The sequence below is a fragment of the Pan paniscus genome, chromosome 9, assembly GCF_029289425.2.
Source record: "Pan paniscus chromosome 9, NHGRI_mPanPan1-v2.0_pri, whole genome shotgun sequence".
Taxonomy (NCBI): Eukaryota; Metazoa; Chordata; class Mammalia; order Primates; family Hominidae; genus Pan; species Pan paniscus.
This window is the reverse complement of record NC_073258.2, coordinates 111939087-112083265: the sequence shown is the minus strand read 5'-3', so window position 1 is coordinate 112083265 and position 144179 is coordinate 111939087. Positions and strand designations below refer to the sequence as shown.

General features: G+C 41.7%; 2 protein-coding genes across 2 annotated transcripts; both read right to left on the bottom strand.

Annotated features, from left to right (window-relative positions):
- Window positions 1-30743: 30743 nt before the first annotated feature.
- On the bottom strand, window positions 30744-37326 carry POU2AF3 (POU class 2 homeobox associating factor 3). Its single transcript, XM_024930985.4, has 3 exons — window positions 34906-37326; window positions 33265-33494; window positions 30744-31819 (listed from the first exon to the last, which is right to left on the bottom strand). Exons 2-3 carry the CDS (start codon window positions 33358-33360, stop codon window positions 31451-31453), a joined length of 465 nt encoding a protein of 154 aa, XP_024786753.1. The 5' UTR covers window positions 33361-33494; window positions 34906-37326; the 3' UTR covers window positions 30744-31450.
- Window positions 37327-53257: 15931 nt separating this feature from the next.
- POU2AF2 (POU class 2 homeobox associating factor 2) lies at window positions 53258-83565 on the bottom strand. The gene is made up of 4 exons (XM_055095157.3): window positions 83456-83565; window positions 58414-58456; window positions 55468-55769; window positions 53258-54195 (listed from the first exon to the last, which is right to left on the bottom strand). Exons 2-4 carry the CDS (start codon window positions 58418-58420, stop codon window positions 53794-53796), a joined length of 711 nt encoding a protein of 236 aa, XP_054951132.2. The 5' UTR covers window positions 58421-58456; window positions 83456-83565; the 3' UTR covers window positions 53258-53793.
- Between the last annotated feature and the right edge of the window lie 60614 nt (window positions 83566-144179).

Below are 144179 nucleotides of genomic sequence, written 5' to 3'. Positions count from 1 at the left end.
TAGGGTTTATTAATTTTCTTGATCTTTCTTGATTTTTCCAAAGAATCAGCTTCAGCTTTGTAAATGTTTTCTTTGCAGATGTTGTCTATTGTTTTTCCATGTTGTATTTCATTGATTTCTACTCTTATCTTTTATTATTTCTTCCTTCTACTTAATTTGGTTTTACTTCACTCTTCTTTAACTAGATCAGTGTTTCTCAACCTTGGCACTATTGACATTTTTGATTGGACAATTCTTTGTTGTGAGGAACTAGTCTACATATTGTAGGGTGTTCAGCAGCAACCCTGGCCTCTACTCGTTAGATGCCAATAACTCTTCCCCACCGAGTTGTGAAAACAAAAATGTCTTCAGTTATTGGGGAACAAAGTAATTTCTGGTTGAGAATTATTGATCTATATTTTAAAGATATAGCCTGAAGTCATTAATTTTTCTTTTAGTATCGTTTTTCTTTCCTAATATACATATTTAAATCTATAAATTTCCTTTAACACTACCTTAGCTGCATTTAAGTTTTAATATTTTTTATTTTCATTATTATTTAATTAGAAATATTTTCTAATTTTCTTTATGCTTTCTTGTGTGGCCCATGATTTATTTAGATATATTCTGTTTAATTTACAAGTATTTTGGCATTTTTCTAGATCCATTATTACTTCTTTGCAATTTAATTCCATTGTGAGAAAATATACTCTGTAAGATTTCAATCTTTTTAAATGTACTGAGACTTGTTTTATGAACAAACATTTAGTATTTATTGGGGAATATACCAAGTTCTCTTGAAAAAAAGTAAATTCTGTAATGGTTGGGTGTAATGTGCTTAATAACAATTAACTAACAAACATTAATTTAGTCAAGGTGATAGTGTTGTTCAGGTCTTCTATGTATTTATTGATTATTTTTTATAAAAGTGTAAAAATCTCTAATTATTATTCTAAATTTATTTCTCTAATTCTGTTGACTTTTGATTCGTGCATTTTGAATTTCTGTTATTTGAGATATACACATTTATTATTGTTATGCATTTCTCATGAGTAGGCTGTCTTATCATTGTAAAAGATCCCTTTTTATCTCTGCTGATACTGATTGTTTTGAAATCTACTTTACTTGATATAAATATAGACACTTTAGTCTCCTTATGCTTACTGTTTCCTCAGTGGCACTTCTGTTACTTTTGTAAGTAGAAATAATACTGTAATATTTTATGTTTATATGGTACAGTATTTATGAAGTGATTGGCTTCTATGCTCTCCTTTGATATTCTCAGCAGTCTTACAGATAAATAATATTGTTATCTCCATTTTACAGAGATAAAACTGAGTCCACAGGAATTAATTGACTGTCCCAAGATCACAGTGGTGAGTGAGCACCAGCCTGGTCTCTGTTTTACCCTGATGCCTAGACTCTTTACCATTATGCTATGCCATTCTCTATAGATTAAGTGGAAGGAGAATTGGAGAGATCCTGTGTAGCAAATCACAGGATAGGTGAGGGCAAAGGTAGGAAGTGTATGTGGAGAAGGTGTCTTCTAAAGACACAGTGTTCATAGTTCCACTCCAGTGCTCAAGATTGGCTGTAAAGGCCAGGCACAGTGGCTCATGCCTGTAATCACAGCACTTTGGGAGACAGAGGTGGGCAGATCGCTTGAGCCCAGGAGTTCAAGACCAACCTGGGCAACATGGCAAAACCTTGTCTCTACAAAAAATAAAAAAAATTAGCTGGGCATGTTGGCGGCATGCGCCTGTTGTCCCAGCTACTTGGTGAGCTGAGGTGGGAGGATCGCTTGAGCCTGGGAAGTCGAGGCTGCAATGAGCTGTGTTCATCCCATTGCACTTCAGCTTTATTGACAATGCAAGACCCTGTTTCAAAAGAAAAAAAAAGATTGGCTGTAAAGAAGAAACTTTTGGTTATAAAGTTGGTGAGGCATTGTCAGTAGTACTGGAGTGAATGGAATCAGCAAGTTCTGTCAGTGTCAAAGGAGGTGCTGGGCTGTAAATGCACTGTCACAACATACACACATAATGACCATCATCCAATTACCTTCATTATGTTGCATGTATTATAGTTTGGCCTAGAGGCAGAGGGCAGGATAAGATGATGTCTGCTGGGCTACCTACCCTAAGATTCCATGACTCCTTCTTAGGGGAGCCACAAGAGAAGTTGATGTCTTGAGGTGCCAGTCAGATGGAACTGACTTTCCTTGCAGGAGCCCTTCCTTGCTACTCATCTGGCAATCTATGTCCTAAGTGGCCAAGCTGTGGGTCCCCCCAGGCTTGGCTGTTCCAGCTGGACCCAGGAGCTCAGCTATGCAAATACCCATTATGAGTTTGTATTTGTGGCAACCTCACCTCTTGTTTTTAAATCTCCAATGCCCACTAGAAGATATTCTGTCTAGAAAATATGAACAGTAGTTTTTAATTAATTTGTTTGTTTTTTGTTCAAATGGTGAGTTTCATAACTCATAGGCATGGACTTGTGATTTTATTAGATATTCTTAGCTTCATTATGGTGATTTATCTAACAAAAATTGTATTTTGCTTTCATTTGCCACCTAGTCCAATGCTATAATCTACGCTTCTGCAATTTGCTATTCCTAAGATAAGCTGTGATCTTCTGCTCCTATGTTTTTGACATGCCCTTTTTCTCCTCATTGACTCACGTCTAATGCCCAGTTCAAATACCACTTTATCTGAGAGCTATCCGCCAACCCAATATGGCCAGAGTAAATGACTCTGAACTCCCAAAGCCTGTTGAAGAAATCCTTCCCCTTCCAGTGAACCTTGAGCATCCCCAGGAGGCAACTCACTCCCCTTTAGAAGGTGTGTATAGGGAGGGGCTGGGTTTTAGACCCTGTGGGGCAAGAACAAACCTGCTGGGAGAGGTGTGCACTGGTCACATCAGTCCTGAGTGGTCACTCTCTGCTCATCAAGTTGTCACGTCTGGGGAAGACTCTTTGCATTGACCAGTGGTGTCTATTTTTGCTCTATAGTTGGATAGAAAGGGTTAAGCAGTTAGGCAATCCCCCTGTGGCTCAGTAATTTCTGGAGAATTGGCACAAGTAACTTGCATAATGCAGACTTATCTCCTGGATGATGCAGTGCCCTGCAATTCCAATGCAAATGAGCTCCAGCTGTGTTAGCCTCTGAGACTAAGGGGTTTGGCTGGGCCACTCCTGGGAGCCCTTGCAGATCACTCTTGGGAGCTCTTGCAGATCCTCCAGCCCAGGGGACAGACAGCAAAAGTCCATACAGAACTTCCTATGTTGGGGTGAGAATTATGCTAGAGGTGACTATCACCACCTTCTCAACAGATAGGGTTAGGAGTAAGGTCAGGAGTAAGGCACAAAGGGCTGAGGGGCTCTTCAGTCTTGCCCCATTGTATTCATTTTCATAGGGTTTATCCCAGCCACACAGGTGTGCAAAGTCAACTTCTGTTGTCCTACAAAGCCTCTAATTATTTAATAAGCACTTATATAGGACTTACTATGTGTTAAGCACTGTTGAAAGTATTTAGCAGATATTAACTCATTCCCTCCTATAGCAACCTCAGCGTTCTGGCTCGGAGTCTGTGACTGGTTATGGTGAGCATGACCTATGAGGTCAGACAGATCTAGCTTCAAAGTCTGGTTCTATCACTTAGTAGATCTGTGACCAAGGACAAGTTGCTTGGTAGCCGTCTGCCCCAGTTTCCCCATTTATAAGATGGGTCCTTAAGAGATTGCGATGAAGATTAAATGGGAACGTGCATGCAAAGCACTCAGCCTAGGACCTGATGTTTTGCATGATGGGTGGCTGTGATGACAATGTGGAGGAAAACCTGCTTTCTTAGGGATTTCTCTATGAAGCCTGCGGGATTTGATGCCAATGTGCTCTCCCCTGAACAGAAAACTGTCTACTGTGTTCTAGGGAGATGTGGCCGCCACCTTTCTAAACTCTGGAATTCCACTGGGGGTGATCAGGGTTTCCACTTACATAGGGATCCCCATGCCCTCAGGAGATCTGCTGTCTGGCGAAATGATAAAGAAAGTACAGGAAGTCGTTAAACCAGAGATCTTGCCAGAGAGTCTTAGGACACTGTCCAGGCAGAAAACTCAGTTCCGTGCATTTGTGCTTCTGATCTGATTCACTTCTTTGCCAGGTGCAGCAGAAACCTTGGCTTATGCCTGCAGAGGGAGTTAAAAGGGCCAAAGCTCATCACCTTTCTGAACATTTGCCCCTCCTTAGCTGGAGTGCTCTCTACCATGAGAAGCCCTCTTTGTGAAGAAGATCTCGAAGCTCTCTGTTAATAAGGCAGCCTAGGATATAGGGACTCCTCGCCGCATCTCCAGGGAGAAACTCCTATTCCAATCCTGCCCCTTTAGAGGAAGGGAGGACAGGAGTCTTGACCATCCTAAACCCATTCACTGTGTTTTCCCTTGAATATTCAGGGATCTGGAATGCTCTCAGGGAAAGCACAGCGAAGAGGCCCAGGTCCTGGATGTCACTGAAAGGTCCAAAGGCACCAGCTGGAAGCTGAGGATAACCTTTGCCCCTTTGTAACTTCACTTCAAGCCTGCCTTTTGCTAGAGGCCTGGGACTCTTAGACTCCCTCTGACCTCTGGGCTGGCCCCACTGATCTCTGGGCTGATAGGCCTGGATTTTGTCGGCAGCCTCAGACACCGGGAAGCCTGATGATCCAGCCCTCTACCCACTCCCAGTCCCTACTTCCCCACTTACAAGTTAGCCCACTGGCAGAAAGTTAATGATTGATTTATTAAGTTCCACAGGAATATCACCTCCCAACCCAAACCCAGATGACTGAAGAAGACTTTTATTTTAGGGTCTAACTAGTCATAAAACGTATTTTGCTGAGGAGCACAGATGCGGATTTTGCGCCTCAGAGCAGTGTGTTTGCTGAGCTGGTTCAGGAGGACATCTGTGGCTCTGGTGTGGGAGGTAAATCCTGCCCTGCACAGCTCCCCGGGGACTGGGTTTCCACTGAACCAAGATAAGGCAGGTAGAGCTATTGTCAATATTTAATCAGGATGCACAGGATTCGGCTCTGTAAAGGCAGCACTCAGGCCTGTGTTTGCAGACTCTGGAGGAGTGCCAAGGAAAGTGTTAGGCCCCTGGCCCGTGCTGTAAGGGCAACATGACATAGTTATTTGTCCCACAGTCAATCCCAGGAATTTGGATGAATATGCCATGCTGGATAGCACCTCCCAGGCTCCTGCATCTTTCACAGCAATGCTGGTGCTTTGTGTCTGTGCTTGGCTGGAAGGGACAAAGGTGGGAGCTCTAGCCCTTACTCTCTGGGAAAAACCCCCGTTTTCTGAATTGGACGTTCCCAGGCCCTTTCTTATTGCCCCTGCTCCTCTGTCTACCTTCTCTGCTCAGCCAGCGCTCAGCAGGCTCAACCAAGCCGGGGTCTTGCCCCTTTCTATTTCCCAATGACTCATCCTAGGGATTTGGTTTCCCTAAGGCTGATCTGCCCTCAGATCTGAGGGGATTCCTGGGCTCTGCTGCACTGGGGACAGGATGGTGGACCCTGAGCAGCTGAGTCCTGGCTTCCGTGGCCTGCTCCATAGCATCCTCTGACCTCAACACACAAGCACATCGTCCTTGATTCCCACCCAGCTTTCCTCCTGGATGTCACTTGCCCTCCCATTTCTCCCCTTGGGTGTGTGTATAGGGTGCTGGGCAGGAATGAGCTCTTGATATCCCCTGATAGAAGTCCTGGAGGTGGATTGGACTATTTAGTACTTCCTGACAGATCTCCTCCAGCACAGTCACCCAAATCACAGTTCCTCACAGGACTTTGGGAGCAATGAAAGCTCCCAATAATGACTGATTGCTTATTATGCTCTAGGCATAGGGATAAGAGCTTTAGGCATTACCTCATTTAATTCCTCACTACATCTTCTGAGGTATTGTCATCAACTTCATTCTATAGAAGAGGCTAAAGAGGTACAGAAAGTTTAAGTAGCTTATGTACAGTCACACAGCTCTTGAGTAGCCAAGCTGGGATGGAAGCTAAGGCCTGTCTGAGTCCACACTGCATCCTTGATCACCAAATGCCACCATTTCTCTACTGTAAAGAATTAGGACAAACTTATTTTAGATTTATTATAAGCACACAAGTAACACATGAATACATTATTCTTGTGAAACAATTCAAACAGCTCAGATAAGGCTAGAATCCCCTTGATCAGCATTCTCTCTTTTCTACCACTTTCCCCTTCTCAATGGGTAATTCTGTTATCAGTTTGGCTTGTGTAATTTCAGACCTTTTCCTATACGTTTACATACATGTATATGTCTGCATACAAAACACCCACATCTCTTGTTGTTCTGTAACATGTGGAATCATACTTGTAAACTTCATTCTGAAACTTCCTTCACTTCACAATATGTCTCTTTTCATGTAAGCATGAGCAGATTCATTCATTCCTTTCTACCGCTGCCCAGAATTTCATGTGATGGTTATACAGCATAGTTCTCTGTTTTCTGTTTCTGGTCATTCCCCAGTCAGTGGAAATGTTCACCCAGTTGGTGAACATTTAAGCTGTAACTAAATGTCCATTATAACAATACTTCATTGAAGATCCTTAGACATAGCTCCCCGTGGACTTTGTGAGTATTTTTCTAGGGCGATGGCGGTGGAATTGCTGTGTGATAGAGTATGCAAATTTTAAATTTTAATAGACATTGACAAATGATCCTCTAAACTGGCTGCACTAATCAATAACCATGTAAGAATTGTTACATACGTGTTGGGGAAAAGCACTGTCTTTCTAGGGAGAGCAGCACAAGAGAAAGTGCGCTGAAATTGCAGGAGGATGTGCACGTAGGCAGCAAGTGGTGTGAGCTGTGGCTTCACAGCTGTCCAGTTGGGCAGGTGATGACCTCTATGGGCCTCAGTGTTTACACCTGCAAAATAGAGACCACAATCTCAATAACTCAGAGGGCCATTGTGAGGATTAGTTGAGATGATTTTTGAGCAGCTTATAGCATATGGCCATGTTCATACAAAGCACTTGACAACAATAATCATTAGCTAGGCGGGGAGAAAATGAAGACAGCGAAGGGTTGGGCTGTCTTCCCTGGAAAATCTTTAGGGACAGCAAGCCTACACCTGGGATAGACTCAGGTGTTATCCTCTGGAGGGAGGTTTGGATGACAGGGCTTTGATACCCAGCCAAATTCAGAGCAGAACTATAAGCCACAAGCCATGACATTGACCTTGAGTTATCTTCAGTCCAGCCTATGGGAGGCAGAATACATGGACAGCATGGATATTCATTACCTTTTTATGAAAATTATAAATTCACAATAAATTCTTTTTATGTTTTTGCCTTTGAACTACTCTAACTTTTAAACCCGAACCCCTTTAACATTCTGTGTGGCAAATGCGCAGGGTTTTAGGCCATTAAGGCAATGCCAGGAAAGGAATGATGCTTTCATCTGGTACATTTATTTTCCTGCTATCAGCATGGCATAGTCATCTTGGCTCTGACTTTGACTTGGTATGAGTAACCTTGAGAAAATTGTGGAAGCTCTCAAAGTCTCAGTCCTTTGTAAAAACTGGATGATAATTATATCTATAAGAAAAGCTAATGCTTATGGAGCACTGAAAGTGTTCCAGACAATGGGCTAATTACATTTCAGCTGCATTACTTTGTTACTATCTAATTTACTGCTCATAATTAATAGAAGTGGATTATGGTTCCTGGAGGTGAATCTGAGTTCAAATCTATTTGCAGCACGGCCTTGGGCAAGTGTCCATGTTTCTCTGTGGCTCAGGCAGTTTTGTTGGGAAGGTTAAGAGACTGATATATAAGACTCCAGAATTAACCCATGGTCTCTTAGCAGGAGAGGGCCCTTCCCTGACCATAATGGGAAGCAACAAGTACCAGACAGACCTGTGAAGGATGCCCCGCTCCAAGTGCCAACTCTGATTGTGGGACAGAGGTTGGCCGGGGGGTCAAAGGCCCTTGTGAAAATCCAAGCAAAGGTAATCCTGAGAGCATTTATAGTCCCCAAGTACCAGGACTGAGCCCATCTCTCCTGAGGAGTCGTGGTCTTCTCCTGGGCCTGGTAGATGAGGGCACTGTTGGCAATCCTTGGCTTAAGAGGAAGCAATGGGGCCCCTGCCTTCCAGGCCTGCTTCTTGGAAATCTTCATGGTGAGCCTTGTCCATGGCTTCTTAAAACCACAATCTCCCCACTTCCATCCCTCTCCATGCCCAACTCCACTGTGTCAAAGGATTGCCCAGGGCCTAATCCCTCTTCCTCCAGCTTGTAAACCCTGCTGAAACCCAGCGCAAAAGTTACCCAGGAGGGGAAGCAAAACAGCCTCTTCTTGGCTTCTTGGAGCTCATCAGGTCTGCTTTCCTGACAAGGGGTCTGTAAGATGGGAATTCTAAGAATGGCAGTAAGAGAACGGGACACCAAGAAACGTAAGTTTTGATGGCAGAGTGCTTTGGAGACTTGTCCCAGGAGGCAGGCCTAAGCATGGTGCCATAGAAAGAGGAGGGAAAGGAGAAGAAGAGGGAGAGGGAGAGGAAGAGAGCAGGAGGTGAGGGGGAGGGAGGGGCAGGAGGAGGGGTCAGGGAAGATCCGATGAGTGTGGAAACTGAGGCACATAGGGGTGAAGTTCCTTGCTCAAAGGCACACAGCAGTAAGAAGAGGTGCCAAAATTTGAACCCGAGTAATCTTTTCTTCAGAGCCTATGCCCTGAACCACTATAGTGAACGGCCTTTGTAAAATGGGGCTACTATGACAATACCTATATTTTACTGAGTCCTTGGGAAGGATAAAATATTCATGACTGGTGACTGGGAAAAAGTTGACAACACTGGTTCATTCCCTTCTGCCTGCTCTCTTCTGTTTTTAAAATGGAGGCACATGGCCATGGAGAGTCCTGGTTACTATTACTTAATAGACTCAGATCTCTCCCTACCACAGAGGGATGGATTTTTAGTAAAGGAGCCTGTGCTGTATGTGTTTGTGATGGGGAAGGCTGGTGGTGGTGGTAGGGAAGCTGGGCGGCCACCTGCATTCCTCTGTGTTGTCTCCAGACCAGGCAGGGGCCACGACCTAAACAGGCTTAGGAGCCTGGAGAGAGATAACAGGGCCCAGGGCTGACCTTTCAAGTTCAGGTTCCTGCAGCCTGCAGGGAGCCAGGGGACAGGTGGCTTCAGAGGCCTTTCTAAGTGTGCACTTTGTCCTGGACTGTGACCTTGGAATATGCCCAGCCCCTGTCTGGGCTGGCAGATACCAGGCATCATCATAAGGGCATGGAAGACGGTGATCCCTGAGGCCTTCAGACCTGGTCCTCCGCCCCAGTTATGGTCTCATCTGTCCTCAGACCCCGGATAAAGCAATTGAGCTGCCAGGCTGAGGTCTTTGAAGGCAATGCTTCTGCTCAGGCCTGAATGTGATGTACTGAGGGAAAGCAGCCAAGTGTCATGAAGTGAACTCTGGCCCAGTCAACCTGGGCTCAAACCCTGACTCCATTTACTAACCTGATGACCCTGGTCAAATCACTTTACCTCTCTACACCTCAGTTTCTTCATCTGTAAAATGAGGATAATAACACTGGTCTCAGAGCTTGTGGGTGGTTCAGTTAAAGGTGCCCACATTTGTCAAAAGGCTTGGCATAGAACAGGAGCTCCTCTTCTTTTTTTACCTCTCTTTGGAATTGCTCCTTGTCTGATTAAGACATTGGTTCTGAGGCCACCTTCTCTGATCGTCTACTTTGTCTTCCTTGAGTCTAAGAGCATCAGGAAGGACCCAAAGCACCCTGGAGCTGGCCCCATGCTTGGAGCTGGAGTGACTGACGAAGCCTAGCCAGGTTCCCCTTCCAAGTAGCCTTGAGAGGAGAGGCCAGACTGGGCTGAGACCCAGAAGGCAGCAACAGTCTCTGCTAGGAAAGTACCCAGAACCACTGGGGTAGATTCTTGTAAATTTCAGTTATATCTCCTGGGAACGAGTCCTGGCTTGCTTTGATAGATTTTTTTGGCTTTCAAGTTACGGCACATGATTTCTAAATCTCAAAGCCCTCTAGCAATATGCAAATGGTTTTAATTTGAGGTGTAACAGACAGGTGGAATTAGCACTCTGAAGCCAGCACTTTCTTGGTAGTTCCTGCCATGAAGCAGATAACTCAGAAGCAAGTTGATTTTTTTTCCTATAGAAATCATTTAGGTCTCTCTCATCTGGTGGTCTTTCTAGGCTGTGGTGTTGAAGAGGGTAACATTTAAGAACACTCTAAGAAGAAATTTTATTTTCCTGCTTTTGAATATGACATGTTTTCTGTGAGTGTGTTTAGCAGGAATAAACCGGGGGCTGTTGCTTGGGTGATAGTTGGGTCAGTCTTAGATCAAAGAGGAAGCTGCCAGCCAACTCTGGGCCTTCCCTGGGGCTCGTTTTGGTGTTTCCTTGTCTAACTTTCCTTTTTTTCCTCTAACTTTTTGTGTGCTTTTCTTTTTTTGTGGGATGCTCTGTTCCAATAGGGGAATGGCCCTGACTACATTACTGGGATTAAGATGATGGTTAAAAGCATGATCTTTAGAGTTGAACTAATGTGGATTTAAATTCGGACTTTTTCCATTTTCAGTCCTTGTGACTATGGACACTTTATTTCACCACCCTAAGACTTGGTTACTTCTAGGATGGATATAAAAACAGCACCTATTTCACTTTGCCAGGATTAAAAACATAATTATGTAAATCACACAGAACAGCAATATAACACTTAAAAACTCTTACAGAATGTTTAGTAGTACATGTTGAATATCCTTTATCCAAAATACCTGGGATAAGCCGTGTTCTAAATTTCAGATTTTTTCAGATTTTGGAGCATTTGCATTATACTTACCTTTTGAGCATCCCTAATCCAAAAATCTGAAATTTGAAATGTGATAATGAGCATTTTCTTTGATTATCATGTTGGTGCTTAAAAACGTTTCAGATTTTGGAGAACTTTGGATTTTGGATTTTTGGATTAAGGATATTCAATCTGTATTATCAATATACTTAGGAGCTCCAACCCACCAGCAGCAACTGATAAGTCATATGACGATTGCAAACTGTGCTTAGTGGTCCATGGCGAAATGAGAGAAAGAACAGCCTGGTTCTTGGTTCTAAGAAGATCAGAGAAAGACGAGACTTACACATGAATGGAAAATGTTGAGCTAAACAGATGTGAGTCAGTGTTTAATAAAATGCTAAGTTGAATTAGGCGGGTGATAAGAGAAACTGAAATGCAGGGAAGAGAGGTCACTATGAGAAGTGGGGGCTGCCTACCATTTACTGTGCATATACTATGTGCGAAGTTTCACTGGGCCTCTCAATCCTTACCATAGCCCTGGGGAGTGGACATTTTTACCCCCATTTTATTCACAAAAGGGCACTAAGAGATGTTAAATGAGTCATCCAAGGCCATACAGCTAGAATTGGCATTTGAACCTAACCTGTAATGTGGGGGGCAGGCTTGAGCTGACCTTGAAAGAAGGGTAGAGTTCAGAAAGGCAGAGGTAAAAGGGAGCTGCATTCCTTGGCTTGCAGCTTTATGGGGCTGTGGAACTGTGCCCAGCTGGGAAGACATTAGGACTGTTGCTTGGGGCAAGAGAAGGCCCCGTTAGGGAAGACTGCTGGGCTTGTCATGCCTGGCAGGCCGTGGGCATCAGGGCCAGCCAGTCCTGGCAGGCAAAGACCACATACGGCTTCTGCCTTGCCACAGCCCAGAAATGAAACCTGATATGCACCCTGGCCCCGCAAGACGCCAGGCATTTGCCTTCTTATCAAGCTGGGCACATTCCATGGCCAAGTGGCCACCTGGGTGACTTCTGTCAGGGCAGATCTACTTCAGGCTGTGTGTGCATTTGCATTCCTGCCTGTCTGGCAAGTTTTGCATTTTGAGAGTCTGCCCTGGCTAGAGGGCGGCTGGCAGGATGGTGTGCTACTCATGCTGCCCTCCAGCAGCAATGGGACTGACGGCACCCTGGGACAGGCACTGGGTCTGGTGTAAGAGGACCTAGATTTGAATCCTGTTCTACCTTTCTTAGTTGTATGACCCTGGGTGGGCCACCTCATCTCTCCAGGCCTCCATTTCCTTGACCATAAAATGGGAATGGTTAAAAAACCCCTACTTTTAGTTTCATGTTGAATATTAAATATCATAAAGAGGCTGACTTACCTTGGTAGGTGTTCCACAAAATTAATTACTATTTTTAATGGTATTAGCTGTTTCTGGAATATTGAGAGTCTTGAGCTTTAGAAAAGGGCACAGGCAGCAGGGTTGGGGATGGTGGGGAGTGGTCAAGAATGAATACAAAAATGTGGTGTGAAGCTGCCATGATACCTGGCTTGCTTACCCTTGGAAGAGCCCCAGCTTCCCATCCTGAGCTACGAGAGGAAATTTGAGTGAAGTTTGGGCTTTTTGGAACTCTATGCTTCACCTGATTGCTCAGAAGGGCTATGTGTTGTGATGAGACTTCGCCCCTAAAAATTCTCTGCTGGGCTGAAGCTGGGCTTGAGGAGAGTTTAGCTCAGATGTATTACCCAGCTGGGAACTACATCCCAGATGAGAGACAGTAGCAATCATATGTGCAAATGAAGCATACATTTGGACTTTATGCATAACAATATGCAAATAAGCATAATATTTTTTATCTTATGTCTAGAGCTTAGTAGAAACAGAACACAATATGTGTCAGACACACTTAGATTTAAACCACAGCTTGCCTCCTGTGTGAACTTGGGCAAGCTCCTTAATTTCTGTTAGTCTCCTTTCTCATGTGAGGAGGGCCACATTCCTTTACCTTTTCTTTCTCTGGGCACTCGCAACAGTCGTGTGAGGTTGGCAATATTACGATTATTATCATGATAAGCAAACAATCTCAGATCACTTAAGTGATTTGGCCAAGATCACTCATCTAAGAGACCCAGGGTAAGAACAAGGTGTTGCACTAGGATCAAGCCCTACTTGTTGAAAACCTCAGCCAGGTCCCCAGGGACCCTGACAAAGGAGTCCTGAGCTGGCTGTCCAGTTGGAGACCTCGAGCCCGTCCTCAGACTTCCCAATCCCTGTGCCTTTCCCAACTAAATTCCTGTTGTCTGGTGATACCAACTGGATATTTGCATAGCGTATCTCAGAGAACAATCTCAGGCCAAAACCCTGATGTGTTACGAGATGCTGGCTAGTGATATGAGGCACCATTTTTCTGTTGCCATGGAGCAGATGGGGTAGATTGACTATTTCAGGGGTGTGTAAAAGTTTTCTGGACAGCTATTGCTAAAAAAGCTCATAAATGGGCTGCAAGGTGTTTCTACGGAGACCTTTATTGGGCTTTATGAAGAGTCCCTAGGGAATTGTCCAAAGGGCCCAAGGTTTTGATTTTGACTATTTCAACCTGAAGTCAGCTTTATTCTCAAAAACCTGGCTGACCAGCCAACAGCTCTGAACACAACACAAAATTGGGTGACAGTGGGGATGGTAGTTCTGGTTAATTCTGGGTTTCAGAAAATGGAACGACTCCTTAGAGGTGGCAGACCTGTAGATCAAATAGGAATTTTATTTTCCTCAGTAAATGAGGGGAAAATTCAAAGTGGCTAGAGGAGATGCTGTCACTTTTGTGAATGCATTCTTAGTGTTTTCTTCATTTGGCCTTGCACTTGTTAGCAGGAGCACATGGATGCTGACTGCTGTGAGGTGCCAGGGGAAGAGGAAGAGAGGCTGCATGATGAACTGCACTAGGCCAGGAAGAGCAGGTTTCTACTAATCAGGTTGCATGCCAGTCTGAGATCTCAGTTTAATGTTTTGTCAAAGAAGCAAGATTGTCAGAGGTAAGGAATAAAACTAGGGTATAAAAAGAAAGGAGAAAGGTTGAGAAGAAAGATGAAGAGGAAAATCAAGGAGGCAGAGGAGGATAAAGGAAGGAAGGGAGAAAAAACAAAAGAAAAAGAGGGAAGGAAAGGGGGGAAAAAGAGTATGGAGAGTATTCCATGACTACTTCACAAGCAAGGATGGAGAGAAGAGGCTGGAGAAGAGGCAGGTGATGGTTTCCTGAGTCAGGCCCAGGGCTGGAGACACAGTGGTTTGATTGACAGTTTTGGAGGCTTCCGACTAGGGCTTAGGGTCTGCTGACCTGTTAGTTTCAGCTCCTCCTCTTACTGCCCTTATCCTCCCAGCTTCATGGGGTATAGGTGAAAGGAATAGAGGACAAAGAATATTTATCAAAGTTTTCCTTTAAGAAAAGGTAACTTATCTTAGTCCTTTTGTTCTGCTATAACAGAATTCCCGAGACTAGGCAATTTGTAAAGAACAGAAATTTCTCACAGTTCTGGAGGCTGGGAAGATCAAGGCACCAGCAGGTTTGGTGTCTGGTGATGGCTGCTCTGTGCTTCCAAGATGGTGCCCTCACGCTGCATCCTCCAGAGAGAAGGAACACTGTGTCCTCATGGCTGAACACGGAAGGGCAAGTGGGGGCCAACTCCTTGTGCCAAACCTCTGTATAAGGACACTTAATTCCAAGCCCGAGGAAGGAGCTCTCATGGCCTAATCACCTCTTAAAGGCCTCATCTCTTAATACTATCACATTGGCTGACTTTTGGAGGGGACCCATTGAAAACATAGCATAACCCAATTCTGCCCTTCCCAGTATGATAAGCTGCCAAATCCATCATGTCTGTCTTTGGGTGAGTGTCTCTTCTTTGTGGCTTTTAAAGTGAGTTGTTTCCTCACTCTAAACAACTCACTGTGTGTCAGGATGCAACACACAGTGCCTGCTTTCTCATTTTCACAGATTTCTCTTCTTTTCATCAATGCTTGTGATATAGTCACGAAACGGAGTCTGTACTTTTCCCGTTCTCTCCTTCCCTCTTTCTCTTTCTTTTCTTTTCTATCCCTTCCTTCCTTTAACCTCTGCCTCCTTGATTCTCCTCTTCTTTCCTCTCAATCTTTCTCCTTTCTCTGTATACACGAGTTTTGGTCCTTACTTCTGACAATCTTGCTTCTTCAATAAAATTGTGGGCTCCCTGAGGCCAGCGACCATGTCCTGGACATTTGTCCACATGGTTCTCAGCGACGATTTGACCTTCCTGGTCTGTGACTTTGCTGCAAATACCAAGGCAAGATCACTGTCTTTCCTCACCCAGCCCTCCTGGGATGCATTTTTTGATTCTTTGAGCTGTCTGCTGTTGAAGGAGCTTTTGTAGCTGATGGTTGCCTTGTCTCTTTCCTGGATGGCTGGTGCCTACTCTCAGCCCAGCGTTAGCAGCCACGGCTGCTTGTTTTGGCTGCACAGACCCTTTTTCAAAGGAAAGAAGTGGTTTTGGATAGCAAGCAGGCAAGTCTAGCACTCCACCTTCTCTGCATTTCTTTATTTCCCTGCAGGCAACAAGAATTCTTAGTGGCTGGAAAAACTAAAAATATCTCTGAGCCTTACCTTTCTGACTCACCGTGTCTGAAAAATGAACAAAAACAAACAAAACCCAAAACAAATTCTCTAGCTCTACTCCTAGGATATTATTGCAGACAAATACCATTATCCAGATTTCAAAGAGTGAAACCTTGGCTTTTCGTTGCTATGGGTTATGACCATGATGCAGAGATGCATGAGAGTAGGGAACGAGAAGTCTCCAGAGAGGGGTGGATTTGAAACCTTAAGGTTAAATAGCTAATGTTGCTGGTGCCATTGGTACGTACCAGGCACCGGCACCAGGATAACTGCTTCACGTACATTTTCTTTTTTCTTTTTTTTTTTTTTTTGAGATGGAGTCTCACTCTGTCACAAGGCTGGAGTGCAGTGGCATGATTTCGGCTCACTGCACCCTCTGCCTCCCTGGTTCAAGCGATTCTCCTGCCTCAGCCCTCCCGAGTAGCTGGGACTACAGGCATGTGCCACCATGCCCAGCTAATTTTTGTATTTTTAGTAGAGATGTGGTTTCACCATGTTAGCCAAGATGGTCTTGATCTCTTGATCTTGTGATCCGCCCACCTCAGCCTCCCAAAGTGCTGGAATTACAGGCATGAGCAACTGCAACCCGTCTTTTTTTTTTTTTTTTTGAGACGGAGTCTCGCTGTGTCACAAGGCTGGAGTGCAGTGGCACAATCTCAGCTCACTGCAACCAGCTTCACGTACATTTTCATTGAGTCCTCAAACAACTGTAGGAGGCAAGCCAATGTTCCGTATATGCCCATTTGTAATGAGAAAACTGAGGCTTAAGAAAGGCTAAGTAGTTTACCTTAGCTTACATACCTAGAGAGGCAAACCTGGGAGGGACTCCAGTTCTCATTCTCTTCTTAGCTCTTATATTGTGCTACCTCCAAAAGGAAAACGATAATTTCAAAGTCATAGAAAGCTTTTAGGAATCAGGCTCTGGAGGGAGACAATCTCACCTAAAATGAGCTCTCAGGGTAATAAATCATTGCAAGAAGATTGTGAGGTTTGCCTTTATTTTGTATGTTTGGGTTCATTCGACTAGCCCTATAAAAGTATGCTGTTTATTTCTGGATACCATTGCTACAATTTTTGTTGCTGTCACTAGGTAAACAAGAATCTTAATTCAGAACCAGTGGCACCAGCATCAACTGGGAGTTTGTTAGAAATGCAAGGACTCAGGCCCGACACCAGACCTCCTGAGTGAGAATCCCGGAGATTCTCCGCTTGAACGAGACCTACAAATGATTCATGCGCATGTGAAAATGTGGGAAGAACTCACAGTCTCGGGATGTGGTTCTAGACCCTAAGCACTTAGCGTTTTTCTCAGGAGTAGAAATAACTGAAAGCAGAGAAAATGGATTCACAATTCAGTCCCTCCTTTTTCCTATAGGAAAATAAATTTTAATTTAAAAAAATATTTAACTACGCATGATGTAACTCATAACAATGACCAACTGCTAAGAATTGATTATTTAAAAACATCTTTTCTCCCACGTATTAACTCATTGAATTTCACAAAAAGCCAATGAGGTAAGCACTTTTCTTACTCTCATTTTGCAGAAAAGGAAGCAAGGCATAGAGAGGTTAAGTAAATTATCCAAGGTCAACACACTTAATAGCAAGTAAAAACAATTTTTTTAAACAGTAAAATTTACCTGAAACTAAATACCTGGGAACACTTCAAGCATTGTGTGCACTGAACATCACCTGTTCCCAGTCTAACACCTAGAGACTTTCTGAGTCACTCCACAGAATGAGGTACTCATAGCTCAACAAAAGCATTTAGCCACCTGTATACACTTATTAGAGAGAAGAACAGAAACAACAACCACTTATTAAGTGCTTCTATTTACAGTCAATAGCACTTTACTACTTGCATTTATATTTTTTTTTTTGGTACCTCAACTTTTGAATCTTTTCTGATTTACTTTATAAAAGAGAACTTCACATGGGATTTTGAGGTTTTGTCAAAGGAACTGTGTCTGAATCACCTTTCCACTGCCCAGTGCTTGGTGTAGCATTTTGTAGCTGCACAATAAATGCCTACTGAAGGCAGAACAGCCTAGCAACTTCAAGCCCTTTCCTCTACGAAGAAGCCTTTCCATTTTTTGGGGGGCATTTAACATAAATAGTTCAAAGACATCATTTGAAACACAGATATGCTGGAGTAGTTTCCTCATAGAGGGCATGATACCGTCTGTGCAGAACATCTTAGTTCTTTCTCTGTTCTGCATCACGTTTTACTGCGGAGGTTTCCAGTTCAGCATTTTGTTGTCAGTCAACGGCGCTCTCATTTTGCTGAGTGGGGATGAAGTGGGTCAGTTGTGTGAACCACTCACCCCAGGAGAATTCTGTTCCAGAAGTATCCAGGAACTTTCCTAGGGGAAGAAGACACAGGCTATGGAATAGGCTGTGGAATTACACGGAGTTAGGTTTGAATTATGGTGCTCTAACTTACTGCCTTGGGCAGTTGACTCAATCTATCTGAATCTTGGTTTTCTCATGTATAAAATGGGGTAATAATACCTACTCCATTAGTTTGGTTATGGAGATGAAATGAGATAGTGCATCTAGGTAGTCTAGCAGAGAATCTAGTACAGAGCAGACACAAAATAACAGGGGTTGGGGGCATTTGCAGAGGTGACCAGATGAAGTCAGCAAAACCATTATTTTCTCCTAAAGTGTGGGGACAGCATAAAAACCAGACAGGCAGAGAAGTCTTTTCCAAAGGCATGAATAGGACACTTCTCAGACTTCCATGTCATTGACAATGCTCTTACCATCTCCATTCCCTCCAAGACCAGATGGCTTCTTGTCTCAGCATCTTAGAGGATCTGAAAAGGTCTCAGATGGTGTGGGCCCTGTGATGAGACCTGATTCCCCAGGATGACACCTAGTATAACTAACCTCTTTTTGCTCAGCGCAAGAAAAATAGCATTCTGCAAGTTGTTCCCAGGATGACATCAGTTTTGAAAAAGTTTTCTGAATGAGGTTTTACTCCACTGATTTCCGCCACTAAGTTGTAGCCCGGGAAGGTTAAGGCACTTGCCCAATGTCCCAGAACAGATAAGTGATGGAACCGGGACTCAAACCAGGTCTGTGTGGCTCCAGAACCCTTAGGTCTGGGCTCTACTGCTTTGTGTGGAAATGGAGTTGGTGTCTGGGAAGTTGGGTTTCTACTCTCCCTTCCTGCTGCAGGAAGGAGAACTGTGGAAATGAACCCACCCTTCTCTTGAAGTGGAGTGGGAAGGAAAATCCACGCTCAGGTCTGCATGGCTAACCAGATCAGAAGACTCTTTCTGTCCTCCAGAGATGGCCTCCTCTAGTTAATCATTGAACTCCTGCTCCCCAGCCCAGGAGAGGTGACCTGCCAGCACCGGGGTGGCATAAATGGCTGCTCACCAAGCAGAAGTTGTCCTCCAGCCATTCCTGGAGAAGGGCAGCCAAGCCCATTGTAGCTTTGATCCTTCCTTTTACTCCCCTGGGAAATGCTGGGGGTGGAGAGAAAACTTCAGCCTTTGTAACCTTCACTGCTGGTGAATACTTAACATTCTTCAAAGAGAAATTTAAAGGAGCTGCCCAGAGTTCCCAGCTGTCTATGCCTAGCTCTGCTTAATAAGCCAGTGGCACAGGGGACAGGCTGCTCATGAATAGTCTCGCTTCTCACACCCAATCGACTCTAACTGGCTGTTGCTGATGGACTGACAGTGGGAAGCTACCTTGTGAGCCGTGAGCAAGTCCCAGGAACAGAGGCAGAGGAGGAAAGCCAGCTGAGCTTAGGCGCTAATCTGCCACACCCACTCCAGAGACCCTCCATGTACTGCAGCTCCCCTGGGCCCAGACTCCAGACAAAGTTTAGATGGATGTCCTTGCTGTATTTTTCTGTCTCAAATAAACGTGGTATGTAGAAGTGTTAGCGGAAAGCGGTCCGGATCCAGACCCCAAGAGAGGGTTCTTAGAGCAAGTGCAAGAAAGAATTCAGGGTGAGTCTGTAGAGTAAAATGAAAGCAAGTTTATTAGGAGAGTAAAGTATTTGAATAAAAGAATGGCTACTCCATAGACAGAGCAGCCCTGAGGGCTATTGGTTGCCCATTTATATGGTTATTTCTTGATGATATGCTAAACAAGGGGTGGATTATTCATGCCTCCCCTTTTTAGACCATATAGGGTAACTTCCTGACGTTGTCATGGCATTTGTAAACTGTCATGGCACTGGTGGGAGTGTAGCAGTGAGGATGACCAGAGGTCATTCTCTTGGTTTTAGTGGATTTTGGCCGGTTTCTTTCCTTTTTTTTTTTCTTGGAGTTGGAGTCTTTGCTCTGTTGCCCAGGCTGGAGTGCAGTGGCGGGATCTCGGCTCACGGGTTCACGGCATTCTCCTGCCTCAGCCTCCCAAGTAGATGGGACCACAAGTGCCTGCCACCACGCCCGGCAAATTTTTTTTGTGTGTGTGTGTTTTTAGTAGAGATGGGGTTTCACTGTGTTAGTTGGCTGGCTTCTTTACTGCAAGCTGTTTTATCAGCAAGGTCTTTATGACCTGTATCTTGTGCTGACCTCCTATCTCATCCTGTGACTTAGAATGCCTGACCGGCTGGGAATGCAGCCCAGTAGGTCTCAGCCTTATTTTACCTAGCTCCTATTCAAGATGGAGTTGCTCTGGTTCAAACACCTCTGACAGAAGGATTTCCAGAGACAGGTGAAGTATTTAGGCTGAGAAGAGCTTGGGCTGGAGCCATTGAGTCCTTCGACATACTTCCCTGGATGTGCTGCTTTCAACAGAGGGCTGTTGTAGAAGGAAGAAACATTTCTGTGTCTTGTTCAGGCCAGGAAAGCATATCAGATGAAGACATTAAGTCCCACAGAGAGTAAGTCAGTTCTCACACTTGCCTGGCTGCATGCTGCCAGTGGAGAGGGAGGAATATTCCCAGGACCAGCATGGCAGGAGGTCATATTAACAAGCTTGACCGTGGCTCCTCATTCTGTGGAGTGACGATCAGGAGGCTGACCTCAGCTGCTAGAAGTCCCTTTGCAACGTGGAGCAAATAAAAGGAGCCACAGTGGGAGAAAGCCAAAGAATAAAATAATTTCGACAGGATGCCCAACCCGTGATCCCTCTAGGCCAGAATTCTCTAATAATACTAATGAATATTGTTGTGGGAGTTGGGAAGGAGGGTGCTTACTATTGACCAGGGACCTTTTTTTTTATGAGTTTATTTTAGAAATGTCATTCAATAACCTTATAACGTTAGAAGAACTACCAAAAGTTGTGTTTTTGTGTTTGTCTTTTAATTAAGGCAACCTAAAAAATTGGCACACTGCCCTTCTACCTCCTGACCCTGCCCCCAAGAAATCAGCTCTTCTTAAGTAGCACATTAGTGACCTGTAACCCATAAAGGAGCAGAGGTAACTTAATGCATAGCAAAGAACACTGGACTAAGAAAGTCCACTGCCTTCCCTCCAAAAGATGATTGTGTGCTTGGGCAGGTCACTTTGCCATTCTGGACTCAGTTTCCTCACCTGTGAACTGAGGATTGGCTGGACTAGATCCCTAGTTCTCAACCTTTACTGTGAATTAGGATCTTCTGGAGAGTTTGTGAAAAATACTAATTTTTATTGCATAGAGACACATACCCTTACAACACATAAATACATGCATGTAAAAAATGGTGAAAGATGAATAATCTGTAGTCTAGTTAATAGCATTGTACCAATGTCAACTTCCTGAATTTGATATCGTCTTATATATATTTAAGATGGTAATCACCACTGGGGGAAGTTAGGTGAAGGGTACATGAGACTGTATGTATGATTTTTGCAACTTCCTACAATTTTAAAATAAAAAGTTAAAAAAAATCCTAATGCCCAAGTTCCACCCCAAAGGTTGTGATTCATTAGTCTGGGACTTGGACGTCAATGTTTTTTAAAACCTCCTCAGGTGATTGCAATGTGCAGCCATGGTTGAGAACTACTGAAGTAGGTGATCTCCAGATCCCTTGCCAGCCCTAAAATATTATCAGTCAAATTTATCTAAACCCTTCTTGAAACTATTTACATGTTCAGTGTGCAGGGGTAAGATGTTAAGTTTATTACCTGCTGTATAAAAACTTTCCTGAATTTGTCCTAAAGTTACTCCTTCTTTGAGTGACCCAAGCTCTAGCCTCTTTCACTCCCAAGCATTGTTGTCCTCTACCTGTGTCCTGGAGCTGCATCTTCTCAACAGATGCCCTTTGCCATGACTCTGACCTTCTCCATGAGCCACCCACCCCTCACTGGCTGACAATCACTTCCTATGATCCCTTGATTGCAACTCCCTGCAATAAGATGCTACCAGCTCCACATGATTCTCAGCAGAGAGGGAGGAACTGGGCAGGCCATGCTGCCCTTTGCAGTTTCTTCACTTTATTCTCTATACTTTCACTGAAAGCCTTATGGTATACCAGAATCACAGGGAGCCCGTTTGAGGATGCACTCCAATTCCTCATTCAGTTCCATGTCCTCTGATGAGTCCTCCTTTCAGAGAACTCCTTTCTTTGTACAGCAATAGTGAAATTCTTTACCCCATCCCCCTTTAGGGAAAGTGATGTCTATCCCCAAATTGATCCCTTTCCAGGATTCACCCCTTTTCTTTCATCAGGATAATCCTAGAACTTCAGTAACCCACAGAGGAAATACTCTCAAAATCTGAGATAATCAACCAAGAATTACACAATGGAAGAGGGAAAGTGGTGGCTTCAGTAGGACTGTCCCAGGTGAGCTTTAGCATTCCAGGTCCGCTTTAGCATTCCAGGTCCAATTGTGACAGGTTAGGTGGCCGATGTCTCCTCTTTCTTCCTGATTATCCAGGTGGTAACTAGTGGAACACACACACACACACACACACACACACACACACACACACACTCTCTCTCTCTCTCTCTGTTTCATATTTCTCAAATAACAATTGTATGTTCTCTATCCATATTAAGCAAAATAAACTTTTATTTTCTTTTAAAAAATTTTTTTTTGTTTCCATAGGTTATTGGGGAACAGGTGGTGTTTGGTTACATGTATAAGTTCTTCTGGGGTGATTTGTGAGATTTTGGCGCACCTATCACCCGAGCAGTATACACTGCACCCAATTTGTAGTCTTTTATACCTCACCCCCTTCCCATCCTTTCCCCCTGAGTCCTCAAAGTCCATTGTGTTACTCTTATGACTTTGCATCCTCATAGCTTAGCTCCCACTTATGAGTGAGAACATACTCTGTTTGGTTTTCCATTCCTGAGTTACTTCACTTAGAATAGTAGCCTCCAATCTCATCCAGGTCGCTGAGAATGCCATTAATTCATTACTTTTTACGGCTGAGTATTATTTCATCATATATATATATATGATGTGGTGTATATATATATATATCACAGTTTCTTTATCCACTTGTTGATTGATAGGCATTTGGGTTGGTTCCACATTTTTGCAATTGCGATTTGTGCTGCTGTAAACATTTTGTATGCAAGTATCTTTTTTGTATAATGAGTTCTTTTTCTCTTGGTAGATACCCAGAGGTGGGATTGCTGGATAAAATGATAGTTCTACTTTTAGTTCTTTAAGGAATCTCCACACTGTTTTCCACAGTGGTTATACTAGTTTACATTCCCATCAGCAGCATGTAAGTGTTCCTTGTTCACCACATCCGTGCCAACATCTATTTTTTTTTGATTTTTTGATTATGACCATTCTTGCAGGAGTAAGGTGGTATCACATTGTGGTTTTGATTTGCATTTCCCTGATCATTAGTGATGTTGAGCATATTTTCTTATGTTTGTTGGCCATTTGTATATCTTCTTTTGATAATTGTCTATTCTCAAGCCAATGTCTAGAAGGGGCTTTCCAATGTTGTCTTCTGGAATTTTTATCATTTCAGGTCTTGGATTTAAGTCCTTGATTGATCCAGAGTTGACTTTTGTAAAAGGTGAGAGATGAGGAACCAGTTTCAGTCACCTACATGTGGCTTGCCAATTATCCCAGCACAATTTGTTGAACAGGATGTCCTTTCTCCACTTTATGTTTTTGTTTGCCTCGTCGAAGATCAGCTGGCAGTATTTGGGTTTATTTCTGGGTTCTCTATTCTGTTTCATTGGTCTATGTGCCTATTTTTATACCAGTACCATGCTGTTTTGGTGAGTATGGCCTCATAGTATAGTATGAAATCAGTTAATGTGATGATTCCAGATTTGTTCTTTTTGCTTAGTCTTACTTTGGCTATGTGGGCTCTTTTTTTGGTTCCATAGGAATTTTGGGGTTGTTTTTTCTAAGTCTGTGAAGAATGGTGATGTTATTTTCATGGGAATTGCATTGAATTTGTAGATTGCTTTTGCGGTATGATCATTTTCACAATATTGATTCTACCCATCCATGAGCATGGGATGTTTCCATTTGTTTGTGTCATCTATGATTTATTTCCATAGAGTTTTGTAGTTTTCCTTGCAGAGGTCTTTCACCTCCTTGGTTAGGTATATTCCTAAGTATTTTATTTTATTTTTGCAGCTATTGTAAAAGGTATTGAGTTCTTGATTTGTTTCTCAGCTTGGTCGCTGTTGGTGTATAGAAGAGCTACTGATTTGTATACATTAATTTTGTATTCAGAAACTTTGCTGAATTCTTTTATCAGTTCTAGGAGCTTTCTGGAGGAGTCTTTAGGGTTTTCTAAGTAAACAATCATATCACCAACAAACGGCAACAGTTTGACTTCCTCTTCACTGATTTGGATGCCGTTTATTTCTTTCTCTTGTCTGATTGCTCTGGCCAGGACTTCCAGTACTATGTTGAAAAGGAGTGATGAGAGTGGGCATCCTTGTCTTGTTCCAGTTCTCAGAGGGAATGCTTTCAAGTTTTCCCCATGCAGTATTATGTTGGCTGTGGGTTTGTCATAGATGGCTTTTATTACATTGAGGTATATCCCTTGTATGCTGATTTTGCTGAGAATTTTAGTCATAAAGCAATGGTGGATTTTGTCAAATGCTTCTTCTGCATCTATTGAGATAATCATGGGATTTTGTTTTTGATTCTGTTTATGTGGTGTATCACATTTTTTGACTTGCATATGTTAAAACCATCCCTGCATCCCTGGTATGAAACCTACTTGATCATGGTGGATTATCTTTTCAATACGTAGTTAGATTCGGTTAGCTAGTATTTAGTTAAAGATTTTAGCATCTGTGTTCATCAGGGATGTTGGTCTGTAGTTTTCTTTTATGGTTATGTCCTTTGCTGGTTTTGGTATTAGGGCAATACTGGTTTCACAGAATGATTTAGGGAAGGTTCCCTCTTTCTCTATCTTGTGGAATAGTGTCAATAGGATTGCTCCCAATTCTTCTTTGAATGTCTGGTAGAATTGTGCTGTGAATCCTTCTGGTCCTGGACATTTTTTTGTTGGTAATTTTAAAATTTCCGTTTCAGTCTCGCTGCTTGCTATTGGTCTGCTCAAGATATCTTATTCTTCCTGATTTAAGCTAGAAAGGTTGTATATTTCCAGGAATTTATCCAACTCCTCTAGGTTTTCTAGTTTATGTGCATGAAGGTGTTCATAGTAGCTTTGAATGATGTTTTGTATTTCTGTGGTGTCGGTTGTAATATTTCCTGCTTCGTTTCTAATTGAACTTATTTGGATTTTCTCTCTTCTTTTCTTGGTTAATCTTGCTAATGATCTATTAATTTTATTTGTCTTTTCAAAGAACCAGCTTTTTGTTTCATTTATCTTTTGTATTTTTTTGTTTCAATTTCGTTTAGTTCTGCTCTGATCTTGGTTATTTTCTTTCTTCTGCTGGGTTTGGGTTTGATTTGTTCTTGTTTCTCTAGTTCCTTGAGGTGTGACCTTAGATTTTTTGTGCTCTCTCAGACTTTTTGATTTAGGTGTTTAGGGTTATGAACTTTCCTCTTAGCACTGCCTTTGCTGTATCCCAGAGGTTTTGATAGGTTGTGTCACTATTGTTGTTTAGTTCAAAGAATTTTTAAATTTCCATCTTGATTTCATTTTTGACGTAATAATCATTCAGGATCAGGTTGTTTAATTTCCGTGCATTTGCATGGTTTTGAAGGTTCTTTTTGAAGTTGCTTTCCAGTTTTATTCCACTGTGGTCTGAGAGAATCCTTGATATAATTTAAATTTTCTTAAATTTATTGCGGCACTACTCACAATAGCAAGGACTTGGAACCAACCCAAATGTCCAACAATGATAGACTGGATTAAGAAAATGTGGCACATATACGCCATGGAATACTATGCAGCCATAAAAAAGGATGAGTTCATGTCCTTTGTAGGGACGTGGATGAAGCTGGAAACCATTATTCTCAGCAAACTATCGCAAGGACAAAAAATCAAACACCGCATGTTCTCACTTATAGGTGGGAATTGAACAATGAGAACACTTGGACACAGGAAGGGGAACATCACACACCAGGGCCTGTTGTGGGGTGGGGGGAGGGGGGAGGGATAGCATTAGGAGATATACCTAATGTAAATGACGAGTTAATGGGTGCAGCACACCAACATGGCACATGTATACACATGTAACAAACCTGCACATTGTGCACATGTACCCTAGAACTTAAAGTATAATAAAAAAATTAAAAAAGAAAAAAAATTTATTGAGGCTTGTTTTGTGGCCTATCATATGGTCTATCTTGGAGAAAGTTCTACTCACTGTTGAATAGAATGTATATTATGCAGTTGTTGGGTGGAATGTTCTGTAAATGTCTGTTAAGTCCATTTTTTCAGGGTATAGTTTAAATCCATTTTTTCCTTGTTGACTTTCTGTCTTGATGACCTGTCTAGTGCTGCTGTAAGTGGAGTATTGAAGTGCCACTATTATTGTGTTGCTGTCTATCTCATTTCTTAGGTCTATTAGTAATTGTTTTATACATTTGGGAGCTCCAGTATTAGGTGTATATATATTTAGGATTGTGATATTTTCCTGTTTGACAAGATCTGTTTTCGTTATACAATGTCCCTCTTGGTCTTTGTTTTAACTACTGTTGCTTTAAAATTTGTTTTGTCTGTTTTAAGAATAGCTACTGCTGCTCACTTTTGGTGTCCATTTGCATGGAATGTTTTTTCTGCCCCTTTTCCTTAAGTTTATTTATGTGAGTTCTTATGTGTTAGGTGAGTCTCTTGAAGGCAGCAGATAGTTGGTTGGTGAATTCTTATCCATTCTGTGATTCTGTATCTTTTAAGTGGAACATTTAAGCCATTTACATTCAATGTTAGTATTGAGATGTGAAGTATCATACCATTTATTATGATTTTGTTGCCTGTATACCTTGATTTTTTTAATTGTATTTTTGTTTTATAGGTCCTGTGAGATTTATGCTTTAAAGATGTTCTGTTTTGGTGTGTTTCCAGGATTTGTTTCAAGATTTAGGACTCCTTTTAGCAGTTCTTGTAGTGCTGGCTTGGTAGTGGCGAATTCTCTCAGCATTTGTTTGTCTGAAAAAGAATGAAAAAGATCACACACGCACACATACACACACACATGCTTCCATATTTCTCAAATAACAACTGTATGTTCTCTATCCGTATTAAGCAAAAGAAACTTTTCTGAAGTATGACCTAATGGACACAGGTTCCTGTCTTCACTGAGTTTGGTGCTTTATTACCTGCAAAGCTGTGTTGTCTCAGGTTTGTTCATCCTCCAGCCTCTACATCTTTCCCAGAGGCCTATAGAAGCAAAAAAAATGAGGTCAATTACCCTGCCTTAAAGCACAGAGCCACCTGGCCCTGGATGGCCACCCTCTGGCCACCCTGAAATCTAGCCCCCAGGGCTCTGAGATACCCCATTGACCAAATAACGCCATTAGCAGGGCATCTCCCTACTGTCACCTGTAGGAGGAAGAGGGAGCCATGAGGGGGCTTCTCAGAAAAGCCTCACCAGTGAGTTGCTATGGGGTTAGTTATGTAGGTTGTGAGGATTTGGAAAGAATGGTAAGTTCATGTTTACTTTCATCTAATTATTCACAATTTCACTGGCTTTGATCCTAACCCTTTTCAGCCTTCATCTTTCTAGAGTAAAGAGAGATTTTTAAAAGCATTTTTTATCCATAGGTAGCCTCCCCTCCCTGACTCCATCATTTCAGTTATCCTTATCTGTCTATACCTTGCTCCCAAGTGTTCACCTGCTGGTGTAGGCCGGCTGCCAAGATGTCATGCTCTGGCAATTTCTTGAGATACTAGTTTCCAAATGTTTACTACCTTCAGCTTTGTCTCCTCTCTCTCGAGCTTCAAGAGTTGACTCCTAACTAAAGTTTTCTAAGAATTTTAAAATCTGTCCATGCCCATCCTGCCTGAAATCCTCATAATTTTAAATTTTTAAAATCACATCCCCTTTTAACCTTTGGCTTTGCATTTTGAAGGCATGTAACATGTAATCAGTCTTGCATATGGCAAGCACTAAATTCACATTTTGGATTATTGATTTCCATAATGGTTCTGAATAACAAAATACATTCCTTCATGTAAACTTCCATTTATAATGTTATCAAATGCATTTGTGGTATGAGGAACTGGCTGTAGATATACCTGTGACATTTAAGGCAAAAGATAAAATTCCAGAGAAGATTATTCTTCCGTGTATAATGCATGGAAAGTATACTGAGGCTATTGGAAATTCAGGCAGTAACATCGGATCACCTGTGTTAGAGAACTCTTTTCCTGGTATATCAGTGCTGTGATATTGAGCAAGTTATCATATCTCTCCAAACTTCAGCTTCATCATCTATAAAAATGAGGACAATAATAACATATATTTTGTGTGATTTTTTTTTTGAGGATTAAGTGAGGTAATCTGCACAGCACCAGACCATAGAAAAAGCTTAATCCATGTAAAGCTATTATTATTGTGCTGCTGGTTCTTCAATAAACAATTTGCACATTGACTATGTCAGTGTTTTTCAAGTGTAAACAGAAGATCATCTCTATCAGAATCAACTTAGGTATATTTATGCCAGGCACGGTGGCTCATGCCTGTAATCCCAGCACTTTGGGAGGCCGAGGCAGGTGGATCATCTGAGGTCGGGAGTTCGAGACCAGCCTGGCCAACATGGTGAAACCCCGCCTCTACTAAAAATACAAACATTAGCCAGGCATGGTGTCATGCACCTGTAATCCCAGTTACTGGGGAGGCTGAGGCAGGAGAATTACTTCAACCCAGGAGGTGGAGGTTGCAATGAGCTGAGATTGGGCCACTGCACTCCAGTCTGGGTGACCGAGTGAGACTCCATCATACACACACACACACACACACACACACACACACACACACACATACATTTACACACGACAAACAAAAAACAAAAAGTATCAATTTAGGTACATTTAGAACATGCAGATGCCTGGGCCCCACCCTGGATTTATTGAATTGCTCTTTCTCACACAGAGGTGTAAGCACCCGGGTTTTACCAGATGCCACAGTATATATTGATGAGACGTGCTGCTGATGGATGTGCTGCCTGAGGTGTTCTGTGTGAGCTGCAGCAGCTGAGAGACTGAGTGGGCAGTGTCCACCCACTTAGGAATGCACCAGGTGACCCATTGGCCCAAATTTCTAGCAAGTTCTTAATGACGGTTTTAAGGTGGAATTACACATCGTGATGCACAGGAGCTGTGCTCACCCTTGTCTCACATTCCTCTATGAATCCTTTTCTGCACTAGATTTAGGGAAAAACTAGGAGCGTGCGAGGAAAGAGTAAGTCTTAAGGAGGCAGAAAAATGCTCTCTGTTTAAGCTGCAAGAGAATTGATTCAGGTGCCACAGGACTGACATTGGGAATAAAAAAAGAATGTCATCTAGAAAAGGGGTATATTGGTGCCAACCACTGGACAGCTTTGGATTCTCTGCTCTCTATATCTTGGGAACACCTGCTGGGGGTGAGGTAGTGGGTGGATAGTATGAAGGGTCTTTGGTCTGTGTGAATAGATACTTGCTGACAAGAGGCTAGTTTCAAGCCATTAAAAATCTAGTTTTACTGGCATCTCAGAAAGGCAGCAATTGTTCTGTTTCCCTGGCACGATTATCCCATGAGGCAGGCTGCAACTTGTTCTATTTGCCCAAGCCTTAGTTGAGTCCCCAGGGAGGGTGGTCAGATGGTGACATTTCCAAAGCATATTTGTCTCCTGGTAGGAAGAAACACACTGAAGTGGTGGTGAGTCAGTTTCTTCCTGAGTCCCCAGAGTATAGGACCTATAATCTGGTAGCTCTTGTGCCTGGCATCTCTGTGTCCTACGGACAATCCGGCCCTTTTGGCGAGGTCTGACTGAATTGTTTTTGGGACACACCTTTGTGTATATGAGGAAGTTGGCATTTAATGATGCCATGGGTTCCTGAATGGTCTTTCACGAATGGTGGCTCAAACTTCTCAGCCCTGGAGAGGAAGGAACAGGGCTTTGCTATCTTTCCGACCCAAGCTTGGGTGCCTACGGGCTGGGTGACACTGGACAGGTGAACTAACTTCCCAGAGCCTCAGACTCCTCATTTTGCTGTCAGTGTTGTGAAGATTAAATCAGATAATGAGTGAGAATACTCTTACATAATTCTGGCACATAGGACGTGCTCAGAAAATGGTACCTGTGGCCAATGCTGAAGGTACCAGTATTGCTGCCATTGTACTGGCACTTGAGATGTGGCAAAGGCTCTTCAGACTTCACTTCAGAGATTAAGTCCTGTGCCTTAATGCCTTCAGCAAACAAGATTCAACAGTCTAGTCCCACATAGGTAGATTAAATAACTCCTCTTTACCTTGAAAGACAGCTGGGCTTCTTCAAATAGATTAATCAGAGGAAGCAAACTCTAAAATTCAAGTGTAAACAACATAGTCAATACTATAAATCAACGTGTAAACATAAGTGATGTATATTTAAGAACCTAAAGCCAAAAATTCAGAAATAGAAAATAATGACTTCTAAACTTTGGGCTGCATTAACTGTATGGCAGCTCTCAAGGAAAAGATCAACTATTTGCTCAGAAAGTTTCCAAAGCAATGCTTTGGAAAGGAAAAAGAATGATCTACAGGCTAACATAGCTGTAGGCAACATGAGCTTTTTGGTCGTCCTAACACTTCATTGACTAATGTTAGATAAGAGAAACTAATGGTTCATAAATGCATTTTTGTGATGTTGCTCTAAGATGTGTCCCCTCATCTGGAGGTGAGGCAGGGTTTCCCTTTTCCAACATCCTAGCTGTGCCTACCCTCCATCCCATGGAAGCCAAGGTATCTCACTGCATTTTAAATGAATATATATATATATATATATATATATATATATATATATATATATATATATGGAGTCTTGCTTTGTCGCCCAGTCTGGAGTGAAGTGGTGCGATCTCGGCTCACTGCAACCTCCGCCTCCTGGGTTCAAGTGATTCTCCTGTTTCAGCCTCCTGAGTAGCTGGGATTACGGGAATGCACCACCATGCCTGGCTAATTTTTTTTTTTTTTTTTGTATTTTTAGTAGAGACAGGATTTCTCCATGTTGCTAGGCTGGTCTCGAACTCCTGATCTCAGGTGACCCTCCCGCTTTAGCCTCCCAAAGTGTTGGGATTACAGGTGTGAGCCACTTCACCTGGCCCAGATAAAAATAATTTTAAATTCATGAATCCATAAGATTAAGCCACTTGAGAGTAATTAGCAATTTCCAGAATTAATGGATAATGTTCAAATCAATTAAAAATGACTACTGGAAATTAAAAAAAATCCAACAGTTAGTAATACAAAATTATTTATTAGTAAAAAAGGAGAGAGCATTTGTTCGTTATACAAAAAGTAAAACAATTGAAAGTTTCCTACAAAAATTTAAACTATGAGCATACAAAGTAGGAGTGGCACTGTGACCGGGTCTGAGGACTTCATATGAATGCTTAGCATCAGAAAATTGGAAATAGTGACATGTAAACTGTGCTTGGGATATTGTGTTACCAAGTTGCATATTTTGCAGTGTCATCTAGACGTGGTAGAAAAATAGATATACCCATGCCATGTTCTGAATTACTGTAATTTCTATTAACTATAGCAGATGTCACAGTTTGTTTCCCTCTTATAGAAATCACTGGTGGCGGCTGCTGAGGGGGCAAAGTCCACACAGTCTGTGCTCGGGTAGAAGTACTCTGCCGCCTGGAGAGCATCCAAGTCCTCTGCCTCACACGATGCGCAGTAGCAGATGGAGGTGGTGGCCGAGGAGAAGCAGCTGTACTGGGCGTGTGAGGACAAGTGATGGTAGGAATGGTCTTCTGGGGGGTAGCCACAGGTTCTGGTGTCCAGAGAAGCAGGGGAATTGTAATTCTCTGGAGCATATGAAGGCAGCTGCACTGGCGAGTAACTGTAGTCTAAGGAGCCAGAGAGAATGGAGGAATTTGAAGGTGATCCTGGGATCTAGAGAAATGACAACCAAGAAACAAAGAGGTTAATAACTTAGACAGGATCAAAGAACTGAACAGTGTGGGTTTACCAATGCAGAGTGAGAAAATGAGGGGTAAAAAACCAAATCAAACGAAACAACACCCAACCCAAGTCTGCAGAAGTAATTTTATTTGCTGACTACATGATTTCATGACACCACAATCTATAGTTACCTATTTCTTTCCAAACAATAAATTGCCTTGCTTCACTGGCTTCCTTTGTTATAATCCTACTTTAGAGGGTGCTCGTTCTGAAACCACAAAATCCCATTGTGCTTCAAGTCACCTGCATATCAAATCCTGCTGTATGCCACAATCTAAGCTGTAGGTGGCACCCTGGATGTTTCTCCACACCCTCACCATGAAGAATCAGGTGATCATGCAAAGGCATAACTTGGATCCTCAAGGATCTTGGAGTATCCCTGGCATATGCCAAGATGAGTCACTACCTGTCTCGCCACTAAAGTCTTGTTCCCTGGAGTGAGAGCTACTGTCTGTTTTCTCTTAAGCAAGTCTACAATTGTTACTGAGAAAACCTAACTTGGAGGCTGGGAAGGAACTGGGTCACTGGGGCCCCATATTTTCCCTGTGACAATGTGCATATTCTGCAGAGTTAATTTCCTATCCCCTCTAAAATTTAGTCTGATGCCCACACAGACTTTTGACAATCCAAAGGCAAAAAGTATTTACATTCCTTAAAAAAGAAAACCTTACAATTTAAGGTTTACAAAACAAACCTGTGAGTCTCTAAAAGACAACGGAAATAACTAGTTTCCACTAATAGAAACCTTACTTCATTTTGAAGGATAACACATTTTCAAACATTTGAGATCCACCGAGAACAACCAATTTAATTTTTTTCAAAGATTACGGCTTCATTTTTACTAACCATCTCAGACCCAAATGAGTTATTGTGCTTATAGCAGACTCAAACTATCAGTTAGTAGAGCCAGTTCAATGACAAAACAAAGCAAAACCTCCCCCTAATGAAATGAAGTTTGTTACCATATATACACAGCCTTAATTCCATTTCCAAGAACTCAAAATTCCATCAAAAAATCCAAGAGCCATTGTTTAAACCACTGACTTCCAATTAGTAGGTCTCTTGACTTTACAGTTTAAAAAACATTAAATGAATATTGCCAGGAACCTCTTTTTATTGCTACCCACCAACTTACTTGGTGGCCGAAAAATCTAAATCTTGGGAAATCTAAATTACGTGCGTATCCAAAAGTTTATGCCCTGCAGTGTGTGGCTACTTCTATACATTGACTTTTAAATTCTTCTCTGCTTGTTTCCTTGGATGATTTCCTTGCTGATAGTTTTTGTATGATTTCCCACGGGATGGTGCAAACTCACAAAGCACTATTACCCCATAGTTAGACACAATCAGGTATATAAAGAACTGAGAAAAATTACCAGGCTCTGGTTAAAGCAGAAAGGGGTGGCCTGGAAGCTGTCTGGGAAATGGTGTGGAGCACTTTGTGTGGAATTGAGCAAAGGCTCCGGGTGCATCTCTGTCTGAAGGTAGGAATCAAAGATCTGGTCGAGGCAGCTTGAGTTTTCTTCACATGAAACACAACTGGAAAATTCTCCCCGTTGCAAATAATTGGGCGTGGAAGAAATTGGTTCAGGCTCAAAATACAGTCCTAGAGGAGAAAGGAAAAAGGCAGGTTTTTGCATAAAAATTGCAAAACACAGATTTGAATGGAGATCTATACTCTGAATATTTACTATGTCTAGGGGGAAAAGGGGCTTAACAAATCCAGAAAAGTAAACGGGAATGCAATTTTGACTCTTTAGTTGTCCTAGCTAATTCAAGCTCCAGGGAAATGAACATGGTTAATAATGTGGAAACTGGCTGTAAAACTGGTTAGGGCAAAAATAAAAGGATGGTGACCCAATTTGTGTCCAAGTGTCACAGTCAAATAATGGCTCAAACTTCCCCTTTCTTGGGCTGTAAAACCATGGACATCCAGCCCCTACTGGCAGTTCACGTAAACCTCTCAGAAGTAACTGACAAAGTTGTTGAGGCTTTGAGATAACTTCTGATGCTACGGGAAATAATTCTTTTGACTTATGGTGATTGCTTTTTTGAACTTTTCACTCTTACTCAGTAACTTAAGTTTGGAGGAGAGAATTTTGAGAAGTGATTTAAATGAGAATGCAAATGATAATCATGGAAACCAGGAACATAGAGTACCAATTAGCACTATTGGCTCGGAAGTACAAAAAGCAAAAATGTTTTCTCAGTGAACATGTTAACATCATGATGTGATCAAAGTAAGTTGTTAAACATCAAACAAAGATAATCAGTAAACATTACTCCTTTTCCATTTTATTATTAATAGGCCCAATTTGTGATAATTATCTGTAAATGCTGGAAGAAGAGAGGATTAGAGTGTGCTCATCAAAGGGACTAAAGGACACTGTGTTCTTCTTGAGGTCTCCAGTTCCTTTAAGGTGAAGCTACGGTGACACATTTAGTGGGGAGAGGCCATAGGCAGAGGTTTCCTTATATACGACCTCCTTAAACTCTTAGCTGTTGGGTAGCAGAGGTAGGAGTGTTTATGTAATCGAGTTATTCTTATTGGGCTGAGAAAACCTACACTTGTTTGAACTGCTTTCTGGGAAGAGAGAAGGGGAGGGAAGCCCCTGTCGGCTGGAAACTAAAGGAACAGAGCAAAGGCATTATTTGAGTGTCTTGGGATGTTCTGTATTCCATCTAACAGTGCACTAAAAAAAGATAAGTTCCTGAGAACAATTCTGATTTTGTAGTTCAGTTTAGTTACTTGGCGATGAGGAACTGGAATAAATGTGAAGAACAAACTCTCGAGACAATATAGCAGAGAGTAGAGAATTCAGAAATGAAGACAACATTTATGCTTGTTTTCTTGCTGGGCTTGCATGTGGAGTGACTATGCCTTTTTCACCTTCTGATTGGTTGGATTCCAATTAAATGGTGGTGCCTATCTTAACCCCTGAATCAAGACTGAAAGACTTTTGGGATGGACTTTTGAAAGAGTGTTTGAGGGAACTGTTAATGCTGGCTGTACTGACCTGCAGAAGATGGTGCAACTGGGTCTGAAAGGTGGACACTGCTGCCTCCGGACCGCTGTCAAAGCAAGAATATCACCGTGAAGCAGGCTGAAAGAAAAGCTCTGAAGGGAAAGCTAAGACATTTTGATGAGGACTATGTTTCTTTCTGCTATAAGGTAAGCCAGATTCTTCCTTCTCAGAAAAAGTTGCTTTCTTTTTTTTTTTTTCAATGTTTGACAAATTTTTGTACAAAATATATTGTAAAAAACAAGTGAAAGGGAAAGTGTCAACAAATATTTTATAGAATTTGAAAGACAGATGCATAGAATTGCGGTAGGTGTATTAAGTCCGTGTAGAATTTAAAATGCCTTTTGAGGTTTATAATCCTTTTAAGATTCAATCTGGAAAATTGCATTGGAACAATGAAAACCTGAAATCAAATCATAAAACAGACTTCTTAAATACAACCAATATTATGTTTTATCTAGATCCAATATTTATGTTTGCTTGCTTGGGGAGTTTTTTTCCTAATATCAGATTCTTCTACTTAAATTTTAAAAGTGATTAATTTTTAGTAAAAAATTAATGTAAATAATTTTATGTGGCAAAAATGTAACAGTTTGAGAAAATGCAGCAAAAGGCTTCCTATTAAACTATTCGATTTAAAATTATTAAGGACTAACATTTATTTAATCTCAACTATCTATGGCTTGGTCAATTATTTTTCTCAAAAATTTCATATACCATCTGGCTACTTAGCCTTAGGGAGTCGTTTCCCCATAGAACACAATTCTTAATTTTGTTAATTCTGAGTAGCTAAAAATATTCACATGTTCTTAATATACACGAAATATTAAAATAAAAATATTTTCTTAAAGCTGTGGTTGGTGAGTTGGAACCTACTTTCATTCTAGTTAATGGTCGGGAATTATTCCAGTACTTTGTATGTTTTGTACTACTATCTATAAAAGTTGCTTTTATTTAAACTACTGTATTTAAATACTTAAAAGTTTATGAGACTACTCTTTTTAACTATTAAAAGTAAAGCAGCCTACATTTTTCAGTTGAATTAATAATTATACTGAGTAATTTAGGATTTTTTTTTTTTTTTTTTTTTTAATTTCAGGTGGTGGCTTTAAAGTTTAAAGGTACCCGTATTGCTCTGTGATTCTGTGCTGGGAAGCCGAGCTCACCACACCTCTTTTGGGTTACAGGGCATACTCACTCCCATACTCTGAGCCACAGGGAGAGCTGTGCAGGCAGCCACTGCTGAAACAGGAGGCACTATTAATTTTGAAAACGATCCATGCTGTAATGTCATGAACCAGGAAGCTGGAATCCTTTACCAGCTCTTTATGCAAATATTTGGCTGCAGCTTGAGCTGAAGGACTTGGAAGGAGTGGGTATTAGAAAATCTGCCTCATTGTAGAGCTTTCCTTAACTCCATTCCTCCCCCGGATTGGTCTGTTTGTCTGCCTCTACCCCATGTTATCTCCCTGAGGTGTGTTTACAATATCCTACTTGATATTATCTTTCTAGTCATGGGTTCACTTTCTACTTTGCTCCAAGAATACAAAGAAAGGCAACTCTCTCTTAGATTTCAAACAGCACAAAAATTCACAGTCTACAATTTATAAAAACACATCAAGGCTGTTTAAAAAATTAATGATTTAAAAAAAGAAAGGTAAATGATATCTTTTGATAACGACTAACTCAAGTTTCCTTTTACCCCAAAGGCAAGTGTGTGTGTGTCTGTGTGTGTGCGTGCATGCGCATGTTTGCAAATTGATCTGGCTGAAATAAGTTTTTTAAAATCAAGTGTTCCAATCCGGCATACACACAGTTTCTTCTGGCACTGCTTGAAGAATATTTGAATTCTTTACTGAATGTCTGTCTCAACCTATAACTTCCATTCGTGATTGCCTTCTTAAAATTTTAAATTGTGGATACTACTCTGACTTTATAACAAATTAAGATAGATTTCTTGCCACTTTGTAGTATTTGATATAATTAACCCTCTCCTTGGCTTAAAGTTTCCCAGAGGCATCCTTCAACAAATGAACAAACTGGGGATCATCTCTGTTATACCAGAAAGGTCTACGCTAAGAAGCAGGCAACATCATCCCCTGGTGTCTGCTACCCTTGCCTACTAAGTACGCTCTCACAGCTTCTTTAGAATCCCAGATCCATCCGATGGCTTCCAGTGAGGGATTTTACGTCTGGCTTTTGTAATTAAATTATATGCGTGTTAAACCTGCTTGCTTGCGAGGGCATAGGCTGATGCAGTCTTAAGGGAAGCAAAGTACAGCAGGCTTTACTCTGCCTGTTCCTATAAGACACTGGTTCAGAAGTCCTGCTTTATTTCTCAGGAGGGAATTCAGAAAAATTTAAATAAGTCAAACTACTCCGGGGAACAGAAACTGGTCAGATACACAAGTGAAGTGTCTTACCCTCACATTAGCTCCTGTAGCGAGCTAAGAAGGGAACAGTGGCCAGACCCATCTGTAAGGGCCCAGCAGCAACAGAAGTGCCACACTCACATGGGGCTCTCCAGGTGCAGCTGAGCAGAACTGTAGCAAGTACCAAAGCTCCTTAAGGAAACGTTACATTTTATTATGAAAGTCTTGATGATGTTTTTCTCCAGAAGCATTTTCCAGTTCCCTTGTACCTGGTTTTGTTAATTATATAACCACCTCTGAACTGAAGGGGTTGAGGCTATCAGACTCCTGCTTAGTATCGTCAGATCTGCAGAATGATGAATTTAGAGCATAAAGAGCCAACAGAAGGGTTTTTATATTACACTAAGAAAAAGACCTTAGTCCTACTTTTAGCGTTGCCATGAGCAACTTCAAGGTTTTGAATTTTGCCTGTAATCGAGGTACAGATCTCTGACCTACTTACCTCTGCTGGTTGTTATAAAAACTAAATGAAATAGTGGCTGTGCAAAAGTGCTTTAAAAGAAGAACCACTGTGAAGTCCTCTAGAAATGTAAGGGAGTGTTAATGTGTTACCTGAAATTCTGCACATGGAGGTCCTTACTTTTCCAGCTGCATGTGCTGTATATGCCAAATTGCAGCTGGCTCGCATCTGAACTCTAAACTCTGAGCAAAGGGTGTGAACAAACATTACCAAATAGCTGGCTTTCAATCCTTGGTTGGAATATTAGTTGCTTTCCCCAGATAATATTATTATTTCTCAAATAATGACAACTAACATTTATCGAGCACTCACTAAGTGGAAAGCATTCTTCTAACGGCTTTGTATGCAATAACTCGATTAACCCTCACAAAATCCTATCATCCCCAATTTGAAGACGAATAAACAGAGGCAAGAGGAATTGGGTAATTTGCTTGAGGATACACACCATGGAGGAACTGAGATCTGAGCCCAGTCCATCTGGTTCTGGAACCTGTGTTTACCTCCCCTACATCATTTGCCCCCTCCCATTTCAAGAAGTCCCGCTGTCAAAGGCCTATTTCATGAAGTCACGCATTGCACATGAACAGCATCAGGCACAAAAACTGTTGTGGGGCAGATGCCAATGGGCTGGAGAAGGACCAATCCTAACAGAGGCAATATGAGCCCCAGCTGTCAGATCCTATGTTCACACCCAAACCAACCCCCAAGCAATTGTATGATTGAGGCTTTTTAGGGATGAGCTGCCCTCTCTTGGGCAATAACCCTACCTAGTTTATTTGGTTCTGTTGCTGCCCTGAGTGCCTTTGGCAGTACTTACCGTAGGAAGGTGTATAAAGTGTCAGGGTATACCCTTATGACTGCTCAGTTCAATTTTGTAATAACCTGAAACTGCTTAAGGTGTTGATACATTTTAGGGAAGTGGTCCTGTACTCCAGCTGTCTCTTCTGCAGAGACAGGGCCCTTTTCTGCTAGATACTTTAGGTAACTGATGATTTACAGATAAATGATCTCAGAGGGTGAGTTCCAGAAGAATGAGGAGGGAAGGGAGGATGTTCCACACAGATGCTATCCTGGAAGGGGCCCCTAAAATGAGGTGAATTTCTGGGAGAGATTTTCTATGGGTCTGCAAGGGCTGTACATACATACACTGTCTTCCTAACAAAACGATGTCTACTTACCTGCTGGCCGCTCCTCCCCCTGCAGAGGACCAATGCACTTTTTATACTTTACTTTCACCCATGGGGGATGGATGGGCTCCCCCAAATCCTGAGCCCCACAACATGCCCCAGCTGTCCTCTGTAGCTTCCCGATTGGGATGCAGCTGGGTACAGAAGTCATAGGAACAGCAGAGGAAGGCCAGGTCTGGGAATGGTGAGTGCGTGGGGCCTTGAGTGGCCTCCACACCTTGCAGACACAGCGTTGAAAGAGGCCTGGCATGGGCTGGGGAATGAGGGAAGGGCTTATGCTTACGGTTCCCCCGGAGGCCGCCTGGTGTGCCCGTCTTTGCTGCAGCAGCTCCTTCACTGTGATCTTCACTCGGACACCCTGATACACCTTCGGTTTTTCTGGAGAAAGGCAACTGAGTCAGTGGTCGAGTCCAAGGTCTGGGTGCCAGGGTGCAGAGTGGGGGCCCCTTTTATAGGCTATGGCACCCAAAGCCAAGTTTCTAAGTTCGGAGAACACACACAAAAAATGTCAAAGGATGGTAAAAACCCAAACATTTCAAACTTGAAAGAATGAAGAGTGGCTGAGCAGGTTTCAGAGCCCCAGTAGGAAAAGAATCCGTGGAAATTTGTGGGGCCATCCACCCCTGGCTGGGCCTCAGTCCCAGGCCAATAGCAAACGGGTTTTTCTTCTCTGGAATATGGAGACCAGTGCAGCGGAGCCCACCACTCTGATTAGGTCGGGGGAACCTTGGCTTTCAGACCCAGACAGCCGAGAGAGGGTATTATGGACCTGGGGAGGGGCCAGGCCTGGGGCAGGGGGCTTTCTCTGATTATGGCGGCTGACGTAGCCCACCCCACTGTGATGTTCCCACTAGCATGGAAGTCCCGAGTCCCTTCCTTCTCCACCTGGCCAGGTGTGGCTTCTGGGCAGGCTCCGACCTCTGCGTGCCCTTGGTCTGGAAGCCAGCCCGGGAGCAAGCGGTGAGGTTTGGCCGGCCCAGGACTGGGCCGGCGAGGGACCTGCCAGACTGACCCTAGTAAAGGGGCCAGGCCCGAGGAACTCCCTCCCTCGCTCCCTTCTGTCTTTGCCTTCTGCCCGCTCTCCCTCGCCCCTTTTCTCCGCCTTTTCCGCGCTCCATCTTGCCCTCCTCCCTCCTTCGCCCCCGCTCCTACTCTCCCCTTCTTCCCCTCTCTCCCCACCCCCTCCCTTTCTGGGGCAGGCGTTTCTCCGAGGCGCACTGAGGCTCCGGGGCGAGTCCGCGCAGCGCGAGCTGGGGAAAGCCGTCCGGGGCTCCCGATGACCCTGCACTCCGCCGGGAGGCCGCCCTTCGGTAGGGGCCGCCCCGGGGCTGGCGGGGCCTGGTCGGACTGCCCCGGCTCGCGGGAGGTGGCGGGCGCGCGCAAGAGGGGTTCGCTGGAAGGGACCCCTGAGCGCTGGGAGCAGGGGCAGCCTCAGCCCCGGGCCCCGAAGAGCCGCAGTGAGTAGGTTGGGGACTGGCTGTTAGGCCAAGCCGAGCCGGGCGAGCTTTCAAGGTGGAGGTGGCCGCAGGAGTCCGGGGCGGCTCCGGGCCTGACCACTACCCTGCAGTGAGCGTCCAGGAATCGCGCGGGGAAGCGCGCTGGGTGCGGCGGCCGAGGGTGACCGCGCGTTCAGCCTGGGCGCCTGGAGATAGTGCCAGGATGCCAGCGCCTCGCCTGGTCACTGCGGGGACCGCAGCTGGACAGCAGGGATCCCCCTCAAGCCGAGTTCCAGGAGTAGGGTCTCCCCAGGAAAGGAGATTGCGCTCTTCCTAGCCCGGACCCAGGGAATCCCGTGCCCCGCCCGCAGGGCCCAGGCGCCGCGCCCTCTCCGCGCTCCAGCCCACCGCAGCCCCACCACCCCGTTCCCCGATCGGCTCCGGACTCTGCGGGCAGCGGGCGTCCCTCGGGGTCCGCGCAGGGACCGCCACAGCTCGGCTCAGTGCAGTCGGTGCGCTCTGCCCCCGTCCCAGGCTCACTGTGAGCCTCTAGCTCCCCCCGTCGCAGCTTCTGGGAGCGCAGGGTCCGCGCCGCGTGTCCCAGGACACAACAGTGGATACGTGGGAGGGCGGGCGGGGGCCTGGGGTACACGGACGTCCGGAGCGGCCGACTCGGCCTCTGGGCCTCTGCCCTCCGGGACAGGCGCTGAGTGGGAGCGGCCACAGCGTGGCCCGCGTCCTCTCCGGATCCCCGGCCCTTACTCGCATGCCTTGACTTTGTGCCTCTCTGTTCTATGCAGGAAAAGCCGTGGAAACACACCCGGATTGAAATGCCCCTGGCCCGCCTGACCCGACCCTAGGAGAAGCAGCCGAGTTACCCGACATCGTGGTCAGCAGGAGCTGGGTCGGTGGCTGGATGCTGCAGCTGCAGGGACTCAGCGCCTGGGAGGGCTCCTGGGGCAGGGAGAGAAGCAGAGATGCAACATTTTTAAAGTTTCACAAAGCATCCGGCTGCACCCAGGTCCCTGGAACAGGAGACAAACAGAATTAATGTTTTATACCTTCGGGTATAGGTTTGAGTTTTTTCCCCCTCATGCCAAGTATTTAAAACCTCTAGAAACCCATGATTTGACAATCAATGATTGCGCGATACTTTCAATTTGAATATTCAAAGGCTTAACAAAATGGACTATCTTCTGCAGAAATCCTGCACACAGGCACCCCACAGAGAGTCCAGAGAAACAGGGAGTGAGACCCCTTTGGGTCCTGGCCCTTGCTTTTATTATATTTTGAGCATTTTGTCCTCCTTCCCACAGATAGAGCAGATGTCCTCAAAGATGCTCTGTATTTCAGCCTTCAGGGCAGCTAAGAAGCCATGAGTGACTTAGGCTGCCCTGGCCATGAACACCGGAGCCAGACTGGCTGGCCAGACTGATTCCCGCACCCCCCATCTGTGTTTTGAGGGGAAATCTTAGGTTTTGAGGAATGAACATGGCAGCTAGTGGGTGTGGCACAGCAAGAAGTCGCTCTGGGCCCAGGTGGCAGGCCAGCGGCCTAGCAGAGGCCTTCGCTCTGCACCTCCTATTTTTCTGGTTCCGCCTGGCTACCAGCGGGCTTTCCTCCCCCTTTCATCCCGCTCTTCCTGGGCCCGACACTGGGGTTTCTGCTCAGAATGACTGCCCATTAAGACCCTTTGCTCCTCCCCACAGAGCTGGGGATGCCAGGAGCCTCATCCTCTGGAGACTTTCTGACTCTGGGTTTCACCACCGCACTGCGAAGTGCCCTCTTTGCTTTTTCGCCCGCTAGAGCCACCCCTGCCTTTTTGCTGTAGGAGCACATGTTAGGAAACAATGACAAGTTTGGCTCCTGCTCATTTTAATTGAAAGGATGTGGACTTAGGTTCAAGCCTTCTCCCATTGGGGTGAGAAGGGGGAGGGACTTGGGATCAGGCTTCCCCCTTGATCCAGGCCCAAGCCCCTCACTAATGACTTGGGATTCTACTGGGTCATCTTCTGTGAGTACTTACTGTGCCTCTTCCACGTGATTTGGAAGGTGAGGAGACAGGAATGGTCCACAGAGGCAGAGAGTGCCAGGCCAAGTCCTCTCATAGCCACCCACCCCCTCCACAGAAGGGGACAGCAAGAGAAGAGAGAGACATGGTGAGGTTCCTTTTGCAAATAACCAAGATATTTCCAGGATTCAAGACCAGGCCATAGTTTTAGGCCTCTGCTCTTTATTCTCTGAGATCTCAGAAATGCAAAAAGTGTAGTTTAGCCCCAGAGGCCTCAAGAAAAAGATTGGGGTGCCCCCAAATGTGTCAAATACAGAGGGAAACACACAGAGCTTAGGGAAAGGGCAACTGAGAATGACAAGACTGATAGGAATTGCTTGGCAGCTGAAGCCACATCTCTGGGGGAGAGGAGCAGGCCTGGGAACACCTGAGGTGGCACCTGGCAGTGGAGGGCAGGATGGATGTATTGAAATCTGACAGCTTCTGGAGCTTCTTTCTACAAATGCCCCTGAGCCTGTGTCCTAGGTTTCCCTGATGGACCAGACCTGAGGAGGGGAAGGACAATGGGAGTGGAGATAGCACCTCCCCTCCCTGAATACCTTCTTCCCCGCTGTGCCTAGGCCTTGCCCCCTCTGAAGGAACAGTGAACCAAGCAGCTTGGAATCTAGGGATGGTCTCTTGTCCTCATAGCGTCTTCCATTACTTCTTTTCTTCGCTGCTCTCCTCCTTTTTGTTATACTCTTATTTTTTGATTTGCTTTTAAAAACCTTCTTCTTTGTTGCATTTTTGTTTATTTCTTTCTGTGTTTCTTTGTCGCTCTTCCTGTCATTGCTTTCTTCCATTTCTTATCTGCACTACTGGTTTTCTCCCTGGCTTCACGTGTCTCTGTGTTCCCCTGTGCTGGGGTGTCCTCCCAATGCTTTCAGGCTTCATCTCCTTCCTAACCTCTCCTTTCATGTGGAGATGGACAGGGATGGCAGGAGCATTGAGTGCTCTTGGCAACACCATTGAAGATGATGCTGACGATCAGCTACCCTGTGAAGAAGGCAGGCCAGGCTGGGTGAGAGGGGAGCTCCTTGGAAGTCAGGGGGTCTGTAAGGACAGCAAGGATCTTTTTGTCCCAACCTCCAGCAGCCTTTATGGGTGCTTCTGTGTTGGCCTTGTTTCTGGGATGGCCATCTCAGTGCTGTTGCTGGCTAGCGATTTCAGAAAACTAGATTTATCTAGGCCTGAGCCCTGTTTTGAGAAAGAAGCTTCCCTCTGGTTTGTAGCCCAACGTTAATGAGTTTTGGTTCCTGTTGTTTCTATAATTACAAAACCCCAGCACAGGTATTTAAGAGCCAAAGGCCATGCTTGTGGAAGTAAGGGAGAATCTTTCTAAATGGATCCTGCAAATCCTCCTTACAGATCTGAGTGGATGATCAGGCCCAGAGCAACCCTGAGACCCCAGGTACCCACAGCATTGGCTGTTCTTCATAGGAGACTCAGAGAAGACTTCATAGGAGACTCATTATTGTTTACTGGACATCAGGTGCTATATTGTATAGCATTCACATTCCACAGGTGAGGAAACAGGCTCAGAGGAATAAGTGGCATGCCAAGATCATTGAGTGTATCAGTAGCAGAATTAGGATTCAGACTTTGATAGGCCTAACTCCAAAGCCCTGGCTTTTTTTTTTTTTTTGAGATGGAATCTTACTCTGTCACCAGGCTGGAGTGCAGTGGCATGATCTCCGCTCACTGCAACCTCTGCCTCCTGGGTTCAAGTGATTCCCCTGCCTTGGCCTCCTGAGTAGCTGGGACTACAGGCATGCACCACCACGCCCAGCTAATTTTTGTATTTTTAGTAGAGAGGAGGTTTCACCGTGTTGGCCAGGATGGTCTCAATCTCTTGACCTTGTGATCTGCCTGCCTCGGCCTCCCAAAGTACTGGGATTATAGGCATGAGCCACCATGCCCGGCCTTTGCTCTTAACTACTGATGTTGTCTTCCTGATCTTTTCTACAAGAAGCTTTTAAACTTTTTGGACTTTAACCTACAATAAGAAATCCGTTTTACATGTTCAGATTTATCTATAACAACATTTATATTTCTAAAACAAACTTTTCATGAAACAACATATACCTACATATGTCAGGCACTCTGATATTTTCTATTCTAGTCCACCTTTTCCATTTCATTCTATTTATGGGAAATATATGTTGGTTGGGAGTCACTGAGTTAATTTAATGACCCACTAATAGGCTGTGAGTGGCATTGGAAAAATACCTGCTTGTAAGATATGCGAACACACGTTTCAAGGTTGTTTGTGCATGTGGAAATATTTTGGGGTGCTATCTGTTTTACCATCAGTTTGTACAAGGACACTAAGACAGTGTAGCCTGCTGACTTGAGAATGTTCTGTAAGGACTGGAAACACTAGAATCTTGAAGAAACGCCTGGCTAGAGGTGAAGGTAAGCTGTTAATTACACTGATTACAGTTTGTGCCTCTCAGACTGAGAACTCTTTTCTTCTTGCTGCGGGCATTGCTACCTCTAGGATGTTTGCCCTGAAGTCCTGATAGTCTCTTTGGGGTTTTAATAAATGGCTGAAAAAATTGTTGTGGGGTTTCAACAGGCGTTCATAGGCACCCTTGCTTGGCAATATAACATGACTTTTGATGTTTGGGTGTTGGAAGGGATCTTTGAAGTGCTGAGAGGGACTCAGTCTTTTTCCAAAATCTCTGCTTGTGTCTGTCCAGCCTCTGGCTCCACTGCTTGGCTGAGATCCTGGCCCATAGTAGAATATGTGTAGAGGAAACGAGAGCTCACTATTTGTGAGGCAGCCTGTTCCACTATTGGACTGCTTTAAATGTAGTGATCAGTGATTATGCTATAATCCAATCATGTATTAATTGGGCACCAACTATGCACTAGGCATGGTATCAAGTACCAGGAGTACAAAAATAAGTAAACTTTGATTTCTGCTATCAATTACTCTCTTCTCCTACTTCTGTACTACTGCTTTTCTATTGTGAGTTTGTTTAGTTCATTAATTGGTTTATTCATTCATTCAACAATCATATACTGATTAGCTACTCTGACCAGGTCCAGTACTAACTCTAAAGAAGTTATGCCCATCCCATCTTCACCCCAAGCCTTCTCCTTTTGAGACTCCTCATCCAGTTTCTTTAGTTCTTCATATATCACTGTTTTTCAGATCTCTGCCTATCCTTGCCATTGACCTCACAAATCCTGTATTTGACCTTAACCTTCTTATACCCAGTCCATACCCAAAGTGATGGAAATGGAATAGATTTCTTTTTAAAGTTTTAAACGAATATTTTGACTGAAAAATTTTGGCAGTCTTGTATGCAAATGACACTGCAGAGCATTGTTTTCTCCCCCCCACGTAGGAGATTTTATTCAACTTAGGCACAGGCATATTAAAAGACTTTCAGTATAAGGAAAAGGGGTAGTTTATTCCCTCCAAATTTGACTACAGCTCGAAATTGTCTTTATTAATGCAAAGTTCTTTTGTCACCTTGACTTTGGGACACTGTTACCAAACCTTGTGGGAAATATCAAGTTCCAGAAGATTGAATACATGCAGGAAACAAATGTTTTTTGGGCCCTAGAGTGAACATTTGGTCCATATGAAAATGACCAGGAAGACAATTAGGTGAAGGTTTTTTAATGATTTGTGCTACGTCAGTCTCTTCCCATAAGACATATTCAAAGTTTTAACTTTTCCTTAAGAGGCTTCCATGGGGAGCAAGCATTTGATAATTCATCCTTTAACTAAGAAAAACACCACCGTACACTGCTTGAAGAGTTCCTCTTCTATTACTTAAAACGTTTTTATTGTGCAACATTTAAGGCATACAAAAACATATAAAGAATACCATGATGAAAATCTATGACTGTATTACCAAGCTTAAGAAATAAAACAATTGAGTGATCTCTCATTTATGACTAAATTAACTTATTAAAACCATTAAAACTTTTGGATTATTCCTGTTAAGATATTTTCTTTTTTTTATTATTAAGCTTTAAGTTCTAGGGTACATGTGCACAATGTGCAGGTTTGTTACATATGTATACATGCACCATGTTGGTGTGCTGCACCCATTAACTCGTCATTTACATTAGGTATATCTCCTAATGCTATCCCTCCCCCCTCCACCCACCCCATGACAGGTCCCGGTGTGTGATGTTCCCCATCCTGTGTCCAAGTGTTCTCATTGTTCAATTCCCACCTATGAGTGAGAACATACGGTATTTGGTTTTCTGTCCTTGCGATAGTTTGCTCAGAATGATGGTTTCCAGCTTCATCCATGTCCCTGCAAAGGACATGAACTCATACTTTTTTATGGCTGCATAGTATTCCATGGTGTATATGTGCCACATTTTCTTAATCCAGTCTATCATTGATGGACATTTGGGTTGGTTCCAAGACTTTGCTATTGTGAATAGTGCCACAATAAACATAGGTGTGCATGTGTCTTTATAGCAGCATGATTTATAATCCTTGGGTATATACCCAGTAATGGGATGGCTGGGTCAAATGGTATTTCTAGTTCTAGATCCCTGAGGAATCGCCACACTGACCTCCACAATGGTTGAACTAGTTTACAGTCCCACTAACAGTGTAAAAGTGTTCTTATTTCTCCACATCCTCTCCAGCACCTGTTGTTTCCTGACTTTTTAATGATCGGCATTCTAACTGGTGTGAGATGGTATCTTATTGTGGTTTTGATTTGCATTTCTCTGATGGCCAGTGATGGTGAGCATTTTTTCATGTGTCTGTTGGCTGCATAAATGTCTTCTTTTGAGAAGTGTCTGTTCATATCCTTTGCCCACTTGTTGATGGGGTTGTTTTGTTTTTTTCTTGTAAGTTTGTTTGAGTTCTTTGTAGATTCTGGATATTAGCCCTTTGTCAGATAAGTAGGTTGCGAAAATGTTCTCCCATTCTGTAGGTTGCCTGTTCACTCTGATGGTAGTTTCTTTTGCTGTGTAGAAGCTCTTTAGTTTAATTAGATCCCATTTGTCAATTTTGGCTTTTGTTGCCATTGCTTTTGGTGTTTTAGACATGAAGTCCTTGCCCATGCTTATTCCTGTTAAGATATTTTCTTAGGGGGAAGTTTAGCAGGTATATCTATCAATTTTCCTAATCCAAAAGAGCTAATTCCTAGACACTGTATGTTTGGTCCACATTTCATTCCTCTTGGAACTTCTAACATTTTCTACTGTTCTTTTTTTAAATTGTACTAACAATGACATTGCATATTACAAATGCACGTATGTTATTTATCAGAGATTATAATTAGAGGATACTTTTTTTTTCTTTTTTGAGACAGGGTCTCATTCTGTCTCTCAGGCTGGAGTGCAGTGGTGCAATGATGGTTCACTGCAGCCTTGACCTCCTGGGCTTGAGCAATCCTCCCGCTTCGGCCTCCCAAAGTGCTGGGATTACAGGCGGCGTGAACTGCCACACCTGGTCAGAGGATACTTCCATATCAAAAATCAAATATAATATAATGCCATCATTTGCAAATAACTATAGAATATTTTAATGTTTATTTAGCTTGACCTTTGGGGATTCTTGTTCCTGATTTATTTATCATACTTGTTTTAGTCACACCAGAGATAATGATCAAACATTAAATAACTTTTATTTATAAGATTTCTTAGCAACAGATCATAGTACACGTACATACTAAATGAATATATCAACATTTTTTCTGTGCTATTTCAAAGGTTCAGTAATTTTATTTCATAAAGGTATCTAAAAAGACTAAATGAGTCATCTTAAATATATTACCACTAAAGCCCAATGTCCACCTACTGTCTGAATTTGGAGAGAGTATGGCTAATGTTAGATACTAAACATGGTGAGAATCCTCTCAGATACTGGTTTCAGAGAGCTGTCACCCATAGAACCAAGGGCTAAAAAGTTACTCATCTTTATGGTATAATTTTACTTCAATCTAACAAAAATTTACTGAGCATCTACAGTGTTCTGGGCCTCGAGCCAGGTGCTGGGACACAGAGGTGAGCCACTCATGAGTCCTCCCCATGAGTCTCTTTAGCTGGAGAACCACTTTGTCTAGAGTGTGTGATTTTGCACTTAACCTCTCTAGAGTCTATGGTGTGTGAGATGAACAGTGTAATATTGTTTTGCATAGAGAGGATACTGTAGACAGAACCCTGTGATGGAGCCTTAAGTAAAGAGTATAATTTTGGTGTGTGGTTGGTAGAATCACTATAATGTAATGTGACTTAAACCTTAGACATCAATCATTATTTTGGTACTTTAAATATAACTGATGTTTTATTCCTTGTGACTACATTATTTAGATATTTACATTAAATATCGAAAAACTGATCACAAAGATACTATAATACTTTTATACATGTGTGTACGTATGTATATATGTATGTATGTATGTCAATGTATGTTTTACTATTGGCATTAGTAATTATTTTCCCTTTATGCAATTTCTTTTAGAGTGCTTCTGTCTTCTCCTCCTACCCAATAGTACCATGAAATTGTATTATTAACTGAGCTATAGCAAGTCATAATGATCATTTGAAATCATTTATTAAATAAATGAGGTAAAGATGTAGTTTTCTTCTCTCCTTTTTTTGAGGTTTGTGTAATATTGTAAGAGGAATGCAAATGCCTTCAACTACATACTGCATGTGTTTCATGGCATGATTGTCTATATTGCAGCTTTTGCATGGGCAAATTGTGCTCAATTTCTTTTTGGCATTATCATCTAGTCAGCTTTCTTTAGTGGCTTGAACTTGACATACCATCTCTGATTACTTTAAGTCTTAAATATATCCTGTGTCCTTACAAGACCTGAAAGAGATGGAGTGTTGAAACGGAGCTCTTTAATTTTCTCTGACTTTCTCAGGAAAGTTGTAAGTCAGTGAATAGCAGGTTTAAGGAAGGTGAGGGAGAGAAGAATGCACCTATTTTTGTATGTTGGCGTGGTACATTGTTATGAAAAGGTGCGATTAGTCCCCACGTGTTGTAGAAAATTGGCTGGGCGCGGTGGCTCACGCCTGTAATCCCAGCACTTTGGGAGACCAACATAGGTGGGTCACTTGAGGCCAGGAGTTCCAGACCAGCCTGGCCAACATGGTGAAACCCCATCTCTACTAAAAATACAAAAATTAGCTGGGTGTGGTGGTGCATGCCTATAATCCCAGCTATTCAGGTGGCTGAAGAAGGAGAATTGCTTGGACCTGGGAGGCGGAGGTTGCAGTGAGCCGAGATTGTGTCACTGCCCTCCACCCTCCTCCAGCCTGGGTGACTGTCTCAAAAAAAAAAAAAAAAAAAAAAAAAAGAAAGGAAAGAAAACAGAGAGGACTTGAAAGAAAAATGGGATTGGATAAGGAAATAGAATTAATTTTCCTGTCATAATTTTGTAGTTTGATTTCACCTTTTAACAAAGTATTCCCTGAACAATAAAACAGAATCAAATTAAAATATATGTAAAACAGAGACACATTGTCAAACTAAACAGAATTCTTTTTTTTTTTTTGAGACAGAGTTTCGCTCTGTCGCTAGGGTGGAGTGCAGTGGCGCGATCTCGGTCACTGCAACCTCCGCCTCCCAGGTTCAAGCAATTCTCCTGCCTCAGCCTCCCGAGTAGCTGGGACTACAGGCGCCTGCCACCATGCCCAGCTAATTTTTTGTATTTTTTAGTAGAGACGGGGTTTCACCATGTTAGCCAGGATGGTCTCGATCTCCTGACCTTGTGATCCACCCTCCTCGGCCTCCCAAAGTGCTGGGATTACAAGCGTGAGCCACTGCGCCCGGCCCAAACTAAACAGAATTCTTGAAGATCACTTATTATTTGGAATTATTAGCACCAGCCCTACTCCCCAAACCCCTTTTAGACTAGATAACTGAAGTGGACACTAGCAGGCATATGTGGACCTGAGTGTGTCTCTTTTTTATAAGTTAATTTAGTCAAATGCTATGAAAGGGATTGGATGCTTTAAGAAGAATGTAAACATTGTCGTGCTCCCTGTATTTACCTCTGTTCCAAGGTCTGGTTGTTGAGCTCTCTTTGTCTGAGAGCCAGTGCATCTTCAAGTTGTTAGGAGATGAAGGAACACGTGAACATGCATAATATTCAGTGTCACCTCTCAAAAGAAGACATTTATGCAGCCAACAGACACATGAAAAAATGCTCATCATCACTGGCCATCAGAGAAATGCAAATCAAAACCACAATGGGATACCATCTCACACCAGTTAGAATGGCGATCATTAAAAAGTCAGGAAACAACAGGTGCTGGAGAGGATGTGGAGAAATAGGAACACTTTTACACTGTTAGTGGGACTGTAAACTAGTTCAACCATTGTGGAAGACAGTGTGGTGATTCCTCAAGGATCTAGAACTAGAAATATCATTTGACCCAGCCATCCCATTACTGGGTATACACCCAAAGGATTATAAATCATGCTGCTATAAAGACACATGCACAAGTATGTTTATTGTGGCACTACTCACAATAGCAAAGACTTGGAACAAACCCAAATGTCCAACAATGATAGACTGGATTAAGAAAATGTGGCACATATACACCATGGGATACTATGCAGCCATACAAAAGGATGAGTTCATGTCCTTTGTAGGGACATGGATGAAGCTGGAAACCATCATTCTCAGCAAACTATTGCAAAGACAAAAAACCAAACACCGCATGTTCTCACTCATAGGTGGGAATTGAACAATGGGAACACTTGGACACAGGAAGGGGGACATAACACACCGGGGCCTGTCATGGGGTGGGGCAGGGAGGGATAGCATTAGGAGATATACCTAATGTAAATGACGAGTTAATGGGTGCAGCACACCAACATGGCACATGTATACATATGTAACAAACCTGCACGTTGTGCACATGTACCCTAGAACTTAAAGTATAATAATAATTAAAAAAACAAAAAGCAAACAAACAAAAATTCAGAGTCATAATCACATGAAAGTTAAAGTTATGTGGACACATATTCATGATTTACACAGCCACTACTGTGTTATTGATACCCAGTAAAATGGTAAGCAGTAGAGGACAAATCATTTTAAACTTTACAACACCAATCTAGGAAAATGACCCTGAGACCCTTGTGAAGACCTCTATATCTGCAGAGAGGGCCAGATCTCTTCTTTCTGATGCACAGGCCTGCTCTTCAGGTATGAGTAACTGCTGAATGACAGATGGTTCTACCAGCCATATTGGGAACCAAGACTGAGGTTGCAAGTCATGCTGGATTTAGGAAAGAACAGCTCCTTTCTTGCACTGTGAATGTTGCCACTTTTCACTGAAGAGCAAGCACTAAGCAAAGCAAAGTTCAGGCTGCCCAAAGGAGCTGGTGGAGGGGGAGGAAGTGGGGCAGGGGGCCTGGCAGTGCTGCCCAGGAGCAGAGAGCCCCACGCGTTCACTCTTGATCTACTCCCTGAAGAATGCTCTGCCTGGAGGGAGCCGAAAGGATGAGGTGAACAAAAGCTCACTACCCAAGCATTTCTGGTGGCACTCCATAAACTAGAAGTGTGTTTGCTTAACCAGAAAATACCTTGAAGGCCTGGAAAAAAAAGGAATATCAATTATTTGCTTGTAAGTGTGAATTAATCCCCTTGTTGGAATTTCTGGGCTTCTACCTTGCTGAGGTAGAGTATGGGACAGTCACAGAGGATGTGATGGAGATTGTGTTGAGGGTCTTTGGGCAACTGGAGGGAAAATGAAGGCCTTGGCCTCCAGAAGATGGAGAGAAATGGCATTGGATCAGGAGGGACCAGAGGGTGGAAAAGATGTGAGAATGAAGTGCAGAAAGACAGGTGGTAGGAAGCTAAGAAGAAGGGTGCAGGTACAACCCGGGGGCCTCCACTCATGCAACTGCAAAGTCTCAGTGTATACCAGGCATGTATGATGAGCTTGGCCGCAGATAGGCATGCTGGAATTATGCTGGGAACCCAATTAGCAAAGGAACCCACACCAATCCAATGTGGACAGATTCATGCTTCAGATGTCAATATCTTCATTGACACATAGTAAGAGCTGCACTTTTCCGACTAGTAAGCCACCAAATAGGAGGTGCTGTTTGTCAAGCCATCGGCTCACACATGGCAATATGTCCTTCTCCAAAGTCCTTTTGCTTCTTGGTGTTTTGTGGTCTGTTTCTTGCCAACAGCTTAGTCCTATTTTCTGTATTTTCTTTAAAGGGTATGAATTTGGTTGGGTGTGGTGGCTCACGCCTGTAATCCTAACACTTTGGAAGGCCATGGTGGATGGATAGATTGAGGTCAATAATTCAAGACCAGCCTGGGCAAATAGTAAGACATTGTCTCTACAAAAACTTAAAAAAAAAAGTAAAAAATAAAAACACTAGCTGGGCATGGTGGCATACACCTGGGTCCCAGCTACTTGGGAGGCAGAAGTAGGAGGATTCCTTGAGCCCAGGAGATTGAGGCTGCAGTGAGCCATGATTACACCACTATACTCCAGCCTGGGTGATAGAGTGAGACTCTGTCTCAAAAAAAAAAAATTTCCATTTGATTACAGAATGCCTATTTTACCCATTCATGCTGATAACTGTAGGTTTATTCCATCAGAGAGACAATGTCTGGTTTAATTAAGGCCATCACTGATCAAAGAAAATTTTTGGACTTTTTTGGATTGAACTAATTTGGGGACATTCTGGGCTTTAGGATAGAGTCAAAAAATAACTTTGTTATGTACAAAGCCATAGTTTCCTGATCTTATCCTATTTTATGGACAATAACATATTTATAGATTGTACCTTTTTTTAACTGGGGTTTTACAAGTCACTATAGTAAGCCACAAATATATATATATATGAAACACTTCACTCTTTCAAGTCACATGCTATAAAATGAGTTTTGTTTTATGTGGTCATATCTATATTATATCCTATCCAGTGTCTTTTACTGCAGAATACACATAGTTTAAAACTAAGAAACATCTGACAGGAAAATCAGTATCTTTTATGATCTGCATAAACTTTTTAATGTAATTTAATAAAAATCAGTGCCAAAAATGATACTTCAAAGATAACAGAAGATTCAGAACGTAATGGGTTACAACAGTTCCAAAAAGACCACATTGTAAGGTTATCTTACTAGAATACGGTCGCTGATACATTTAATTAACATTCTGTTTTATTTCAGTGGGGCTACAGTGGAGAGGATTACAAATAAATGCCCTCGTCCACTAACAAAGAGCGGCATTGAGGCTTATTCTGAAAATCCAGTCCTGAATGAGCTGACACACCTAAAACGATCTTTGGAATACACCTCACGTTAAAGAAAAACCCAGAAGTCATTTGGCCCTCCCCTCAATAAGCTCTGCGGCATTCATATGACCCCCAGGCAATACTCCCATCTTCTTTCACCCAAGGAGAAGGGTCATGGAGGGAACCGGTGTCTGCTTCCTCATCTGGGGAGAGCGGCCCCACCTTGGGCGGTAGGTCATTTGACACCGTCATGAAAGGGGTGAAGGGGTAAGGAGGCGGGGTAGGGTACCCCGGAGTGTGGTGCAGATCTTCCAGAGCATGCAGCGAGTAGGACTGAGCCCCAGCCAGGGATGACCCCCAGCTTGAGCCCCTGTGCTGGGCGATGCTCCCGGACTCAAGCTGGGAGAGGCAACTCGTGCTGGGTGGCAAGGTCAGCAGGGCATCGGCAGACACAGGGTCAGGCTGGCTGAGACCGTCGGGCAACGTCTGCTCCCATGAGTCCCTCTGAGGAGAATGGAAAGGCCACGGAGGTTATTCACTAGGTGACACTCTGATGATACATTGTGTGCTGCCAGACTGTGGCTTCAGGGCAGCCTTCGTCCCCTCTCTCTGCTGCCTGAAGCCTGGCTCTCAGGCTGCTCTTCTCTCCGGCTTTTGACACCAGCAGTGAAAGTTTTCCTCCCTTCCTACTCTAGAATTAGATTTGCTATAGATATTGAGATTCCTTTTCCCAGAAGACAACATTAAATGAGTGAAATGTGAGACTAATAAAATGCACATCTATGCAACATTTTACTGTGTGCAATGCACTCTGTCTTGGATTCTTTTTGAGTCTCCCATTAGTCTGGGTCCTAGAATGCCATTTACACAGTGGGGAAGGTCAGCGCTTGGCCCACTCCTCGGAGTAGGCCTTCAACTCCATGGTGAATTTTTGAGGGGACTGAGAAGCCCACTCTGTCCTCATTAAGGCAGGAGGAAAGAGGTAGGAATCCCGTAAGTTTGGAGCTAGAAAGATTTGGATTCATTCATGGCTCCTCCTGACTCTGAGCCTGACATTGCTCATCTGTAAAATGGGACTTTCATAAATATATCCTGAGTTGTTGCAAGTATTGAATGAACACATCACATTTCCTGGCATAGAGTATACTTAATAATGTGAATTCTCATCCTCTCTTGTCTAAACTCCTGTCTTTAGAGATTCATTACTTTGCGGTAGAAGCCTTTACTATTCTCTATGAGCATTAGCAACCTTCAGATCTTTATGAACTCACCTGTTTGGAAGGATTGAGAGAGAACAAGGATTTTTAGGCTAAAAATGTGGGGAAGGGGAGGCAGGGGACTTGGAAAGAAAGAGGAGCCCTATGTACCCTCCTTGGGAGATGATGATCCATCTCATTACTGCCTAGCATGTCTGAGATACAGCTTCAGTGTTCCTTCCTTAGGGGCTGCAGGAATGATGACGACTGGCACTAACAGGGTGGGGGAACATCAGGCAATATCAGTAGAGCATTAACAAAATGGATATAAATCCTGCTGCACATTCCTCCCGGTTCCAAGCCCTGCGTAGACGCTCCTGGCTGTCATGGCTAACAGGGATCCTTGAACAAGGCTCCCTCGGAGGGTGTCCTGGCATCTCTAGGCAGCTGCAAAGCAGCCTCTGGAGTCTACAGGGTGAACCAGACCTGGCTTCAACCCGGATGCCAAGCACAGCGGCTGGGCCAGAGGGCGAGCCTCGCCCCTCTTTTACTCCCTCACACGAGGTCTCTGCATACTCACAAATAGGAAGTGAGCTGGGTCTCCAGGGAAGGGCGGTGGCAGGAGCGGCGGCAGGGGCGAGGCGCTGAACAGAGAGCCCGCGTTGGGCGTCAGCGCCGGAGGCCGGTAGTCTCCGTAGGGCTCCTGGGGGAAGTAGGGCTCCAGGAGAGCCGCATGGCTCTGCCCTGCGGAGGACTCACAGGGAAACGGCTTCCCCACGCTGGAGGTGTAGACGTCATTTGAAAACTGTTTACTGTTGTGGAAGTCTGAGTCAGATAAGAAAGATCTTCTGACACCGTAGTAACCTGACGTGACCGGCGAACCTGTTGCCAAATGAAAAACACATGGGCAGAAAATTCCTCCCAGGGCGGTCAAGGCCTTGGTTGCAGCCGAGTCTCTGCCTGGGAAGCGATGTTACTAACGCGTGCCTGACTCCAACGCTAACATGGAAATAGAGAAATGTCTTGAAAAGCGTGAAATATTCCTGCATTAGCCCAAATAACTAATGTTTGAAAACATTGTCGCCTTTAGGGGTGAGTTCATTTTAGACAGTACCGTGTCTGTTCATTCATTCACATTTACTGAGTACCTTCCCGGTGACCGGCGCTGTGCTAGGAAGAGATAAATGAAATAATCTCTTGGCATTCATATTTTAACCAAGGAAGCATCTTTTTCACAACATCGGAGCTACCTCTCCATATACATAGAACTGTTAACAAGAGGTGCTCCTGGCCTGTTATCTGAGATCACTATGTCTGGATAAGGTAACATATATAACCCCACCTCAAATCAGAGGCAGGCTGTACTCTGTCTTCTAATTCTTCACACATTGACCTTACACTGGGTCGCACGCCTGGCAGACATCAATAAATGACTTTCTTTAGGATTAGATGGCTACACAGAAGCCAGTTTTAGAGGCCTGTAGTTTTAGGGTTTTGATGAGTTTTATGTTATTTGCTGCCCTCTTGTGGCCTCATGTAATCCTTCACTCTACTCACCAGGGCCCAGCACGTTTAGGAAGACAGTGCCGGCTACATAAAGTTTCCCTTGGTGGGGCAGGCTCGGTGGCTCACACCTGTAATCCCAGCACTCTGGGAGGCCCAGGCTGGCGGATCACGAGGTCAAGAGATTGAGACCATCCTGGCCAACATGGTGAAACCCCATCTCTACTAAAAACAATACAAAAATCAGCTGGGCCACCATGCCTGTAATCCCAGCTGCTGTAGTCCCAGTTACTCAGGAGGCTGAGGCAGGAGAATTACTTGAACCTGGGAGGTGGAGGTTGCAGTGAGCTGAGATCTCGCCCAGAGCAAGAGTCCGTCTCAAAAAAAAAAAAAAAAAAAAAAAAGTAAGAAGTTTTCCTTGGTGGAGAGAGGGAGGGACAGAAACTGATAAGAGCTTCATTTAAGGTAAGCCCAGCAGTGAAATGGTTTCCAAGGAAAAAGGTGTGTTTGCTCAACACTTTCTGACCCCGTAGCTCAGTTGTAGCAGAAAACACTGATCATTCAGAACATGTTTGAGGGCATAGACTTGAGGTCTATAAAACTGATGGTTTAATTGTTCCAGCTGGCCTTGGGTGTGATCTAATGCTAACACCAACACCTTTAGGTCATAGGTCACAAAAAGGCTGAACTGGGGAGAAGATATAAGTGCCTGTCTTCCTTACCTTACCCCAACCACAGCAGCAGACCACTTCTGAGCTTCTGATTCTATAGACACAGAATTCCAGCCCGTTCCACAGGATGTGGCACTTTATATTATGCTCATTCCTCTTTCACCTGAGTCACAATGATCTTTCCAGTCAACCTGCAAGCCCAAGGGGGCAGATCTCATGCCTTATACATTTTCTTTAAACCTAGTAGTATAACATTGTGTTCAAGAATGGCATGTGAATTTATTCATCCAGAAGAAGAAATCAAAATTCCCCATCAAAACCTGTAGCACGATTCCACTCACTTCACTTTCATCTTACATTCTATAACTTCTAACCTGCTCATGCATTTGAAAGCTGAAGTTAGGGTTTTCATTATAAGCATACTTCCTTGGGAAAAAATCTGTGCAGCTGAACCTTAATATAAATAAATAAGGTTCTGTTTCATACAATGAAATTATATTTATGAGAACGATTAAGGTTGAGAATATGAAAACAAGGTTTCCAGGCTCTCATCTATACTCCCAATTTCCAAATCAAAACAACCATGAAGAAAAAAGCCTCTGCTCTCTTAACATGGATTTTCTCTGTACAAAGAGGAAGGATAATTTCTAGATAAAGAGAAGCTATGAAAATTTTTCTTTTTTTTTTTCTGTAGAAGGCAGGAGATGCCACCAAATTTCAATGGCAGTATATATGATTGGGAAACAACATACAGACATTTAAATATTCGGGATCCTCGATTGCTCTTATTCCTTTCCCTTATCCAGCTCTGAAGGTGATAAAACTGTTAGGGAATGTGCCGCTTCTGAGTTGAACTAAATGAGATTGTCTTTGCCTGTGTGGTGTGTGTTTATACAAGAATGTCCAACAGTATTATTAGGAATTCCCCTTTTACATCCCCACAAGAGTATTTAATGAGACATAGACATTGAAATGAATTCAAAATACTGAACCAAATGCCTGACTCCCTCTGCTCGCAGACCGTTTTCCTCTTTCTGTTTGAAAGCAGATGCCTCATCTATCAGATCATGGTGTCAGAACTTTAGACAATTTAAAACTGTATCAAGGGCATAATTTATATTGCCTTTGCCCCAAAAGCTTGGGATAAAAGGGCTGCTTTCAAGACAAAATGAATTTTAAATTCAGAAATTACTGCATGAGTTCTGTCCTTCGCTGATTTTGTATTTTAGACAAAACTATTTTAAAGGAGCAGAGTTTTGGAAGTGTTGTAAGGTCGTTATGAAAGAATGGAAGCCCAGATGCTTGATTTAAATTCAAAAGGGAATAATTGCTTATTGAATTAAAGTACTCACCTGGCATCTGCACAAATGGAGACTGAGAGGAACTGACGCTGCCCTGGAAGGTAAACAGAATTCAAGTGTTTTCTTTAGTTGTAAGTTTGAATTTAATAAAAATTAGGAATACACCTTATAAGCTTGGTTTTATGATATTCAGAAGTATTATCTGGGGAGTTGGGTTGACCCTCAGGTCAACTAAGAATAAGAATTCAAGTACCATAGAACAAAGTTTTACAAGGGACAAAGAGCAACCACACTTTTACATTTTGATAAACATGCCAGAAAGCACTGGCTGGATGAAATGTAGTAATTTATCCTTCATCTTCTACTGTTCCAGTTAACATTCCCTCATCCAATATATATTAAGTGACTATATATACGCATATCCAGTAGCCTCCCCTTACCCATGAGGGATATGTTCCAAGACTCCGCAGTGGGTTCCTAAAACTGAGGATAGCACCACACCTGATTGCCATCGTGTCCTCCACCCACAAACTCAATGCCTTTTCCATCTTAGCTAAGAATTTATCATGCACTGTGGCCACAGTTTTGCAGTTCGAGGTGCAACAGCAAAACTCGCATGAATTTCTTTCTCCTTCACAATTTCACAGACAAAAGATTTGTTCTTACCATACCAATGTCTGACCTCAGCATACATTTTTTTTCTTTCCTTATTAAGTTGAGAACGTTTACTTTTTCATTTAAAGGAAGCACATTCCGGCTTCTCTTTGGCGTATCTAAATTGCCAGCGTCACTACTCTTGTGCTTTCGGGCCATTGTGAAATACAATAAGGGTGACTTGAACACAAGCACTGCCATACAGAGACCGGTGATCCAATCACCGAGTCGGCTACTGAGACACTAACGGGCAGGTGGTGTAGACAGTGTGGATTGGCTGGACAAAGGTAAGATTCAAGTCCTGGGCAGCACAGAGTGGGACTGAATGAAATTTCATCACACCACTGAGAAAGGCATGCCATTTAAGATCTAGAAATTGTTTATTTCTGGAATTTCGCATTTAGTATGTTCAGACTGCAGTTAACCATGAGTAGCTGAAACCTCAGAAAGGGAAACCATGGCTAAGGGGCGCCTACTGTATGTGTGTATGTGCATACATGCACTTAGTGTTTGGCTTCAGCACTGAAGGGCCACTTCAATGTTTACTGTCTGAATCCATGTGGAGGAAGAAGCTCCACCAACTGTAAGGACCTTGACTGTGATGTGCCCTCAGTGCCTAGAACAGGGTGTAGTTCATAATAGACATAAGAAAAATATGTGGAATGAAGACACAATCTTCAAAGAACCCACAGGCTAGAGAGCAGGGAGAGGTTGGGGAATGTGGTGGGTTGCATTATGTGTCCCCTCCAAAAGATATATATATATATATATATATATATATATATATATATATATATTTATTTTTTTTTTTTGAGATGGAGTCTCACTCTCTCACCCAGGCTATAGTGCGATGGCATGATCTCGGCTCACTGCAACTTCCACCTCCCAGATTCAAGTGATTCTCCTGCCTCAGTCTCCTGAGTAGCTGGGATTACAGGCACGCACCACCACACCTGGCTACTTTTTGCATTTTTAGTAGAGATGAGTTTCACTATGTTGGCCAGGCTGGTCTCGAACTCCTGACCTCAGGTGATCTACCTGTTTCAGCCTCCCAAATTGCTGGAATTTCAGGCATGAGCCACCCAAAGATATATTGATATCTTAATCTCTGATACCTGTGAATGTGACGGTATTTGCTAATAGGGCTGTTAAAGATGTAACTACTTAAATTAAGATGAGGTCATACTAAATTAGGGTGGGTCCTAAATCTCATGTGACTGATGTCCTAACAGGAAGAGGAGAGGGATGCACAAAGACACAGATGCAGTTGGGACAAGGTCATGTGAAGACAAAGGCAGCAGTTTGAGTGATACAACCTCAAGCCAAGGAACATCGAGGATCACCAGTGACAATTGCCAGCTAGGAAGAGGCAAGGAAGGATTCTCCCCAGAGGCTCCAGAGGGAGCATGGCCCTGCTGACACCTTGATTTTGGACTTCTAGCCTCTAGAGCTATGAGATGATACATTTCTGTTGCTATAAGTCATCCCATTTGTGGTAACTTGTTACTGCAGCCCTAAGACACCAATACAGGGGTGACTGATGACAAAACAGAATATTCAGTGTAGTATGAGAAGTGGCAGGGTCAGGGAAAGATGGGGTGATGCGGGCACCTAAACTGGTGTCAAGAATGGGGTGGGAGACACATCTTGCAGGATGCAGTGCCTAAGCTGACCTCTGAAGGAAGAGTATCTAGGCGTGTAGAGTCTTAAAATACGCAAGTCATGGCTCCAAGATGTCCTGGAGCAAAGTAAGTGGAGAGGGTGTAGCTTCTGTGGAAGTTAAGAATCCTCAATATCCAGTTCATTGAATCTGAGCTCTTTTGCAGTGACTTTAATGATTCTATAGACTCTCAAGAGTTGGAAGAAATTTTATAGAGTCTCATTCAATGATTACATTCTCTCCATATTACTAACACCAGGTGCATCTAATATCCAGGCACAGAGAACTTAGCACCTTCCGAGGAAACCCATTTCTCCTTTAGGAACTTTTACCAATTACAAAGTTGGCTGGAAAGAATAACTTTCTAGTTCTAATCCCTTTGGTCTTTATAGAATAAGTTTAACACTTCTTGCATACACAGCCCTTCAAATATCTGAAGACAAGCCTATGAAAAATACCATAGACTGCACGGCTTAAATAACAAAAATTTATTTCTCACAGTTCAGGAGACTGGAAGTCTGAGATCTAGGTGTGGTTTTTAGTGCGGGCCCTCTTTCTGGTTTGCAGAAAGCTGGCTTCTCACTGTGTGTTCACATGGCTGAGAGAGAGAGAGAGAGAGAGAGAGACAGAGAGAGAGATCATCTCTCTGGTGTCTCTTCTTATAAGGACACTAATCCCATTAGAGGGATTCACCTGCAAGATCTAATTACCTCCAAAAGGCCCCTTCTCCAAATGCCATCACTCAGGGGATTAGCACCTCAACATTTGAATTTTAGGGGAATGCAAACGTGCAATTGCAATCTGTAATATCAACCTCGAATTCGAACTTCTCCAGGCAAAATATCTTCCAACAACTCAGAAGCAGCATGGTAATTAAGAGTAAAGCCTCTGGAACCAGAGTGACTACATTTGAATCCCAGCTCTACCTCTTATTAGCTGTGGGATCTTGGGCACATGAAGATTAAATGAGATTATTACATCAAGCACTTAGAATAGTGTCTGCCACATGGTAAACAGCATATGTGCCTTAGCTATTATTACTATTATGCATTTGTTGGTTCCTTCAAATCTGTGGTATATTTTTCCAAACCTTTTGATTTATGGGTTTTCCTGTTTAATATTTTAACACTTTTAAGTGGCAGAAGGGAACTCTTGGGCATGTAATGGTCAGAAGTAGGTCCCTTAATATTTCTATGAGAAGGAAAGGGGCAGTGATTAAATCACAGATGCACTTGTATTTGGGCACATATTCCCATGTTGCAGGCGCCCATGTTATCCAGTGTTACCCTCCCATTTTCAGCTCTGTGGTGTGGCTGGGTCTTTCCTTGAAGATCTATGCCAACACATATGTCTTCTGGCTTCAGCCTCAGCCTCCTTCCAGGTTAAGTAGGATGTGGCAGGGGGTGGTAGCTGTCCTGGGTGCTGCCCAGGGAGATGTCCCATTGTTCTTCTCCCACCTTCTCTTCCTGCCTGCTTCCCTTAAACTGCTCTGGCCAAGGCTGGGGCCAGGATCAAGGCCCCTGTGAGACACAGCACACATGCCCAATCTGATGAGCATCAGCATCAGCACCCTATTTGCCCTCAGCATGTTAGCCATTTATTTATCAGCTGGAATGGCTCTGCCTCCTGCCTCTGCCCCAGGCAGGGAGAGAGCCCAGTCTATGTCATTGTGGCTGACACAGCCCCTTCACCTTTTGACATCTCTGCTCTAAAAGTTTTTCTGTCTTTCTCCTCCACTACCAGCAATCTCCAGCATCTTCTATGATGCCTCCTCCATCTTCTGCCCAGGCTTAATTATTACTGTGGAACTGACAGTACCGACTCCTCCCCAGCCCAATTTTTATACCAGAAGACTCTACAAAGATTTCACAATTAAAGGTCTAGTGGATTTTATTTATTACTTGATGAAGCTTTTTGTACTCTTGTCTCCTATGTGATTTTGTTCTCTACCTGCTGTGGAAATTGTACTCTCTATTTTCATTCTTTATGATTACCCTTACAATTTTACCATGTATATTTAACAAAACCTACAAACAATATCTTAAACCTGCAATTGACAGATAAGAACTGTCCCTCTTCTAATTTATGGGTGTGCTATTCTCTTTTCTTTTAGCTTGTTTCTTGTTATTAAGCTGTCACAAATTAGACATCAATATCATCATTTAATTCAGTAATTCTGTATTAGGTTTACTAATTTGAATTAAGGTTCAAATGTCTACCATTTGCTTTGCTTATTCCTTTCCCAGACTTTCTTTCTAGGTTCATTTCCTTCTTCTGAAGTAATTTTTTGGAAAATTCCTTAAGTGTCAGTGGTGTTGACAGTAAACTCTTTGAATTTCTATTTATCTGAAAATATTATTTGTTTTGACTTTGTATTTGAAAGATAATACCGCTGGATTCACCATTTTAACTTTATAGTTTTTTTTTTTCTTAGCACTTTGAAGATGTCATTCCACTGTCTTTTGGCTTCCACAATTGCTGTTGAGGCGTCTGCTATTGGTCTTTTATACCATTATCTTTTTTTTCTTTTTTTTTGTGATGGAATCTCGCACTGTCACCCAGGTTGGAGTGCATTGGCACAATCTCGGCTCACGGCAACCTCTGCCTCCCGGGTTCAAGCGATTCTCCTCTCTCAGCCTCCCAAGTAGTTGGGACTACAGGCATGTGCCACCATGTCCAGCTAATTTTTGTATTTTTTTTTTTTTTTTTTAGTAGAGATGGGGTTTCACCATGTTGGCCAGGATGGTCTCAATCTCTTGACCTTGTGATCCACCTGCCTTGGCCTCCCAAAGTGCTGGGATTACAGGTGTGAGCCACCGCACCCGGCCAGTATCTGCTATTGGTCTTTCAGTTATTCTTTGTGACAATCTTTTCTTTATTTCTGACTGTTTCCAATATACTCCCTTGGTCCTTGAGGTTCTTCAAGTTCACCTCATTTTATCTAGAGGCAGATTTCTTTTTATTTATCTTACTTGATAGAATGGGCTTCATGAATCTAGGGATTCATGTCGTTCATAAATTCTGAAAAAATGTCAGCCATCATCTCTTCAAATATTGTCTTGTCTTTATTATGACTGTTCTCTCCTCCTGGGACTCTGTTTAGATACATGTTAGAACTTTTACTATTATCCTCAAAATCCCTTAACCTCTCTATTTTCTCTGTGTCTGTGATTCTTTCTTCTATATTTTGGTAGAGATTGGCATAGATTTCTTCAGATGTGTTTTCAGTTCACTAATTCTTTATTCAACTGTAGTTAATTTGTTATTTAACTCACACATTGAATTTTTATATTCATGATTTTATATTTTTTTCATTTCTATAAATTCCATTTGATTTTTAGAATCTATTTGGTAAATTTTGACAGCCTCTTGTTGAGTGCTCATTATGTATTAAGTGTTATGTATTTTGTATTCAGTAATTCTAATATATGAAAGTTCTGGGAATTTAAATTTATTGTCTATTGTTCATGTGGACTCATTCATAGTGGTTTGTTTTCTTACGCATGGGTGATCTTTGATTGAAACTCACATCTTGTTGGCCTAATCTGTGAAGATCTGGGGTCCTGAATTGAGGCTGCTTTCCTCTAGAAGATTTATGTTTCTATCTATGGGGAGCCAGCTGCCTTCCAGGTTCCCCACATTAATCCTGGAGTCCAAGGTTCAGCCTCCCAACCCTGGCAACAGGTCAAGAACCAGTCTTCACATGTAAAGCCAATTGGACACGTGTCCTCAGGAAACCTGTTTTTTTGGAATGATCACCTTCTCATCATTTGGTGCTTTGCTTTCTGCTCAAACCCTTTTTCAATCTCCCATGCCAACCCCTGCCCCTACCCCCAGCTTTGGAGATTTCCCTTACTTTCTGCTAGCTCAACAACTCACTAAAATTTGTATTATGTAAGATCCAGTTTTGTTGTGGGAGAGCTCTTCTCAATCCCCCAATACCAGAGTTGAATCTGTAAATATTGAGCCTAGACGTAGATACCTTCCTGGTTTTAACACAGCACAAAGCTTTTATTTTTCCATGACTCCCAACATTTTCCAGCAGAGATTTAAATTATAACAGAAGTAATTCATAAGCACTTACTTATAGTAATTTCATAAACACACTGTTGGCCATTACTATGGTCAACTGTGTTATATGTATCATCTCATTTAATTCTCACGACCACCCCAGAAGATAAGTAATATTATTCTCATTTTGCCAATGAGGGAACCTAAGCATAGAGAGAATAACCTGATTTCCCTTCTAGGAGAGGATTGGTTGTGGTGATGGTGGTAGTCAGTGGAATTAGACAAGGGCCTTTCTGATATCAGAGCCTGTTTCTTAACCACCGCACCAGTCTGCTTTGGAAGCATTTTAATAACTCAACAATTAAAAATAGAAAAGCATCCTAGTTTGAAAAAAATTAGTATAATGGAGACTTAGGGACATCCAGAGAGATCATATAATTATATAAAAGCTCACAAAGAGGATCGGGTGGGGTGCTTTCCTGTCTGTCTGTCTGTCTATCTGTCTCTGTCTCTTTCTCTCTCTTTCTTTCTTACACACACACACACACATGCACACACACACACATCCTTAATCCTTTGAGTGACATTCTACTTTTGAAGGGGTCAGCTTTATTGAGATGTAATTTACATATAATAAAATTCACAAAATTTAAGGGTACAATTTGATGAATTTTGGCAAAATTTGATGAACACTTGTGACCTATCACCACAGTCATGATGTAAAACATTTTCATCAGACTAGTCAGTTTATAGCTATAATTAATGCTGCCCCCTCTGTGGTGACCTGGGAAATATTTTGATGGATAAACACAAAAGTCAGTGATAATGGACCTCTTCAGTTGGTATCACAGACCCTAGAAGACTCCTAAAGGGCCTGCATGGGGCTGGGAAGGATGCCACTGGTAAGATTTCAGAGCTACTACTTGCTTCTCCATCCCATTTCCAGATTTCACGGGTCAGGAGAGAAAAGCCTAAACCAAGGTCCTTCAGCATGTGCACTCAATTGTCATTTCCTATGTGAAGGGAAATCTTACATTTCTTTCTTGGTTCAATATATTGTATTCACACAGTTGCCTCTTATCCTGCAAATCCTCCAAAAAATAACATTGAAATTAATATTGAAGAGCCCATAACTTTTGACCAAGCGAGATGGTATATAATTTTTATTTTGCATACTGCAAACAACAGGATCCTGCAATGCCAGCTAGCCAAATTTAGAGGTTTATATTTGAATGAAATTTGCCAGCCTGCAACTTCCTGCAGCTAACACGGCAGCCTCACAGCTGCCCCCAAAGCCCCTCCATGAAAATGAGTTAATTTGAACTAACAGGTCACCAAGGTAGTAAAGTGATAAGATTAGGAGTTTCCCTTGAGTACATTTATAGTCATTTTATTATCCTATAATAATATTTTTAGGTGTCAACCTAGTTGAAGGACATATTGAAATGTACTAAGGAAGTGATGTCTGACTAGCATGACATGTTTCATACTGCTAATTTTATTTCTTAATTCGAATTGAGATAAAATTTAGTTTAGAAAATAAGTCTTCAAACTTAAAGATATTGCTACTAATGCTTAAGTAATAATAATCATAGCCACTTGTGAATAGGTGATATCCCTCTTTGAGACATTCATAGTATTTTATAGATTTAATTTTTCATTGTCATCATTTCTATGGTTGTGAGGCAGGTGGAGCTGATGATACCATATTGAACATCTGACACCACATTTTAATGTCTACATTTAGATCCACCATAGGTCATGTGGTTTTCCTCCAACTTTGGAATTAAAGGAAGGTTAATGCTGGATGTTAACACAGTTAGTCTTTAAATGGGCACTGATGTTAGGTTGTAACATCTCCCCAGGAAAAAAAAAATGGGTATAGAGATTTACATGCCTTAGTTAACAGGAGAAGTATATAGTAGAACCAAGGGCATTTCGGTTGGTGTGAAATCTGGTGTGTTGGCTAAACTATCTCAAACATATCTTATAAATCTTATTACTTTTGCAAAGTTTGAAACAGGTTTTGATTTATAGGCCACTTATCTGAGTTATATATTTGATTGTAAATAAGAAAAATACTCTATAATGAATATAAACTACAGTTATAAGCATCTACTATGCATCAGAAAAGGGGCAAATCAATGTGTGGAGGATTTGAATTGGGTGCTGAAGGCTGAGAGGATGCAGACAGGAGAAAGGAAGCTCCTAGGAAGGAGGAATTTTGTGAACCAAACACAAGGTGGGAAAGCACAGCTCTTCTTCAGGGAATAATAAGCAAGTTGGCTTGTCTAGAGCAGAAGTTTCATTTCATTCATTCTATTAAAATGTATTCTGTGCCTACTCTGCACCAGGATTGTGGTAGTTTCCAGAAATACAAAGAGGAGTAAGACATAGATTCTATTCTCGACAGCACACAGTTTCATCGCAAAAACAGGTGCATAAATATATATGTAATTGGTGCAATAATAGAAATAAGGGTTGTGGTTGAGAAGACTAGCATTTCCTGGTGCCACTTCCTGCCAGACTCTGTGTCTGGCACTTTACATATGTTAGTGTGTCTGTGTGATCATTTTTAGTGACAACTAATGTCTGGGTTCTTTATGTACTCTGTAGAGTGTGAGATGATTTACATGCATTATTTCATTAGATCATCACCATTAACCAATGAGATAGATTGTTATAATCCCTAGCTTATTGATGGGAAAACTAATAGACACTTCTGAAGGACTTGTCCAAAGTCACAAAGCTGCTAAGTGACATAGCCTGAATTCTAAATGTGATTTAGTGTAGGTATGGGGGTGGGGGCAGGGATGAAGTTTGGGGGGGTGATGAGGTGATTTACTGTCCTGGTGGAATGTGATTTAGCACATCAAAACATAGGTGATATCTGAGTCTGGTTCTGAAGGCTAGATAAAAGGAAATCAGTTTAAGGGCTATTGTTGCTGGAGGGAGAAGCAAAGGCTCAAAATGTGAGGAACTGCATGTCACATACCTGGAAATGCGGGCAGGAAGTGTGAAGACAAGAAAGCTGAAGAGAAGCTGGAGGAAGATGCAGGAACCAGGTTATAAAGTTCTTTTTTTTGAGATGGAGTTTCACTCTTGTTGCCCAGGCTGGAGTGCAATGACACAATCTTGGCTCACTGCAACCTCCACCTCCTGGGTTCAAGTGATTCTCCTGCCTCAGCCTCCCAAGTAGCTGGGATTACAGGCACCCTTCACCATGCCCGGCTAATTTTTTTTTTTGTATTTAGTAGAGACGGGGTTTCACCATGTTGGGCAGGCTGGTCTCGAACTCCTGACCCCAGGTGATCCACCCACGTTGGCCTCCCAAAGTGCTGGGATTACAGGCGTGAGCCACCACGCTTAGCCTTTTTTGTGCCAGGTACAGTAGTTCATGCCTGTAATCCCAGCATTTTGGGAGGCAGAGGCAGGGGGATCCCTTGAGCTCAACAGTTTGAGACTAGCCTGGGCAAGACAGTGAGACCCCCATCTCCACAAAAAATAAAATAAATTAACTGAGCATGGTGGCACATGCCTGAAGTCCCAGCTACTTGGGAGGCTGAGGCAGGAAGATCTCCCGAGCCCAGAAGGTCAAGGCTGCAGTGAGCCAAATTCATGCCACTGCACTCCAGCCTGGGTAACAGAGTGAGAGCTTGTCTCAGAAAAAAAAGAAAAAAAAAAAAAGAGTTTTTTTGAGCCACGCTAAGGAACTTAGACTTTGGTAGCAGGCAGTGATCCTTCAGAACTCTCTTTCTTTTTTTTTTTTGAGATGGAGTTTTGCTCTTGTCACCCAGGCTGCAGTGCAGCGGCATGATCCCGGCTCACTGCAACCTCTGCCTCCTGGGTTCAAGCGATTCTCCTGCCTTAGCCTCCCGAGTGGCTGGAATTACAGGCATCTGCCACCACATCCAGCTAATTTTCATATTTTTAGTAGAGACGGGGTTGCATCATGTTGGCCAGGCTGGTCTCAAACTCCTGACTTCAGGTGATCCACCCACCTCGGTCTCCCAAAGTGCTGAGATTACAGGCATGAGCCACTACATCCCGCCCAGAACTTCCTTAGCAGCGTAGACATGGTGAAAATATTGCTCGAGGAAATTTAATCTGGTGCTAAAATGACAGGTTGGAAATGACTGGTGGGGTGAGTGTATGGGTTATTATAGGTGAATAGAGCCCAGTGATGAGGGTCTGATGGCCCTCAGTAGGGCTGGGATTTCAGAAGGCCAGCAGGTGCCATTTCTACTCACTTCTATTTGGCCTCCTTTTAGAGGATTATCAACAAGGGCTGATACTCTCCCATAGGTGCTGAGGACTGCTGGCCACCTGTCCTGGATGCTGGATAATTTCCAGGGCTCTCTTCCTCTTTTCTTTGTTATCACCAACCTTACTGCTGATACCTGTATGAGAGGCGGCTGGCAGGTCTTCCTCATACTGACATATTTACAAATAAAAAAACCCTACTTTTTATATGACTTAATTTAATGGGGCATGGTATAGGCCCAATTCTAAGGCCAAGAAGAATTTTTGACTGAGGAGGGAATATTGAAACATATATCCTCAAAAGCATTTACCTGTGTCTACAAAGCCTAGGTTATAGGGGATTTATCTTACAAAGAAAGAGTTCATCTGGTTTTGTGCACCCTGTCTCATTATCACCAGCCTTAGGTGACAGTAAGGGCTATGTTATTGACATAAAAAGATTAAGTGATTTGCTCAAGGCTTTCAAATGTGTAGGGGTAAAATGAAAACTAAAAGCCATGTTTAAATTCTCTCTCAGGAAGGGATTTTGCCACAAAAACATTAATTTATGCATTTTTTGTAATAGTGCATGTAATTATCTAACAAATTTTGATATTCATTAACTCGTTGGTGCAACAACTTAATTTCTCTTTAATAAAATGCCATAGCAAATTTTCTGGGAGAATTTACATGAAACTCACTGGGGTGCCCTTTGGGATGTAGGACAAGAGAACTGGGGACAGGGAAGACTTTAGTGAGCTTCTGCTTTTCACTTTAACTCTTGTTCTGTCTGAAATTTTACACTGAATTTCTTTTGTAATTAAAGCAACTATTTAACAAAAATTAATAAATAGACTTTAGGTCATATATTTATTGCAAATCTCAAATCTTTTGAAAACTGTGATGTCAACTGTCTTCAATTGCTGGGATATAAACTATTTTATGTCATTTGGAAAGCTCAGATGGTTGCAGAATTCCCATTTTCAGATAATTTCTTAAAATTTTACTGTTAAAACTCTCCTGCTTGGCACAAAATAATGTTCAGGCTGTCTCTGTGAGAAAGTGATTTCTGTTGCCTAAGTTACAAAATGAAACACATTTTTTACCCCTGGATCTTGGCATGCCTTTGGAATGCTATTTGTATTTATGTAGCTAAGTTAGAACAACAGGAGTCACTGAGATGCACTTTGGTCAGAACAGAATCTGCAGAACTACAGCCCTGCCAGATGGACTTGCCACGGCTGTTCCGCTGCAAAAACTGATTATTTTTGCAAGCTGCATGAAAGAATTCACCACCAGGAATTATTTTAAATTTTATGACATTAAAAAAACCCTGCAGAACCAATAGAGCAGCTGAAAAAATAAGTTGCTTGCAAAAGGTTTGCCTTTATTATTATTTTTAAAATATCTGTGATTGTGAGGGAGCAGGTGGTTGGGTGGGGAACACGGAAAGCACTGGGAATGTGGTTCAGATCTCTAAACACGGCAGGACAGTGGGCTAATTAAAGTCAGACAATAGGCCATTTAGAAAGCCTTAGTAAAGCATTCATTCAAATGAATGCCAAGAATATAGTGTGTACCTCTGTATTCAAACATTGGTGTTTTGAGTTTACTAGACACTGCCTGCTCAGAAAATGTTTTTTTTTTCTTTTTAAATTCTTTGTAGGCTCGTGGAGGGGGTTAGCTGGCCATGTTAACAAGCAATATGCAAAGCACTGTGCTATGAGATGGAGCAAAAGGTATAGGGAGATGTTCCCAGGGTGAATACTGATTCCCTTTATCAATAACCTTGCAAAATTTCAAATGAGAAATAGATTCTTCTGCTGGCATTCATGAAAAAGTAGCAAGGATAAATAAGATATATTTATTAAAGGAAAATTGCAGGTTTCTTAAGAGCCTTAGCAGTCAAACACAAAGAGAACAACAGGGATTTCTAAAAATTTAAGAAAAATAAAGATAATATGGAAAGAAATAAAAAGCTAAGAGAAGTTAAGAAAAATAAAGAGGCTGGGTGCAGTGGCTCACGCCTGTAATCCCGGCACTTTGGGAGGCTGAGGTGGGTGGATCACCTGAGGTCAGGAGTTCAAGACCAGCCTGACCAATACCGTGAAACCCCGTCTCTACTAAAAATACAACAAACAAACAAACATAGCCAGGTGTGGTGGCGTGTGCCTGTAGTCCCAGCTACTTAGGATCCTGAGACAGGAGAAGTACTTGAACCCAGGAGGTGGAGGTTGCAGTGGGCCGAGATCATGCCATTGCACTTCAGCCTGGGCAACAGAGCGAGACTCCATCTCAAAATAAAATAAAATAAAATAAAAAGAAAAATGTAGCAATAACCAAGAAAACACACATTGGGTCACCTGATGCCCATTTGCTGTGCCCAGGGAAACACAACAATCTTACTAAAATCAAAACATGTTGTAGGGTAGGTTCAGGTTGTGAGTTGAAGAGGTGAAAAATAATTTTTATGGTAAATTTTAAGAAATCAGAGAAGACCGTGAGTATTTCCTGTAATTGCAGTGGTGCCAACTGTTTGGCACTCATGCCTGCAGAGCTCGGGATGCCTCGGTCCAAAGCTTACCCTTTTTCCAACCACAGATTCAATATACTATCCACATGTTATGTTCTCAAGTGTGACAATATGCTGATGGTTGCGGAGGCTGTGATTTCTTCCTTGGATTTATGTATGACCAACTCCTTAATTTTAAGGCCTGTGTACTACTTTTTGCTCTTACCTGTATTCGACTTCTTCTTCTTTTGGCATTTTCATTGTTGTTTAGCACCACCATTAGAATGCCAAAGAGCAGTAGTATGGTATTAGATTTCTACATTAGTAAAGGGTTCTATCTGTTTCTAGCATGGAATACTAAAAATTGGCTTAGTATCTAGGAAATGAGGGCATTGGTAGTCTTCCTCTCCCCATGTTTTCTCATATTTCATAAGAAGGTAAAGCCTTAAGGAAAGTATTCTCCCCTTTCCTTATCAGCTGTTATATTTATTGAGAATATATGTAAGGCTCCATAGTGTGTACAACTATGAGAGAATTCCAGACACCACGGGGGCTGGGAGAGCATTGAAGGGGTGGGTCACCAGAGACAGCAGGTCAATTGATCTGGTAAACTCTATGTTTCACTGGGCTCAGGAATCTCTTCCAGACCTCGAAAGGGGGCTGATACTGTCTCTGCCTTCTAAAGTGGAAGAAGTGGCATTCTGCATCCAGTCCCATGAGTGAGCCATGGATGCCAGCCTCTCAAATAACTTGCCGATATTCAGAAAAGAAATCCAAAGACATGCCAGGGGAGTAAGCTTCAGGTAAGAAGAAAAGCTCAGAGAGAAATGGGTCATGTGAGTAGGCCCCAGAGGTCTCTAGAGAACAGAAAAGAGGCTTCTGCAAGGTCAGGACGGCACACTCTGACTCCGGTTCAGGAAGCGATTTCCTCTCATACAGAGAGGGCCAGGTGCCACATAGAGCCCCACGAGGCCAGGGGGTCCAGGAGTGGTGGAGAATGACCAAGAGGGACTCTATTCAGTGTTCTCCATATATTCCCCCCACTGGATGCAGCTGTTTCTGGGACAGAAAGCAGGTTCTGGGATAGAACTGGAGATAAATTCTATAAGGAAATTGAAAACTTGGGTCCAGTGTCTTCTAAGATGTCTGAGTATCACAGGAAAGGAAGGTCCTGGTACTGGTTTGGGCTGGGTGTGGCATCATCTCTTGAACAGTCTACAGGCACACTGTGGGGCTGATTGGGGAGACAAATGTGTTCCCGAGAGGGAGCAAAAGTCATAATTGGGGCCACCCATCACACACGAAATCTGGAGGGTGACATGAGAGCTGAGCAGGAGGGCCTGAAGCAGAGTGACCACTCCAAAGCTCACCCATCCTTGGGCTGGAATCATAATGTAAGAGGGCAATAGGGTGGGTGAAGTGAAGACCTGGAGTCCCACAAACCTAGTTCCAAATCTAAGCCTCACTACTTTCAACCTGATTCTTATTTTTCTGATCTCAAAAACAGATATGGGTACCACCCTCTGAAAGCTGTCGTGCTTGTGTTGATAAATGAAATATATTTTAAAATAGATAAATGAAATTATTTGTAAATTTCCTATTTCAGAGCCCAGTGGTAAGTGATAATTATTGTTATTATTCATTACTATTTATCCCAGAGAGAACTGAACAGGTGGGAAGGGGACTCAGGTCTAAACGTCAACTCAATTGTACCCCCATGCCCATCTTTGACCCAATATTAACGTTAGCATCAGAACTTTTGGAGGCTACATAATCATTCTTCTGCTTTATGTGTCTTTTCTATTCCCTATATTCCTGGCTAACTCAGATTGCAAAACTCTAGTTGAACCAGAGAAAAGGGAATTTATCTTTTTCAGATTACAGAGGGGGTTCAGCTTGGCCTTGGATGTTGGGGGTAGGGGTGCCAGTGGGTGGGACACGTTCTGAGGTCTGGGAAAATCTACTGAGTCAGGAGGAGAAACAGCTGCACCCAGCGGGGGAAACACACGGAGAACACTGAATGCTGACCCTCTCCCATCTGCACCCCTCCGAAGATTTTTTAAATTCAGGAAATGCAGGCTTCAGAAAGTCACATCACTTGTTAGGTCAGCAAATTGGTGGCAAATCCTGATCAAAATATTCAGACTTTTATTTCTTTCTTCTTGTCATTTGAAGCTGTTTTTTTTTTAAATTGGCAGTTCGTGATGGATAAGTATAATTATAAGTTTGTTATCCTAAACTGATTGAGTTTTTGGATATTTAGTACTACAGAATGGGAGCAGTTGAAATTATCTTAATGAAATGCACCAGGTTGGAGTTTCAACTCTAGCCATCTAGACTGGAAGAATGGAGGACAGTGGTATAGCTCAATCAGCCTGTGGGTAACTACAGCTTCCACTGTTTTTTTAAAAATTTATTCCTAGGAATAAAGTTTTCAAACCTACAAAAGTTACCCAGTAGCCTTTCTAATGGTTTCACTGATGTATATTATATTAAAATTAATAGTAGTGTTGACAGGAGGATCTAACTTTCAAGGCTGCTATCCAGAGCTCCCTATAATCCAGTGCCTATCTACCTTAGTGTGGCACACCTTTGCTGAGACATTTATCAAGTACCGCTATGTACCAGATATTGTAAAAACCATAAAAGCTGCCATTTGCTGAGCATTTACAGCATGCCATATGCTATACCAGGTGCTTTGTAGACATTATCAAATTTCACTTTCACAACACCTTCCATGGTAGCTATCACCGTTCCCATTTACATAGGAGGAAACTGAGGCCCAGAGAAGTGAGATCAATTTCACACACACGAGTCAGAACCTTGGTCTGTCTGACTCTGATATTCAGGCACTTACTCACTTTACCACACTGTTATTCTTCCTGGGCTGGAGGGTCCGAAAGGAACAAACAGAAATGGCAAGATGTTAGCCAGTTGAGGGACAGATTTAAGAAAACAAGAAGTGACAGTGCAATGTAAGAATATTTTAGCAGAAAAATATGCTGGAGGCTTTGGGAGCAGAGGGGAGTGTCTGGGAGACCTTAACAGGCAAGATGAGAACTGAATTTTGAAGGATTGTGCAGGCCTCCCAACCTTCTCTTTCACTTCTCTATGCTGCAGACAAAATTGGTTCATCCGCTGCACGTCACAGGGAATTGCTTCCTTTCCCCTGTGCCTTTGCCCCTTTCGTGTGTTCTGCTTGGATTCTACTCCTGCTCACTGCTCACCTGGGTCATCTTCTTCCGTCAAAGCTTAGCTCGTGGCACGCTTTCCTCCAAGAAGTCTTTTTCTCTTTCCTTCCCTCCCTTCCTTTCTTCCTTCCTTCCTTCCTTCCTTCCTCTCCCTCCCTCCCTCTTTCTTTCTTCTTTCTTTCTCTTTCTTTTCCTTCCTTCCTTCCTTCTGTCTCTTTTCTTTTCCTTCCTTCCTTCCTTCCTCTCTTTCTTTCTTTCCCTTTCTTTGTCTCTTTCCCTTCCCTCCCTTCCTTCCTTCATCTCCTTCCTTCCTTCCTGTCTCTTCCCTCCCTCCTTCCTTTCTTTCTCTTTCTTTCTTTCTCTTCTTCTTCTTTCTTTCTCTTCTTCTTCTTTCTTTCTCTGTCTCTCTCCTTCCTTCCTCCCTCTTTCTTTCTTTCTTTCTTTCTTTCTTTCTTTCTTTCTTTCTTTCTTTCTTTCTTTCTTTCTTTCTTTCTTTCGTGAGTCTTGCTCTGTCACCCAGTCTGCAGTGCAGTGGTGCAATCTCGCCTCACTGCAACCTCCGCCTCCCGGGTTCAAGCAATTCTTGTGCCTCAGCCTCCTGAGTAGCTGGGATTACAGGTGCACACCACCATGCCAGGCTAATTTTTGTATTTTTAGTAGAGATGGGGTTTCACCACGTTGGCCAGGCTGGTGTCAAACTCCTGACCTCAAGAGATCTGCCCACCTCGGCCTCCCAAAGTGCTGGGATTACAGACGTGAGCCACTGTACCCCGCCCAAGAAGTCTTTTTCTACCTACCTGCTTCATGCTTTGCTTTCCCTCCTCTGAACCTCCCTCATGTTTACTGATGGTCACACTCAACTCTTTTGGCACTTGGAGCAAAGCCATCTTTTTATTTTTAATCACTTATAATTTCTTACCCCACAACTGAGCAGTACATTTCTTAAGGGCAATGAATTTCTTATATTGTTTTGAATTCTAACAAACATCACTCCTCACATGCAGTTGAGTGTTTAATAGCAATGGCATTGATTGAGCACCTACCATGTGCCAAGCCCTTGGAAAATATTAAATGTAATCCTTATGATAACCTTGCAAGGTAGATGTTATTATCTTCCTTTAGCAGCAAGGTTAAGTAACTTTACTGTTACCACACAGTTGGCAAATGGCAGAGGTGGGATTTGAATTCAGGTCATCTGGATCTAGAGCCCAAACTCTTCGCTATGCTGTGTTTTCTATGTCTTAGAATATGAACTTCAGGCTGGGCACAGTGGCTCACGCCTGTAATCCCAGCACTTTGGGAGGCCGAGGTGGGCAGATCACGAGGTCAGGAGTTCGAGACCAGCCTGGCCAATATGGTCTCTACTAAAAATACAAAAATTAGCTGGACATGGTGGCACTCGCCTTTATTCCCAGCTACTCAGGAGGCTGAGGCAGAAGAATCACTTGAACCCAGGAGGTGGAGGTTGCAGTGAGCAAAGGTCATGCCACTGCACTCCAGCCTGGATGACAGAGTAAGACTCCGTCTAAAAAAAAAAAAAAAGAGAACTTCAGTAAACCTGAGTGTTGTAGGTTCCCAGACAACAGAGTAATCTGAAACATCAGCTCAATGGTGCTTCAAATTGGGTAAGAGCTAGTTGTCTGAGACTCAGGTCTATTTTAAATCCTAAACAATGAGATTAGGATTTAAATATTTAAAGAAATGGAAATATTTGAAGTATAAATAATGAAAATAACAAAGATAAATAAATGGAATAAACATTAAAAAATTTAAGTCTTAAAAGTGAATACTGGGATGTAGCTCAGAATCTACAAAGTAGCTGATATGTAGGATGAACAAGTCTAGACATACAACATACAACATGAGGGCTATAGTTAATAAAGTTGAATTGTGTTAGGGATTTTTGTTAAATAAGTAGATTTTAGCAGCTTTTGCCACAAAAAGTAACTAAGTATCAGTAAGTAATAATGATTTGAAAAGCAAACACTTGAGGTTGGAATGAAAAAAACAGACCACTTGGAATAGTTAAATTTTGGTCTGTACTTGTACAGTATATATAAATCAAGGCTGATGAGATAGGAGATATATTAATTTGCTTCACTATAGTGGAAATTTTACTATATATATGTATCCCATAAGGTCATGTTGCAAACATCAGTTATACAGAGTAAAATTTATCTGAAAAAAATAAGCACAGAAACTAGAGAAATCTTAGACGCATGGCCCAACTCTCTGCTTTTATGGACAGGGACACTGAGGCTCAGAGAAGAGAAGGGAATTACCCAAGACCATTTGTAGCCAGAAGGAGGGGTTCAAACAGACGAAAGAAGGAGCAGCTTCTCTTTTGGTGGAGGAGAGATGTGTTACCCAAAGTTTCATGGAAATCAAAGAAACTTTGAGATGATAGAATATACAGCTTCCAATTGCATGTATTTTTTCCTTCTAATACTTCACAAGAAATCCAAATGCAAATCACAGATCTAGATGTCACGATGTTTACACTTGTGGTAACTGAATTGTGCACAATTGGTATAGCAAAGCAGCAGCTGAATGTGTAACTAAACAAACGTCCAACTAGCAGTCCTGCTGGAAGGACAGGCGGTTTTAGGGACTAAGATAGACAATGCACATCTGTTCTACAGTTAAAGTCTGCCCAACTTTATGGCAATTGCTCTATGTCATAAACACACCAAATGGTGCCTATTCACCTTCTGTTCCCCCAAAATTTCCCATCAAATACGTACTATTGTCATACTTCTATCTGTTGCTTGTAATATTAACCCTCCAAAATAATTAGGAAAGATTATTAACCAAGAAACCCAGCTGACAATATTGCCTTATCCTGTATGCCCTTGATGTAGAGATTTTAGCAGCGAAATAATTTCAATGTAAGAATTTAGGATAATGTACAGAAAGAAAATAACTGTAAGTAATACTGATTTGAAAAGCAAACACTTGAGATTGGCATGCAAGAATCACGCTGTGTGGAAATAGTTCACTTTTGGTCTCTATATGTAGAGCATGTAAAAATCAAGGCTGTTATTATCTAAATACATTTCTCACTTGGGATATTTCTCTTTAACATTTTACTCAATTCAGACCTTCTAAAAACAGAGCCAGAAATCTTCATTTATTTTTCCTTAGGTTTATGTAGGATATTAACTTGAAGGAATTTTCATGTCTATTTTCTTACTGTTCCTGGCATAGCATTTTGATGAATGAGCCGAGCAAAAGAGCTGTTACTTTGTTCATAAATCAACAAATAAACTGAACATCAAACCCTGATTCCTAGGCTCAATCTTAGCCTCCCCTACACTACATGACACTTCCCCAACTCCCCAACAGTTTCAATTCCAAGCTGATTTCCTTTTCCTACACAGCAAGTTTTACATTTTTTCCCCCTCATGTCAGCTGATGTATATTCAACAATTTTAAATAAATCCATAAGATAGCTTAAGAAAAACTTGATTAAAAGGAACAATGGTCTGAAAATCACTCACCAAGTTTCAAAACAAAACTGAAAAATTGTGACTATTAGGTTTATTGCTTTTTTTCTACATATAATAAAGAGGTTATTGAATTTTATGATGTTACTTGAAAATAATTCGATGTTTAGCTTTTATAGAACTCAATTGAAATAGTGTAGTTGAAAAAATGCAGCAATCAGAACTTAATTATGTGTGTTTATTTGGTACTAGATGGTGGTGAATGGCTCACATTTATATATCTTGGTAGAAGATCTAGTAGTGTGGTAAAGAATAACAGAAAAATTCAAGAAAGAAAAAAGAAAAACCATTATTTAAAAATAGACATACATAGCAATAGTTGTGAAACCACAGAATTGTAGCTAAAATGTATAGAAGTGGTTTTAATTTCTAGTCTTTGGTAAAAGTCTCTTTTGATGCAAGGGATATTTTTTCTTGTTCCTACTGCAAAGATGTGAAAAACATTTCATGGTATCAAAAACAGATGTTCACGAGGGAAGCTGTGGTAAAGATGGATCAACAGAGTCTTGTGTAAATTTATCAGTGTCGTCACAAATAAAAGAGCAGCAATTTGGGCATCCAATAGATACTTCCTGAAGTATGCCTATCCGGGGGGAGACATAGTTTTCAGAATATGCAGAATATGTGAGTATTAGTTTTCTAGGATGGCTGTAACAAATTATCACAAACAGGGTGGGTTAAAACTAGCAACATTGATTCTCTCATAATTCTGGAGGCCAGAAGTCCAAAATCAAGGTGTTGGCAGGGCTGTGTGCCCTCCAGACTCTAGGGGCGAATTTGCCTTTGCTTTTTCAAGCTTCTGGTGACTACTGGTAGATATTCCTTGACTGTGGCCTCATCACTCCAATCTCTGCTTAAGTGGTCACATTGCCTCCTCCTCTTTTGTGTATCTTCTCCCCGGTGTGTGTGTTTCTCTCTCAAAACTCCCCCTTGTGAGGGAGGATACTTGTGGATACATGTGATTATACTGAGAACTCACCTAAATAATGCCAGGTAAGGGCCTCTTCTAAAGATACTTCACTTAACCACAAATTCTGCCGTCTAAAGCAGAACTCACCGGTCCCAGGGATTTGGCATGGGATCTTTGGGGCTCCATTTTTTTTAACCTATTACAATGCATTTATGGTAAACCACATGGTAGGGCCTCTGACTGGTCATTACTCATGCTGTCAGCTGCAAGTTTTGAGCATGTCTAATGAATGACTTCTCTAACTGAACTTACTCGATATATGAGAATCATTGTGTCCTAGTGCATTGGTATGAAAAAGGGGAGGTGGTCTCAGTATGAGCCACCAAATCAGAGCCCCACAGTGTCTCCCATAACATGATGGTCCATGATTCTTTCTTATTGGATTGCATTTGCAACAGGGAGAGAAATAGGTCCTCAAGAGTCAATGACTAATGCATATGATATCCTTGAGATTTACAGATATTCTAGAGTAGTGGTTGAGAGGATGAAACATCAGTAGGTGGACAGTAAGGGCAATTCATGCAAATGTCTAAAGTCCAAATAACCGCATTTTGGGACTTTATGCATTTAATTATCTGAATTCAAAAAGTCAGTGAAGTGAGGATGAGCGTAAGATACTAGTGTTGAGATGCTGGGTAATATGATGGGGACAGGAAGTTAAAGATGAGTTCATATCATCTATGCACTTGATGCCTGAGAATAGCTACCATGGTTAGAACCGGTGCGTACTTTTTTTGTTCTAGAAGTTATCTCTACGTGGTATATTTCTTTTTAAAAAACCCCTTTGTTTGCGTGTATCAGCGATTATTCTATTCTAGTCCCCTTTGGCCATTCCCTTTAAATATGGAATGTGGGCTGGGCACGGTGGCTCACGCCTGTAATCCCAGCACTTTGGGGGGCCGAGGTGGGTGGATTACCTGAGGTCAGGAGTTCAAGACCAGTCTGGCCAACATGGTGAAACCCCGTCTCTACTAAAAATACAAAAATTAGCCAGGCATGGTGGCACACACCTGTAATCCCAGCTAATCAGGAGGCCGAGGCAGGAGAATTGCTTGAGCCCGGGAGGCAGAGGTTGCAGTGAGCCGAGATTGTGCCACTGCACTCCAGCCTGGCCGACAGAACCAGATTCTGTCTCAGACAAAAAAAAAAAAAAAAAAAAAGGAATGTGGAATTAGGAGTCATCTGCTACTTGTAAACTGTGCAGCTTTGAAATAATTACTTCCCTTCTCTTGTTCTCAATGCACTCATCTGTAAACTGGGAAACTGTAAATATCAATCTCAGGGTTAGTGTGTCTATCAAATGAAACAACACATGAGAAAGTGCCCTTTAAACTGTCCTTACATAAATGTTATTATAGTCTTCATATTACATGACTATGCTGCCTGGTCTTTTGTCTTCAGTATTCAGTCTAGGGCTTGGTTGCTAAGTTCTTGTATTTTTCAAATATGTAAGTATTTTTTCTTTTCACCAGGTTATTTGGTGTCCAATGGCACAAACTATATATTACATGTGTTTCTTGTATCCACTTTCTCCATAAGAGACCCACTGTCACTGGGTCAATAGCAAGAGCTCAGCAAGTTCTTATCTGAAGAGAGATAAAAACCTTGGCTGTGACATGTGAGGCTTAGACACTTGCTCTTTATTCTATGGCAAAGTTCTCAAACAATGATGTGCAAAGGCACCATCCAAGGAGCTTGTAAAAAAAATGACACAATGACCATGCCTTGGCTCCAACCCAATAATAGTAGACATGGGACAGGTCCAGGGATCTGTATTTTAAAATGAAATAAAATAATATGGCTTATAATTAATTATGTCTACATTGTCTCATTTTATAAAAAGTAAAAACTCACCAAAAAATAAAGAAAAGAAACAAAATCCGTGACTTGATAGTCACAGATCTTGAGCAAGAAGTCATATTAGGTAAATTTTAAAGAAAAAAGTATGTCCGCCATTTGGATATATGCCTTCATGCCCTTTAATGTAACTTTTCTTTTTCTATAACTCTGGTATAGTGCCTTATCATTTGTATATAGGCATTGATAATGATACAAGGTGTGAGTTACACACTCATTCACCCTGGGCAGACACCATGTTTATTCCCTGACGATGGATATTACCCTTATGTGCAACTCTTGCCTTTCCAGTTGATAGTTTGCCTGAAACTTTCATCAACATTCATAATTTAGTTGCTGTCTCATGTTAGTTGCAGTTACTGTGGTCAAGCAACCCGCGTGACTTCCACTTGAAGCTGTGGTTCATTTTAAGTAGATTCTGAATTCCTTCTCTCTCTCTCTCAAGAGACTAGATTTGGATTGATATTTTATTTTTATTATTATTACTATTTTTTGAGACAGAGTCTCACTGTGTTGCCCAGGCTGGAGTGCAGTGTCACGAACTCAGATCACTGCAACCTCTGCCTCCCAGGTTCAAATGATCCTCCCACTTCAGCCTCCTGAGTAGCTGACATTACAGGCACGAGCCACTACACCCGGCTAATTTCTGTATTTTTAGTAGAGATGTGGTTTCCCCATGTTGGCCAGGCTGGTTTGGAACTCCTGGCCTCAAGTGATCTGCCTGCCTCAATCTCCCAAAGTGCTGGGATTACAGTCATGAGATACTGTGCCCTGCTGTATTGATATTTTTATCACACACCCCAGGTAATTCTGAGCAGGCACTGTGAGAAGCACTGAACTAGGAGCAGACAAGGAGCCAATTATTCAGACTTCTCTGTAGCAGATAAGCTCCATTTGTTTAACTAGAAGAGAGGTGGTGGTTTAAAAGAAAGGATAACGGCTGGGCACGGTGGGTCACGCCTGTAATCCCAGCACTCTGAGAGGCCGAGGCAGGTGGATCATGAGGTCAGGAGTTTGATACCAGCCTGGCCAACATAGTGGAACCCCTTCTCTACTAAAAATACAAAAAAACAAAATTAGTGGGGCGTGGTGGCAGGCGCCTGTAATCCCAGCTACTTGGGAGGCTGAGACAGGAGAATCGCTTGAACCTGGGAGGTGGCAGTTGCAGTGAGCCGAGATCGCGCCACTGCACACCAGCCTGGGCAACAGTGCGAGACTCCGTCTCAAAAAAAAAAAAAAAAAAGATAACATAAAATATGCAATTAAAGGTGTTCTTGGGTGGGAGGAAATTGAACGTTCATTTGAAATATGTCTCAGGAGTTTGATTTTGGAGCAGAGTTGAACATGGTGCCAACATTCTCAGCATACATGCCGGAAGAACCAGTACCTGCTGTGTATCAGCCCCTGCACTAGGTACTGGACGTGGTTGTCTCATTTATTTCTGTTCATCTGCTCTCATGCTCTGCACCCAGCAGGTGCCAACAGATGCCTGACATTCATGTGATTATATTTTACTTGATAGAATAGGTGTTTATATGTTGATCTTGGTAACCAAATGATATTGCCATTTTAGAATCATTTCTGGAGATCTGGTGCAACTACTTAAACATTTGGGGTATACAGTAGAACTATTTATAAAGACATGGATGGCAGATAAAGATTTTAGACTCAGAACGTCTCCTACTAGGATTTTAAAATCTGATTTTGCATGTTACAGAGAAGATTTTTTTTAAGTTATCTCTGTTGGGTTTAGAGTAACAATTATGTGGATGAAGGTGAGTATTATTCCCACCAACCAAGCCCTTGGTAATCCATGGCTTGGGGAAATGAAAAAGTCAGGACACACCATCTTTTAATTGCCATGAACTACAGTAGCCAGCCAGTAAGATCACAGAGCTCCTGGCGCGCCTGCTGGCTGCTAACAGACGTGCCATGATTAGAGATATTTATAGCTGGAAGGGACCCCGGAGGTCATTTTGCCTAACTCATTTCATATTGGGTCCAGAAGAGTAAAATGACTTTCCCAGGGCCACATGACTGGTTCCCGGCAAGGGCCAGGGCCCCTCTCTACTGGTGTTCCTCCACTCCACCAGGCTCCTCAGTCAGAAGGAGCACCAGCATTTATTGACTGTGATTTATGTGATTTACGTGACATCCAGTTATGAGGGAATAGGAATTCTGTTTCCAAGGGCATATAGTCAATAGCAGATGAACAAAGACATGAAAACTCTTTCAAAAAGGGCATGAAAACCAGCGTTAAATAGACTAGGATGAGATTGAAGTAGAGGGAGTGTAAGTTAAGGTGTAAATGCTGGCACCACTAAGTGAGAGAAAGATTGTCTGTCACAGAATAATTCTATACTGCATGCCAGTTAAAGGAAGGCTTTGTTTTGAGAATATCAGACCCAGGAAGTGGGGGATTGGTGTGTGGATAAAGGGAGAGGAGAGAGAACCTGCAAGCACCTCAGAATATATTAAATTGGGACTTACATTAAGTCTTGAGTTACTTGTCTGCCCGGATCGTTTTTCTGCCAGGAGATCTTTGACTGTATGCTTCACTCTCACTCCTTGATACACTCGTTTGCTGTAGTCTCCTGGGACTTAAGCAAATGGAATAGTCACAATGAATGTGGATGGAATCATTAGGTTAAGCTCCCAAAGGACATGTTTAGGGGCTGATCATTGTGATGTCATTTTCTTGATAGAACGATAGAATTCCTGGATTTGAAGTGGCTTTGATAGAGCAGCTTCAATAGAGCCGTGTCTCCTGATCTTTGATAGAGACTCATCTAAGCTCTACTAAGTGACAGAAACACTGTTCCATCATCTACACAACAGCTCTTCAAAGTCCCTTCCTTGTACTCTGACTTGTCAAGATTTACTCTGGCAAGGTTTACAAATTATGCTTTAATCACAAGTCCAAGGATTGGATGCAACTTGAAATGATGCTTCTAAATACATGAGGTAGAAGTTAGATTTGTATGATTCAGGTTACAGCATAACAGTATTCCTGCCCTATTATACCTGATGGGAGTGAGCAGGTCAGCAGGAGTTTTAAGAAGATTACGTTCCTAAGAAGAAAGTTGTTTGTTATTGGTTTACTGCACTAAATAAATGTTTTGTTTTTGAAAATCGGTGATTCAACATGAGGAGTTACTGCTTCGAAATAAGGCCGAGGATAAATAAGGAATCATTCATTCATTTAACAAATATTTATTGAGCACTTACTATATTCACTTCCTGAAGATGTTGTAGTGCTTGGCAATTTACATGTATTGCTTCATTTGATCTGTTTTACAGATGAGGAAACTGAGGTCTGCGACTAAATTATTTGCAAGGTCTCACAGCTGCTTATAAGCAATAGAGCTGGAATCCAGACTTAGGTCAGTTTTTAGTATCAACAACCAGAAAAATATGCTGTTTTCACCATGAGGGAATTACAGAGAGATAACAGACTATAGAGAAAAACGTTTCCCCAAGGTTGTAAAATTGACAGCATTGCTTCTAGGGATAGTGAGAATCTTATTACTGAGGATGGTGAAGAAATAATAAGAGAACCTTTTATTTGGCCTATTCTAGAAAGCATTTATACACTGTATTAGTGGTTCCACTAGAGGAATTCTAAGATGTTTTCTAACTCTATAATTGTTATAATTGTTGTTCTGTAGTAGGTTAGACAACTTCCATTTAATTAAAATTAAATACATTATAGTTGAGGTGTTGCTGGCTTACCAGCAAATTCAGCTGGTACAGAATTCAGCATCAGTGTGTATGGCAGAATATAAAAACAAATATATGTATGAGGCACTTAACCAAAATTATTCTCTAATCTGGTTGAATTTGTAGATAGTCTAGAATATATTTGATTTGTGAGTGAAATTGGATTGTGAAAAGAATGAAAGGAAGGAAGAATGGAAGAAATTAAAGCTACAACCAGAGGTAGTATGGTGCATTGGAGAAAAGAGGTTGCTGGTAATCACAGTTACACATTAGTCACTGGCTTGGAACAATAATAATCTCTCAGTTCCATTTTCCTCATGTGTAAAATGGGTATAATCACCTCTTCTTAGCTGTCTTCAGAGGATTAGAAGGCAAAAATAGGATATACATGTGAAAATTCCTTGAAAACTAACAAGCTTCATACAAAACACCGATACAAAATGAAGAAGAAAAACAAATCCAGGTTCCAAGACAATGTATTATTTAATTCAAGTAAAGCCACATGCAGCCTTATTTCAGCAAAACAAAGTTATTTGAATCATCATTTTTGTCTAATTTTGACAGGATTTGGTCCATATACGCTATAATTAAAGAAGCTTGAAATACTTCTTTGAAATCAGCCTCAAATTTAAAGCTTACTGACCTTATGATTGTTCCAAAGGAATCTAAATGTTGCTTCTAGAATTGTGTGTGATGCTCTACTTTTGGAAAAGCCTAAGGCCACATTGATTTATCGATTATTGATTGAGTGTTTTCTGTGTGTCAGAACTGGGGATACAAAAGAACATGGCTATCTAGTGGGGAGAGAAATACTTTAAAATAAAATAATTGTGATGCAAACGTGCTAAGTGCAAGAATAGAAATACACCTAGGATAGTCAGAGAAACCCAGAACGCATCACTTCCTTGTAGCGGGGAGAGAGACTCAGGGAAGGCAAGGTGATACCTGAGTTGGGGCTTAAAGCAAGGTAGGGTGTGTGTGGTGATGGCAAAATAGGTAGGAAGACAGCACGGGCAAAGTCCTGGAGGCAAGGACAGAAAGAGGAAGTGGCAGGAAGTGAGGCTGGGGAAATGAGTAGGGGTCAATCATGATGTTTCTGGTATAGGGAAGAGTTTGGAATGCATCCTCTAGGCCATATGCCATTGGGGACTTTTAAGAAAGACAGTGATGTTGGTTTGATTTGCATTTTATATAGACTTTTCTGGCAGCTGAGAGGAAGGTGGTTTTGAGAATCACAAAGCTGCGGGAAGATCAGTCAGGAGGGTTCTAGAATAATCCAGGCAAGAGCTGATGGGGACTGAGTAGTGGTGGATGGGAGGGCAAGGATCAGACAGGTTTGAACATTATTTAAACATGAGAGAGAAGAAGATTCAAGGGTGAATCTCAAGTTTCCACCATGGAATTTCTCTCAGTACATAAGTTTCAGAACCATCGTGATGTGGATGGTAATGAAACCAAGAAAGAGGATGAAATCCCTTGGGGGAGTGATTGAAAGATAAAGTCACATGGTGGCACACATAGAAAAGAATAATGAGCACCTGGCATACTGGGGTAAACAGGTCAGGCTACTTCCAAGAGCTAAGAGGATCAGTATCTTTGGAATGCCTATAACACTGATTTCTGACACACAGGTTTGGAAGCTGTGGACTAAATGATTAAAGATGGAAGCCTGGGGAACAGTGACATTTGAATGGTTGTCAGAGGAGGAGAGGAGAACCCTATGAAGAAGATATAGGAAGACTAATTGGAGAAGAAACAGGAAAAACCAGGGGAATAAAGCATCCTAGAATTCTGGGGAAGAGATTTCAAGAAAGAAATTAAAAAAAATCAGAGGCAACAGAGTAGTTCAGGAAGATAAGGACAGAAAAACATCTCTTACTTTCAATTCAGTGGTTGGCATTGAGCTTACCAAGAATAACTCAGAAGTGTGGGGTGGCTGGAAGCCAGACAATAATGTCAATGGAGGAGGTAGACACAGGAAGGGGAGACTATTTCTTCTTGAAGTTTGAATGAGAAAGGGAAACAAGAGATTGAGTGATAATTAGAGAGAATTATGGTGTCAAGGAGAGGTTTGCTTATGTTCTTATATCTATTTATGCATTTATGAGTGGGAGAGAGTTGAAAATATTTGAAGAGGACAGAGGGAAGACTAATGGCTTAGAAGAGAGGGACAGAATAATGGAAAGAGGTCTTGAAAAGGCAGAAAGAAATTAAGGTCAAGGGCACAAACTGACCCTCAACTTCTGAGACTGAAATACAGAAAGTCAGGGTGTGGGTGGGGTGGTGGTATGGCCAGTGACTATGACCGCTCTAGTGCACATCAAGCAGGCTGGCGTAGGAGAGCAATTCAAAACTGGGCAGAACCAGGCAGGGGTCAAAGCCAGACAGACAAGTCAAAGAATATACGTCGGTGATTCTCAAATGTGATCCCTGGACCAGCAGCATCAGCATTGTCTAGGAAATTGCTAGAAATGCAAATTCTCAGACCCTACTCCAAATGTACCGAATCAGAAACCCTAGGATGGGGCCTAGCCTTCCAGGTGATTCTGATGCTCTCTGACGTTGGAGAACCACAGATATACATATGAGTAAGGCCTTTAGAAGGTTCCTGTGGAGGTGGGGTGGTCAACTCTAATCTACGCAGTCCTGGCTGAGCAAGAGGGGGAGTATCTGACTGACTGAGGTCGATGTGGACTTAGACAACTCTGGGAAGGAGGAGGGCCTGGGAATTGAGGAGGTCCAGGCTGGATCCTTTGTATATTTGCAGACTGTCTCTACTTTGCTTTTTAAAGTGCTTTTTAACTGATGATTTTTATCTGAATTAGCAATCTATACTTTATGTGTATGCCAAAAAGCCTAGGGGAAATACACCTATTCTAAATAAGTTTAACAAATAACCACATGGTGATTAATAGAGGAATAAAGTTCATGAGATGGCAAATATCCAGATCAAAACTTCTGAAGTTTTGTCATAAAACAATCAGTCTTATGTACCAGTTGGCACCGACTTAGTGCAAAGCATGGGGCTATATGCCACAGGGGATGCAAAATAACTTTAGAACATATAGCAGATGTCCTCAAAGAGATCTTATTTTAGTGAGAGAAATCAGACATTCACATGTGAAAGAGCAGGGGAGGGGGAAGAGTACACTTTGGATTGTTGATGAAAGTTTTGTGGGAAGGGATGGGACTTAAGCTGGAATGAGAAGCATGTGGACAGGTTAGGAGGAAGGAGAATGACCTTGTAGACAGCAGGCATCTGTGAGCAAGAACAAAGTGACAGGAAGCAGAAAAGACGTGTGCAGTGGTAAGGAATGAGTACAATTGGAGATACTAGATTTAAATGTCATATAGATGTAATCGAGTTTCAAATGGGTATCTCCAGCCCAGACGTGGACTTCAGTCTTGGATATCCATTTATGATTGGATGTCTAGTAGACATCTCAAACTCCACACATCCAAATATGAACTCCATTCTTCCTTTCCACGTTTGTTTTATCTGAAATTTTTCCTATCTCAGTTGATGGCAGCCTGTCTTTGTAGTGACTGAGTCCCGAAGCTGTAGAGTCATTCTAGGCTCCTCTCTCTCATCTTTCACAGCCTATTCTTTAGCAATTCCTGATGGTACTACCTACAAAATACATCCAGAGTCTGCTCACTTTTCTTTACTCTTCTGATAATATCCAGGCTCCATCCAGGGCAATTTCTACAGTAATGTAGATTACTGCGGCAGCCTTCCAACTGTTTTTCCTGCTTCCACATCCACCCTGCCCTAGTCTAGTTTCAACACAGTAGACAGGATGATCCTTTGAAAACGCAAGTTCAATTGTGTCCCTGATCTGCTCTAAACCCTACAATGGTCCACCATGACACTCACAGGAAGAACCAAAGTCCTCATAATGGCTTTACATGACCCTGTTCCCTGAAACAGGGTTTCATCTCCTAAGACTCATCTCCTTGCTTACTGTACCCCAGCGTTTCTGAAGTGCCCCAAGCATACTTCTGCCTTAAGACTTTTGCGCTGGCTGTCTCTGCTGTCTGGAGTACTCTTTTCCCCATTATCCACATGGCTAAATGATTTTGTCTACTTCAAGTCTTGGCTCAAATGTCATCTTCTCAAGGAGAACATATTTCAAGTTGCATCCTCCCCAGAAAATACTCCTGATCCCCTTACTCTCTATTCTAGTTTTTCTGTCTGTGTAGCACTTGCCACTCTATTATGTCCTATATCATTTCCTTATGGAGTACATTTATTGTTTATTGTCTGTCTGCTTCTTGCTAGAATGTAAGCTCCACAAAGTGGGGGCTTTGCCTGTTTTTACTCATGCATGCATCCTAAGTGCTAGTGCCTGGAATACAGGAAGCTTTCAGTAAATATTTGTTGAAAACAATTTGTTTTTGGTTGAAAATAATGGACATGTTAAAGGTCTTAAAAACTTGGCTGCAAAAATTTACAGTTTATGTTGTAAGGTATGGAAACCACTAAATTTTTTGGACAGAAGAGTATTATGACTCATATTTTTTGGAAGTTCAGTCTGAGGATAGATTCTAGAATGGGCTGGGGATGAGGAAACTGAGAGGATGGGAAATGGTAAAACAGAGGCTAGCCAGAAATACTGGAAATGACAAGGAAAGGACATATTTAAGAGACCTTTCAAGGGAAAAGACACACACACCCCCCCACCCCCCTAAAACAGCGCTATGATTAATAAGAGAAGTCAAGAAGGTCGGGAAAGAGTTGGTTTTGATGGGGAAGAAGAATGCAGTTTTTAATATGTTGACTTTGAGGTTGTGGTGACATGATAAAATAAAAAATAAAAATATTCTGGAGATAGGAGAACCTGGACCTGGTAAAAACTGTACATCTAAGAAGCATCTTTAGAATTATGGTAATTGAAGCTAAGAAAGTAAAGTTCTCCAAGGAAGACTTTGTAGCAAGAGAAGAGTAGAAATTCAAGCCTGAAGTCTTGGGAAATGCTACCATTCTGATGAGCAGGGGAAGAGAGGGGCTGGAGAAGGACTTCAAGAGGGAGGGGTGCACGGAGGAGAGGCCAGAAATGTAGGAATATACCAGAGTAGTAGCATCAGGAAAATGAAAGAAAAAGGGTTAGAGAGAAAAAGGAACAATCAGTGTTGTCAAGTATCTGGTATTTAGTAGTTGCTCAATAAATGCTTATGAAATAAATGAAATGCCTTAGAGAAGTTGAGGAAAACGAAGGTAAGAAAGACAGTCGAGTTTGGAAAGGTGGAAGTCTTTAGAAAATGGGAAAGAGCAGTTTCCTAAGATGTGAGGGTGAAATCTTTCTCTGGGGTTTCATGGGAGTTTGGGTGGTGACAAACCAGGACTAATGGGATAACCAAGCTCTGAAGCAGGGGTACAGGTAAGTGAATGCTTACATTTTGCAACAGCACAAAAGGTGAATTAAAGTAAATTTGAACAAAGCAATGGAAACTGGTACAAATTCTTTAAAATATGCCGAGTATTCTTCATGTTTTTGAGAATTCTGAAAGTTTCGTAACTTATCCTACCTCCCACCTTCTTTTTTTTGGAGAGGAATGATATTTAGAGTTTAAAAATTTTACCAGGATTTCTACTCCAAAACATTTTTTTTTCCCTGTGCATCGTGTCTATGTAAAGAATCCACACCTGCATACACCAAGAGAGCTTAAGAGTTTTTATTCAAATACTCTAGATACAAACTTGCATTCAGATCAGTTGTTGAGAAAACAAAGATGTGTGCTTCCGGAAAGAAAGCACAAGCAAATTTAATAGGAATCGACTCATCCTTTAGAATTTGGAAAAAGATGTTTTTTTTGCACTGTAGGACTGTGTTTGTGTCCATGCAACAAATTGTCTCAGTCACATCATCTCCTTCTCATTTACTTTAATGACGAATAATTTAGTCTATAGTAGACTTAATGGTGATGTTACCTTAAGATTGTTTTTCAAAATTAAACATTTTCTCTATCAAATCAAACACGTATTCTGAAATCAATTTGTCATTTAAAATACAGGTGATTTTAAAACTGTTTTAGTTATTAAATATCAAATACACTTATGGCACTTAAAGCACCTTCTTATTTTTACTATTTTTGATGACATTCTCTGAGGTACCTGTTACTGCTTTTAAATTATTTAATGTTTTTAAGCAGGTTTTTGTGACTTTACGTAAGGGAATAAAGAGATAGTTCAAACAAAGAAAAAGAAAGCAAAAGCAAAATCATCCCATAACTTTAGAAATAAAGAATTTATATTCTGAGTTATGTGATGGACAATGACACAATTAAGATGGTAGAGAATGTCTCTCCGAATTACAGTCCCTCTTGACACTAGAATGTAGCTACACTGTCACTCAAGACAGAGTAGAATTAAAATCCAGAACGGGTCATTGGTGGATGGATCTATATTTGGTCCATTCTCTGCCTGTCAGGGAGATGCCAAGAATCAGGTCCTGGACAGTGCAATGGCAATATAGTGTGTTGGGTCAGCGTTTGGCTCAGGTACCAGCTCTGGTGCTGTGGGCATCCCTCCCCTCACCCCACTATCCCAGCTCAGTCCACATTACTGAGGATCAGACTCCTGTCACAGAAGGGAAGGCAGATACCCATTAGGAATGAATAGTAAGCCTTACGCCCACTAGGAACTCAGGGTCAGTGGTTTCACTTCTAATCTGGGGAGATGATATGTTAGTTATATTGTGGAAAACCTCCAGGAGAATACAAGAAAAGGCCACACGGATCACAAGGTCAGGAGATCGAGACCATCCTGGCTAACACGGTGAAACCCTGTCTCCACTAAAAAAATACAAAAAAATCAGCTGGGCGTGGTGGCGGGCGCCTGTAGACCCAACTACTCGGGAGACTGAGGCAGGAGAATGGCGTGAATTCGGGAGGCGGAGCTTGCAGTGAGCGGAGATTGCGCCACACCACTGCACTCCAGCCTGAGCGACAAAGCGAGACTCCATCTAAAAAAAAAAAAAAAAGGCCACTTATAGTCTCCAAGCTCATAAACTAATCTTGAAATATTCAAAATATTATTAAGCGGAAAATACTACACACGATGAAATCTTTTTTTTTAAGATGGAGTCTTGCTCTGTCACCAGGCTGGAGTGCAGTGGCACGATCTCAGCTCACTGCAACCTCCACCTCCTGGGTTCAAGTGATTCTCCTGCCTCAGCCTCCCGAGTAGCTGGGACTATAGGCACCCGCCACCACGCCAAGCTAATTTTTGTATTTTTAGTAGAGATGGGTTTAGTAGAGATGGGGTTTCACCATGTTGGCCAGGATGGTTTCGATCTCTTGACCTCATGATCCACCCACCTCAGCCTCCGAAAGTGCTGGGATTACAGGCATGAACCACCACGCTCGGCCTATTTATGAAATCTTAAACTTGAAATAAAGACTAACTTTTAAAGATGCTAGGTCAAATCAGTTAACATATTAGGATTTTGTTGAAGTTTGATTTGCCCACACTGTAGGTATCCACAAACTCCTCCCAATGTACCTTCATAGCTGAATCCAATACCCAAAGAAGCTGTAATTAACACCTTGTAAAAACAGCTGCACTCCCATGTTCATTGCAGCATTGTTCACAATAGCCAAGATACAGAGACAACCTAAACAGCCATCTGTTGATGGATGAATAAAGAAATATGGTCTCTCTCTCTCTCTCTCTCTCTCTGTGTGTGTGTGTGTATGAATATATAAAATTCAGACTTAAAAAGAAGGAGATCCTGCCATGTGCCACAACTTGGCTGGAAGTGGAGGACATTATGCTAAGTGAAACAAGCCAGACACGGAAAGAAAAATATTGCATGATCTCACTTGAATGTGGAATCTAGGGAAAAAAAAAGGTCAAGTATATAAAGAATAAAACTGGTCACCATAGGTAGGATTGAGGTGGGGGAGGAAATGAGATATAGATCAGAAAATACAAAGTAGCCAATGTGTAGGATGAAACTCTAGAGATATAATGTACAACATAAGGACTACAGTTAATAACATTGCAGTGCTTTAGGGATTTTTGTTAAATAAGTAGATTTTAGCTGCTCTTGTCACAAAAAAGTAACTAAGTGACATGATGGATATATTAATCTGTTTCACTATAGTAACCATCTTTACTATCTGTATCTATATAATAACATGCTGTGAATCTCTAGTATACACAATACAATTTATTATTTTTTAAAAATTGTCACAGCTAATAACCAATTTTATGCTGCAGAAGATAGATGCTCTTAGAGCTCTTTCTATCTTCTTACCTTTTGAGATCAGACTTTGAAGAATTGCAGCATTTAAAAAATATTAATTTTTCTTTTAAGGTACTTTACAAGGCATTTTTGAAATGCTCCCTCTGTCATCATTTGTTAACATTTAAAGTGCTGACTTTTTCAATCTTAAATTTGTTCGCGAACAGGTGGGCTTCGCTCTCTGTTGACTATTCACATTTGTATCTCAGGATGAACATCCGGGGAAAGATCTATATTTAGTTAGATCCATGAAATAACAGCCCAGACTCTTCCTTATCATATGTAAATAGAATGACCTTACTTCTTAGCCTTAAAAGCCTAAAGCAAGATGCATGAATAAAAGATGTTTCAGGTTTTATATGAATGTGAATTCTTCTTCTGCACTTTCTCTATAGTTGAGAGCTTACTGAAATTTGTTAAAATAAAATTTCACTATATATTGGAAAAGAAGGCTTTGATATTCAAGTACTTATTTTATGAAAATAATGTTCAACTGAATTGATCTTTCAGAATATCTCTGTAAACTCTATGAAGCAAAACAAAATCAAACAATTAGTAATTAAATGTAACTAGAATTAGGAAAATGTTACCAAGAGTTCTAAATAGGTAGTCCTTGATCTGTGTTTTATATTTTTATGTGTTCTATGCCAGAGTTAGGAGATTTCTCCTTAACCTTTGTTTTATGTTATGACTTTGTGTTATCAAAAATAAAAATTAGGATTAAAGTTTTTTTAAATTATAATAATTGATGTTGACTTACCACTTTCCATTCTGGATGTTTCTGGTGGATTTCCTTCTTAACAGCAGTGCAGAATTGCTTGTGAATGGTGTTCACTCCTTGGTAAGGGGTCCTGGTCTGCTAGAAAGCTCAGCCTGACCCTGGTGGGAAAGCCTTCTGCACACGGTAGAGATGCCTCTGAAATGACTTGCTCTAGATTTGATTAAATGCAAATCCTTTGGTGTGTGTTTCTCTACAATTTGCATCCTCAATGTAGATGATATACGAAGGTACTTTTTCCCTCCCCATGAAGATTTTTATTCCCCATGAATGAATTTCCATTAGGAACAAACTCTCTTAAAAGTTTATTATGAAAACAAGGAATCTCTTATTTCTTTTATGAATAACAGTGGAATTTTCCGCCCTCTTTAATTTAGAGTTATATTTAAAAAAATGTATGTATATATGTATGCATGCAAAAGCCCATATTTGCCAGTAGGTACTATGCCTATAGTACTTAGGTTATGGGTACATGATTTTTAAGAGATCGGCATCTTGCAGGTGGAGATGAAAATTCTAAGAAAATGTTTTCAATTAGGAATAGGAATCACAATTAATGTCACTTTAATACAATTGGTTTGCCATTTTATTATGTCTAAAACATAAATATATGATGTATAGCTGAGGTCCCTAATCCTATTAGTACATCAGAATCAATTGTGAAGCTGGTTAAAAATATCTTTGTCCAGCTCCCACTGCTGTGGAATTCAGAATCTTTTGAAGTAGGGCCTGAATAGTTATGTTTTAAAACAAGCTTTCTCATTTTTTTAAAAAAGAGTCTTTTTGATACATAGTGTTGTCAACTCTTCTAGAGCAAAAAATTTTTAAAAACCAATTTTTAGGTACTTTCTGACATTCCTCTCATTCATCTTCAACTACTCACGATTGCTGCTTAACCTAATTTTGGTTCTACCTCCCAGTTCTAAACAGAGTTAGAGTTCATGGACATCTTCCTAGGCATTCTACATTTGTACAACACGTGGCATTTCAGGACTTCCAGTGGGTATCATCTAGTGGTTCTCAAGCTTAGCTGTGCCTCTGGTACTCTTGCCCAATGTCAGACCAATGGAATCTAGAATCAAAATATGTTCTAGAGACTCTGGAGTCCTGGAGACTGGTTGAGGGGTTTTGCAAAAGTCCAAACTATTTTCACAATAAAACTAGTCAGTCATTTGCCTTCTACTCTCCCATTCTCTCATGAAGGTACAGGGGAGTTTTCTAGAGAAAACAGCGATATCACAACAGATTGTGATATCTGATATTGGAGAAACAGATATAAAAATCCAGCTGTTTTCTATGTAGTTAGTCATTAAGAAAGTTTACAAAAATGCAAAGCTGTTCCACTCTTCTCATTCAATTTTTGTTTTGGTTTGGGAAATATATTTTTTAAATAAAAGTTTATTAATGTTAACGTAATGATTTATTATTGTTTTTAAATGAATCGTTTTAAAATTCTTAGTTTTGATTTTTAACATAATATGGCTATAACTCATATTAAGTAAAAAAGCTCTTGGGGATCCTCAATAATTTATAGGAGAATAAAGGAGTCCTGAAACAGGAATGTTTGGGAACTGCTTCTCAAGAAGGACATCTGTAGTTTAAATGAGCTTCTAGGGCATTCTAACGCACAAATCTGAAGGTGTCTGCACTTGTGCTTTCCACATTTATACAAGAATACCAAAATACATTTGACTCAATTTCCCAGCTTCCTGTACCATTTCCTTCACTCCTTTAGGCAAATGAGAAGACAAGGAAAGCGTAGTCACGCTGACCCAGCAGCCACCAAGATTTGTATTTTTTTCCAAGCAGGGGAGCCCTAGGAGTCATCCCAATCTGTTCTTGCTAACTCTTCATACCAAAAGCTCTATATTCAAATGAAACATAACATTATTAAGTGAACTAGTCACAATTTCTTTGTAGATACCTGAGAAGCATGTGGATTCTTCTAAATACTGTGCTTTTAAAAGAGGCTAGAACTTTTTAAACCTTTCAAGCAGAAAAGGGAACCATTTAAAAACAGACGTGACTCCCCATTGCTGATAGAATAAAGACGAACCCTCACAGCATGGCACCTCAGGCTCCCCGTGACCTGGTCCCATCCTACCTTTCTACCTCATCTGTGCTTGCTTCCTTCCAGGCAGCCTGTGCCCTGGTGTAGGTTTTTCATAGTGTGGTCTTGGGCCACCTGCCTCAGAATCACCTGCAATGCTTATAAAATTCAGTCTACCGCAGACTGACTGAATCAGAATATCTGGTTATCATGCCAGACAACCTGTGTTTGAAGCAAGCCAGATTAGTGGCAAGAGCAAAGTACTACAAATCTTTCAAGATTCAGCACAAATGCTACCTTCTCCACGTACATTGTAATTTGCTTGTATATTCACCAAGATTGAGTTAATAGCCCATTTCATGGTGCTCCTTGCATGAATCTGTAATAGAACTGATTTCATGCTGCTTTCCATTCTTGTCAGTGGTTTGCATATCCATCCCCCAGCTCCAACTGTATTGTCTCTTTCTCTCTTTTCTTCTCTGTAGTCCCACAGCACTGCACTGTGTTTATGGTGCTGTGCACACAGTAGGGCCCCAGTGAGGGCCAGCCATGCTGAACCCTCCGCAGAATGCATCAGAGATGATGGCTTCTGGGTAAGTAGCAATATATACATGATAAGGTATATCAAGGAGGAGTCCATTATTTTTCATGGTAAAGAAACATGACCGTGAGTACTGTAGTCCCAGCTTATCCACAGGGGATATGTTCCAAGACCCCCAGTGGATTCCTGAAACCATAGATGGTACCAAACCCCATATACACTATGCTTTTTCTTATACATATATGCCTATAGTGAAGTTGAATTGACAAATTAGGCACAGTAAGAGATTAACAATAATAACTCATTATAGCAATGTACTGTAATAAAAGTTATGTGAATGTGGTCTCCATCTCTCTTTCAAAATATAACATTTTTGGATTGAAGTTGACTATGGGTAACTGAAATCTTGGAAAGCCAAACTGTGGATAAGGGGGAATTACTGCATAATATTTGTCTTTCCACAAACCAAACAGAGCACCGAAGAGTTTTTACCCATCTCCCTGTGGGCTGGACTATGTCTGAAATTCAAAGATGTAATGAAGTTTGATGTAGAAATATTTAGTGCCCTGTAGAAGCATTTGAGATATGAGACGTCATTGGAAGAGCTGAAGTGCTTTGAAACTGAGAAACTGATTTGCAATAAACACTTGCCTGTTCTTCAAAATACCCTCTAGTACACGTGCTGCATTTGCTTAGATGCAATTACTCACTCCAAATTGATTACACATGATTAAATATATTTCTTAAAATCTCAGAAAAGATTGTTTTCTAATACCAAGGATGCAAGTCTTCCATAGAACTGGAGGGATGGTTTCTGCTGGATGCATGTGGCTTTGGCTGTTTGCTTCAGTTGCTGAGGGATTCAAAAACCTGGTACCTGTGTTATCAGGCAGGTTGCTGGGTCATAGCAAGGTCTGATGATGGTCTGGGGCACCCTGTTAACAAGGAGGGAAAACAAGGATAAGTTTGGGTAGAATAAACACACATCTATAGAGCAGAGAAATGATTGGTAGTTTTTCCTTTATCTGGTATTGGGAACACCCCTCAGATACTCCAAACCACAACGTTTTTATATCAGCCTCCTTATTCATTCCAGGACTGGGCACCTGCTCTTCGGGTTGGGTAGCTCCTGATGACTTGGCAGGGGTTTTGTCGACAAGTTTGCTAAAAGGTAGATACAATGAAAGTAAAGGTGTGGAGGGCAGGTGTGAGGGACCCTGAAGCAGGCACAGTAGGGTGGGAACTAAGGCACCTTCTGTTTCCCTTATCCTGCCTTTGTTCTAAGGCTTCGCTATTTCCCAGGCCTATCTATATGGGCAGTGGAAGGAGCAGGTAGGGCTGCTCAGTGGTGTGGGCTGACGCTATGCTCCATTGGCACAGTACATGGGGGCATAGGAGCAGGTGAGACAGGATCCATGAGGAGGCAGAGGAGAAATGTGCTGGTGACACAAGAGATGCCCTCAAATGGAGAACAGAATGGGCATGAACAAGCAGCAATATATAAATGATAAAGTATATCAAGGGGGAGTCCATTATTTTTCATGGTAAAGAAACATGACCATGAGTACAGTAGTCCCACTTTATCCACAGGGGATATGTTCCAAGACCCCCAGTGGATTCCTGAAACCATAGATGGTACCAAACCCCATATGCACCATGTTTTTTCTTGTACATATATGCCTATGGTATATCCTCACATGCAGATGCAAGTTTCTCTCCTCCCTACACCGGAGAGATGTGAAGAGCTGTTTGACTCAGGAACCCCCGAAAAGGTTGCTGTGTCTGCTCCAGTGACACAAACTCAAGTTTCTGGGTCTGCTCCGTTGACCGCATGCTTCTTTGAGGGGTGCACAGTGACCTCTGGTGAAGGATGAGCAGAAGGAAGAGGCTTGTCCACCACAGTTTGCATGCAGAAGTGAGGATGGCTTGAGGACAGAGCCAGTGGCTGACCCGGGGTACAGCAAAGGGCAGGAAAGGTACCAGAGAGGCTACTCCAGGCCAACTAAACTGTTACTTAAAGAGACCTGCCCTGGGATTTGGAATGGGATGAGCTGGGCACTTACTGTCTGGATCTTTCTACGTGTGGTCAGTTTTGTGGCCACCAGCTTTCCCTTGAATCTGAAAACAGCTGTCTTGCCAATACCATGGCATCTGGGCATATGGAAGCTCAGTTGGAGAATAAAATGTGGATGAGAGACTGTTTCCACCGGGAGGGGCACTTGAGATCCGACAGCTTACATTCCTTGGTTTACATGGGAGAAAACCCAGTCCTAGGTCTGCCGGATCAGAGTAAATCACCAGCACTGGGGAAATGGTTAAATTGACCCTGGCATTTTGTTTGGTTACATTGGAGCTACAGACATTTGGGGGTCTAGAGTCCCCACCTGAGGGGTATGGCTTTGGTGGTAAGACATGCTCCAGGGAGTGGCTGGCCCGTAACCACGGGAGAGGATGGATGAAATGGGCTGGGGAAGCCTTTGGGATGCAGTTATTTTACTTCTTAGGGTACACCATTTTGCGACACCCAATGTGCCCTCCAGAAAGCAATGAGAGTGCTGAAAGTATTTCTTTGGGGCAGGGAAGATGGCTGGATTTATTTCTAAGCAGTGTGTAGGGCCTTGGTCCATCAGCCTCACACTTAGAGAAATCAGTCAGTTTCCCAAGCCCATTCCCAGAATTCAGGAGAGAAGGAGTTTTAGAGATTGGTAAAAAAGCTGAGTGAGCTGGGCTGGTGGTCTTGAAGGTGAATGCCTGCCTGCTCATTTCTATCTCGACTCTAATACTTCTTCCTTTGGTAAAGAGTCTGCCTCTGGACCCTTTAACTATGGTGTCATGAGGGAAAGAAGCAGAGATGCTAGGGACATAAATAAACCCTCTTCCCCACTATGAGTTAGTCCTGGATTATCAAAAATGCCAGGATTTTAGAATAATAAGTTTCCTATATATATATTCAGGAATGTGTATATACATATGTGTATGGGCATATATGTATGTATAACATGTGTATATATGTATAACATATGTATATATGTGTATATAACATGTGTATATATGTGTATGTGTATATATGTATAACTATGTATAATATGTATATTATACATACACACATACGTATATGTGTATATGTATGTATATGTGTATGTATTATACATACATACACATATGTGTATGTATGTATAATACATACACATATGTATATGTGTATGTATATGTGTATGTATGTATAACTTAATATGACAGTTGAAGATTTTGACTATGTAAGTCAAGAAACAGATTTAAGTAATTTTATTGAAATAGAGATTTTGGGCTAGGCATGGTAGCTCATGCCTGTAATCCCAGCACTTTGAGAGGCCGAGACGGGCGGATCACTTGAGCCAGGAGTTGAGACCAGCCTGACCAACATGGTGAAACCCTGTCTCTACTAAAAATACAAAAACTAGCTGGGCGTGGTGGCGCACACCTGCAGTCCCAGCTACTTGGGAGGCTGAGGCAGGAGAATAGCTTGAACCCAGGGGGTGGAGGTTGCAGTGAGCCAAGATCACACCACTGCACTCCAGCCTGGGTGACAGAGCAAGAGTGTGTCGCAAAAACAACAACAACAACAAAACAATAACAACGACAACAACAAAACAAAGTAGGGATTTTCTTTCACATTTATGAGGGGCAAGGCAGCCAGCTGGCCAAAGGGTAGGAGGCCCTGGCTAGATGTGTTGTGCTCACCCACTCTGCAACATTGTGACATTGTAAATAGCTGACCCCTTGTGTCCACAGACTTCTCATAACTCCATAATTGCAGAGTGACTGTGTTTGTTGGTGTCATTATTATGTAACCTATGGGCAATGGTACTGGTGGTGTAACATGAAATAGTACCCAGCTCCAGATGTTAGATTCAGATGTTATGACTTGCTAAAGACAGCTTTTACAATCTTTTAATTCTGCTAGAGTTTTAGCAAACATATCTGGGTAAAAGAGCTAGCCAAGTCCATTCAGGGATTCTTGCTTTCTGGCTGGAGGCTTGGCTTGAAGCCTGGCTTGAGCACATCTCCAGGAAGAACCGAGGGGATGCGATAAAACCACCTTCAGAAATAGTCTTTATCCAGATACAGCCGGGTATGCATTGATGAGAAGGGTTCTTTCTCATTGATCTAGACAAAATATGGTATCTCATTGAAGGTAAGGTGCCACTGATTGTTAGACACACCGTGACTTTATGTATCACTGAGAATGAAGGAAAAAGCTGCTTTAGACTATGCCATAATGCCTAGCAATACCCCTGAAACATAGATTAGTCACAGCGCCTCTCCTTACTTTGGAGTTTTTTTTTTGTAAATCAATTTTGAGGGACTTGGCAATTTCTCCTGCTTTCAGTTGCCTTGTCTTGCATTTAAAAGGCAACCCTTTTGCATATTTCCTATCAAAATGATGTAACACACCTTTGTATACCTGTAAGTATTTACTTAAGGTTCCATGAATACTAGGTGTTTGCTTTATAAGGAAACACAGAATTGTGACCATTCCTCCAAAAATGAATATTTGTTTTACCATTCCCAAATTTATGTTCACAGCTGTTTCTGTGCTTTTTGTGGATGTGGTCATTTCTCATTTAAATGCTTATCATAGTGCACTCTTTTTGAAGACATTTGGAATGACATTTAAATCCATCGTAGGCAGTACTAACAAGGCACCTCATCTGTCCACATTTGCCTGCGACAGTCTAGGTTTGCTCTTGTCATGGCGTCCCATCTGGTTAGTGTCCCTTTTCATTCTCAAAAGAGTGTGGCTTTGGAGGATAAAATTATGTGGTCGTCTTGCACATACCTCAATGGAGGTGACAGCATAAACAGCTATGTCTAAGTTGTCATGATGTGGGCGGTCACAACTACACCACAACCATTGCTTGAACAACAGCGACTATGGGTACAACTCCATTTCAGAGACACTGAATGTAGTAAAAGATACCTATGTAAAAACATAGGTATATTCCTGTCCATAGGATAAGGAAGAACTTTTCCAAAATTGATGTGCCTGAGTGTTCATTTTTCTCAAGCTGCCATCCCTTTCCTCTAGTAAGGAATAGAAGTTAATTCTCATTCAGTCTTTCAAATGGATCACCTACAGTGTGTGAGGAAATTGCAAAATCCATTCTCTTAAGGGGCGGATGATTTAGTGGGGAAGACAGGCATAAATGAATGATTAGAATGCAGTGTGAGAAGTGCCATTTGGAGACTGTTATCCCAGCCCCCTAAGTGTTTATATCAGTGTAGTATTTCTCAATCATTTAAAAATTCATGTTTCTTTTTGATAAACATTAAAATCCCCTCCTCCTAAAGATTCAGAAAGTGGCTTCTTGCTCTTCATGTTTTCTTGTCCTCCTTCTATTTGTCCTTCTTCAAATCACTGTTCTAGTTCTGCACAAATTAAGGCAATACAAAGAGTGCAGGAGCCCTAATATGGCACAAATGTCCAGGGAATTATAAATGGCCTAGAAAAGGGGTTCAGAAAGGAGGAAGGTCTTCTAGAGGAGTTGGCATTTCAGCTGAGTCTTGCAAGATGCGTGTATATGTGTGCATACATGTGTGCACCCGCGTTTTGAGATATAATTAAAAGTCTCCTACGTACTCATTCTTTCTGCCATAGATGGTCATTATTATTAGTTTCTTGTGTATTTTTTCAAGGGTTTCTTTACGTACTTACTAGTAAATACAAATATAAATTCTTATCTGGTTTCCAGCTTCTACAAACAAGTTAGCACACTATACACTATTCTATTCCCCCTTCCTTTATTCTTCCTAACTTAATTACCTTGGAGAATATTCTTCTAAATTTCTGCATAGCATTCTTTTGTATGGATGCACGATCATTAATCTTATTGGTTTCCTATTTATAAACATTTGAGTTGTTTATTGCAACTCAAATTGCTATTACAAACATTACTACACTATTCTGCTATTGCAAACATTGCTATAGTAAATAATCTTGGACATTCATCATTTCATCTAGTGCAAGTAAGTGTATCTGTAGACTAGATTCTCAGGATGGAATGTTGGATCAAAGGTTATGTGGATTTTAAATCTTGATAGATATTGCCAAATTACCCTACATAGTCCTTGTAGGAGTTTTTCCCTCCCACTAGGAATGATGAGAGTGTCTGTTTCCCACAGCCTCACTGACAGTATGCATGATAGGGAGAACAGTGGCCCCCAAAGATGTCCAAATCCTAACACCTGGAACCTGTAAATATGTTAGGTAACACAGCAAAGAGGAATTAAGTTTGATCATCAGCTGACTTTAAGATAGGACTTTTTTCTGCGTTATCCAGATGGGCCCAGTGTAATCACAAGCGTCCTTCAATGTGGAAGAGGGAGGGAGAAGAGTCCATCACGGGAAGATGTGATAATAGAAGAAAGACAGAGAGAGGAGAAATGCTGCTGCCTTTGAAGATTGAAGAAGAGACCACAAGCAAAGGAACACGGGCTGCTCGTAGAGGCTGGAAAGAGCAAGGACACAGTCTCTCCTGGAGCCTCCAGAGGGAACACAGCCCAGCTGACACCTTGATTTTAGCCCAGTGAGACCCAAGCTGGGCTCTAACCTACAAAACTGTAAGATACACATTTGTGTTGTAAATGTGAAAGCCTTTAAGTCTGTGGTAATTCGTTACAGCAGCAATTGAAAACTCTACATCATGTTATCAAATTTAAGGACCTTTGCCAATCTAAAAGTAATAAACGCTCTCAGTGTAGTTTCACTTTGCATTTCTCCTATTAGGAGTGAGTTCAAACATCTTTTCATACATTTATATCCTCTCCTGTGATCTGTTTACTTTTATATTGGGTTGACTGGTTTTTGTCTTATCAAATTCTAGGAGGATGTTATAAATTAAGGCTCTGTAATAGGAGTTGCAAATAACTCCCCCTAGTTTGCCATTTATCTTTTGATGTTGCTTATGTCTAATATTTGCAGTTTTTTATTTTTACAGAAGTTTTTATTTTTACTTAGCTGAATATATCAGTCTTTTCTCCAGGGCTTCTATTTATGGGGTCGAAGTAAGTAAAATCTTTTTCATGCCAGGTTTATAAAGGAATTCTCCTTTGTTTTCCTTTAGTATTTTTATTATTATTCTAAAAAATATTTAACTCTTACATCCAACTGGAACCCAGACAACAAAACTATTTTTTGAATACTTTATGTTTCTCACACTGATTGAGATATCGCTTATATCATAATCCAAATTCACACATATATTTCAGTGTATATCTTGACTTTGTCTTCTGTTCCATTAGTCTATTTATGGACCAAAATGACATCACTGAACCACTGAGATTTAATATTTTAATATTTGGTAGGGCTAGTCACTCCTCTTCATTATTCTTTCCCAGAGTTTTCCTAGCTATTCCAATAATGTATTTAATTATTCATATGAACTTTAGAATTAAACTGTCTAGTCAAAAAAAAAAAAAAAAAAGAAAGGAAAAAGAAGGATAGAGAAGAGAAATAAGGAGAAAACTCTTCTGGCATATTTATTAATTGGGTACATGTTATATTTGCAAATTAGTGATTTTTAATATGTTCCAATAATATTATTTTGTATCTTTTCATAGTTCTTAAATTTTATTTGTATGTTTTACACATCTTATCAATTACAGTGATTTTGTCTATTTTGTTTATATGAAAAATTGAGTCTTTTCTTCTATTATACTCTCGCTCATTGTTTATGTATATGAAAGTGGTTGATTTCTGTATATTAGTTTGTCATTCCTTTATGGTATGGAATATCTTATTGTTTCTAGTAGTCTTACAGTAATTTATATTGTGTTTTCAAAATATACATTATACCATCTGAGGATATTATTGGTGATTATATAGCCATAGAAAATTATGCTTTTAATCTGGATTTTCAGATTCATTTGTGTAGAGTTGAACAAAGTAGCCTATTATGATTCTTTTAGTTTCTTATTTATGTGTTGGGGTGTCTCACTTATTTCTCCTTCCTTCCTTCCTTTTTTTTTTTGGATGGAGTCTCACTCTGTCTCTCTCAGGCTGGAGTGCAGTGGCGTGATCTCTGCTCACTGCACCCTCTGCCTCCTGGGTTCAAGCAATTCTCCTATCTCAGCCTCCTGAGTAGCTGGGATTACAGGTGTACACCACCACACCTGGCTAATTTTGTATTTTTAGTAGAGATGGGGTTTCACCAAGTTGGCCAGGCTGGTCTCAAACTCCTGACCTCAGGTGATCCACTTGCCTTGGCCTCCCAAAGTGCTGGGATTATAGGCATGAGCCACTGTGCCTGGCCACTTATTTCTTCTTATGTATGTTGTGCTTTCTTTTTAAAACTAGGTTAGCTAATAGTTCATTTTTTTAAATACAGCTTTTGTATTTATTAGTGTTATTTTCTAATTCATTAATCTGTGCTTTATTAATCCTTCACTTCTACTTCCTTTTGTTTTATTTTGTTGCTCCTTTCCTAAATTTCCATATTTGTTTCCTAACTTCCCTAAACCACTGTTTAATTTGTTCGTTTTTATCCCTCTCAGCGTACCAAACTACCATCCTAAAAGTTGTAACTTACAAACTACTTATCAAATTCAATATTTTTTCCTCCATCTGCCTCATCAGTTCTCTTTGTTTCTGATATAGTTGGACCTTCTTGAGAATTCCTTTTATCTCCCAGGACACTGCACACTCTTGGTTTCTTAGCTTTTCAGATATGTCTTCTTCCTTCTTCTTTCCCTGAAGCTTCTTCCCCTACAATTAAGGCGTGTGAGTTTTCTAATGTTCCGCCAGCCCCTTGCTCTATGTTCTCTTTCTTGGCGACCTCTTTCCTCTTCATGTCTCTTTCCCTACAGACTACTTTTAAATCCATATCTTATACAAGAAACAACTTTACCTTCTCAGCTTCAGATATACATTTTGAGCTGCTTCTAGAAAGCTGTGTCTGAGTCTGCTAGGAATTTAAACTTAATGTTTGGAACTGAACTCTTCACCCTCCCACCCTCACCCAACCTCAGATCATGCTCTGACTTCCATATCTCAGTTAGTAGCATCACCATTTTTTGAGTGTATAAACCTTGAAAACTCTGAGTTATGCTTTATTTCCCCCTTTCATTTCCAGCATTCCACAGCTGTCGGTCTTGCCTTCATCGTGGGTTTCTCTTCAGGCCCCTTCTCTGAACCTACGACCTGAATCCAGTCTGTGCTGTGTCCTCCTTGACTTACGGTAGTTTTCTGTTAGTTTTCCCGTGCTCAGCATCTCCATTTTAGTCCATCTCAATTAATGTTAGAGCTCTGATCATTTCCTCCCCAACTACAAATCTCAGATGACTGCCCCTGGCCCACCAGTGAAGAACTGGTTCCTCACCTGTCATCCAAGTCCTCCACAATGAGGCTCTAACTTCTCTCAAAACTGTATTCTCCTTATGCCTTATTCTGTTATCCTCATTTCTTCCTAAATTTTTTTGGTAAAATTATTATTTATTCATTAGATTTCCAACTTTTATTTTAAATTCCGGGGTACACATGCAGGGTGTGCAGGTTTGTTAGACGGGTAAACGTGTGCCATGGTGGTTTGCTGCACAGCTCATCCCATCACCTAGGTATCGAGCCCAGCATCCATTAGCTATTATTTATGATGCTCTCCCTCCTCCCACTCCCTCCGACAGGCCCCAGTGTGTGTTGTTCCCACCATGTGTCCATGCGTTCTCATCATTCTGCTCCCACTTATAAGTGAGAACATGTGGTGTTTGATTTTCTGTTCCTGCTTTAGTTTGTTGAAGATAATGGCTTCCAGCTCCATCCATGTTCCTGCAAAGGACATGATCTTGTTCCTTTTTATGGCTGCATAGTATTCCATGGTGTATATGTACCACATTTTCTTTTTTTTGTGTGTGCAGTTTTTTGAATACCTTCATTGAGGTATAGTTGACATACAATTAATTGCACACTTAAAGTGTACAATTTGCTAAGTTTTGACATATACCCATGAAAGCATCAGTATAATAAAGATAACAACCATATCTGTGTGCAGTGGCTCACGCCTGTAATGCAAGAAACTCAAGAGGCAGAGGCAGGAGCATTGTTTAAGGCCATGAGTTTGAGATCAGCCTAGGCAACATAGTGAGACCCCATTTCTACAAAAAATAAAAACCAATTAGCCAGATATGGTGGCATGTGCCTGTAGTCCCAGCTACTTTGGAGGCTGAAGCAGGAGGATTCCCTGAGCCTAGGAGTTTGCTGCAGTGAACCATGATTGCACCACTGCACACCAGACTAGGTGATAGAGTGAGATCCTGACTCAAAGAAAAAATGAAGGCCAGGCACAGTGGTTCATGCCTGCAATCCCAGCACCTTGGAAGGCCAAGGTGGGTGGACCATGAGGCCAAGAGATCGAGACCATCCTGGCCAACACGGTGAAACCAATGTACCACATTTTCTTTATCCAATTTATCATTGATGGACATTTAGGAGCATTTCTATATATATTTTAATCCTCAAACTTTGGTTCATACTGTTTTCTCCACTGGTAACATTTTCTTCTGTTGTTTACTAAAATTTTATTTATCCTTCAAATCTTATCTTATACACATGTCCTCTGTGAAGACTTTCCTGTTGTCCCTGAACTGAAGGTGATTCCTTCCTCATTTGATCCCTGCAGATCTCTCTATTGTATTTGTTTTTCTTCTCTCAACTATACTTATTCCTTTACTTGCTTTGTGTTCCCATTAGATCTTGAGTTCTGAGAAGGCTGAACTACCTATCTCCTGTAAAATGTGACCCAGAACCTTTTAAAGAGTAAGTGCTGAAATATTTACTGAACATAGGGAAATTCTCTGAAAGGTGGTGAGGAAATAAAATGGAAGAGTCACTGAATGACTGAGTCCAGAAAAATAGCTTGATATTTTTTGAACTGTAACATGAGAGATAAATAAACTTTATTTTGAAGACACTGTAACTCAGGGCCTGTTACAGCAGTTTAGCCTTTCAAGCAAATACAATTGGAAACACGACTATGTTAAGTATGTTATGACATTAAATACATCACTAATATAGACATAGGAAGGCTCATTCATTCATTGATCCCTGGGGATGATCAGTTCTGTATGATAAATAAATAAAGACCCAAGGGAGATCCCTTGAGCCTACATAAGTTTAGGGAGCTCTTCAATGGCCTGAGCTTTTGCAATAAGGAGAAACAGCAGTCTGGCAGCTGTGGCAGGAATCTGAGATCAAGTGGAGAGGCTCCTGACACGACTCTGACCAGCAAAACCATCTGACCGCTAGTGAGACTGAGCCCTGAGCTCAGCTTAGAACAAAAGGTGAAGTCACACTTAACTCAAGGATAGAGTCAACATTAAAAAGTGAAAATAAAGGTGAGTCAAAATAGAAAAGAGAGAACGGGGCAGGGGAGCCTGAAACTTTAGGGAGCTGAGTTACAGAGGCTAAAGGAAAGGTGAAGGAGTGAGTTGCAGTGTCAGTCCTGATATGCCCGAAGGGCAAGTCCTTGATGGTCAAATAGAAGAAATGCCATCCCCTGCCTTGGTCTGAATACTGAGGGGTTGCTGGGGCTGGGGTGCCTGGAGAGCAGATGTAACAAAGCCCAGGGGCAGAGAGAAACATCTAGAGTATCATTCTTAGAAAACATAACAGAATATCGATGCCTGCAGGGTCAAGGGTTCCATCACACCTTGCACGCTGCTAACCTGAACAGACTTGGGACCAAATCTGTACAGACTGACCATCAATCAACCTGGCATAAATTGACACTAAACTTGGCCACTTCCTGAATCTGATTTTGTCTGTTTTCCACCTCTCCTGTCTGATCCTTTGAATGCTTGAAATTTCCCCATCTCCCCAGGTTTCTAGAGGTGGAGTGAGGGAGCCCAATCAGCTGCCTAGTTTCCTGAGGTTGGACCCTGGCACAAACCCTTCTTATCAACCATCCTGAATTGACTTCACCAGTTGACAGCCTCATCTGCACCTGACACCAATGTATGAACATTGCTCAGAGTTCTAGAAGCTGTATTTAAACCTCTTCCCTCAGACTGAATCTTCTATCTGCCCTCCTTTCCCTAACTCTCCTTATTCACATGCCTAATCTAGATTACAGTTCTTTTGGGGGTGTTGAAATCCATTGACCTGACCTACTAACCTTCCTCACATAAAAGTTCTTGACCCTGGCCGGGCGCGGTGGCTCACGCCTGTAATCTCAGCACTTTGAAAGGCTGAGGTGGGCGGATCACCTGAGGTCGGGAGTTCGAGACCCCTGGCCAACATGGCGAAACCCCGTCTCTACTAAAAATACAAACATTGGTCAGATGTGGTGGCACGCGCCTATAGTCCCAGCTACTCGGGAAGCTGAGGCAGGAGAATCGCTTGAACCCGGGAGGCGGAGGTTGCAGTGAGCCCAGATCGGGCCATTGCACTCCAGCCTCGGCAACAAGAGCGAAACTCCGTCTCAAAACAAAACAAACAAAAAAATCCGAACAACAACATAATAGTTCTTGACCAGGCTGGCATAAAAAGGACATCTTTTAATGATGCGTAGCTGTAGGCTAGAGGGGAATGCAGAAAGGAGGCTTTGAGCATGAGTAGTTTTTGCTTTCGATTCCCTTTTCCTGCCTTGGGCGATCACGATTTCCCCCCTTGCCTCCTTTCACCAGGGACATTCATTTGGGAGTATTTTCAGTTTAAGCCACTAGGTGGTGCCTCAACCCTATCCGCAGCTCGCCAAAAGGGCTTGCCCCGGCAGCTGGGCAAGAGCGAGGATTTTTTTTGGGAACTGCAGTGACCTGGAAGGAATGTACTCTTTTCTTCCTGAAAATCGCGGACATCAACCTGAAATGCTCCTTCCATGACTGGTTGCAGAGAAGGAATCCGTTTCCCGACCTTCCCTGCCTATCCCTCCAATTCTTTCCCCTACCCTTTGCTGTGGATCACTACATAGCATGTACTAATTGGCACATAGAGGAGGTGCCTCTTTCTCTGAGTGGTCTGGGCATGCAGAACTCTCTAGTTTACCACAGGTGGGAAAGCCATGTGGTTAAGGGCACAGGCTCTGAATCTATAGGGCCAGGTTTGAATCCCGGCTCCACTTACAAATGATGTAAACATGGGCGAGTCATATAGCTTCTCTGTGCCTCAGTTTCCTCATCTGAGAAATGGGGAGAAAGACATTGGCCTGTCTCAGGATTGTTCCATTGTCGTGATGTAGCTGTTATTTATTAGCACTAGATTTATTTGATCCAGTTAGACACTACATGAAACCAAGCAAACTTTCGTCCTTGGTAGGCTCCATTTGCCATCTTGCTGGCCCTCACGATAAAATACGAGTCCACATCTTTTCTAGTCTTCTAAGAAGGATCCTTGGTATGCCTCCTCCTTCCAGGACTGAGAGAACGCTACTTCTCCTTCTGACCACAAAGCTGACACAAGATTGGTAATCTGCTCCCCTGGCCTTGAATTTCTTTCTGTGGGAGGCAGAACCCCTACACTGTAACTCCAGCGTTCCAACTCAAAGTTGGCTGCCCCGCCCCCCACATCCTGCCCACAATCAGCTTGCTCTTGGCACTCCCTTCCCTTGTAACCATTGTGCATCTAACTTGGCACTTTTGTTCTGGTTTACATTTCTGGGTACTCTGATATAAAACCTTTGAAATCAGTTTGGTATAAAAGCATTTATTCAGTGATTCTTATAGCCAGGTACTGTGCCAATATGCTTTGTATCTGCTGGGCATTGTCACTGGAGTGCGTGTCTTCCCTCCCAGCAGTCTAGGGGTGGGAACCGGCTCTCCTGTCTGTCTCCACATTGCAAACAGTAGGGACTGCAAAGTCATTGGTTCACTGGCCAACTATTGGATGCACGGAGCTGTGAAGGGAGAGAACAGAGTCAGCCCCCTGGATACAGTAGTCCTCTATTCTTTATTAAGTTTGAAATGAAATTCCCATCTTCTTAGGGGCTTACTCTGAAAATCACTAAGGGAGTAACCTCTACTCTATTGATAACAACTCTTGGCCTCTCCGACTTCTGTGTTTGTGCTTTATGTTCTTCCAATTTGTCCTCCAGTTAGTGGGTTCTTGACTGACTGTTGGGGGTAAGTGAGGACTGGATAATGGGGAAAATAAAATCTTCCATGAGCTGAGGATTTTTGAGATGATCCCTCTCAGGTGTCAGGGTCTTGAAGCCTTGGGAGCCGTTCCCTGCCACTAAACAGCTGTTTGATTTCCTCAGCTGGAGAACTAGCCCTTTCTTCCTGACCGGCTCACACAGGAGCTGAATCTTTTGGTTAGGAGAGGATTTCTGTGTCTACACACAAAAGATATACATAGTCTCACTCATCCCTGACAAACAGATTTGTGCCTTGGATTCTGTGGTGAAAATTTTTTTTTTTCTTTTATTAAAGCTTGCCCATTTTTTGTTGAAGGCTGCTGAAGGATGTTGAGTGGTCCTTCTCCTGATATCCCTAAATGGGCACTAGGGCCATAGCTGGAAACAAGAGGTGTGAACTATCTTCCATTGTAAGGAGACCCACCAAGCCCTGGAGGTCCCTGGAAGCCACCCCCACCCAGACTGGTTAGGAGGTAATGAGTAGCTCCTTCTACCATTAGCCACTTGTATCCCTCTCGCAAGTCTACATAAGAAAACTAGGAAGGGGGTGCTATGGTTTGAATCTGTGTGTTCCCCCAAAATTCATTATGATGGAACCTAAGACCCAATGTGATAGTATTAAGAGGTGGGGCCTCTCAGAGGTTATTAGGCCACGAGGGCTCCACTCTTGGAAATGAGATTAGGGCCCTCGTGAAAGGGTTCAAGGGAACTAACTCAGCTCTTTTTGCCCTTCTGCCTTATGCCATATGAGGACACACTGCCCCTTCTGCCATGTGAAGATGGAGTAAGAAGTCCCTCACCAGACACCAAATGCTGGTGCCTTGATTTTGGACTTCCCAGCCTCCAGAACTGTAAGAAATAAATTTCTTTGTAAATTACCTAGTCTAAGTCTAAGATAGTTTGTTACAGCAGCAGGAATAAACTAAGATGGGGGTGTGTGAAGAAGGAGGAATGAGGAAGAAAGCCATGAGTGTGAGGCATTTGTGTTGAGAAATTATTTCTTCTCTTCCCCCTGAGGTGAAAGTTATATCCCCACCCTCTCACCCCCAGCAAGCCCAGTGAGGCGAGGCTCCAAGAAAATTACTTGTAGAAATTAGAGGTGCCTTGGAAAGGGAGGCTGACATCTTGGTCCCCAGTTGGATGACTTGCTGATCTGCTCTGGGCCCCACTAAGCAGGAGAAAGAGAACTGAGAGATGGCAGGGCAGCGTGGGGGTGTGACCAAGGCAAGTATGAACATGTCACCCATGGGCCTAGAGGTCACAGGGGAAGGTAGCTTGAGCCACTTAAGATAGCTTCTGGCTGGGTGTGGTGGCTCACACCTGTAATCCTAGCACTTTGGGAGGCCAAGGTGGGCGGATCACGAAGTCAGGAGTTCAAGACTAGCCTGACCAGCATGGTGAAACCCCATCTCTACTAAAAACACAAAAGATTAGCCAGGCATGGTGGTGTGCACCTGTAGTCCCAGCTATTCAGGAGGATGAGGCAGGAGAATTGCTTGAGCCCAGCAGGTGGAGGCTGCAGTGAGCCGAGGTCATGCCACTGCACTCCAGCCTGGGCAACAGAGTGAGACTCCCTCTCAAAAAAAAAAAAAAAAAAAAAAGAGCTTCCAGATGAGAAGGGGACTCTGGCAATGAGTTGTCATGGTGCTGTCACAAATACCCCTAGAGGTGGAAGCTATGGGGAGCCGAGAGGTAGGACCAGAGACAAGTCTCCTGGGTCAGGGAAGTGTGCTATGCTGCGGCCTGGGAGCCCTGAGGAGAACTCTCACATGGGCTCCTTGAAAGAGCAGGGATTTGAACACCAACCACATTGAAGGTGGTTAGAGCTAGTCCATGCTTCCCTGAGAAGCAGAGTAACCTATGGGGAGAGGAACCATAGCAGTCAGTTATAAGAGACACCTCCTTCCAGCCCTCTGCCTCCTCCCTGCTGACCAACTGAAGAAACCAGGCCTTGAAGAGTGGGTGGAGGAAGCACCTCCAAGCCTTTATGCCCAAGTCTTAGCTTAAACAAACCGTACTCATAGGAGGAGAGGACATGATGTGTTAATCAAGTTTGAGATTAAAGTTTTAATTGGAGTAGATTTTTTCCCCCAAGTGACCAAAACAAAAATGAATTTATAATCACATATAATAAAAGGTCAGTAGGCAGAGCAGTTCTTGGACTGGTCAATTAATTTATTCAGTAATGTCATTGGGGAATAAGGTCCTTTCCAATTCCGTTGGCTGATTCTTACTCTCGCTACCTCAAGGTCCCCAGGTGGCAACCACAGTTCCAGCTGTCATACACAAACAACAACCTCCAAGTCATAACAAACCACTCCAAACTTAGTAGAGTAAAACAAACACCATCTTACTTTGCTCACAGATTCTGTGGTTCACAAATTTGGACAAGGCCCAATGTGGATGTGGGTAGCCTACCTCTGCTTCACAATATCTGAGGCCTTGATTTCTCTTCCACACTGCTTTTTAAAAATGTAATTACATATTTTTAATCAACTAATAATAATTCTACATATCATGAAGTACATATTGATGTTTCAATATACATAATGTGATCAGATCAAGGTAATCAGCATGTTCATCTTAAACGTTTACTATTTGTTTGTGTTGGGAATATTCAATTTCCTCCTTCCAGCTCTTTGAAACTCTACTTTATTAACTATAGTTATCCTACAGTGGTGTAGAAAGCTAGAACTGATTCCTCCTAGCTAGCTGTAATTTTGTATCCTTTAAAAAAATCTCTCCTATCTCTTCCTTCCTCCTACCCTTCCCAGCCTCTAGTATCCTCTGTTCTACTTTTTACTTCTAGGAGATAAGCTTTTTTCTGCTTTCACATGAGTGAGAACATGAGGTATTTAACTTTCTGTTTCTGGCTTACTTCACTTAACATAATGTCCTCTAATTCCATCCATGTTGCCCCAAATGACAGGATTTCATTGTCTTCTAATGCCGAATAATATTCTATGGTGTACATATATCACATTTTCTTTGTCCACACATCTGTTGTTGGACACCAAGCTTGGTTCCATATCTCGACTACTGTGAATAGGGCTGCAATAAGCATGGGGGTGCAGATGTCTCTCCAATATAATGATTTCTTTTCCTTTGGATAAATTCCCAGCAGTGCGATTGTGAGACCATATGGTAGTTCTATTTGTAGTTAGGAACCTCCATCCTGTTCTGCATAGTGGCTGTACTAGTTGGCATTCCCACCAACAGTATATAAAAATTCCCCTTTCTCTGCATCCTCATCAGCATTTGTTACTTTTCATCTTTTTGATAATAGTGATAACTGTGGTTTTGCTCTGCATTTCCCTGATGATTAGTGATGCTGAACATTTTTTTCATATATTTTTTAGCTATTTGTATATCTTCTTTTGAGAAATGTCTCTTCAGATCCATCTATTAATTGGATTTTTTTTTGCTAAGAAGATATTTCAGTTCTTCATAGATTCTGGAGATTAATCCCCTTTTGGATAAGGAATTTGCAAATATTTTCTCCCATTCTGTAGGTTGTCTTTTAACTGTATTGATTATTTCCTTTGCTGTGCAGAGCTTTTTAGTTTGCTATAATCCCATTTGTTTATTTTTGCTTTTGTTATCTTTGCTTTTGAGGTCTTATTCATAAAATCTTTTCTCAGATGAAAGTCTTGAAGCATTTCTGCTATGTTTTCTTCTAGTAATTTTATTGTTTCAGGTCTTACATTTAGGTCTTTGATCCATTTGGAGTTGATTTTTGTAAAGGGTGACATGTGGGGAGTCTAGTTTCATTCTTTTGGATATGGATATCCAGTTTTCCCAGCACCATTTATTGAAAAGACTATCTTCTCCCCAATGAGTGTTCTTGGCACCTTTGTCAAAAATCATTTGGCTTCAGATATGTGGATTACTTTCTGGGTTCTCTGTTCTGTTCCATCAGTCTATGTGCCTGTTTTTATGTCAGCACCATGCTGTTTTGGTTACTACAGCTTTGTAGTATATTTTGATGTCTGGAAGTGTGATAACTCTGGCTTCATTCTTTTTGCTCAGGGTTGCTTTGGCTATTTGGGGTTTTTGTGATTCCATATAAGTGTTAGGATTTTATTTCTATTTCTGTGAAAAACGTCATTGGTATTTTTATAGGGATTGCATTGAGTTTCTAGATTGCTTAGGGTAGTATTGTCATTTTAACAATATTAATTCTTCTGTCCCATGGGCATGGGATGTCTTTTTATTTGTTTGTACCCTCTTCAATTTCTTTCAGTAGTGTTTTGTAGTTTTCCTTGTAAAGGTCTTTTACCTCCTTGGTTAAATTTATTCCTAGGTATTATTTTTGTAGCTATTATAAATGGGATTGCCTTCTTGATTTCTTTTTCACCTAGTTAATTTGTTCATGTACAGAAGTGCTACTAATTTTTGTGTATCAATTTTGTATTCAGCAACTTTACTGAATTCGTTTAGCAGTTCTAAGAGTTCTTTGGTCAAATATTTAGGTTTTTCTGTCTATAAAATTATGTCACCTGCAAACAATGGCAATTTGACTTTCTCCTGTCTAATTTGGATGCTCTTTATTTGTTTCTCTTGCCTAATTGTTCTGACTAGAACTTCCAGTCCTACGTTGAATGAGTGGTGAGAGTGGTCATCCTTGTTCTAGTTTTTAGAGAAAAGGCTTTCAGCTTTTCCCCTTTCAGTAAGATGTTAGCTGTGGTGGACTGACTTTTAATAATAGAAAATAAAGGACAAAGTTTTGAAATCTGCCTAGGATGCAATTAAGGATGCAAAGGGCAGATTTGATTGAGCTTCAGTGAAGGAGTAATTAAATTAGAGAAAAATGAAACTGCTTTGTGTTCATACACCATTGAGTTGAGACAGAGCAATATACTGGTTACAAGCCTTTGGAACATGATTTGTTCCAAAAGGGACACTTACATTCTTAAAAGAAAAGTTTATCATATAAAAGTAATTATAACTGATAACTGTAATTCGTATAAAAATATCCTATAAAAGTAATTATAACTGATAATTACTTTTACACGATAAACTTTTCTTTTAAGGATGTAAGTGTCCCTTTGAACATGTTCAAATTGTGCCACTTTCTGTTTTCAAACAATTTTGCCTTCAAAGAACACAACGTGGGAGGTGAACAAGGAGAGTAAAGGCAAAAGTAATTATCAGTTATAATTATAATTATATGTTATCAGTTTTATATTTATAATTATAATTATAACTGATAATTACTTTTATCAGTAAGAAGTTGTAGAAGTTTCTGGATGAAAACATAGATTTTTCCTAATACCTTAATCAGGTGCTATCTTAATCAGAAGCAAAAAATAAAAATCACTTGGTGTTGGGTCTTTATAGATTTTTATGCACTTTGAAATGAGAGTTAGAGATGAAGATGTAGGATTATTGATTGCCTTCTTAGAGTAAACTCAAAGTCCACCAAGAATCCAAAAAATCATGTCTATTGAAACCTTCTCAGACCAGACATAGGTATTGGAACATCTATGGAGCTATTCTAGAATTTATTTCCATCTTGACTGATTTGGTTCACATATTCAACCTAGAGGAGCTCCAATTCATTCTTTTGGATCTGATGAATTCCTATAGAGCTTTAGTACCTTTTCGTCTCCCAATCAGGTAAAATGTAGCTAGCTGTTGTGGATTACCACCTTGTGGATGGCACCAGGCATGGTTTCCCTTGCCTGACGATTACTTTCCTTGCCTGGTCACTGGCCACCAACTGTGGTCTTAACTCTACCTAAGATTCCCTTTTCTACTGTCCCTGACCATGGTCTCAACATAGCCTCACATGAAATTCTCTTGTTTGGCCATGATCCTGCCTCTGTTTATTAATCTCTGTGTCTAGCTTGGTTAAACATGTTCAAATTGTGTCACTTTTTGTTTTCAAACCATTTTGCCTTTAAAGAACACAACATGGGAGGTGAACAAGGAGAGCAGTTTTTGCGAAGAGGAGAAGACACAGATTGGAAAGCATTTATGGTGCAGCTATAGGTCAAAGTGTGTCCTGAATTGGTGGGTTCTTGGTCTCACCGACTTCAAGAATGAAGCCGCGGACCCTCGCGGTGAGTGTTACAGCTCTTAAGGTGGCGCGTCTGAAGTTTGTTCCTTCTGATGTTCGGATGTGTTCAGAGTTTCTTCCTTCTGGTGGGTTCGCGGTCTGGCTGGCTCCAGGAGTGAAGCTGCAGACCTTGGCGGTGAGTGTTACAGCTCTTAAGGCAGCTCGTCTGGAGTTGTTCCTTCCTCCCGGTGGGCTCGTGGTCTCGCTGGCTTCAGGAGTGAAGCTGCAGACCTTCGCGGTGAGTGTTACGGCTCACAAAAGCAGCGTGGACCCAAAGAGTGAGCAGTAGCAAGATTTATTGCAAAGAGCGAAAGAACAAAGCTTTCACAGTGTGGAAAGGGACCCGAGCGGGTTGCCACTGCTGGCTCGGGCAGCCTGCTTTTATTCTCTTACCTGGCCCTACCCACATCCTGCTGATTAGTAGAGCCGAGTGGTCTGTTTTGACAGGGCGCTGATTGGTGCGTTTACAATCCCTGAGCTAGACACAAAAGTTCTCCACGTCCCCACCAGATTAGCTAGATAGAGAGTGTCCACACAAAGGTTCTCCAAGGCCCCACCAGAGTAGCTAGATACAGTGTCTATTGGTGCATTCACAAACCCTGAGCTAGACACAGGGTGCTGACTGGTGTGTTTACAAACCTTGAGCTAGATACAGAGTGCCGATCGGTGTATTTACAATCCCTGAGCTAGACATAAAGGTTCTCCAAGGCCCCGCCAGACTCAGGAGCCCAGCTGGCTTCACCCAGTGGATCCCGCACCAGGGCTGCAGGTGGAGCTGCCTGCCAGTCCCGTGACATGCGCTCGCACTCCTCAGCCCTTGGGTGATCGATGGGACTGGGCGCCGTGGAGCAGGGGGCGGCGCTGGTCGGGAAGGCTCGGGCTGCACAGGAGCCCACGGAGCGGGGGGAGGCTAAGGCATGGCGGGCTGCAGTCCCGAGGCCTGCCCCGCGGGAAGGCAGCTAAGGCCCGGTGAGAAATCGAGCACAGCGCCGGTGGGCTGGCACTGCTGAGGGACCCAGTACACCCTCCGCAGCCGCTGGCCCGGGTGCTAAGTCCCTCATTGCCCCGGCGCCGGCAGGGCCGGCCGGCTGCTCCGAGTGCGGGGCCGCCAAGCCCACGCCCACCCGGAACTCCAGATGGCCCGCAAGCGCCATGCGCAGCCCCGGTTGCCGCTCGCGCCTCTCCCTCCACACCTCCCTGCAAGCTGAGGTAGCCGGCTCCGGCCTTGGCCAGCCCAGAAAGGGGCGCCCACAGTGCAGCGGTGGGCTGAAGGGCTCCTCAAGTGCCGCCAAAGTGGGAGCCCAGGCAGAGGAGGCGCCGAGAGCGAGCGAGGGCTGTGAGGACTGCCAGCACGCTGTCACGTCTCAAAAGTATTCATCTGTGAGTTTTCCAAGTTTAGCATATCTTTCTTTCTCTGCTTTCATGGGTGCCCTGGGGGCTGTCTTCCCCTCCCCAAACTGTACGGAAGCAGAAACATACTTAAGAGCTCCTGGCCTAACAGGAGAAAAGAAAACTGATGCATGCCTATATTTAGCTAGAGTTTTCCATCCCCAAATTCAGGTAAGCCTGGAGCTAGTGAATAGGGAAGAAAAAGAGGAGGTAGAGAAACAATGCAGATGGGAGTGTTCGCAATGAGGAGGGAAAAAACCTAGGCTTGGTGAGGACTGGGGATGGAGCAAGTGGTTGGTCCTTAGTACCTACCAATCCATCCATTGTTCATGCACAGCCTGTTGTCCTACAGTGCTGGATCCCTGTAAGGCCCTACATAGAAGATGAGAAACTTGACACACTTGCGTAAGGGAGGAGCTATGAAAGCAAAACTGCATCGCTGGCCAAGGAAGAACGATTCAGAAGCATTCAGAAACAAAAGATTTTCTTTAAACCAGGGAAGCCATGGGGAAACTCCCATTGTTACATATTTAGTGAACACAGCTGATTTTCTAGCTTGTGGGTGAAAATGATGCATTTCACCTGAATTTTAAGCTCTGTCGCTGCCAATTTTAGAGGAGCTAATCTTCCAATTGATAATATTATTTTTACAGATTCAGATAAATTATAAGGTAAAAAACAATATTTGACCTGGACGATGTATTATGATGTATATTTGGGTGTTCAGTTTGCTCTGGATGCAAGATCTGGCATTCCATTGATTTAATATTCAGGGTTGGCTAGTCTGAATCTGTGGCTGATGATAAACCAAGCCAGCTTTGCAGGTGGTTACTAGTGACTTAGCTGGAAACCCAGCAGTCCAAGTTCTGGCTCCAAAGTATGTGTTTCTAACCTCAGAGTCATGCTTGATTGCTTTTGTAGAATTAAGTACACAGAGATACATCATCAAATCAACTACCAGGATTTCTTGAGTCAATTTTAGGATAGAATTATGTTTCTATACCTGTGTTTGTGTGTGTGTATGTGTGTATGCACTGCAAAAATGTAGAAGATGTGACTATAACACTAGAGGAGGTTATAATCTAGTTAGGGAGGTAACATAAAAAGTTATAGGTTTATCTTTAGCATTGTCTAATGACTAAGCTATCTCACAAGTATTTCTTGGTCCCTGAATATGTGCTTATATACATACATAACAGGACATTAACTCAGGAAAGAACGAGATCATGTCTTTTGTGGGAAAATGAATGGAGCTGGAGGCCATCATCCTTAGCAAACTAATGCAGGAAGAGAAAACCAAATGCTGCATGCTCTCACTTATAAGTGGGAGCTAAATGAGAACTTATGAATACAAAGAAGGGAACAACTTGAGGGGTCTACTTGAGAGTGGAGGGTGGAAGGAGGGAGAGGAGAAGAAAAGATAACTATTCGGTACTGGGTTTAATACTCGGGTGATGAAATAATGTGTACAACAAACCTCATGACATGAGTTTACCTATGTAACAAACCTTCACCTGTACTCCTGAGCCTAAAGTAACAGTTAAAAAGCAATAACAATAAAAAAAGCCCAGGGCATTAAAGTTCAAGTTTCAACTAAGGTAATAGATATGGTTTGCCAAAATGAGATGTGGGAAAAAAAATACATGATTTTCTAAAGCAATGGTTATGAAGAGTTCCATGGCTGGGTGTGGCAGCTCATGCCTGTAATCCCAGCACTTTGGGAGACAAAGGTGAGAACCTGGGAGTTCAAGACCAGCCTGGGCAACATGGCAAAACCCAGCCTCTAGAAAAAATACAAAAATTTGCCGAGTGTTGTGGCATGCATCTGTAGTCCCAACTACTTGAGAGGCTGAGGTGGGAAGTTTGCTTGAACCCGGGAGGCAGAGGTTGCAGTGAGCCAAAATAGCGCCACTGCACTCCAGCCCGGATGACAGAACATGACCCTGTCTCAAAAAAAAAAAAAAAAAAAAAAAAAAAAAAAGAATGGTTCCACGATTCTTGGATCACCTAAATCAGATCAAGTGCAAAGTATGAGGATTAGATTTTGTGCACAGGATTTCACTAGAGAAAGCTGAGCTTTGACCCTAGAGTAAGAGAGAGAAAAAGAGAGAGAGAGAGAGTGTGTGTGTTAATGCACCTGCTTCCTCCCTGCCAGCCTAATTGGAGGGGAGGGGAGGGGGAGGAGAGGGGCTTCAGGTGATTAAAAGTGCACACTGTGTGTTCCCTGCAGGTAGAGAACACCTCAGATATCTAAGGCTGCTATGGCAGCAAAGAGAGAGTAGAGAGTCTAGTATTGTGTGTTTCTCTGGACTTTCAGCTGTTGGTGCTGATGGGGTAGAGTTGTTTATGTCCTGCCTTAGGGAACAGCCTGGCAGGACATAAACTGCCAAGAGCCAGAGCTGAGGGGATATGGAAAAAAATACCTACTTTTTGGGACCTTGGTTGGAGCCCCACAAGCAGCCTCCAAAGAGCCCATGGAAACACCTTCAGCTTTAAGCATGTTGGACCCAGAGAGCCTGATGCCAACTTACAGTCGTTTCCAGTTACCAGCCAAGCAGGAACTTCCAGTACTTTCGGCTCCCTTTCTACTTCGGCCTTCCTGGCCCAAAGCTGGTAGTGGGTGGGGAGGATACCAGCAGAGAAAGAGAGAAAGCGCTCACTAGATCCCTTTCCCTGATGTCATTACAGCCTTTAGTAAACATGGGGAAAGAAGCAAGTTCCGGCTGGGCGTGGCGGCTCACGCCTGTAATCCCAGCACTTTGGGAGGCCGAGGCGGGTGGATCACGAGGTCAGGAGATCGAGACCATCCTGGCTAACACGGTGAAACCCTGTCTCTACTAAAAATACAAAAAAATTAGCCAGGCGTGGTGGCGGGCGCCCGTAGTCCCAGCTACTCGGGAGGCTGAGGCAGGAGAATGGTGTGAACCCGGGAGGCGGAGCTTGCAGTGAGCCGAGATGGCGCCACTGCACTCCAGCTGGGCGACAGAGCCAGACTCGTCTCAAAAAAAAAAAAAAAAAAAAAAAAAGAAGCAAGTTCCTTTTTGAGGCAGTGGAGTATAGTGGGTGGGAACACAGATTCAGCAATCAGACTGGTTCATATCCCAGCTCTGGCAGCTGTGAGGAGGTAATTATTTTCTCCATGATTTGGTTTCCTCCCCTATAAAGTGGGAGTAGTCATAGTATGCACATAATTAGGTTTGTAGTTTTCTAGGTAAAATTTATTTTTTATAAGTTTTAGATTTACAGAAAAATTATGAAGATGGTACAGAGAATTCCCACATATCCCACACCAGTTTCCTTAACACTTGACGATACTTTGGTACATTTGCTACAGTTAATGAGCCCATATTGATAGATTATTATTAACTAAAATTTACACTTAATTCAGATTTCATTTGTATATACCAAAGGTTCATTTCTGGTTCTAGGATCCTACACAAGATACCATATTACCTTTAGCTGTCATGCCCCCTTAGGCTCTTCTTAGCTGTGATAGTTTTTTAGACTTTCCTTGTTTTTGATGACCTTAACGGTCTTGAGAAATACTGGTTGGGTATCTTGTAGAATGTCTGTCGATGGGGATTTTTCTGATGTTTTTCTCAGGATGAGACTGGGGTCATAGTTTTTTTGGGAGAAAGACCACAGAGGTAAAGTACCATTATCGTCACATCATATCAAGGGTATTTAAAATCAAGGGCGATTTATCTTTGTTAATATTAATCTTGATCACTTAGCTAAGGTATTATTCAGATTTCTCCACTGTGAAGCTAGTGTATCCCCCCTTTCCATACTGTACTCTTTGGAAGGAAGTCACTATGTCTAGCCCACCTTTAAGGAAGGGGGAGAGTACAGTACTTTTGGAAGGAAGTCACTATGTCCACCCTTGAGGGTGGAGTATCTACATAAATTATTTGGAGTCCTACCTAGAGATTTGCCTCTTCTCTGCCATTTACTTATTTATTCAATCATTTATATCAGTATGAATTAATGGATATTTATTTAATACTTTGGATTATAATCCAATACTACTTTATTTTCTTACTCAGATTGTTCCAGCTTTGACCACTGGCAGTTCTTTCAGTGACTCCCACTTACTTGTTTGCTCTTGGTACCTCTGTCGAAAATGAGTTCACTGTAGGTGTGTGGATTTTTTTCTGGGTTCTCTATTCTGTTCCATTGGTCTACGTGTCTGTTTTATGGCAGTACTGTGCTGTTTTGTTTACTATAGCTCTGTAGTGTAATTTGAATTCAGGTAATGTGATTCTTCCAGTTTGATTCTTTTTGCTTAGGATAGCTTTGGCCAATCTGGGCCTTTTGTGGTTCCACATAAATTTTAGGATTTTTTTTCTATTTCTGTGAAGAATGTCATTGGTATTTTGATAGGGATTGCATTGAATCTGTAGATTGTTTTGCTAGGAGACTTTTTATTATGACTTCTATCTCATTACTTGTTATTAGTCTGTTCAGGTTTTGGATTTTCTCTGGGTTTAATCTTGATAGCATGTATGTATCTACAAATTTGCCTATTTCTTCTAGCCTTTCCAATTTATTGGCATATAGTTGGTCATAGTAGCCACTAATAATCCTTTGAATGTCTGTGGTATATCTTGTAATGTCTCCTTTTTCATTTCTGATTTTATTTATTTGGATCTTCTCTCTCTTTTTCTTAGTTTAGCTTGGTGAAAGATTTGTCAATTTTGTTTAACTTTTCAAAAAAGCAATTTTTTTTGTTTCATTGATATTTTGTATTGTTTTTTTCTTTCATTTCAATTTCATTTATTTCTGCTCTGATCATTATTTTTTTTTCTTCTACTAATTTGGGTTTGGTTTGCTCTTGCTTTTCTAGTTCTTCAAGATGCATTGTTAAATTGTTTATTTGAAGCTTTTCCTCTTTTTTGATGTAGGCACTTATAGCTATCAACTTCCCTCTCAGTCCTTTGCTATGCCTCATAGATTTAGCTATGCTGTGTTTCTGTTATTATTTGTCTCAAGAAATTTTTAATTTTCTTATTAATTTATTCATTAACCTACCAGTCATTCAGGAGCATACTGTTTAATATCCAGGTATTTATATAAGAAGAGACAAAGACGGTCACTATATAATAATGAAGGGGTCAATTCAGCAAGAGGATCTAACAATTTTAACTGTGCAACATGTGCACCCAGCACTGGGCCATCCAGATAGGTAAAGGAAATATTATTAGAGCTAGAGAGAGATAGGTCCCCCTCTCTCTTTGTATAGTTTCCAAAATTCTTCTTGTTTTTAAATTCTAGCTTTATTCCATTGTGGTCAGAGAAGATGCTTGATGTTATTTCAATTTTTTTTTTGCATACTTTAATACTTGTTTTGTGACCTAATATGTGGTCTATCCTTGAGAATGATCCATATGCTGAGGAAAAGACTATGTATTCTGCAGTTCTTGGATGAAATATTCTGTAAATATCTATTAGATTCATTAGGTCTATAGTGCAGATTAAGTCTGATGTTTCTTTGTTGATTTTCTGTCTGGAAGATCTGTCCAAAGGTGAAGGTGGGGTGTTGAACTCTCTAGCTATTATCGTATTGAGGCCTATCTCTCTCTAGCTCTAATAATAATTCCTTTATCTATCTGGATGGCCCAGTGCTGGGTGCACATGTTGCACAATTAAAATTGTTATATCCTCTTGCTGAATTGACCCTTTTATTATTATATAGTGACCTTCTTTGTCTCTTCTTAGAGTTTTTGTCTTGATATCTATTTTGTCTGATATGACTCTTGCTCTTTTTTGGTTTCCATTGGCGTGGGATATCTTTTCTTATCCCTTTATTTTCAGTCTGAGTGTCTTTATAGATGAAGTGTGTTTCTTGTAGGCAATAGGTCAGTGGGTTTTGTTTTTTCATTCATTCAGCCAGTCTATCTCTTTTGATTGGAGAGTTTAGTCCATTTACATTCCATGTTATTATTGATAAGTAAGAACTTGCTCCTGCCATCTTCTGGTTGTTTTGTGGTCTTCTCTTCCTTCTTTCTTTTATTCTTGTCTTTCTCTAGTAAAGATTATTTTCTCTTTTGTAATGATTTAGTTTCTTTTTGCTTTTTGTGTATCCATTTTATGTTTTTTGGTTTAAGGTTACCATGAGGCTTGCAAATACTATCTTATAACCCATTGTTTTAACCCGATAACAAATTAACACTATTTGCATAAACAAACAAGCAAAAAGAAAAGTAATAAAAAACTCAACTTAGTCTCCATGCTTTTTAACTTTTTGTTGTTTCTATTTATATCTTATTGTACTGACTATGTTTTGAAAAGTTGTAGCTATTATTTTTGACTGGTTCATCATTTAGCCTTTCTACTTAGGGTAACAGTAGTTTACACACCACAGTTACAGTGTTATAATATTCTGTGTTTCTCTGTGTATTTACTATTAATGGTGAGTTTCGCACTTTCACGTGATTATTTATTGCCCATTAATGTCTTTTTCTTTCTGACTTAAGTACTCCCTTTAACATTTCTTGTAGGATGGCCCTGTTTTTGTCTGGGAAAGTCTTTATTTCTCCTTCATGTTTCAAGGATATTTTCACTGAATATACTACTCTAGGGTAAAAGTGTTTTTCCTTCAGCACTTTACATATATCATGCCACTCTCTTCTGGCCTGTGACGTTTTTACTAAAAAGTCTGCTGCCAGACATTTTGGAGCTCCCTTGTATGTTATTTGTTTCTTTTCTCTTGCTGCTTTTTGGATCATTTCTTTATCCTTGACCTTTGAGGATTTGATTATTAAATGCCTTGAGGTAGTCTTCTTTGGGTTAAATCTGCTTGGTGTTCTATAACCTTCTTGTACTTACATTAATATCTTTCTCTAGGTTTGGGAAATTTCCTGATATTATCCCTTTGAATTAACTTTTTTTTTTTTTGAGATGTAGTCTTGCTCTGTCACCCAGACTGGAGTGCAGTGGTGTGATCTCAGCTCACTGCAATCTCTGCCTCTCAGGTTCAAGCAATTCTCCTGCCTCAGCCTCCCGATTAGCTGGGACTACAGGCGTGTGCCACCATGCCTGGCTAATTTTTTGTATTTTTAGTAGACAGGGGGTTTCATCGTGTTAGCCAGGATGGTCTCGATCTCCTGACCTCATGATCTGCCCTCCTTGGCCTCTCAAAGCGCTGGGATTACAGGCATGAGCCACCGTACCTGGCCTGAATTAACTTTATACCCCTATGTCTTTCTCTACATTCTCTTTAAGGTCAATAACCCTTAGATTTGCCCTTTTGAGGCTATTTTCTATATCCTGTAGGCATGCTTTATTGTTTTTTATTCTTTTTTCTTTCATCTTCTCTGACTGTATTTTCAAATAGCCTGTCTTCACGCTCACTAATTCTTTCTTCTGCTTGATCTATTCTGCTATTAAGGGAATCTGATGCATTCTTTGGTATGCCAGTTTCAGCTCCAGAATGTCTGCTTGAATCTTTTAAATTGTTTCAGTCTCTTTGTACATTTATCTGATAGAATTCTGAATTACTTCTCTGTTTTATCTTGAATTTCTTTGAGTTTCCTCAACACTGCTATTTTGAATTCTCTGTCTGAAAAGCCACATATCTCTGGTTCTCCAGGATTTGTCCCTGGTGCCTTGTTTAGTTCATTTGGTGAGGTCATGTTTTCTTGGATGGTGTTGATGCTAGCAGATGTTCTTTGGTGTCTGGGCATTGAAGAATTAGGTATTTATTGTAGTCTTCACTGTCTGGGCTTATTTGTAGTTGCCCTTCTTGGGAAGGCTTTCCAGATATTTGAAAGAACTTGAGTGTTGTGATCTAAGTTGTTTCTGCTTTAGGAGACACCCCAAGCCCAGTAGCACTGTGGTTCTTGCAAAGTCGTAGAGGTACCACCTTGATGGTTTTGGACAAGATCCAGGAGAATTCTCTAGATTACCAGGCAGATACTCTTGTTCTCTCCCCTTACTTTCTCCCAAACATAGAGTATCTCTGTTCTGAGCCACCTAAAGCTGGGGGTGGAGTGACACAAGCACCACTGTGGCCATCACCACCATTACTGTGCTGGGACCTGAAGCCAGCACAGTGCTGGGTCTTGCCCAAGGACTGCTATAACCACTCCCTGGCTACGGCCTATGTTTGCTCAAGGCCCAGGGACTCTACCATCAGCAAATGGCAAAGCTAACGAGGCCTATGTCCTTCCCTTCAGGGTGGCAAGGTCCCCCAGGCCCCAGGTGGGTCCAGAAGTGCCATCTGGGAGTAAGGGACTAGAGTCAAGAACCTTAGACGTCTACCTGTTATTCCATTGTATTGTGGATGAGCTGGCACCCAAACCACAAGAAGCAGTCCTTCCCCCTTCCCTCTCCTTTCCAAAGACAGAGGAGACTCACCCCATAGCCATCACAACCCCTAGCCACAAGGAATACTGCCAGACTACCATGGATGTTTCCTTAAGGCTCAAGTTCTCTTGAGTCAGCTTGTAGTGAATGCTGCCTGACCTGGGGCTTACCATTTACGGCAGTGGACTCCCATCTGGCCCAGGCAGGTCCAGAAATGCCATCCAAGAGTCAAATCCTGAAATTGTAGACCCCAGGAGCCCACTTGGTGCTCTACCCCCGTGTGATGGTGCTGGTATCTGAAGCCAGCAAGTCTCAGAGGCTCACCAAGGCCCTTAATATAGTACCTGGCTATCATGGCTGGTTATTCAGGGCCCAAAGTCTGTTTCGTTAGCAGGTGATGAATGCTGGCAGGTCTGGATTTTTTCCTTCAAGTCAGCGGGTTCCTTTCTGGCCCAGGGTATGATGTGGGAGCTAGGGCCTGAAAGGGGGTGCCTCACTTGACTGGTGCCCTACCCTGCTGTGGCTGAGCTGGTATCCAAGATGCAAGACAAAGTCTCCCCAGTCTTCCCTCTCCTCTCTTCAAGCTATAGAGAGAGATCTCTTTTGAAGCCATGAGCTCTATAGCCTGGGTTAGGGGAGGGGTGATGCCAGGGTTAGGGGAGATAGCTCTCTTGGCTGCCCCAGCTGGTATCTCAGTACGTTGTATGCCCCCACCCCGTCCACTGTCTCTGGGCCTACTTTAGCCCTAGGACTTTAAGAATTGCAGTCCTTATGTCCTAAACTTCTGTTCAAGTTTACTTAGAGACTGAGAGCACTTTGGCCTTTGGTGGCAAAGTTTGTGGGCACTCAAGTTTGGACCACTGGAATTGGTAATTCCCCTCTGGCTAGGGCTGGTGTAAATGCTCCCTCTGTGGGTGGGCATCAGCTGAATTTGGTCTGGGTTTCCTTTCTGCTCTAAAAGGATAGCACTGAGTCCAATGCCCCACAATTGCTGTGCTCTCCCTCCCCCAGTGCCAAGAGATACTCTCGGCACCACATGGCTGCCACTGCTGCTACATGGTAGTGTCAGAGATTCAGGATTGTTTTTTCTTCTCTTTTTTCTTTTTGAGACAGGTTCTTACTCTGACACCCAGGCTGGAGTGCAGTGGTGCAGTCCTGGCTCACTATAACCTCCGCCCCCTAGACTCAAGTGATCCTCCCTCCTCAGCCTCCTGAGTAGCTGGGACCACAGGCACACATTACCACCTGGGGCTATTTTTTAATTTTAATTTTTAGTAGAGATGGGGATTTTGCCATGTTGCCCAGGATGTTGAACTCCTGAGCTTAAATGATCCGCCACCTTGGCCTCCCATAGTGCTGTGATTACAGGTGTGAGCCACCGCGCCAGGCTCAGTGTTGTTTTTTCTGTCTCTACAGTCCCTCTTTCAGCGCTATGAAGTTAAAACCAGGTACTATGAGTCCTCCCTGCTTTTCGGTTCTTATGAAGGTGTTTTCTTCTGTGCGGATAGTTGATAATTTGTTTTCCTAGGGGTGGGGGCTGGTGATCTGTGGAGCTTTCTCTGCCACCATCTTGCTCCACCTCCACAAGTCGAGATTCTGATAGCTCAGTTCTTGTTGTCACTGAATACTATTCCATTGTATGAATGCTTCATGGTTGTTTTTTCATTCACCTATTGAAGGAGATCTTGATTGCTTCCAATTTTTGGCAATTATAAATAAAGCTGCTATAAACATTTGTGTTTAGGTTTTTGTGTGGACATAGTTTCAACTCAATTGGGTAAATACTTAGGAGTGCATAAAACTATATTTGGCTTGTAAAAAACTGTCAAATTCTCTTTTATTGTGGCTGTACCATTTTGCATTCCCAACAAAAATGAATGAGAGTTCTCACTGTTCCCCCTTCTCACGAACAACTGGTATTGTGATTTTTAAAAAAAATTTAGCCATTCTGATAGGTATGTAGTGATATTTGAAATTCTCTAATGACAAATGATGTTGAGCATCTTTTTGTGTTCTATTTGCTGTTTGTATATCTTCTTCAGTGAGTTATATGTTTAGATCTTTGGCCCATTATTTAAGTAGGTTATTTTCTTATTGATGAATTTTAAGAGCTCTTTGTGTGTAAGTTCTTTATTAGGATGTATTTTGCAAAGATTTGTCTAGTCTTTGGCTGTCTTTTCATTCTCTAACAGTGTCTTTTGCAAAGTAGAAATTATGAATCTTAAGAAAGTACAACTTATGATCTATTTTTTTCTTTCATGGATTTTGCTTTTGATGAATCTAAAAACTCATTGCCAAACCCAAGGTCACCTAGATTTTCTCCTATGCTTTCTTCTAAAAGTTCAATAGTTTTATATTTTACATTTATGTTTGCGATCCCTTTTGAGTTAATTTTTGTAAAAGGTATAAGGTCTGAGCCTAGGTTGACTTTTTTGGATATGGGCATCTAATTGTTCCAGCACCGTTTGTTGAAAAGACTATCCTTTTTTCATTGAATAGCCTTTATTTCTATTTCAAAGATCAGTTGTCTGTGTTTGCGTAAGTCTATTTTGGGGTCCTCTATTCTGATATAATCTGCTGCGATCCATGTTTCTATTCTTTCACCAATAGCATGCTGTCTTGATTACTGTAGCTTTTAAGGTTGTTTTTAAGGTTAGATACCCAATATAGTACCTTCCCTTAGTAAGGACCACATGAGTGTAAGGAATTATTAGTGGAGTGAAGATTGAAATGTTGATTAATATTTTGGCCTGTTTTTGAAATGAGACTGAATTTTGTTCTTAAGTGACTGTGGCAATTCTATTACCTTAAAATGAATACAAAACTTATGAGACCTGCTAAGTTTTCATCTGGTGCAGGGGCAAAACTTAATTCATTGAATAGTTTTAAAGGGCATTGGGAGACAAAAATAAAGTTGAATTTTAATGAAATCCCACCCAATGGGCTTGGTAAACATATGTGCTACATATATAAATATGTTGGAACTCATATAACATTTAAACAGTTATTTCATGGATTTGGGTTAACATGACTCAAATCATGTTCCTTCAAACATTATAATTACATCTTTCAAGCAAGCCCTTGATATGCATCATAAAACATAAATTTAGAAAGGAATTATATTTCCTCTTCTTAGTATTGTAGTGATATAACCCAGATAAAATGTAAGTAGTTCCAAATATTGTTTATGTCTTATTTTAAAAATATTATAAACTGTAGGTTGCCTTAATGATGTTACAGTCTGTTAATTACCAGCCATTTCTCAGTGTTTGTAGAATTTCCTACAGACTGTGTGTCTGACACTACATCAGTTATGCTTTGTGTTGTATAACACAATTATTACTTAAGGAGTTTTCTATCTCTTATCTAATTTTATGTCTCAGATAAAATTATGATGTGCATCCTCCAATGCACTTTTGTTGCAGTTAGAGGATGTCATCATTGGAATTCTTGTGAGGTACTTGTGTAAACTCCACTGTTGCTTATAACTTGTTTTGTCCTGTGGGAAAAATGTCAGACATTAAGAATTTACCAACAACATTGAAGTGGCTCATTAATAAGCATTCGCCTGGTAGACTGTTGATTATTTCATATCTTTTCCATTTAGAAAAAGAAAGATATTGTTGGAATTTGCCTCATTGTGGAGGTAAACCTGTTTAGGTGAAGTGACTAGTTAACCTAGATAGGGGCAGCTAACTTTTTCTATAAGTATTTTAGTCTTCATGAGCCATACAATCTTTGTCTCAACCACTCAACCCTAATATTGTAGGATAAAAGCAATGTTAGATAATATGTAAACGATTGAAATGAGCTTTGAAAAAAACTTGTATTTGCACAAACTGCCAGCATTTGGCCTGCAGGCTGTTCTTTGCTGACAACTGGCTTACAGAGCATAACAATCTTTTTTAAACTTTTTGCTGGTTTGGAAATAAGTGGAATTAAATAAATGCTGGTAGGCCACTCATAAAATCCAGCATGGAGTGGTAATTACAATGAGTGCTTTTGCTATCAGTCTGTCAGGAGTCTTTTAATAAAATTTCCCAAGTGCTAGAATTTGATCTAAAAATTTTCAAGAATAAAAAAGCAGTGGTGTCTAATGCCATCTTATCCATCTAGAAGAGGAATCAAAGAAGGGCAAATTCTATAGTGGTACAGATGAGCCACTAGAATTGATTCACCTCTGAGTTGCAGACAGTGGTGCCAATCTCAGCAATGGCTTACTTAGAGGGAGCCTCTAGCAATTGGATTACTCTGTGACATTTCAGAGGAGCAAGAAATAGACATACATGCAGAGCTTAGGAAATGGTTATTGTACCCAAGTTTACACACTTCTGTCATAGGAAAGACTTGGGCCTGTCAGTCACAGTGTATGTATTATTACTTTAAAATAGATTTCCTAGTCCAGGATGGATTGGAAACAGCAAACTAGACAGGAGAAATAGAAAAGCTGTTGCTGCAAACTGACAGCATGAGACTAAAGAAGGACATGGACTTAAAAAGACACAACAATTAAACACCTGCAACTCTAAAGTCATTTACTGCTGGGACAAACAGTCCTTATGTACAGATTATAGCTATTGATTTTGGTGAAGGTAATTATGAAGTATGGGCTAGATCAATCTGAAACATCATGGAAATACAGGGATATTGGCAAATATGTATTTGTGAATAGATGTTACTCAAGCTCAGTGAAATTGAATGAAGTAATAGCTTGGATATGAAAGTGTGCAATTTTCCCAAGAAACATCTATTGTTTAGCAGCCGAGAGTATGAAGGGAACTACTACTACATATATTTCCTGGAGACAAAGGTAAGGGTTCTTTGGAATGATGATACAAATGACATTAGCAGCCTAATTGATCTTGACCTAAGGTCAACACAAAAACTTTAATCATATTCTATCTATTGCTTAAAAAAGATAGAAAAATATCCAAGTGTGTAATAGCTTTCCAAAGATGATTCCAATCCAAGTGCCTATAATTATTTTAAAAAAAGATGTTTTGGCACTTAAAGGTGTAAAATTATTTGTAACACATCATTTCACAATGACATTGAATAAATAAAGCATTACTCTCCTTAAGTAAGGCCAGGTGTAGAAACAAATTACTTTTTTTGCTGAACATTTTAGGAATTTTTACTTGCATAAGATTATTTCCCTATAGTACAAAGTGTAATTGTAGTGGATATTTGACTATTATTTGGTAATTGTGATCAATATTAAAGATTTAAGAATAATTTATTCTTCACATGAATGATTTTAATGCAGATTTTAATTTTAGATGTCTAATACCAATAAAATTAATTGAATAACTGCCAAATTTCTTTTTCCTATGTATATGACATTTTTATTTCTAGGACATATTTGAAATTCTTACATTATCCGAGGTTTCCAACCTTGTTACCAAGGAGAATTGGCAGAACATTTTTTTCTTTTTTAAAAAACATTTACCTGTTACTAAGGTTCAGTTCTTTTGCCTTCTTTGTTTCCTATTTCTTTCTCTCTTTTTTAATGTAGTAAATAAGATGTAATATTAAATAGATACAGAGGAAGCCCCATTTGTACCTGTTCCAAGCCCCACTACCCCCTTATTTACTCCAGAGATAACCATTATCCAACTTCATGTTTTTATTGTTTTTAATTGTATTTAAATTGTATCTACTATTTTAGTGTATGAATAAGTCACAATTAATTCTCCATTCACCTGTTGATGGACATTTGGGTTGTTTTGCATGAATATACAATTCTGAAATCACCTTTGCAATGTTGGTTTCTTTGTACATGTGGTCAGGTATCTAGAAGCGACATTTCTGGCTATGTTTATCTTTAACCTGGCTTTTACTGCAAAATTGCTCTCTACTGTGGCTGTACCAAGGTACAGTTCCATCAGTGTGTGAGAATTGTTGTGCATCCACATCTTCAATAAACTTGACATTGTCAGGCTTATAATTTTAACAAGTTTGCAAATCTGATCATCATTGGAGCTGATGAGGTTTTGTTTTAATTTGCATTTGCTTGATTACTAGTCACATTGAGCTTTTTGCCGTATATTTTTGCTTCTCTCATGTGGTTGTTGAAGTCACAGAGAATGATAATGAGTTGGAACACTGAAAGTTTCTGTGGCTAGGGTCAAATTCTTCAAAAAAATGAGGGAAGTGATTACAGGTTTGATTAGCTGTCAGCAGTGAGTAGAGAGAGAAGGTGGCAAGCACCTCTCAAGATCAAGAACATGTGAAGGCTGTTTGTGGCATGGGAGTGTCATGGGAGACCCAGAAGACCCCTACTAAAGTATGTGGGGCTGCTTCCAGGGGGCTGAGAGGGAAGAGGATCAGAGTGTGTCTACAAGAGAGAGCCAGGTTTTAACTTAAGGCACAAGAACAAGTAGATTACACAGAACAGTTTGTAAGTTGCAGATTGGGAAGTCCAAGGGCCCATTTGAAGGATTTGTGAGGGAAGGGAATAGATCAGAATTAGGTATATAGGGAGTAGTACAGAGAAAGTGTAGTGTGAGGCTGATGGGATTGGTCCTGACACCTCTCTGAGGATGCCGTTTTAGGGGGATGATCCTCCCTCGAAGTATGGCAGCTCCCAGGGAGAGGGATTAGGCTTATTGCTCTTACTCATTTTCGGGTCCTCAAAAATCTAATGTGGTATCTTCATCTGAGCCAATAGTTTTCTATGTTCCAGTCCTCTAGGAGGCCTGGCTGTCTGCAACAGCGGAACCTAGAACCAGGAGCACTTGATAACCCCTGTTGTCAGAGTAGGGTACACACAAAACATTCAGAATTTAGGACTAAAATTCACTAAGGAACTCCTCTAAAAAGTATTTTAAAAATGTCTCTGTTTTGGCTGCATCACGCTGAGTCATGTTCTCTTTGGCTTAGGCATTATCAAATACTTCATAAGGAAATATTTTTATTATTTAAACATGGCATTCCATTGGGATTATATTCTATGCAAATATAAGTTCTGAGGGTGTTTACCTTCATGTACTGCTGAAAGTGTGTTTCCTTACTTTATGCACATGTATCTAAAATTAAACTAATATTTTTTGGAATATTTGTTACAGGAAGTACTCTTGATGCTTATATAAACCACCACATTTTATGCCTTTTACTAAAATTTGGTGTTTATGAAAGAACAAGTTTTTTTCTGTTGTTCAGCATGAAATATATAACAACAAAGGTGGTGGCTTCAAAAAATACTGAAATAATAAATTATCTAAATTAATAGAGTTTCATAATTCTTTTGGAAATTATTGATGACTTCTCAGATTTACCAAAGAGTTGGTGATGAGCTAAGACAAAGGAATTAAGGCTGGAACTTATTTGGTTCAGTGCCCCAAGTCTTATCAGATGACATAAAGGCACATCCTGCTCCTGGCTTTTGCCTATTGCCATGTGGCTTTGTGTCTTCATTGAGTCTTTGGTGAAGATAAGACATTTCAGGTAACTACGTCTATTTAAATACTTAAAGGTGTATTTAAGTATTTATTTGAATATTCAAAAATTTGGTTTAACAAGAAACTATTTTAAGTAGAAATTAGAGAACCATCCATTCAAGTACAGGTCTTACTCTGGTTTATATTCAATTCTGCCTATTCATTTTCCTGTATTTTCACCATGCAGCTGGTTTTTCAGTTCATAGCATTTCCAAGAAATGAAATTTTCCACTGAAGTCAGCATGTACACAGTTCACGTCACCTTCAAGTCAAGTCAGTTAGTATTCAAGCCCTGGTGAGTTAACCAGAGACAAGGTAGCATGTTTCCAAAAGACACCAACTTGCTAACATTAGTTCATTCAGCAAACACTCAGTGAATGCCTACTGTGTACCAGCACTGTAGAAATGCTGGGGATGCAGGAAACAAAACTCTCATGAATGCCTGGCTTCAAGTTTGTGTTCTGCACTGATATGTCTGAGCAGAGGACCTGCTCCCTGGTCTTCTCGTAGTATCAGAGTGCTTCCAGTTGTCTTCATTAGTGACAAGACTAAGACCAAGTAACGAGACATACCTTCCCTTTATTTTCCCAGAGAGCTTTTGTCTTTTGAGAGATCCCTAAAGAGGGCCAGGCACGGTGGCTCACGCCTGTAATCCCAGCACTTTGGGGGGCTGAGGCTGGAGGATCACTTGAGGTCAGGAATTCGAGGCCAGCCTGGCCAACATGGCAAAAACTGTCTCTACTAAAAATATAAAAATTAACTGATGTGGTGGCATGCACCTGTAATCTCAGCTACTTGGGAGGCTGAGGCAGGAGAATCACTTGAATCCAGGATGTGGAGTTTGCAGTGAGCTGAGATCGCGCCACTGCACTCCAGCCTGGGCAACAGAGCCAGACTCTGTCTCAAAATAAAAAAAGAGATCCCTAATGAGCTAAGCAAAGCCTAGTTGACAGTTTCCAGTGTTGTGGTGAACATGCCTGATACAGAAGACAGACAGGCTTAATCATTAGCAACAATCTCTGCCTCCTCAAGACCTGCCTCACCTTATGAGAACTTGCCTGCTGCCATTTCTCTCTGCCAGATCCGTGTCCCTCAATGGCCTACCTCAGTTTCCCAGTCCCTTCATCATGCGTCATCCAGGCATGTCACTCCTAATCTCTACTTCAACATGTGCCTCGTAGGAGTGTGGAACTTTAATAAAGGAGTACCCAACCCAGTCCCTGCCCTCTAAGACCTTAGAGTTTTGCTGAAGATTTAAGGTGTTTGAGATTTTATCATGAAGAAATGTGTCTGATTTAGAAAAATGTCAGCAATGATAACATTATTAAAATACATATATATGAACATAATACATATATAAATATATACATATTTTTTCTTCCAAGTGACTACATTTGGTTAGATCCATAAGCTCTAAATAATGCTTTAAAAATCAGTTGTGTTTTTCTTAGTCAGTTTGGGCTGCTGTAACAAATTACCATAGACCGAGTGGTTTAAACAGTTATGTTTTCACAGTTCTGGAGCCTGGGAAACCTAAGATCAAGGTGTCAGCATGATTGGGTTTTGGTGAGAGCCTGATTCCTGGTTTACAGATGACCATCTTCTGTTTGTGTCCTCACATGGGCAGAAAGAAGAGCAGAGAGAGAAAGCTTTGGTATATTTCCTTATAAGGCCACTAATTTCATGCATGAGGGATCCAACCTCATGATCCAATCACCTCCCAAAGTCCCCACCTACTAATACCATCACATTAGGAATTAGGATCTCAATGTATGAATTTTGGGAAGGAGGAACAAACATTCAATTCATAACAATATTGTGACTAGGAATGCAATGTATTATAAAACCTAAGCAAATTACTAAATTTCTATATGTTTAACATACAAAACAGTGGATGGTATGAGGCAAGACATAATCAGGTAGCATAAAGAATACCATAGGGTTATGGTAAAGGTGACATTTGTGTGGGCTCCAGTATTGGGGAAAGACTCCACAGATGTTTTGAGACCTAAGTGTGGCCTTGAGTGAGGGGTAAGATTTGGAGTGTAGGAAAGAGAGTGGCAGGACTGTATTGAAGCTGAAAGTGTACACTGATGACCTGGTTTGTTCTGCCTTGCTCCATTTTGGTGAGAGAGAGAGGGATTCTTTTGCATTTTAATTTCTAACAGGGACCTTCAGGCCTGGTTTGGGTGTGGGAAGACTGGTGTTTACTTCCCCTGGCAAGTAAGCAGAACTGGGGAGCTCTGGGTTTTCTGCAGCAGAGGATCAGGTGAGAGGAAAGATGTCTTATGGAGAGGAGACACTGAGCACTAACAGACTGGCTGGTTATGGGGCATGGAAATCATTGGTTGGAGTGAGTTAGCTTCCTGTCAGCTCTTAAGAAATGATGACAGGCATTGTTTTACAGGCAGAGCCATGATTAGAAGAAGGTAAGGGAAATTCATTCCAAAAATGAAGAGGAAAAAAAATCCAGATCAAGAAGCATATTCCTTGTCTTAGGGCTAGGGTTGAGGAGCTGGTGGTTGTCAGTGTCTGTAATCTAGGGATTTGTGTTTTAGTATTCATATGGGGTTAGACAATGAGTGTTTGGCCTAAATGAGGAGGGAGGATGAGTTAGACCTGAGACACTTGAATAAAAGCAAGACCTTTGAAGGGCCATACTGTCAGTAAAAGGACGAATTAGGAAAATAGTCCATAGGTACAGAGAGGCAACAAGAGAGACTAGACTGCCTGGCATGAGTGGAAAAATTTCCTGAGAATTTTTAATGACAAGCCTGTGCTTCCTGTTGACTTGGGGTTTGAATTTGTGCCATCAGCTAAGAAATTAACATAAAAATTTGTCCTGAGCCAGTAATACCATGGCAACGGGAGGGTACCACGGAGGGGCAAGTGCTTAAAGTAGTTTGCACCGAATTCTCATAAATAAGACCATACTGAAGATGAACTCACAATCCAAATATAGGTAAAAGCATCTCAAATTCACAATTTCTTTTGTCTTAGAATTTTGACAGGTCCCCCAAGGCTGAGAACATCCTGTGTTATAGCGCCTATGAAGAACAGGTGAAACTTGTAAAGCTGAGGTTTGAAGTGCCCTCCGAGTATGCAAAGGGAGGTTTCAATGTTGATAAGTAGGAATTCTAGAGTGAGAGAGTTGTAGATGAGCTAAGTGTTTCCTCCCCTTCAGTCAACCAAATGGGGCTGGGGGTAGGGTTCAAATATGTAACCACTCGGAACGTTTTCTCATATCATCTGTAATTTGGGAGATGTAGGAATGTCCTAATTTATGCCTGGTATCTGATTTATGCTTGGAAACATAGAATGTCAAGAGGCTGGTCAGATGCTCTGAGGCAGAGGGAAGATAGTAGTTACAATGGGAGAAGCTACATTTACACAGAATGGGGGTAAAGGTGAATGTTCTTGTGGGCCAGATGTTGATCATGGGGTGGGGAGAATCTGAGAAAGGGTTTTGCCTCGAAGAATGGAGTCATTCCAGCAGGAAAATTTTGAATATAGAATCCAGACACCAAGGGTCTGTGGTTCTCTCGAGTGGCCCCTAGAGAAGGGTTGCTCAGAGCAGCAAAATACAGATGTAAGTTGTCAGAAGTGGAAACTCTGAGAAACCCAGAGGGCATTTCAGGAGAGAAAGAAAAGGCACATTCCACCATCTGCCACAGCTGGAAGGCACTGATGCCGTATCACCGTTGCGCCAGTCAAGTAGGCCTCCTTACCAAACCTTTGGACCCTAGGTTCACAGAACTGGGTGACTTATAATCTTTGGCCCATGACAGAGACATCATTACTCTGTGCATGGACTAGTTGTGTATTTATTTTTAATGATGTAATAGGAATCATGAAACCACGACTTTAAGCAAAAGCTAGGACCCTGGTAGCACTCTAAGTCTAAAGGTGTCTAAGTCTCAGTCATCCTCTGTCTCCCTCAACTCAAAGCAGTTAACATTCTGAATCCTGTGTTCAGCATTCCCTTGCTTTCTTTTTCTCTAGGAAAAGTTTATTGAGTTATAAGAAATGTACACGAAAGTGCACAAATCTTAAGTATATAGCTCAATAAAATTGAAGTTGTTCTCTAAAAACTCTAATAAACTAGATAAAATTCTGGCAAGGTTTATTCTGATGGCAAAGACAGAGCAAATAATAATAGGAATAAAAAGGGAACAAAGCTATAGATGCAGTGGGTATTTTCAAAAAGAACATCCATGAACAACTTTGTGACAACAAGTTTAAAATATGAAATAGACTATTATCTAGAAAAATAAAATTTAAAAAACGGACTTAGGAAGAAACAGAAAATCTGAATAGATCTAAAACTACCAGAAAAATTGAGGCTGGTCACAGTGGCTCATGTCTGTAATCCCAGCACTTTGGGAGGCTGAGGTGGGAGGAACACTTGAGGTCAGGAATTTGAGGCCAACCTGGCCAACATGGCGAAATCTTGTCTCTACTAAAAATAGAAAAAATTAACTGGTAGGGTGGCATGTGCCTGTAATCCCAGCTACTTGGGAGGCTGAGGCAGGAGAATCATTTGAACCTGGGAGACAGAGTTTGCAGTGAGCTGAGATCGCGCCACTGCACTCCAGCCTGGGCAACAGAGCGAGGCTCTGTCTCAAACAAAATACAAAAAAAAAAAAAAAAAAAAAACAAAAAAACAAAAACAAACACCACCAAAAAAACCTAAAAAAATTGAATCAGGAGGTAAGAATTTAATATCAGCTCCTCCAGACAAATAAACACAAACCAGAAGCTTATGATGTAGTCTGAATTTTTGTATCCCTCCAAAATTCATATGCTGAAACCTAATTTCAAAGGTGATGTTGTTAAGAGGTGGGGCCTTTGGAGGTGATTAGGTCATGAAGGCTCCACTCTCATGAATGGGATTAGTGCCCTTATAAAAGGCATTGAGGGAGCCTATTTGCCTCTTCAACCCTTCCTCCATGTGATCATCTTTGAAGCAGAGAGTGAGCCCTCACACTGAACCTGCCAGTGCCTTGATCTTGGACCTTCCAACCTTTAGAACTATCAGAAACCAATTTCTGTTGTTTATTAATTACACAGTTTAAGCCGTTTTGTTACAGCAGCCTAAATGGACTAAGACAACCCACCAGACTCAGGGGATTTTACAGGTGACTGCTAGCAAACACAGAACATAGAATACTATTGTTATACACATTTTTTCTGTGATGCTGATTGTCCAAGTTGGAAATTACCTTGCTTTGTGGATAAGATTGAGCCGTGGCTGCGTGAACTTAGACATGGCCTACTTAATTAAGTTCTCAACCCTTCGAAAATAATATTGTGGGGTCTTAGAGATATGTAACTGAATTTTTGACTTCTTAAACATTTTCATAAACAAGTAGTTGAGCCACAGTTTTAGTTGGTAAAAATAAGTACTGGCTACTTCAGAGGAACATTTCTTTTTTCTTTTATTTTTTTTGGTTCGAAAAGAGCAAGTGTTCCAGATAAATGTGTCCTTTGTTAACCAACTTCACTAATCAATTCATACCACTGGTTTCAGAGCAAAATATTTACAAACTGCATAGAAATTACCAGAATCAGTCATGTGGCCTAATTGTGTCATATTAGCCCCCTTCCTTGGTAGTTACAGTGCTTCAAGAGACACAATTCAGTCTAAGTTATATATAAGTCTACATTTTAATGAGCCCTGTTATAGCAGGATTCTACTGTGTTTTCTTCCGAATTTAGATCTTGCCTAATTAGTATTTCATTTTGTGGCATTTCCTTACTATCCGACTTCACAACTGATTAATTCTGACCTGATTAATTAATTAGTGGTTGTGGATTGTTAACTTTGTTTATGGGTCATTGCTCTGACAGATATTTTTTAATGTCTTGTAAGAGCTAACATGCAAAGAGTTTCCTATTTTGGCTAAGATAGTCTTGGTACTATAATTACTCATTCAGTCAGTCATTCAGATGTCTGTTCATTCATCAGGCATTTATTTTTGTCTTCTGTGTATCAGGCACTGTTAGGTGCTGGAGACACAAAGCCTTGGCTTAGAATACCTTTCAGTCTAGAGGGAGATGTAAACATGCTCCTAGATTTATTACAGCAGACCAGGATAAACGCTATTACAGAGATGAGAAGAAAGGGTCAGTGCTGTGCAGAGGAGGGAGGAATTAATTCTGCTTCACTGGGGAGGTGAGTTTTGAGCTATATTTTGAAGGATGATAAAGAAGGAGGGTTGAACAGTGGAACTAACAAATGCAAAAACATGAATTTCTTAAATTATCTAGAAATTGGTTATAACTTCAGTATGGTAGGAGTAGAGTGTACAAAGAGGAGTTTTGGGAGATGAAGTTAGAAAGATATTTTGAGGACCGTATTAGTTAAATATTGCTGTGTAACAAATTACCTCAAAACCTAGTGGCTTAAGAACAATGAATTATTTCACAGTTTTGGTGGGTCAGGAATTTGGGAGCAGCTTAGCAGAGGAATTTTGGTTTGGAGTCTCTCATGAGGTTGCAGTTAAGATACTAGCTGGGGCTGCAGCCACCTTAAGGTGTCAATGGGGCTGGAGGATCTGCTTCAAAGGTGGCTCACTCACATGCCTGGCAAGTTTATCGCTGTTTTGTTGGCAGAAGACCTCAGCTACTCATCTCATGGATCATTCCAGAAGTCTGCTCAGGAGTCCTCATAACAGGGCAGCTGGCTTCCCCCAAAGTGAGTGATCCTATGGCATGTAAGACAGAAGTCTTGTCTTTTATGACTTGGCTTTGGAAGCCACACACTTTCATGTCTACAATATCCTATTGGTTATACAGGTCAGCCCTACAATATAGGAATACCAGGAGGCAAGAATCATTTTGGGGCCATTGTGGAAACCTGCTACCACAGGAGCATATTGTGAAGTGCCCTGTGTGTAAGGCTCAGGAGTTTGGATTTGCAAAAGCATTCATGAGGAAGCCAGTGGAGTTTGTTATTTAAAATAACATTTATGAAAGCAATATATGTGCAGTGTAGACAATTTGGAAACTATACAAAAGTACAAAGAAAAAAAAATACCCATAATCTTACCATGCAGAGAAGATCACCATTAACATTTTAATTTATTTTCTTTCAGTTTTCCCCTGCTTATAGGGCTTTTGTACTTTTTCACTTTGTATTATAATGCAAGCAGTTTTTAAGTAACTAAAAAAGCATGGCTTTTTTTTGTTGTTGTTTTTATTTTTTTGAGACACAGTCTTGCTCTGTCGCCCAGGCTGGAGTGCAGTGGTGCGAGATCAATCTCGGCTTACTGCAACCTATGCCTCCCAGGTTCAAGTGATTCTCCTGCCTCAGCCTCCCGAGTAGCTGGGACTACAAGAGCACACCACCATGCCCAGCGAATTTTTGTGTTTTTAGTAGAGATGGGGTTTCACCATGTTGGCCAAGATGGTCTTGAACTCCTGACCTCATGATCCACCCACCTTGGTCTCCCAAAGTGCTGGGATTACAGGCGTGAGCCACTGAGCCTGGCCCAACAATGAAGCTTTTTAAACAGAGTAGTTTGAGCTAAACTGGGGTCTTGAGAAACTTGTGACAATGACTAGTGAAAAGTCTCAGAGATAATGGCAAGGAAATGGTAATAGAGTTAGTGATAAAAGTGTTGGAAGAAATTTCTGAGCTGCAATTAATAAAATTAGGTGACCAATGAGATGTTCAGAGTATGGAAGGGAGTTATTCAGGATAACTCTAATATTTCTGGAGCACCAACAAGATTTGTAGTTGGCGGTATGGGAACATGAAGGGCAGCTTGTGGCCTGTGTTTGAAATGTGTTGTTGAAGGTGCCTGCTGGACATAGGGGCACTCTACATGTGTCCCATAGTTAGAGAAGAAGGCAGCGAAGTGGAAGAAATGGAAGACACAGGAGAGAAAGAGATGGTAAGTGAGGTGTTAGAGGAGGCACGAAGGAAGGGGATCCAGGGCACATGGTACAGGGCTAGCCCTGGAGAGCAGAAGGGAGAAAGCTCCAACATTACTGAGTATCTGCCATGTGCCAGGCACTGAGGATACTTTTTTAATTTAATTCTTATGAATAAATATACGGTGGTAAGGTGCTATTAGCCTCATGTAATTGGTGTGGAAATTAGGCTCAGAATGGTTAAATGTCTTCTTAGGATCACTCAGTGAGTAAGTAACAGACCTGTATTTCCAAAATTCTGATCCAGCTCTTCTTGGAGAGTATAATAAGGAGTCCAACTCCATTGTGATTGTTGATAGTTTTTTTTTTTTGGACAGGGCCACACTCTGTCGCCCAGCCTGGAGTACAGTGGCACAATCACAGCTCACTGCAGCCTTGACTCCTCAAGCTCAAGTGGTTCTCCTACTTCAGTCCCCAGAGTAGCTGGGACTATAGGTATGTGCCACCACACCTGGTTAATTAAAAAAAAAATTGTAGGGACAAGGTCTCGCCATGTTTCCTAGGCTGATCTCGAACTCCTGGGCTCGAGTGATCCTCCTGCCTTGGCCTCCCAAAATGCTGGGACTGTAGGCATGAACCCCTGCACCTGGCCTGCTGACAGCTTTTAAGCCTGATCACCCTTTCATCCCATTCTGCTCCACATCTGGGCAAGCTGGTTAGAAAGTGTGGGTGCTGCCTTCTTTGGTGCTGATGGGAAGTTAAAACCACATAAGCCCCAGCCAGTTCAGGAGAGCCCTCACCCCACGCTCAGCCCCTAATCACAATAGAAGCCAAGCCTATCTCCTTTCTCTGCCCTCTCAAGCCAGTTTCAGACATTGGAAGCCAGACCTGCTCTGCCCAGAAAGCCTCATTATGTGAGTAATCAATCTTTTCATACTCTTGGTGCATGCGTGTCAGCCTCATTCTCAATATTTAAACCAAATTTTGGGTAGAAGCGTCTTCTGTGGGGCAACCACAACAGTTGACCCTGTGAGCAGGCTGTCTAGGAGATGACCACTAGCACCAGAGGTCTTCCTTCTCTTCTTGAAGAAGAGAGCCATGCCATTTCTTCCTCTGAGACACAAACTGAAGAGGGAAAGATGGACATAGTAATGCACACATTTAAAGATGTAATGGTGCAAGAGACAGGGTTGTTGGAGAAAAAGAGGAGAGTGGTGTTCTGCTGTGGTGGTGAGGCTTGTGTACTTGCTGGGGGAGAGGCCAAAGAGAATGCACTCAGAAGGAATTAGAAGACTGCTGGGTGACACTGTGGGTCACCCGCACAGTCATGGTGGCTCTAATTTGCATGAATTAAGTAGTTTTTTATCTAGCAGTGGACTGCATCTTGGGAAAAATCTGCATATAATTTTGGGATATTCATAAACCTGCTGAACTCCAACTAGGGGATCAAGAACTCAGGGTTAAAAGTTTCTCTGACTGAGTGGTCTCAATGAAGATGGACAGGCTTGGTTGGAAGAAGATGATGGTGGAAGTAGGTGATTACAATTAAGGCATGGGGCTTTAAAGTTTGCAGACACAGGGGCCATCTCCAGGTATGGTCATTTCTTCTGAGTCACTTCTTTTTGGCTGCTCCCCCAGCAAGTGTATAAACCTCACCATCCTGCCAAAGCCCACCAGACCACCACACTCCTCTTTCCCTCCAACAACCCTGTCTCCTGCACTACTAACTCCTTATGTTTGTGTATTAATGTGCCCATCTTTCCCTCTGCAGCTCAGAGGAGGAAATATTGTGTCTCTCCCTTGCGGGAAGAGAAGGAAGTACCCAGCACCCCAGGAGTCAAGTGTTAGCTGACCCAATTATTCACATGTTGAAGACAGGCAATGGCAAAAATTGGAATGGAAAAAAAAAAAGAGACCCAAATCCTCTATGACAGCCAGGAGGTAATGATGGAGCAGTGGTGAGAACCACTGAATGCCACAGGCCTCAAAGGAAGAAAAAAGAGCTTTTGAATGAGGCAAACTGCTGCATGGATAAGAGGCAGTCTGGCCGCATGAGAAGGTTAATCCTTGAGCATCCTTCTCTTGGGATTTTCTCTGGGAAAATCCCAGTTTCACTTCCAGGAAGGTGTATTAGTTTCTTAGGGCTGCTATAAAAAAGTACCACAAACTCAGTGGCTTAAAACAAGAGAAATGTATTCTTTCCCAGTTCTGGAAACTGAAAGTTTGAGATTAAGTGTTGGCAGAGCCATGTTTGCTCTGAAGGCTCTAGGGAAGAACGCTTCCTTTTCATGTCCTGGCTTCTGGTGATGTCGGCAATCCTTGCATTCCTTGACTTGTAGCTATATTGCTCCAGTCTCTGCCTCCATTCTCTTCCCTGTGTCCCCTCTGTGTCTTCAAATCTCTCTCTCCTTGAAAGGACACTAGCCATTGGATTTAAGGCCATCCTAGTTAAGAATGACCTCATCTCAACTTGATTACATCTGCAAAGGCCCTATTTCAAAATTCAGTTACATTCAAATAGACTGGGGTGAGGATGTCAAAATATCTTTTTGGGGGACACAATTCAACCTACCGCAGAAAGGAATAGAAGCAACATTGTGTGATCAGGCTGAAGGAGAGATGAATTATTTATAATCGAGTGAGGACTTCATAGAATTAAACAGAAAGGATTAGACATGGGTTATCAAGAGATGACTGTCAAAA

Coding starts and splice junctions, on each gene's coding strand:
- POU2AF3 (XM_024930985.4), bottom strand. CDS start 33,360: ATGCACCCGGAGCCTTTGCTCAATTCCACACAAAGTGCTCCACACCAT. Junction 31,820..33,264: donor TCTGCTTTAACCAGAGCCTG/GTAATTTTTCTC, acceptor TCATTTCTCTAG/ATCCCAGGATCACCTTCAAA.
- POU2AF2 (XM_055095157.3), bottom strand. Junction 54,196..55,467: donor ACCCAGCTCACTTCCTATTT/GTGAGTATGCAG, acceptor CATTCTCCTCAG/AGGGACTCATGGGAGCAGAC.